This window comes from Phyllostomus discolor, chromosome X (genome assembly GCF_004126475.2).
Source record: "Phyllostomus discolor isolate MPI-MPIP mPhyDis1 chromosome X, mPhyDis1.pri.v3, whole genome shotgun sequence".
In the NCBI taxonomy this organism is placed as follows: domain Eukaryota; kingdom Metazoa; phylum Chordata; class Mammalia; order Chiroptera; family Phyllostomidae; genus Phyllostomus; species Phyllostomus discolor.
The window spans coordinates 55,562,090-55,706,268 of record NC_050198.1 but is presented as its reverse complement, the minus strand read 5'-3'; positions in this window follow the sequence as shown (position 1 = coordinate 55,706,268).

Below are 144,179 nucleotides of genomic sequence, written 5' to 3'. Positions count from 1 at the left end.
TTCTTAGGGTATAATCCCAGCAGTGTAATCATTGGATCATAAGGCAGTTCCATTTTATTTATTTTTTATTGTTGTTTAAGTACAGTTGTCTCGGTTTTGACTCCACCATGCCACCCCTACCCTACTCACCCCTGCCTCCCACCCTTGAACCTACTCCCTTGGGCTTTATCCATGTGTCCTTTATACATGCTCCTTGATGGCCCTTCCCCCATTATTCCACTCGCCCCTCCTCTCTGCTGTCAATTTGTTCCTTATTTCAATGTATTTGGTTATATTTTGCTTGCTTTTTTTGTTTTGTTGATCAGGCAATTCCATTTTTAGTCTTTTGAGGAAATACCATACTGTTTACCACAATGGCTGCTCCAGTCTGCATTCCCACCAACAGTACACCAGGGTTCCCTTTTCTCCATAACATCACCAGCACTTGTTTATTGATTTGTTAATGATGTTCATTCCAACTGGTGTGAAATGGTATCTCACTGAGGTTTTAATTTGCATCTCTCTGATGGCTAGTGATGCTGAGCATCTTTTCATATGCCTATGGGTCCTCTCTATGCCCTTATTGCAGAAGAGTCTTTTTGTGTCCTTTGTTCATTTTTTAATTGGATTGTTTGTCTTCCTGGTGCTGAGTTCTGTGAGCTTTTTCTATGTTTCGGAGATCAAACCCTAGTCTGAGGTATCATTGGAAAATATGTTTCCACATAAGTTGGTTCCCTTTTCATTTTGGTGATGTTTTCTTAACCCATGAAGAAGCTTTGAATTTAATGTAGTCCCATTTGTGTATTCTTTCCTTTATTTCCGCCACCCTAGAGGATATATCAGTGAAAATATTGCTACATGGGATATCTGAAAATTTACTATGTTTTCCTCTAGGACTTTTATGATGTTGTGACTTATATTTAAGTTTTTTATCCATTTTCCATTCATTCTGGTGTATGGTATAAGTTGGTGGTCTAGTGTCATTTTTTTTTTTTTTGCATGTACCATTCCAGTTCTTTCAACACCATTTGTTGAAGGGGCTATTTTTACTCTATTTTATATTCATGTCCCCTTTGTCAAATATTAGTTGACCATAGAGACATGGGTTTACTTCTGGGCTCTTTATTCTGATCCATTGATCTTTGCGTCTGTTCTTATGCCAGTACCAGACTGATTTGATTACAGTAGCCTTGTAATATAGTTTAATATCAAATATTGTGATCCCTCCTACTTTTTTTCTACTTTCTTAAAATTACCGCAGATAAATGTGGTCACTTTTGTTTCCATATAACTTTTTGAAACATTTGTTCTAAATATGTGAAATATGTCATTACTATTTTAATAATGATCATGTTGAAACTATGGATTGCTTTGGGTAGTATGGACATTTTAGTGATGTGAGTTTTTCCAATCCAAGAACACCATATATGCTTTGATTTATTTGTAGCCTCCTCAGTTTTTTTTCTTCAGAGTTCTGTAATTTTCCAGGTACAGTTTGTTTACCTCTTTGGTATAGTTTCTTCCTAGGTATTTTATTTCTCTTGATACTCTAGTAAATGGGATTTTTTCCTAGTTTTGGTTTCTGATATTTCATTGTTGATGTACAAAAATGCCTTGGATTTCTGAATACTGTCTTTTTATCCTATTATTTTATGAAATTCATGTATTAGGTTGAGGAGTATTCTGGTGGAGCCTATAGGGTTTTTATGGACAGTATCATGTTGTCTGCAAATAATGACAGTTTTTTCTTCCTCCTTTCCAATTTGAATGCCTTTTATTTCTTTTTCTTGCCTGATTGCTGTGGCTAGAACTTCCAATAATATGTTGAATAGAAATGGTGAAAACAGCCCTGGCTGGTGTAGCTCAGTGGATTGAGTGCAGGCTGCGAACCAAAGCATCGCAGGTTCGATTCCCAGTCAGGGCACATGCCTGGGTTGCAGGCCACAGCCTCCAGCAACCGCACATTGATGTTTCTCTCTCTCTCTCTTCCTCCCTCCCTTCCCTCTCTAAAAATAAATCAATAAAATCTTAAAAAAAGAAGTATACTGTTAAAAAAACAGAAATGGTGAAAACAGACATCCTGTCTTCTTCCTGATCTTAGGGTGAAAGATTTTAGGTTTTGTTCATTGGATACAATGTTGGCTGTAGGTTTCTCATATATGGGCTTTATAATGTTGAGGTGTGCTTCCTCTATTTCCACTTTGCTGAACTTTTTTATCATAAATGAGTGTTGTACTTTATCAAATGGTTATTCTGCATCTATTGATATAATCATGTGATTTTCAACTTTCATTTTGTTTATGTGGTGTATTACTTTTATTGATTAGCGAACATTATAACATCCTTGCATCCATGGGATGAATCCCACTTAATCATTGTGTATGTTCTTTTTAATGTGTTTCTGGATCTGGGTTGCTAGTATTTTGTTGAGGATTTTACCATCTATGTTCATCAGCAATATTAGCCAGAAGTTTTCTTTCTTTGTTGTGTCTACCTGGTTTTGGAATAAAGACAATACTGCTCCATAAAAAGAGTTTGGGAGTCTTTCCTCTTCTTGAATTTTTTAGAATACTTTGAGAGAGATAGGATTTAGCTCTTCCCTAAATGTTTGATAAAATTCACCCGTGAAGCTATCCAGTCTAGGGCTTTTGTGTGCTGGGAATTTTTTGATTATTGCATCAATTTTACTAGTTGTTATTAGTCTATTCAGGCTTTCTACTCCTTCTTCATTCAGTTTTTGAAGATAATATGTTCTAGAAATTTGTCCATTTCACTCAGGTTGTCAAATTTCTTAGCATATTATTGTTTGCAGTAATTTCTTATGATCTTTTGCATTTCTGTGGTATCATAGTAATTTCTCCTCTTTCACTTATGATTTTATTTATTTGGGTCCTCTCTCTTTTTTCCTTGGTGAGTCTTGTTAGAGGCCTAGTTATCTTTTCCAATAACTAGCTCCTGGATTTATTTTGCTCTTAGTCTCTATGTCATTTAGTTCTGCTCTGATCTTTATTATTTCCTTTCTTTCTCCCAACTCTGGGATTATTTTTTTTGTTGTTGCTGCTCTAGTTCTTGTAGATGGAGGGTTAGGGTGTTTATCTGAGATTTTCTATCTTTCTTAGGTAGGCCTGTATCACTATGAACTTCACTCTCAGCACTTCCTTCATGTGTCCCATAGGTTTTGTTGTATTTTTTTCTTCTCTGAGTCTCTTTTTATTTACTTTTATTTTTGTAAAGATTTTATTTTATTTTCATTGATGTTCATGTACAGTTTTCTGTCTTTTACTCCCATCCCAGACCACCCCCCAGTGCTCCCAATCTCCCTCCAATTTCCAACACCCCTTGTTTTTGTCCATGTGTCCTTTATACTTATTTGTGTAAACCCTTCCCCTTTTGACCTGAAATTCCCTCCCTTCTCACCTCTAGTCACTAGTAGCCTGTTCTCAATTTCAGTGTCTTTGCTTATATTTCCATTGTTTGTTTGATTTGTTGTTTAGATTCCTGTTAAAAGTGCAATCATATGGTATTTGCCTTTCACTGCCTGGCTTGTTTACTTAGCATAATGCTTTCCAGTTCCATCCATACTGTTGCAAAGGGTAGGGGCTCCATCTTTCTTTCTGCTGCATAGAATTCCACTGTGTAAATTTACCATAGTTTTTTGATCCATTCACTTACTGATGGGCACCTAGATTACTTCCAACACTTGGCTATTGTAAATTGTGCTGCTATAAACATTGGGATGCATAGGTTCTTTTAGATAGGTATTTTAGGGTTCTTAGGATATAATCCTAGCAGTGGAATTGCTGGGTCAAAAGACAGAATGATTTTTAGTTTTCTGAGAAAATTCCATACTGCTGTCCATAGTGGTTGCACTAGAATGCAATCCCACCAACAGTGCACTAGGGTCCCTTTTTCTCCACAACGTCTCCAACACTTGTTTGTTGGTTTCTTTATGATGGCCATTCTGACCAGTGTCAAGTGGTATCTCACTGTGGTTTTAATTTGCATCTCCTTATAGCTACCGGTACTGAGCATCTTTTCATGTGTCTGGATCCTCTGTATGTCCTCCTTGGAGATGTGTCTGTTCAAGTCCTTTGTCCATTTTTTAATTGGGCTACTTCTCTTCTTACAGTGGAGTCATGTAAGTTCTTTATATATTTTGGAGATTAAACCCTTGTCTGAGGTATCATTGGCAAATATGTTTTCCCATACAGTTGGTTCTATTTTTACTTTAATACTGTTTTCTTTAGCTGTGCAGAAGCTTTTTACTTTGATGAGATCCCATGTATTTATTCATTCCTTTAAACCCCTTGCTCTAGGGAACATAACAGCAAAATGTTGCTGCGTGAAACATATGAGATTTTCCTGCCTATGTTCTCCTCTAGGACTTTAATGGTGTCACAGCTTATATTTAAATCTTTTATCCACTTTGAATTTATTTTTGTGTATGGTGTAAGTTGTTGCTTGAGTTTCATTTATTTGCATGTAGCTGTCCAGTTCTCCCAACACCATTTGTTGAAGAGACAATTTTTACTCCATTATATTGCTGCCCCCTTTGTCAAATATTAATTGACCTTAGAGACTTGGGTTTATTTCTGGGCTCTCTGTTCTGTTCCACTGGTCCATGTGCCTCTTTTTATGCCTGTACCAGGCTGTTTTAATTACAGTGACCTTGTAATAGAGTTTGGCATCAGGAATTGTGATCCCTCCTACTTTGCTCTTCTTTCCCAAAATTGCAGCAGCTCTTCTGGGTCATTTATGGTACCATTTAAATTTTTGAAGGGTTTGTTCTATGTCTGTAAAATATGTCATAGGTACTTTAAGGGTATTGCATTGAATGTGCAAATTGCTTTTGGTAGTATGGACATTTTGATGATGTTAATTCTTCCAATCCACAAACATGGTGTATGTTTCCATTTATTTGTGCCTTCCTTGATTTCTTTCTTCAATGTTGTGTAGTTTTCTGCATACACATCTTTTACCTCTTCGGTTAGGTTTATCCCTAGGTGTTTTATTTTCCTTTTTGCTATATTGAATGGGATTTTTTTCTTGATTTCTACTTCTGTTGTTTCATTGTTGGTATACAAAAATGCCTTTGATTTCTTGATATTGACTTTTTACCCTGCTGTTTTGCCAAATTCATTTATTAAGTTGAGGAGTTTTTTGTTCGAGGCTATAGGATTTTCTATGTACACTATCATGTCATGACAATTTTATTTCCTTCTTTCCGATTTGTATGCCTTTTATTTCCTTTTCTTGTCTGATCATGTGGCTAAAACTTCCAATACTATATTGAATAGAAGTGGTGAAAGTCGACAACCTTGCCTTGTTACTGATCTTAGTTGAAAAGATTTTAGTTTTTACCCATTGAGTATGATGTTGGCTGTAGGTCTCTCATATACTGCCTTTATTATGTTGAGGAATGCTCCCTCTATTCCCACTTTGCTGAGTGTTTTTCTTATCAAATGCTTTTTCCACATCTATTGATATGATCATGTGATGTTTTTCTTTGCTTTGTTTACATGATGTATTACATTTACTGATTTGTGAATATTGAACCATCCCTGCATCCTTGGGAGGAATCCCACTTGATCATGGTGTATGATCTTTTTAATGTATTCTTGGATGCTGTTTGCCAATATTTTGTTGAGGATTTTGGCATGTATGTTCATCAGTGATACTGACCTGAAGTTCCCATTCTTTGTTGTGTCTTTATCTACTTTTGGGATTAGGGTGATGTTGGCTTCATAAAATAGTTTGGGAGTCTTCCATCATTTTGGATTTTTTTGGAATAGTCTGTGAAGGATAGGGGTTAGCTCTTTTTTAAATTCTTTGTAGAATTCTCCTGTGAAACCATCCTGTCCAGGGCTTTTGTGTGTCAGGAGTTTTTTTGATTACTGCTTCAATTTCATCTGCTGTTATTGGCCTGTTCAGACTTTCTCCTTCTTCTTCATTGAGTTTTGGAAGGTTATATTTTTCTAGAAATTTGCCCATTTCACCTAGGTTTTCAAATTTCTTGGCATACAGTTCTTCGCAGTAATTCCTTACAATCCTTTGTGTTTCTGCAGTGTCAGTTGTAATCTCTCCTCTTTCATTTCTGATTGTGTTTATTTGGGTCCTCTCTCTTTTTTTCTTGATGAGTCTGCTTAAAGGCTTGTCGATTTTGTGTATCTTTTCATAAAGCCAGCTCCTGGATTCATTGATCCTTACAATCATGTTTTTAGTCTCTATGTCATTTAATTCTGCTCTGATCTTTGTTATTTTCTTCCTTCTACTTGCTCTGTGCTGTCTTCATTGTTGTTCCTCAAGTACTTGTAGGCATAGGGTTAGGCTGTTTGTTTGGAATGTTTCTATCTTTTTTAGGTAGGCCTGTATTGCTATGAACTTCCCTCTCAGGACTGCCTTCACTGTGTCCTATAAATTTTGGGCGGTTGTGAGTTCATTTTCATTTGTTTCCAGGAACTTTTTGATTTCTTCCCTGGTTTCATACTCGACCCATTCATTGTTTAATAGCATTCTATTAAATCTCCATGATTTTGAGTGTTTCAGGTTTTTTCCCTTGCGTTTGCTTTCTAGTTTCAGTCCTTTGTGGTCGGAGAAAATCTGTGGTATGATTTCACTTTTCTTGAATTTGGTGAGGCTTGTTTGTGTCCTATCAGGTGTTCTATCTTTGAAAATGTTCCATGTGCATTTGAAAAGAGTGTGTAATTAGCTTCTTTGGGAAGAAGGGCTCTGTATATATCAGTTAAGTCCATTTCATCTAGAGCATTGTTCAATGCCACAATATCTTGGCTGATATTTTGTTTGGAAGATCTGCCCATTTTTGACAGTGTGGTGTTAAAACTGCCTAGTATAATTGTGTTGCTGTCCATATCTTCCTTGAAGTCCTCTAAGATTTTCTTTATGTATTTGGATGCTCCTATGTTGGGTGCTTATGTATTTACAATGTTTATGTCTTCTTGGTGGATTCTTCCCTTGAGCATTATGAAGTGACCTTCTGGGTTTCTCTTTATGGCCCTTTTTTAGAAGTCTTTTTTGTGTGAAATGAGTATTGCTACCCCAGCTTTTTTTCCCTCTCTTTGCTTGGAAAATTTGTTTCCAGCAGTTTACTTTGAGTCTCTGTAGGTCTTTTGTCCTGTGGTGGGTCTCTTGTAGGCTCCATATGTGTGGGTCATGCTTTCTTATCCATTCAGCTATTCTATGTCTTTTGATTGGAACATTTAATCCATTTGCATTTAAGGTTATTATTGATAGGTACATGTGCATGGCCATTTTCATACCTGTGTTCCTGTCTGTGTTTCTCTTTTCCTTCCTTTCCTTAGATCAGTCTCTTTATCATCTCTTTCAGAGTTGGTTTTCTGGGGGTGTATTCTTTTAGACCTCTTTTGTCTAGGAAGTTCTTTATTTGGCCTTCTATCTTGATTGAGAGCCTTGCTGGGTAAAGTAGTCTTGGTTGCAAACCTCTGTTTCTCATTACTTGGAGTATTTCTTGCTATTCTCTTCTGACTTGGAGCCTTTCCATTGAGGAGTCAGCTGCTAACCTTATATGGGCTCCGTTGTATGTTATGTTCTTTTTCTCCCTCTCTGCCTTTAAGATTCTCTCTTTGTCTTGGAATTTTACTATTTTAATTTTGATGTGTCTCGATCTGGGCCTCTTTGGGTTCCTCTTGACTGGGACTCTCTGTGTTTCCTGGATTTGTGGGGCTTTTACTCTCATCAAATTAGGGAAGTTTTCTATCATTACTTTTTCAAACAGGTTTTCTATCCCTTGCTCTTCTTCTTCTCCTTCTGGTATCCCTATTATATGGATATTATTATGTTTCATATTGTCTTGCATTTCTCTCAATGCCTCTTCATTCTTTCTGAGCTCTTTTCCTTTTCTTGCTCTTTCTGGGTGTTTTTTAATACTTTGTCCTCTAGCTTGGTGATCCGATCTTCTGCTTCATCGTTCCTGCTTTTGATTCCTTCTACTGTGTTCTTCAGTTCAGAAATTGTATTCTTCTTATACTCTTGGCCCTTGTTGATAGTTTCTGTTTCCTTTTTCATGTTGATATAGTTTTCAGTGAGTTCATTGTAGCTTCCCTGTAGTTTCTAGTAGCTCATTGTGAGCTCATTGAGCTTCCTGATAACCATTGCTTTGAACTCAATATCTGATAGTTGAGTTGCCTCTGTTTCATTTAGCATTCTTTGTGAGCCTTACTCCTTTCCTTTCATTTGGGGATTGTTCGTCTTCCCATTGTTTCTGAGACTCTTCTTGTTAGTCTCTGCTTCTTAAATTGATCTTGTCTGGTTTCCTGGGTTTATGATGTAAACTTCTGTGATAGAATACCTGTAAGATTCGGTGCTGCATTCCTCTTGATCTCCTGAGCTCACTGGTCTTGTGCTGTCATTTACATTGCTCTGTGTTTGTCTTTGTGTTTTGATTGTTGTTGGGTCTTTCTTTAGTGGGTCCTTCCCACCAGCTGCTTAACTGAGGGTCACTCTGTCAAGCACCTCTTGTAAAATTTTGTAATTTTGAGGGCAGGTTGTGTTGAAGTTGATTCTTCTGTGTGCAGAAGGTTTTGAGGATTCTCTCTTGCTCTTGTTCAATTGTTTGTGCTGGGTAGTTTCTCCACTATTTAGTTGTATTTCCAGATAGGTTCTGGATTGAGGTTTGTGTTGTTTCCACTCCCTCCTTCATCTTCCTCAGTTGTTATCTGTTGGTGGTCCCTATGTTGTTGGATTTCCTCTTTCAGTGGGTAACATGGTGTTCACCACTTCCACCTACTCTTTTCTGTGATCAGTTTTAGGGGGAAGGCAAAATGGTTTAAAACAGCAAAAGAGTATTTATTCTATGATATTTACAGTAGCAGCCTGTAGAGAAGAGATAGGAGATCCTTTGGTTATGTATAGTGTTTCGCATGATCTTCTACCCAACTAGCCACTTCTTCGAAAGGATGGAAAAAAGATAAGACTCTTGTTGGGGAGGGAAGTATTGTGAGTTGGATCTACAAAGCAGTGAGGTTACAGGAGGTCAGATTCTGAGGTAAGGTAAGAGTAAAGGATAGTAAAAAGATGTGGTATGTGAGAGAACAGAGTTAACCACTACAGTAATAGAGTTCAGGAAACTGAAGTGGGCTATGATCTGCAAGGGGTGTTGTGTAGTATTTACACTTGTATGGAAGAGGTATTATTTACCATAGTATTAGAGCAACAATAATATGACAGAATCTATGTGATCTGGATAACAAGAATATGGAGTATAGGATCTTTAGTAGTGTGCTAAAGGAACACAAGTGACGTGAAGGACAGTAAATTAGGACTGTGAAATGAAGAATAGGGGAAACCTGTCAAATGAGACAATATAACCAGCCAGGCAAAGAATACTATACAGGAAGAAGAGGAATACAAAAATACTATTAAAATAAAAGATGTAAGAATAATGAAAAAATAATACAAATATGCAGTAACTTGCAGGTTCTATGTAATAGCAAAGTGAATTTTGTCCCACTGTCTCAGCTATTGGGATGCCCCCTCTTTGGGTCCAACTCTGGTCTTTTCACAATTCTAGGTTTTTTTTATTTCACTTGTGGGTATTTTTTAAAAAAGCAGAAGAAGAAAGAAAGAATACATAAAATTGGAAAGAAAGGAAGTAGGAATAAAACAAGAAAGAATGAAAGAAATGAAAAAGGTATCAAAAGATAAAACAATAATAAAAATTAAAAAATAAAAGATTACTTAAAAAAAAAACACCTTCTTGTTGGTTTCAAACTGGCCAAAGCAGTTTTTCTGGTCTTGCTGGCTGCTGCAGGCTGAGGGGCAACTGGTATGGCTCTTCTCCCTTCAGGATCTGCACTCGGCCAGTCTTGCATCCACTCTCCGAAAAGCTAGCCTTATGCCTCTCCCCCCGTACCTTGGATGTCGGATTCAGGTCTTCCTGAGAGTGCTCTTTACCTCAGGGGTCACTGCTGTGGCCTGGGGTGCAGCGCGTGCTCTGGGCCAGGCTGCCTTGGTCCCGAGGGCATGCACGTTCGTACCCTTCCTAATGGTATTGGGGTGTGCAGGGCCTTCTGCGCCAACTCAGGATTGCTGCCCAGCTGGGTGGGGAGGAACCTGAGCGGCTGTTGCCAGTGTATTCCCCAAACAGTTTTTCTTTTTGAGAAATTCCTCCTACTCAAGCCTGCCACTCTGTACAGCCCAATTCTCCAGTCAGACCAGTGATTATCCGGGTCAGTGCCCATCACTGGGTGACTCAAGTCTCCCAAGCTGGCATCCACAGATTCTGCGGGTGATCGCAGCCCCTGTGTGTGCCAATTTGTTCTTTTCCCCTCTCTGCCACTTCAAGCAACCAGGCTCTCCCAGTGCTGTTTAAACCTTGAATTGTCAGGGAGGGAGGGAGCAGTTGACCTTTGCTTTCTCCCAGGGACTATGTGGCAGACCCTGGGGTAGGCTCCGGGCCTGGGGCTGCAGCTACCCTGGTTCCAGAGCTGGTCCCTGGGACCTTATTGACCTGAAGCACTCTTCTTACCATCTGGTTTTTCAGTGTCCACTACAATTTTTGGTCTCTTATTTTCATATATGCTGGGGTACTGGTGGCTGTTTGCTCTGTTCCTCTGTAGATCAGCTAGGTTTTTCTCCCATGTGTTGGAAGAAGTCAAATCTGCTCCCTCCTACCTCATCACCATCTTCCCTCTCCTGGTTTTGGGTTGTTGTATGTTCAATTTCATTTGTTTCCAGATTCTTTCTGATTTCTTCCTTGATCTCATTGTTAACCCATTCATTATTTGATAGCATGTTATTCAGTCTCCATGAATTTGAATGTTTTTGCATTTTTTCTTTGAGGTTGGTTTCTAGCTTCAAACCGCTGTGAACTCAAAAGCTATTGTATGTTGTCTGATATGAGATACATGATATGATTTCAATTTTCTTGAATTTGTTGAGGCTTGTTTTGTGTCCTACCATGGGGTGTATCTTTGAAAATGTTCCATATGCATTTGAAAAGTATGTATATTTTGCTTCTTTGATATTGAAGGTTCTATATATATCAATTAAGTCCATTGATCTAGATTGTTGTTCAATGCCACAAGATCCTTGTTGATTCTTTGCATGGAAGATCTACCTATTGTTGACAATATGTTGTTAAAATCCCCTGTTCTGAGTGTGTTTCTGTTGATATCTCTCTTGAAGTCCTCCAAGATTTTTCACATATGTTTATGTGCTCCTATGTAGGTGCATATATGTTTACATGGTTATATCTTCTTGATGGATTATTCCTTCAAGTTGTGTGGTATCATTCTTTGTCCCTTTTTATAGCTTTTGTTTTAAAGTCTTTTTGTCTGATATAAGTATTGCCATGCCATTTTTTCATGTCTGTTTGCTTGGAATATTTTTTCCAGTCCTTCACTTTCAGTCTGTGTGGGTCTTTTGGTCTGATGTGAGTCTCTTGTAGACAGCATATATGGTGGTCATGTTTTCTTATCCATTCGGCTACCCTATGCCTTTTTATTGGAGCATTTAATGCATTTACATTTAAGATTATTATTTATAGGTACATATTTATTGCTATTTTTCCTTTTGTACCTGTGTTCCTCTGTCTCTTTGTTTTTCTTCATCTTCTTAAAGCAGTACCCTTAGCATGTCTTGCAATGCTGGTTTGGTGGAGATGTATTCTTTTGGGGATGAAGGTGGTTCAAGAATGCAGTCTTAGAGGAAGTGATATATGAACTGTATCTTGAAGAATAAATGAGTCTTTTTGGAAATGAGGGCAGGAATTAAGTACATTATAGCATGTGTGGAATGAGAAAGAGTATTGGTTATTCTGGAGATGGGAAGAAGGCAGAAATCTGTTATGTTGAAAGAAGATCTAATCTCAACAGGAGAGGGGCAGCTCTATCATGGTCCCTATATACACTTTACCCGTTTCCACAAGAAGCAAATAAAATTGCCACCTGATAGTTAAACTAGTAAAATTCACCTGCAAGACAGCTATAAATCAATCAGGAAATTTCCTGTAAATGTGTGATTGGAAACTTAGGGAACCGTTAAAACTCTGCTCAAGGTGATCTAAAACAAATCTGAAGGAGCCAGAACTAGAATACAGTTGTAATTCTGTAAGAGGAAGCCAAATTAATTGTATTATACATTTCTTGGAGTGAATAGAAAGTACAATAGTTGGCCAGCTAGAATCAAAGAAATGATCGCTACCAGTCAACACTATTCAAGAGAATGATGTTGGCCAAGTTAACCCAACATTATGGGTTCCTTGGCAAAGTTGGCTCTATAATTGATGAGAGTACTTCAAATTGTCTAATCTGAGAGAATACTTTTGTGATAACTAAATCCCCTTGTTCTGATTTTATGCTCACCAGGCAACTTTTTGATAATTTATTTGGCTTCCTAAGCAACTTGCTTACAGGGAAAGAGTGCACTGATCTGCTTACTCAAGCATTTTAAGCTGTTTAACAATTATATTTTTCATCATAAATTAATAAATGGGCATATCAGCATATTCAAAATGCACATATATAAATTTATACATATATATTATTATTAAAATTAAATGTATATGCATATATAATTACATTTTAAGTGTATAACCCTGGTAGTAATAATAGAACTATACATAAGAGAAATGTTATCTTTTTTTGCCTATCAAATTAGCAACAGCTTATTTTTTCCAGTTTTGAAAAATATGTAGTGATGGAGATATACTCTCATTCACTGAAGGTGAGATTGTAAATTTGCAATTTATAATTTTTGCAATATATAGCAAGCATTTTTGCAATATGTATCAAGACTTAACAATTTTTATGTTTTTAGACTAATTCCTGATAAAATATAGGTCTATTGATCTCACTGTCATTTATCACATGAAATGTCCAATAATAAGGGAATGCTTAAAAATTATGATATAGTCAAATAATAAAAAATAGCAAGCCACAAAATCATGTTTTCAAATTTTCAAATTTTCAAAATGCTCATGATATAGTATTAAGTTAAAAGGCATAATCCAAGGCTGTACATAGAGTATGATTCCAACTATTTTTTCCAATGAGAGATGATGTAGATTGTAAGACATTGGTTTATTCATCATTTGGGGGAAGGAAACAATACTTTAATATATCTAAATTTTATTTTGTTGACTGTAACATACATACATCCATAGAATTATATATTATATAACACTTTCTTCTTCAGTAATACCAACAAAGTAGAGTCTAAGCTTTCTTCACATTTCAGAATGTAAAGATTTTTTGGAGTTATGTTTGACCATTTGCAGTGATGCAGCTAATTGTGGTGCTCTGTGGCTGCTTTTCATAACCCCAGCTTGTGATGATGTGACAAGATTATATCAGAGCATGTAGAGTTTTTCCACTTTTCCTGTTTAATTAAACGCATAGTTTCTTTATTTCTTTTTTTCAATTCAATTACATTAGCTAGAAATCAATCAGTTTCTCTTGAAAGCCACTCAAAAGCTTTTGACAGATAGATGTTCAATGCCTGAATAATAGTACATCACAATGCATGAAATGGTCATACCAATCTTTCCTAGTTTTGAAAATTGCATGATCTATTCCAATAGATTTGAACATTTCAATTGCCTTTAATTGCATCGTCTGGAGTATGACAAGCAATCTTCTGCAGACACAAAAAATTTTCATTTCAATGGTGCATCATAGTGTAATTTTTAGAGGAAATTTTTAAGTGACAATTAGGAAGAAATCCAAATTTAAGTTAAAAATTTAACCATGAGTGGTACTACCAATGCAAATAACTCAATTGAGCTGGCAATCAGATGAAGAGAGATCCTCTATGCCCAGCTAAGTCTGCACATACATAAGCAATGACAACAATATCACAGTGGATTCTGCTGCCTGACCATTTCCAAGTCACTTTTGACATCCATTTTAAGATGCATCTTGATTTCAGAAATGAAGAATATGTGTCTTAGAGTGCAGGAGATATGGTATGAAATATGTACATATTGTGCAGACAAACATGCACAAGAAAAAGGCAAAAAGAAAATACAAAAAATGCTTACAGTAGTTGTCTCTGGGTGGTGAGACTGCAGTTTGTATGTATTTTTGCTTGTCTTCATTTTTTAAATGTCTGAAATAAGCTTGTATTACTGTTAAATTGTGAAAAATCATAGCTGTTTAAAAGGACAGCTTTTTGTATTTTGAAGGTTGTCACTCCCTATTGGGAGATAAAAGGTTGGAACAGAGAAATACAAATTTGAATGTGAATCAGATGGCTACTTGGAAGATTCTAGTAATACTTGGATCTTCCTGGCCCAACAGAACAAATAAACAAGTACTCTCGAGTCAGAGATGACTTAACAGTGAAAAAACAAATCAGAAATTTTAAGACTACACTTGTCATTTCAGTACCTTTTCTAATATGTCACACAATTGTGACAAGGTACTTATCTCTCATACTTGTTTTCTCACCTGTAAATGAAGAGAATATGTCTACTCATCCAATTCATGGTAATGATAAGAATAGGGTTAAAACATAAACAAAAACATTGATCAAATACTTTACAGTCTTGTTTGTGTTCCCATAGCCAACGCATATACAGATCAATTCTCTATATGCTAGCTGGTGACTATTTGGGGACTGATGCCTGAAAACTGTTTCTGTCCTTGCAGCTCATTTCTTCTTAGGAGGAACTCACCAGAAAATTTCTTTAGGGTGTGTGTGGGGAGGGTGTGTGTGTGTGTGTGTGAGCATGCATTCTCATGCCTATGCACACACATACATTGAGAAATGCAGGATTAAGAGTGGTGGAGAAGGACGTGAGAAGAGAGCCATGAGACTGACAGTCTGCACACAGTTCTGTTTCTGGGGCTTGGGGGAAGTGCTGAGACTTGTGTAATTTCTGTCACTGGGAACAGGCAAATGATTTCTATAATTTCAGAAAATGAATGTGATCCCAGTTCCTTACTACCTGTTGATAAGGAGAAGGGCCTGAGAAATTTGCTTCACCTCACAAACTCCTGTTAAGTCTTACTCTCAGGCCTGGCTCCTAAAGCAAAGTGGGGTGACAGGAAGATGGGGTTATCAATGAGGAGTTCTGGCTATAGGCAGCAGATCTGCACTGTGATGTGATGAAAAGTAGCAGAGCTCACAGCACTTCATTCAATGCAGCCCTCAGGAAATATACACTCAAGGACTGCAATATCTTAGTTCATTTAATCTTTCCAACAGTCCATGGTTGTGCACAGTGGGGTTTGGAGGCCTGGACCACTTAGTTCATGTCTAGCACAGTACAAACTCTCAAAAGCCAGTACCTGCTATTACCCTCACCACCATCATCATTATTTAACACCACAGAAAGGGCTTGTGATCAATACTCGATCCAGGAAGTGTTTCCACCATCACCCCACCCCAATCTACACTGTCCTACCCTGGGAGCTTAGATCACTCCTTTGAGACAAGGCAGTAAAGATGTAGATGTTTTCTGGAAGATGATCTGTCTTAAGCCTTTATCATCCATCAACAACTTTTGCAATGGGTAACTGAGGTGGTGGTCCAGAGAACTATGTTTCTCAAAAAGAAAGGGCCAGAAATGAGATGGCTGGGTCTCTCATGGTTGCCTCTGACAAGCCAGCCTTCATTGTTGGTAAGCAAAGCAGTGGAGGGGACTGAGGCAAGACCTTACTCCAGGCTGGCTTGCTAACCAGGTCTGTATGGATCAAGATAGGGAAAAGAGAAAAGTGGCAGAGGCCAGGAGGAGCCTCATACCTCAGCCTCAAATCCAAGAAGACCCCAGATTTTGATAGGGTGAGTTGAACCAGACTGGAAGAAGGAATGTGTCCTTCCCTTTCCTGGGTTCTCAAGCATCATGAAGGGAGGCCTAAAGCAGTGTGTGTGTATGACTGTATGGAAGGGAGGCTTGTACTTTCTAACAAAAAGTGGAACACTGCTTTGGACACAATAATTGATTGCTTTCTTGCTGCAAAATCAAAATGGCTTTTGATGTTCGACCATTCATTGCTGTAACTGAAATAATTGCACAATTCATTTTAGCTGCAGCCCTGGAAATGGATGGCTTTAATAATGGCTAACTTGGGATGATGGGTGTGCCATTTGGGTGTGACATAAGTGCTGAATAAGGAGAAGGGCATGCAAGAGAGAAAGGGAGGAAGGGATGAGCTATACAAGATTAGCCATGTTTGCTAACTTCTGAGGCTGCAAGCCATTCAATTCTACTGTACAGTATTGATTGAACAAGCACTTACTCCCTACCTAGCATTGGGCTGAAGAGATCTATGACTAGAGTGACCATATATCCTTGTTACCCTAGAACAGTCAAGGTTTATGCTGGGACCCAGTGCAATTACTAATAGCCACCCTAACTCTCTCAAAAGTGTCTTGGTTTGGGTAATAAATTACATTATTATTCTATGTGACTCCCTCTCTGCTTTTCATGAGCATACAGCTTTTCTGGAAAGATAGGCCTTTTTTATGCACATAGAGCAACTATAGCTTGCCAGGAGACAATATGTAACTAACAGATGAAACAAATGAGTGTGAGCACCCAAATCGATACCTACAAGTGTGAAATTGATGATGGCTATGGATTTCAATACATTGAAGAAGACATTCACATGCATGGAAATGATAAACTCCAATACACCATCTCACTTGATCATCACAGAAAACTTCATGTGACCCCTGTCTCATAGGTGAAGAACTAGAGGTCCAGAAAAAAGAGTTGATTTTTCAAGGTCATAGAGCTAGTAAGTGATGGAGTCAGAGTTTGAATTCAGGACTATTTTAATTTAAAAGTCAACTATGTTTCTTCTTCAGAATAAACAGAACAGACAGCAGAGCTGACTAGAGGGATCGAGGAAGCCCATAAAGGAAGTGTACTGTTATAAAGGATTGAATTATAGAGTAAACAGTGAAGATGAAAGGCTGAGCAAAAGAGATGAAAGAAATTTAAGTGAGGTGCAATAAATTGGGGTAGATTTGCAATGGTGAGTTTTGTGCTAGGTTTAAAATTACTGATGAATACAGATTAACAGAAATAAAAGAAAGAGTTTTCACATGCCTGGGAATGATAAACTCCAAAATCAGGGTGTTATTTCTTGAGAGAGGGGAAGTGAATGGAATGGTAAATAGGAGAGAGGGTAAATAGGGAGTCGCCAATTATATTTGAAAAGTTTTATTTTTTTAAGCACAGTGGTGAATAAATGTGTGTTCATTATACTATTGTATATATTTTGTATGTGAATATTATATGATAAAATATTTTAATAAGAGAGACATTCGTTATTCCAGCTGATGGAAATATATTAAGCAGGACACAGAAGCAAGGACAATAAATGTCCATCCTGGTGGTGTTTTAACCAGAAGCTTTATGTCTTGATCAAGCATGCATAATCTTCCTAGCAGAGTGAACATAGACATACAAGCACAGGAAGCACATAGAGTCCCAAAGAAGATGAACCCAAAGAAGCCCACACCAAGACACATCATAATTAAAATGCTTAAGATTAAATACAAGGAGAGAATCTTAAAAGCAGCAAAAGAAAAGCAGTTAGTAAACTACAAGAGAGTCCCCATAAGACTGTCAGCTGATCTCTCAACAGAAATTTTATAGGCCATAAGGAATTGGCAAGAAATGTTCAGTGATGGAATGTAAGGATCTACAATCAAGATTACTCTACCCAGCAAGGCTCTCATTTAGAATTAAAGGACAGATACAGAGCTTCCCAGACAAGAAAAAGCTAAAAGAGTTTATCACCACCAAACCAATATTATATGAAATGTTTAAGGGTCTTCTTTAAAACAAGAATAAAAAAGATAAAAAAAAACATGAATAATAAAATGGCAATAAATACGTGTATATGAATATTGAATCTAAAAAACAAAATAAACAAGCAGAAACAAAAGACACACTCGTCGATACAGAAAACATTTTTATGGTTGCCAGATGGAAGGCTTTAAGGGGGTGAGTGCAAAAACTGAAGGAATTAGGAAATACAAATGAGTAGTTAAAGAACAGTCATGGGATCCTTTGGGTATAATCCCAGCATTGGGATTGCTGGATTGAAAGGCAATTCTATCTTTAGTTTTATTAAAGAAATCCCCTACTGTTTTCCACAATGGTTTCACCAGTCTTCATTCCCAGCAGCAGTGCACTAGGGTTCCGCTTTCTCCACATCCTTGCTAGAACTTGTTGTTTGTTGATTTACTGATGATAGCCATTGTGGCAGGTGTGAAGTGATATCTCACTGTGGTTTTAATTTACATTTACCTGATAGCTAGTGATGTTGAGTATTTTTTTCATATGTCTGTGGGCCTTCTGTATATTCTCCTTGGAGAAGTGGCTCTTCAGGTCCTTTGCCCAGTTTTTTTCAGTATATTTTATTTATTATGCTATTACAGTTGTACCACTTTCTCTCCCCTTTATCCCCCTCTGCTTTGCACCCTCCCCGCCTCTATAATTCCCCACCCTCAATTCATGCCCATGGATTGTACATATAAGCTCATTGGTTTCTCCATTTCCTATACTATTGTTAAACTCCCTGTGTCTATTTTGTGCATACAAATTATGCTTCTTATTCCCTGTAATTTCCCCCCCATTCTACGCCTCCTACTACCCACTGATAACCATCCATGCGATCTCCATTTCTGTGATTCTATTCCTGTTCAACTTGTTTGCTTAGTTTTTGTTTTGTTTTGTTTTGTTTTTTTACATTCAGTTGTTGATAGTTGTGAGTTTGTTGTCATTTTACTCTTCATACTTTTTTCAGGGCTATATTCTTTATTTCTAATACAAATTTTTAAAATTATTTTATTGTTAAAAAATAAAATAAAATTATTTTATTGTTGTTCAATTAGTTTTCTGATTTTACTGCCCACCATTCTCCTCCAACCACAGCCATCCCCACCTCGCTCCCCTGCTTCCACCTCCCTTGGTTTTGTCCATGTGTCCCTTTATAGTTGTTCCTGAAAACCTTTCCCCCTTCCCCACATTATCACCTCCCACCTCACTTCTGGTGACTGTCAGATTGTTCTTAATTTCAATGTTTCTGGTTATATCTTGCTTGTATGTTTTGTGGGTTACACTCCACGTAAAAGTGAGATCATATGGTATTCATCATTCACTACCTCCCTTATTTCAGTTACCATAATGCTATCCAGTTCCACCCATGCTGTCGCAAAGTGTAGGAGCTCATTCTTTCTGCTGTGTAGTATTCCATTGTATAAACGTACCATAGTTTTTTGATCCATTCATTTACTCGGGCTGCTTTCAGCACGTGGCAATTGTAAATTGTGCTGCTATGAATATTGGCGTGCACAGGTTCTTTTGTATTGGTGACTCAGGGTTCTTAGGATATAATCCCAGCAGTGGAAATGTGGGGGCAAGTTCTATTTTCGATTTTCTGAGGAAATTCCATACAGTTTCCAACAGTGGCTGCACCAGTCTGCATTCCCACCAACAGTGCACTAGGTTCCATTTTATCCACTATGTCTCCAACACTTGATTTGTTTATAATGGTCACTCTCACCAGTGTGAAGTGGTAGCTCATTGTGGTTTTATTTTGCATCTCTCTGATGGCTAGCAATGCTGGGCATCCTTTCATTTGTCTCTGGATCTTTTTTGTATGTCCTCCTTGGAAAATTGCTGTTCAAGTCCTTTGCCCATTTTTTAATTTTCTTTGCCTTCCTAAGGTGGAGTTGAGTGAGTTCTTTATATATTTTGGAGATCAAACCCTTGTCTGAGGTATCATTGGCAGACATGTTTTCCCATATAGTTGCTCTCTTTTTCATTTTAATGCTGCTTTCTTTAGGCATGCAGAAGCTTTTAAATCTGATGATGTCCAATTTGTTTATTTTTTCCTTTATGTCCCTTGCTTTAGGGAATATATCAGTGAAGATGTTTCTGCATGCAATGTCTGAGATTTTTTTTCCTGCTGATGTTTTACTCTAGGACTTCTATGGTTTCACAACTTACATTTAAGTCTTTTATCCACTTAGAATTTATTTTTGCATATGCTTTAAGTTGGTGATGGAGTTTCTTTTCTTTTTCTTTTTTTTTTTTTTTTTTGCATATAGCTGTTCGGATTTCCCAACATCATTTGTTGAAGAGGCTATTTTTACTATATTTTATTATTCTTCCCCTTTTGTTAAATAATTGACCATAGAGACCTGGGTTTATTTCTGGGCCGTCTGTTCCTTTCCATTGGTCTATGTGTCTGTTCTTATGCCAGACTAAGCTGTTTTGATTACAGTGGCCTTTTAATACAGTTTGATATGAGGCATTGTGATCCCTCCTACTTTGTTCTTCTTTCTCAAAATTGCTGCAACTATTTGGGGTCATTTATGGTTCCATATAAATTTTTCAAGTGTTTGTTCTTTGTCTGTGAAATATGCCATTGGTACTTTAAGAGGTATTGCATTGAATCTATAAATTGTTTTGGGTAGTATGGACATTTTGGTGATGTAAATGTTTCCAGTCCATGAACATGGTATATGTTTCCACTTATTTGTGTCTTCTTTGATTTCTTTCTTCAGTGTTGTGTACTTTTTCTGAGTACAGGTCTTTTACTTCCTTGGTTAGGCATATTCCTAGATATTTTATTTTTCTTGTTGCTATATCAAATGTTTTTTTTTCTCTTGATTTCTGCTCCTGTTGTTTCATTGGTGGTGCACAAAAATGCCTTTGGTTTATGAATATTGATTTTGTATCCTGCTGTTTTTTCAAATTCACTTATTTCATTCAGTACTTTTTGGCAGAGTCTATAGGATTTTCTATATACACTATCATGTCATCTCCAAACAATACAGTTTTGCTTCGTACTTTCCAATTTGGATACTCTTTCTCTTTCTTTCTTTCTTTCTTTCTTTCTTTCTTTCTTTCTCTCTTTCTCTCTTTCTCTCTTTTCTTTCTTTTCTTTCTTTTTTGTCTGATTGCTGTGGCTAGAACTTCCAATACTATGTTGAATAAGAGTGATGAAAACAGAAACCTCTGTCTTGGTCCTGATCTTAGTGGGAAAGCTCTAAGTTTTTTCCCATTGAGTATGATGTTGGCTGTAGGTCTCTCATATATGACTTTTATTATGTTAAGGAATCTCCCTCTATTTCCACTTGGCTGAAAGTTTTTATCATAAATGGGTGCTTTACCTTATCAAATGCTTTTTCCTCATCTATTAATGTGATCATGTGATTTTTGTCTTTCATTTTCTTCATGTGATGTCTTACGTTTATTGGTTTGTGAACATTGTACCATCTTTGCACTCCTGGGATGAATCCCACTTGATCAGGGTGTATAATCTTTTTAATGTAATGCTGGATGTGGATTAACAATATTTTGTTGCAGATTTTAGTGTCTATGTTCATCAGTGATATTGGCCTGAAGTTTTCTTTCTTTGTTGTGTCTTCATTTGGTTTTGGGATTAGGATGATGCTGGCTTCATAAAAAGAGTTTTGGAGCTTTCCATCTTCTTTGATTTTTTTAATATTCTGTTAAGGATAGGGATTATCTCATCCTTAAATGCTTTGTAAAATTCTCTTGTGAAACCATCCTGTCCAGGGCTTTTGTGTGCGTGGAGATTTTTTATTGCTGCTTCAATTTCACCAGCTCTTATTAGTCTGTCAGGCTTTCTGCCTCTTCTTCATTCAGTTTTGTGAGATTACATTTTTCTAGAAATTTGTCCATTTTACCTAGGTTTTCAAATTTCTTCGCATATAGTACTTCATAGTAATTTTAAAAAAATCCTTTGTATGTGTGTGGTGTCAATTGTAATTTCTCCTCTTTCATTTCTTATTGTGTTTATTTGGGACCTCTTTTTTAATTCATGAGTCTGCTTAAAGGCTTGTTGACTTAGCTTATCTTTTCAAAGAAAAAGCTCCTGAATGTATCGATCCTCAAAATTGTCATTTAAGTCTCTATGTCATTTCATTCTGCTCTCATCCTTCTTATTTCTGTACTTCTAGTTGCTCTGGGCTGTCTTCATTGTTGTTTCTGGAGTTCTTGTAGATGCAGAGTTAAGTTGTTCATTGGAAATATTTCTGTGTTTTTCAGATAGACCTGTATTGCTTTGCACTTCCCTCTCAGGACCACCTTCACTGTGTCCCATAAGTCTTGGATTGTTTTGACTTCATTTTCATTCCTTTGCAGAAACTTTTTTATTTCTTTCTTGATCCCATTCTTGACCCATTCATTGTTTAATAGCATGCAAATTAATCTCCATGAGTTGGAGTGCTTTTGAGTTTTTTCCTTGAGGTTGGTTCCTAGTTTCAGTCCCTTGTGGTCAGAAAATTGCTTGATATGATTTTAATTTTCATCCCTTTGTTGAGGATTGTTTTGTGCCTTATCATGTGGTCTATCTTTGATAATGTTCCATGTGTTGCCCCTTCAACAAATGGTGTTGGGAGATCTGGACAGCTACACACACACACAAAAAAAATGATACTCAACCACTAACTTACACCTCACACAAACATAAATTCAAGGAGGATAAAAGAATAAAATATAAGCCATGACACCATAAAAGTACTAGGATGAGGAAAACATTGGCAGGAAAACATCACACATTCCACACAGCAACATCTTCACTGATATGTCTCCTAAAGCAAGGGGCATAAAGGAAAGAATAAACAAATATGACCTCATCAGATTAAAAAGCTTCTACATGGATAAAGAAAACATCATTAAAATGAAAAGAGAACCAACTATATGGGAAAACATATTTGCTGATAATACCTTGAACAAGGGTTTGATACCCAATAAGTATAAAGAACTCACACAACTCCACTCCAGGAAGACATAAAATCCAATTAAAAAAGGGGCAAAAGGCTTGAACAGACGCTTCTCTAAGGAGGACATATAGAGTGCCCAGAGACAAATGAAAAGTTGTTCAGCATCACTAGCCATCAGAGAGACACAAATTAAAACCACAGTGAGATACCACTTCACACAGGTGAGAATGGCCATCATAAACAAATCAACAAATGAGTGTTGGAGAGGATGTGGAGGAAAGGGAACCTTACTTCTCTGTTGGTGGGAATGCAAACTGCTGCCACCACTATGGAAACCAGTGTGGAATTTCCTCAGAAAACTACATATGGAACTACCTTTTTTCCCAGGAATTCCACTGCTTGTATTATATCCTAAGAATCCTGAAACATCAATCCAAAAGAACCTATGTACCCCAATGTTCATAGCAGCACAATTCTCAATAGCCAAGTGGTAGAAGCAACGTAAGTGCCCATCAGGAAATGAGTGGATCAAAAAACAATGGTTCATTTACACAGTGGAACACTATGCAGCAGAGATAAAGAAGGAGCTCCTACCCTTTGCAACAGCATGGATGGACCTGGTGAGCGTTATGCTAAGTGAAATAAGTGAGACAGTGAGGGACAACAACCCTGTGATCTCACCTTTAACTAGACCAAAATCAACAAAAGGAAAAAGGAAGCAAAATATAACCAGAGACATTGAAATTAAGAACAATCTGACAGTAACCAGAGAGGAGTTGGGAGGAGATACTGGGTAGAAGGGATTTCGGGAACTATAAAGGACACATTGACAATACCAAGGGGTGGGTGGAAGCAAGGGAGAGAGGTGGGTTTGGCTGGGGTGGGGGGAGTGATGGGGGGAAATGCTGACAACTGTAATTGAAAAACAATAAAGTAATTTTAAAAAGAATGTATTTCATGTGCATTTGAAAAGATTGTGTATTTTGCTTGTTTGGGATGAAAGTCTCTCTATATAAGTGAAGCCCATTTGATCTAGAACATCGTTCAATGAAACAATATCTTTGTTGATATTTTGTTTGGAAGATCTATCCATTTTGGACAGTGAGATGTTAAAGTCCCCGACTATAATTATGTTGCTGTCAATATCTTTCTTGAAGTCCTCCAAGATTTTCTTTATGTATTTGGGTCCTCCTATATTTAGTACATATATACATACAATGTTTTTGACTTCTTGACGGATTCTTCCCTTCAGTATTATGACATGACCTTCTGGGTCTCTTTTTATGGCCCTTTTTTTTGAAGTCTATTTGTCCGATATAAGTATTGGCACCCTGGCTTTTTTTTCCCATCCATTTGCTTGGAACAATTGTTTTCAGCCCTTTCCTTTCAGTCTCTATGGGTCTTTTGTTCTGAGGTTTGTGTCTCGTAGGCAGCATATTGGTGGGTCATGACTTCTCATCCATTTAGCTATTCTATGTGTTTTGACTGGGGCATTTAAATCATTTACATTTAAGGTTATTATTGATAGGTACTTATTCATTGCCATTTTTTTCATACCTGTGTTCCATTCTCTCTCACTCTCTTTTTCCCTTTTCTTAAAGCAGACCGTTTAGCATCTCTTGTAGAGCTGGTGCGGAGGAGGTATATTTTTGAGGCTTCTTTTTCCTGAGAAATTCCTTTTTTTCTTTTGCCTTCCATTTTAATTGAGTCTTGCTACATAGGGTAGTCTTGGTTGCAGGCCTTTGTTTTTCATTACTTGGAATATTCCTTGCCATTCCCTTCTGGCTTGCAGTGTTTCCATTGAGAAGTCAACTGCTAGTCTTATCTGGGCTCTCCTGTATGTTACTTTCTTTTTCTCCCTTGCTACCTTTAAGATTCTTTCTTTATCTTGGAATTTTGCCATTTCAATTATGATGTGTCTTGAAGTGGGCTTCTTTGGGTTCCTCTTGATTGGGAATCTCTGTGTTTCCTGGATTTGATGACTTTTTCTCTCATCAAATTAGGGAAGTTTTCCACCATTACTTTTTCAAACAGGTTTTCTATCCCTTGATCTTCTTCTTCTAATTCTGGTATCCCTGTTATATGGATATTATTAATTTTCATGTTCTCCTGCAGTTCCCTAAACACTTCTTCATTCTTTCTGACTCTCTTTTCCTTTTCTTGATCTTTCTGGGTGTTTTTTCTCTACCTTGTCCTCCAGCTCACTGCTTCAATCCTCTGCGTCATTTAGCCTGTTTTTGATTCCTACTACTGTGTTCTTCAATTCAGAAATTCTATTCTTCATTTCCTCTTGGCTATTGTTAATAGTTTCTATTTATTATTATTTTTTTTAATTTTATTTTAATCACTGTTCAAGTACAGTTTCCTCCCACTTACTCCCATTCCAGCTCACCCACCCAACCCTCCCCTCTTCCCCCCATTACCCCCCACACCTGGTTTTTGTCCATGTGTCCTCCAAATTTGTTCCTGTAAACCCTACCCATTCCCCCCTTAAATTCCCTCTTCTCTCCCCTCTGGTCACTGTCAGTCTGTCCCCTATTTCAGTGTCTTTGGTTATACTTTGGTTGTTTCTTTGTTTTGTTGTTTAGGTTCCTGTTAAAGGTGATATCATGTGGTATTTGTCTTTCACTGCCTGGCTTGTTTCACTTAGCATAATGCTTTCCAGCTCCATCCATGATGTTGCAAAGGGTAGAAACTCCTTCTTTCTTTCTGCTGCATAGAATTCCATCGTGTAAATGTACCACAGTTTTTTGATCCATTCATTTACTGATGGGTATCTAGGTTGCTTCTAGCACATAGCTATTGTAAATTGTGCTGCTATGAACATCGGGGTGCAAAGGTTCTTTTGAATTGGTGTTTTAGTGTTCCTAGGATATAGTCCCAGCAGTGGAATCGCAGGGTCAAAAGGCAGATCCATTTTCAGTTTTCTGAGGAAGTTCCATACTGCTTTCCATAGTGGTTGTACCAGTCTGCAGTCCTACCAACAGTACACTAGGAACCCCTTTTCTCCACAACCTCTCCAACACTTGTTTGTTGCTTTGTTTATGATGGCCATTCTGACTGGTGTGAAGTGGTATCTCGTTGTGGTTTTAATTTGCATCTCTCTGATAGCAAGCGATATTGAACATCATTTCATGTGTCTTTGGATTTTCTGTATGTCCTCCTTGGAGAAGTGTCTGTTCAAGTCTTTAGCCCACTTTTTAATTGGGTTACTTGTCTTCTTAGAGTGGAGTCATGTAAGTTCTTTATATATTTTGGAGATTAAACCCTTGTCTGAGGTATCATTGGCAAATACGTTTTCCCATACAGTTGGTTCTCTTTTTATTTTGATACTGTTTTCTTTAGCCATGCAGAAGATTTTTATTTTGATGTGTCCCATTTGTTTATTCTTTCTTTTATGTCCCTTGCTCTAGGAGACAAGTCAGTAAAAAAGTTTCTGCGTGAAATATCTGAGATTTTCCTACCTACGTTCTCTTCTAGGACTTTAATGGTGTCATGGTTTGTTTTTAAGTCTTTTATCCACCTTGAATTTATTTTTGTATAAGGTGTAAGTTGGTGGTTGAGTCTAATTTTTTTGCAAGTGGCTGTCTGGTTCTCCCAACACCATTTGTTGAAGAGGCTATTTGTATTCCATGTTATGTTGCTGCTTCCTTTGTCAAATATTAATTAACTGTAGAGACTTGGCTTTATTTCTGGGCTCTCTGTTCTGTTCCATTGGTCCATGTGTCTATTTTTATGCCAGGCTGTTTTGATTACAGTGGCCTTGTAGTATAGTTTAGTGTCAGGTATTGTGATCCCTCCCACTTTACTTTTCTTTCTAAAAATTGCAGCAGCTATTTGGGGTCTTTATGGTTCCATATAAATTGTTGAAGTGTTTGTTCTATGTCTGTGAAATAAGCCATTGGTACTTTAATAGGTATTGCGTTGAATGTGTAAATTGCTTTTGGTGGTATGGACATTTTGATGATATTAATTCTTCCAATCCATGAACACGGTATATGTTTCCACTTGTTTGTGTCTTCCTTGATTTCTCTCCTCAGTGTTATGCAGTTTTCCGAATACAGGTCTTTTACCTCTTTGGTTAGGTTTATTCCTAGGTATTTTATTTTCTTTTTGCTGTTTCAAATGGGATTTTTTTCTTGATTTCTGCTTCTCCTGTTTCATTGTTGGTGTACAGAAATGCCTTTGATTTCTGGATATTGACTTTGTATCCCGCTGTTTTGCCAAATTCATTTATTAGGTCAAGCAGTTTTTTGGTGGAGTCTATAGGATTTTCTGTGTACACTATCATGTGATCTGCAAACACTGAAAGTTTTGTTTCCTACTTTCTGATTTGGATTCCTTTTGTTCCTTTTTCTTTTCTGATCGCTGTGGCTAAACCTTCTGTACTATATTGAATAGAAGTGGTGAAAGTGGATATCCTTGTCTTGTTCCTGTTCTTAGTGGAAAATATTTTAATTTTTGCCTATTGAGTACAATGTTGGCTGTTGGTTTCACATATATGGCCTTTATTATGTTGAGGAATGCTCCCTCTATTCCCACTTTGCTGAGTGTTTTTATCATAAATGGGTGCTGTACCTTATCAAATGTTTTTTCTGCATCTATTGAGATGATCATGTGGTTTTTGTCTTTGCTTTTGTTTATGTGATGTATTACATTTACTGACTTGCGAATATTGAACCATCCTTGCATCCCTGGACTGAATCCCACTTGGTCATGATTTATGATCTTCTTAATGTGCTGTTGGATGTGGTTTGCCAGTATTTTGTTGAGGATTTTAGCGTCAATGTTCATCAGTGATATTGGCCTGAAGTTTCCTTTCTTTGTCGTGTCTTTATCTGGTTTTGGAATTAGGATGATGTTGGCCTCATAAAAAGAGTTTGGGAAACTCCCATCTTTTTGGATTTTTTGGAATAGTCTGTGAAGGATAGGGGTTAGCTCTTCCTTAAATGCTTTGTAGAATTCTCCTGTGAAACCATCCTGTCCAGGGCTCTTGTGTGTTGGGAGTTTTTTGATTACTGCTTCAATTTCTTTTGCCGTTATTGGTTTGTTGAGGCTTTTGATTCTTTTTTACTGAGTTGTGGAAGATTATATTTTTCTGGAAAGTTGTCCATTTCACCTAGGTTTTCAAATTTCTTGGCATACAGTCCTTTGTAGTAATTTCTTACAATGCTTTGTATTTCAGTGGTATCTGTTGTAATCTCTCCTCTTTCATTTCTGATTGTGTTTATTTGGGTCTTCTCTCTTTTTTTCTTGATGAGTCTGCTTAAAGGCTTGTCGATTTTGTTTATCTTTTCAAAGGACCAGCTCTTGGATACATTGATCTTTAGAATTGTGCTTTTAGTCTCTATGTCATTTAATTCTGCTCTGATCTTGGTTATTTCCTTCCTTCTGCTTGCTTTGGGCTGCCTTTGTTGTTGTTCCTCGAGTTCTTGTAGACATAGGGTTAGGTTGTTTGTTTGGAATGTCTCTAACCTTTTTATGTGGGCCTGTATCGCTATGAACTTCCCTCTCAGGACTGCCTTGGCTATTTCCCATAAGTTTTGGGTTGTTGTTAGTTAGTTTTCATTTGTTTCCAGAAACCTTTTGATTTCTTCCCTAGTATCATTCTTGACCCATCCATTGTTTAATAGCATGCTATTTAATCTCCATGAATTTGAGGGTTTTGGGTTTTTTTCCTTGGGGTTGGTTTCTTGTTTCAGTCCCTTGTGATCTGAGAAAATGCTTGGTATGATTTCAGTTTTTTTTGAAATTGTGGAGACTTGTTTTGTGTCCTATCATGTGGTCTATCTTTGAAAATGTTCCATGTACATTTGAAAAGAATGTGTATTTAGCTTCTTTGGGATGGAGGGTTCTGTATATATCAGTCAAGCCCATTTCATCTAGGGTTCTGTTCAATGCCACAATATCTTTGTTGATATTTTGTTTGGAAGATCTGTCCATTTTTGATAGTGGGGTGTTAATATCCCCCACAATAATTGTGTTGCTCTCCATATCTTTCTTGAAGTCCTCTAAGATTTTCTTTATGTATTTGGGTGCTCCTATGTTGGGTGCATATATATTTACAATATTTATGTCTTCTTGGTGGATTCTTTACTTGAGTGTTATGAAATGACCTTCTGGGTCTCTCTTTATGGTCTTTTTTTGGAAGTCTATTTTGTCAGATATGAGTATTGCTTCCCTGGCTTCTTTTTCCTGTCCATTTGCTTGGAAAATTTGTTTCCAGCCCATCACTTTCAGCCTGTGCAGGTCTTTTATCCTGAGGTGGGTCTGTTGTAGGCAACATATATGTGGGTCATGTTTTCTCATCCAATCAGGTATTCTGTGTCTTTTGATTGGAGCATTTCATCCATTTACATCTACGGTTATTATTGATACGTACTTATTCATTGCCTTTTATGTATGCATGTTCCTCTCTCACTCTCTCTTTACCTTTCTTTCCTTAAAGCAGTCCCTTTAGCATCTCTTGCAGAACTGGTTTAGTGGAGGTATGTTCTTTTAGACTTCTTTTGTCTGAGAAGCTTCTTATTTTGCCTCCTATCTTGATTGAGAGCCTTGCTGGGTAAATAGTCATGGTTGCAGCCCTCTGGTTCTCATTACTTGGATTATTTCTTGCCATTCTCTTCTGGCTTGGAGTATTTCCATTGAGAAGTCAGCTGTTAGCCTTATTGGGGCTCCCTTGTGTGTTACTTCCTGTTTCCCCCTCGCTGCCTTTAATATTCTCTCTTTGTCTTGAAATTTTGCCATTTTAATTATGATGTGTCTTGAGGTGGGCTTCTTTGCGTTCCTCTTGATTGGGACTCTCTGTGTTTCCTGGGTTTGTGTGACTTTTTCTCTCATCAAGTTGGGGAAGTTTTCCATCATTACTTTTTCAAATAGGTTTTCTACCCCTTATTCTTCTTCTTCTCCTTCTGTTATCCCTATTTTGCGGATATTACTATGTTTCATATTGTCTTTCATTTCTCTTAATCCCTCTTCATTCTTTCTGAGCCTCTTTTCCTTTTCTTTCTCTTTCTGGGTGTTTTTTTCTACTTTGTCCTCTAGCTTGCTGATCTGATCTTCTGCTTCATCGATCCTGCTTTTCATTCCTTCTACTGTGTTCTTCAGTTCAGAAATTGTATTCTTCATTTCCTCTTGGCCCTTTTTGAGAGTTTCTATTTCCTTTTTTATGTTGATGTAGTTTTCAGTGAATTCATTGTAGCTTCCCTGTAGTTTTTGGTAGCTCATTGTGAGCTCATTGAGCTTCCTGACAATCACTGTTTTGAACTCAGTATCTGATAGTTGTATTGCCTCTATTTCATTTAGCATTCTTTCTGAGGCTTCCACTTTTCCTTTCATTTGGGGATGGTTTATTTGTCTTCCCATTGTTTGTGAGACTCTTCTTGTTAGCCTCAGCTCCTTATATTGATCAGTTCTGGCTCCCTGGGTTTATGGTGTGAACTTATTTAGCAGAATAGCAGTGAGTTTCAGTGGTGTAGTTTCCTTGATCTCCCAAGCTCACTGGCCTTGAGCTGTCACTTAAGTTGGCTTTGTGTTTGCCTTTGGGTTTTGATTGTTGTTGAGACCTTCTTTGGTGGTTCCTTCCCACCAGCTGGTTAGATGAGGGTCACTCCTCCCACCACCTCCTGTATTTTGTTGTGCTGGTGAGGGCAGGTTGTGTTGAAGCTGGTTCTTCTGTGTGTATAAGTTTTAAAGATTCTTGCTCAGTTTTTTGTACTGGGTACTGTCTCTACTGTTTAGTTGTATTTCCAGATAGGTCCTGGATTGAGTTTTGTGTGGTTACTACTCCCTCCTTCACCTTCTTCTGTTGTTATCTGTTAGTGGTTCCTTTGTTGTTGGGTTTCCTCTTCCAGTGGGCATTCTGATGTTCACCTCCTCCACCTATTCTTTTTTGTCATCAGTTGGAGGGGGAAGGCAAAATGGTTCAAGACAACAACAGAAAATTCTATGCTATTTACAGTATTAGCGGGTAGGAAAGAGATAAAAGATCCTTTCACTATGTATAGTGTTAACCGTGATCTTCCACCCAGCTAGCTGATTTTTAGAAAGGATGGAAAGAAGATAAGACTCTTTTTGGGGAAGGAAGGATTGTGAGTTGGATCTATAAAGCAGGGATGTTGTGGGAGGTCAGATTCTTGGGTAAGGTGAGAGTAAAGGATAGTAAATAGGTGTCGTGTGTGAGAGACTAGAGTTAACCACTACAGTAATAGAGTTCAGGAAACTTTGAAATGGGCTAAGATCTGGGGGGGGGGCGGTGTTGTGAAGTAATTACAATTGCATGGAACAGCAGTTATTTACAATAATATTATGGCAACAATCATATGACATAATCTATGAGATCTAGGTAACAAGAATAGGGAGTACAGAACCTCGATTAGTGTGCTAATGGGACACAGGTGAGTTAAAGGAGAGTAGATTGGTCATACAGTATGGAAATATATATTAGGGGAAAGCTGTCAGGTCATACAATATATCCAGCCTAGCAAAGCAGACTATACCAAAAGAAGAGGGATATAAAAATACTATTAAAAGAAGGTGTAGGAATACTGGAAAAATAATAATAATACAAATATGCAGTAACTTGCAGATTCTCTGTAATAGCAGAGTGAAATTTATCTCACTGTCCCAGTTGTTGTGATGCTCCTTCTTTGGGCTCAACTTTGGTCTTTTCACAAATCCAGGATTTTCTCTCATTTGTAGGTATTTAGTAAAAATTTAAAAAGTAAAAATAGAAAAAGCAGGTGAAGGAAGGAAGAAGAGATAAAATTGGAGGACAGGAAGGAGGAAGGAATAAAACAAGAAATCAGGTAAGAGAGGAAAAAGAAGTCAAAAGAGAATAAAAACAATAAAAATTAAAAAGTTAAAAATTGTTAAAAAAAATAGAATCAAATTAAAAAGTCTCTTGGTTTCAAAGTGGCCAAACTGGTTTTTCTGTTCTTGCTGGCTGAGGCAGGCTGAAGGATGATTGTTTTGGCTTTTCTTCCTGGGCCAGTGGAGCTACACTGGCTCCTCAGCCTTGTGCCCTGGGTGTAGGAATCAGGTCTTTCCCCAGGGTTACTGCAGTAGACTGGGGCATGGGGATGCTCTCCCTGCACTCCTGTCAGCACGCCCATGCGCCCATGTGCACATGGGCCAGTGCGTCCACCGCTGGGTAGCAGGGAGGCTGGAGCCACTGATCACTTTAGGACAATCCTCCAAACAGTGTTTGTGTCTATTCACTCCTTCTTCTTGATAAATTCCTCCCGTTCAAGCCTGCCGCTCCCCACAGTGGCCTGGCTTCTCCCACCGCCTAACCCTCAAGCCAGACCGGTGACCGTGGGGGTCCGGGTCCGCTGTGCAACTCAGCCCCTCTGGTGTCCACTGCCTCCAAAGGTGCTCACAGCCCCCATGTGTTTGCTAGCACCTGGATTCCTCCCAGTGCTGCTCAGACCTTGTTTGGCTGGGGAGGGAGCAGGTGACCTGGCTCTATCCCAAGGACCCTATGGCAAACCCAGCAGTGGGGCTGGTCCTGGGACCCTACCTTGTTGCAGCACTCTTCTTAGGGTCTGTTCTTTGGTCTTTTGGTTCTGCCACAATCCTTGGTCCCCTATTTTCAATAATGCTGAAGTATGTTGGTTGCTTGCCTCTCTACTCCATAGATCAGTCAGGATTTTCTCCCCTGAGCAGAGGAAAGCCGAATCTACTCCTTCCTACTCCAACGCTATCTTAGCCCCCCTATTTTTTCATGTTGATACAGTTTCCAGTGAGTTTATTGTAATTTCCATGTAGTTTTTGGTAATTCCCTGTGAGGTAATTGAGCTTCCTTATAATCCTTGCTTTGAACTCAGTATCTGATGGTTGATTTGACTCTGTTTCATTTAGCATTCTTTGTGAGGCTTTCTCCTTTCCTTTCATTTGGGATTTGTTTCTTTGTCTTCCCATTCTTTGTGAGATTCTTCTCGTTCGCTTCAACTTCTTAAATTTATCTGTTCTGACTCCCTGGGTTTATGGTGTGAACTTCTGTGGTAGAATACCTGTGAGATTCAGTGGTGTTGTCCCCTTGATCTCCCAACCTCACTGATCGTGGGCTGTCATTTATCTTGGCTCTGTATTTGTCTTTTGGTTTTGATTGTTGTTGGGTCTTTCTTTGGTGGGTCCTTCCCACCAGCTGCTTAACTGAGGGTCACTCTGTCCACTACCTCCTGTAATTTTTTGTGCGAGTGTGGGAAGGTTGTGTTGAAGCTGGTTCTTCCATGTGTACAAGGTTTTGAGGATTCTCTCTTACTCTTGTTCAGTTGTTTGTTCTGGGTAATTTTTCCATTATTTAGTTGTATTTCCAGATAGGTCCTGGGTTGAATTAGTGTGGCTTCTATTCCCTCCTTCACCTTCTTCTATTGTTATCTGTTGGTGGTTCCTTTGTTGGTGGGTCCTCTTCCAGCAGGTTCCTTTGTTTCTGGGTTCTCTCTTCCAACAGGCCTACTGGTGTTCACAGCTCCCTCCTACTCTATTATGTGATTAGTTGCAGGGGAAAGGCAAAATGGTTTAAGTTAGCGGGAGTGTATTCTATGGGATTTGAACTACCAACCTGTAGAGAAAAGATATGACATCATTTGGGTAATTATAGTGTTAACCATGATATTTCACTTAACTAGTCACTTTTTAGACAGGATGGAAAAAAGACAAGTCTCTTTTTAGGCAGGAGGAAGGATTGTGAGTTGGATCAAGAAAACAGTGAGCTTGTGGGAGGTCATATTATGAGATATGATGAGAGTAAAAGATAGAAAATAGGTGTAGTGTGTGAGAAAGGTGTAGGTGTAGTACATTACTACAATGATAATAAAGTTACAGAAGATAGTACAATGCGCTAAGTTCCAGGAGGGGTGCTGTGTAGTGTTTACAACTCTGTGAAACAATTATTTTCAGTAGTAATATAACAACAATCATTTGACTATATGTATGTGATCTAAATAACAAGAATAGGAAGTACATGACCTATAGTAGTGTGCTATTGTAACACAAGTGAAATGAAAGGAGGAAAATTAAAAATACACTATGAAAGTCAGAACAAGGAAAACCAGTCAAACAATGTGATATGACAAACAAAATGAATAAAACTAAACAGAAAGAAGAGAAATTAAAAAACTAATAAAATAAAAGAAGTAAAAACAATGAAATAATAATAACAATACAAATAAACAATAACTTGCAAGTCTGTGGAATAGCAAAATAAAATTTGTCTCAGTTTGTCAGTGGTTGAGATGACCCTCTTTGCATCTGACTCTGGTCCTTTCACAGCTCCAGGTCTTGTTGTCTTACTTGTGGAGGGAGAAAAAGAGAGAACAAAGGAAAGAAAGAAAGAAAAAGTCTCCTGGTTTTAAACCAGCCAAGGCAGTTCTGCTGTTCTTCCTGGCTGCAGCAGGCTGAGAGGGGTTTGATTTGGCCTTTCTCCATTCCTGTGGTTTTGCGTGGATGGGGGCCAGGTCTGAGCCACACTCTTTACAGTTGCCCAGCCTCTAGCCTAGTTCTTCAGTTCACTGCATGGCCCCCAGTGTCCTTCTGTGCCAGGTCTACTTCAGTCCACCAGATGTGTTGTCCTTGAGGTGCACCAATTAGGGGCAACTCACGCACCACCTTCCCACTCTTTGCTGTCCTAGGTGTTAGGGACTCTCAAAGTCTCTTCAGTATGTTTGGCCCCCCACTGAGTTATGTCTTTCTGGGAACTGCTGACTCCCTGAACCCTGCTGCTTTCTTTTGTGGGGCTGCCTCCTCCTTCCTCTTATTGAGCCAGTCCAGCCCGGCAGGGTAGGAGTGCCACCTTTGCTGTAGCTGCAAGTGCATGTGTGCATCTTTGGGGTGGGGGCAAGTGTGCAGTCTCCTCTGCTGCTGCAGTGGTGGCAGTGGGATGGGGCACACAGCACTGCCGGGCCTGTGTTCTTGGGCATGGGGCCTCCATTGCTGTACCAGTGGGGGTGGGGTGGGAGACACAGCCTCAAGGGGTGCAGGATCAGGTTCATACCTCTGGGATGGTGAGCATGGGCATGGCCTTTGCTCCTGCAGGGACAGCTCTGGTCTGGCATGCACTGCTGGGGCTGCAGAGGCAGTTGGGTGCCCTCTGTCACTGCAGCTGGGGGGAGGAGAGGGAGTCCGCCACATCCTGGCAGCAGGAGCAGGTCTCAGTTGGGGTTGGGTAGTCTGTAGGGGCACAGCCAGGGGAGGTGGGAGCATCTGCTTTGGGAGAATTCCCTAAAAAGCCACCAAGAGCCTTTAAAAAAATCCTCCTGTTCAAGCCTGCTGCTCTAAACAAGTGCCCTGCCTCTCACACAGCCCAACTTTCCAACCAGACCAGAGACTAACTGGGTCAGGGCCCATCACAACCCAACTCTTCTCCATTCTCCAGGCATCACCCAGCTCCCCAGTTTCTCTGGTAATGACCCAGATGGCGTCCACAGTCTCAATGGGTGCACACTGCCCCTGTACATTTGCCAGTTTGTCCTTATTCCTCCAGCAACTTCAAGCACTCAGGTCCCTCCTGGTGCTGTTCAAACCTCCCTGTTTGGTAGGGGAGGGAGAGAGCTATAGACCTGGCTCTCTTCCAAGAATCCTGTGGTAGGTCTGGCAGGTGCAGGGTGTATGTTTGCAGTGGCCCTGGTTCCCACACTGATTCCAGGGACCTTACTATCCCAATGCAATCTCCTTACCATCTGATTTTTCAATGTCCTCTACAGTTTTGGCCTCTGACCTTTATATATGCTGGGACACCATTAGCTTCAGTCTGTTCCTCAGAAGATCAGCAAGGTGTTCCACCTGTGCGCAGGGCAAAGTGGAATCTGCTCCCATATATCTTGCCACCATCTTCTCCTAATACCACTGTTCATAATTTTGATCTCCTTTTCCTTGGATAAGTCCCTTTAATATTTGGATGGAACTGGAGAACATTATGCTAAGTGAAATAAGCCAGGTGGTGGAAGACAAGTACCATATGATCTCTCCTGTAAGTGGAGCCTAATCAACAAAACAAACAAGCAAGCAAAATACAACCAGAGACATTGAAATTAAGAACAAACTGACAGTAACCAGAGGGGAGGTGGGAGGGGATAATGGTGTAAAACAGGGAAGGGTTTTCAGGAACATGTACAAAGGACACATGGAGAAAACCAAAGAGGGGTGGGATCAAGGGTGGGGAGTGGGTATGGCTGGAGTGGGGGAGAATGGTTGAGGTAAAATGGAGACAAATGTACTTAAACAACATTTAAATAAAAAAAACATTATATATAGTAAGAGCTTGGTGATGATGAGCTCCTTTAACTTTACATTATCTGGGAAGCAGTTTCTTTATCTGCCCTTCCATTCTAAATGATAGCTTTTCTGGATAGAGTAATCTTGAATATAGGTCCTTGACTATCATGACTTCGAGTACTTCTTTCCAGCCCCTTCTTGACTCTAAGGTTTCTTTTAAGATATCAGTTGATAGTCTTATTGGAAGCCCTTTAAAGATAACTGTCTCCATTTCTCTTGCTGCTTTTAAGATTCCCTCCTTATCTTTAATCTTGGGTAATGTAATTATGATGTGTTGCGGTGTGTTTCTTCTTGGATCCAACTTCTTTGGGACTCTCTGAGCATCCTGGACTTGCATGTCTAATTCTTTCATTAGAATGGGGAAGTTTTCCTTCATCATTTGTTGAAATAAGTTTTCAATTTCTTGTTCTTCCTCTTTTCCTTCTAGCACCCCTATGATTCAGATGTTGCAATGCACTAAGTTGTCCCAGGGGCTCCCAAGCCTCTCCTCATTTTTTGAATTCTTGTTTCTTCATTTTGTTCCAGTTGGATTTTTATTTCTTCCTTTTGTTCCAAATCATTGATATGAGGTCCAGTTTCCTTCCCTTCACTGTTGTTTCCCTGTATATTTTTCTTTATTTCACTTTTTATAGCCTTAATTTCTTCCTTCATTTTGTGACTGTTCACAGTCATTTCTCTGAACATCCTTATTACCAGTGTTCTGATCTCTGCATCTGATAGGTTGTCTATCTCCTTGTCACTTAGTTCATTTTCTGGAATTTTTATCTCTTTTTTCATTTGGTTCATATTTCTTTGTCTCAGCATACTTGTTACATTGTAGGTGGAAGAGACTTAGGCATTTGCTGGGGCAGGGTTGTGCCACTGTATGTGGGAGAGGGGTAAGAGAAGCAACAATACTGCTTGCTAGCTTACTTGGCTCTAGACCTGCTTTGAGTCACTTCATTCACTTTCCACAAGCGGATTGTGCCTTTTCAGGTACTGATTCTTGGGTGGGTGGCCTTGTGTATGTTCTAGGATCCTGTGGGCCTCTCCAATTGACCCTTCTGTGAGGCTAGGAGTTTCTCCCACCATCAGAACACTGACTGGTTTTTACCATCAGTGGTCTGGAGGTTTTAGTTTCCCATGCTGGAACTCTGGGTTTCACAGTCTGTTCAGCTCCCCAGTTTTTCCTCCGAACTTATCTGCACACAAATGTAGGATATTCCAGTCTGCCAGGCACTTCCTTGTCACAAGCTTCCTCCACCCCAGCTGCCAATCTCCACCCCTCCTACCAGTCTGAATGAATGTTTCCTCTTTAACTCCTTGATTGTTGAGCTTCCATACATTTTGATTTTCTGGAAGTTCTTGTTTTTGTTTTTAAAGTGGTTGTTACCATTCTTTTTGTTGTGTGAGGAAGTGAAGCACATCTACCTATGCCTCCATCTTGGATGAACCTTTTGTCCAATTTTTAATTGGATTGTTTGTCTTCCTGGTGTGGAGTCATGTGAGTTCTTTGTATATTTTGGAGCTGAATCACTAATTCAAAAGAACCTATGCACCCCAATGTTCATAACAGCATTATTTACAATAGCCAAGTGCTGGATACAATCTAAGTGCCTATCAGTAAATGAGTGAATAAAAAAAACATGGTCCATTTATACAATGGGATACTATACAACTGAAAGAAAGAATGAATTCCTGCCATTCAAGATAGCATGGATGGAACTGGAGAGCATTATACTAAGTGAAATAAGTTGGTGAAAGATAAATATCATATGATCTCACCTATAAGTGGAACCTAATCAGCAAAACAAACAAGCAAGCAAAATATAACCAGAGGCATGGAAACAAAGGACAGACTGACAGTGTCTAGAAGGGAGGGAAGGAGGGGATAATGGGGGATAGAATGAGAGAGGGAAAACCAAGGAACATGAATAGAGGACTTATGGGCATGGACAATGGTGGGTATTGACTGTGGGAGCAGGGGCAAATTGGGCAGGGGAGAGCAATGGAGAAAAATCTGGGACAACTGTAATTGAACAACAATAAAAAAGAATAGTCATGGAGAGGTGAAATACAGCATAGGGAATATAGTCAATAATATTCTAAAAACTATGTATGGTGTCAGAGTGGTGACAGATTTATCAGAATAATCACTTAGTAATTTAATGTCTAATCACTGGTTGTGCATGTGAAACTAATATAATATGTTGTGTAAACTTCAACTGAAAAATAAAAAAGATTTGAAAAAGAAATTTTCTTACTATAACATTTAAAAATAAAATAAGTATAGGTTTAACAAAAGAAGTGCAAAACTTATTCTCTGAAAACTATAATTCTTTGATGAAGGATATTAAAGAATATCTAAATAAATAACCAAAAGCCCTATGTTTATGGAATGAAAGGTTTAATGTTGTTAAAATAACAATACTCCCCAAATTGGTCTACTGATTCAACACAATCCCTATCAGATTCTTAGCAAACTTCTTTGCAGATATTGGCTAGCTGATTCTAAAATCCACATGGAATTGCAAGGGATATAGAATGGCGAAAGCAATCTTAAAAAAGAAAAACAAAGTAGGACTTACAATTTCTGATTTCAAAATGTTATCCCCAGGCCAACAGCCTCAGTATCACTTCTGAACATGGTAGAAACAAAAATTCTTAGTTCTCATTCTATACCTACTAGAGGTGATTCTCATATAGGCTCAAGTTGTAGAATCACCACTGGCTTAGAGTGCAAACTAGATTAAGGATACAGGATGGATTTAATTTGCTTTTTCAATCTCCCCATTCTGTAGATACTTCTTTTTTTCTTACTACACAGAAGATAAAAAGGAAAACAAAAACATAGTGATGGAGAAGATACATAAAGTCCTACTTTCTAATTCAAAGGAACTCCCTTACTTTTTCTTTTTCTTTTTTTTTTTATGTTTTAGAGAGAGGGGAAGGGGGGAGAAAGAGAAGAAGAGAAACATGGATGTGTGAGGAAAAATTGGTTGGCTCTCACATGTCCCCACCTGGGGACCTGGCCTGTAGCCCAGGCATGTGCCTTGATCAGGAATTGACATTTTCATTCACAGGTTAGTGCCCAACCCACTGAGCAACACCAGTCAGGGCTCTGTTTCCACTTTACTCATTGAATTTATCTGTTTCTACCAACCATTTGAATAGGAACCATGGTTGGTCTAACTAGATTTACATTTGGTACTTATTTCTCCAATGGCTTATTACTACTGGTAAGAGATACAACACACACACACACACACACACACACACACCCAGGACATTTTGAATACAATATTAATAAGCATTTTGAACAGAAATTTTGTTTCATTATAGTCAATGGTACAGTGTGTTTTACAGCTCTGATTTTAGTTCCAGTTATGAAGACTTGGAGAAGGCAAACAAACTTCACAAAATAAATAAAGAAAATAAAGAGAAGAGGTTGGGGAGATACAATCTCCACCTGGCAGGTCAATTAGATTTCTAAACAGATTTAGAGATCTAAATTAGCCAGGCATTTTCACAGCAAAGGGAACAGGGAAATGCAGGAAGCATAATTAATCTGTAGAGCCCTCACCAGAGAAGGGGGGGACTAGGGGTCAGCAGTCTGACTGAGGGTCTGGATAGGAGACCAGGGATATGAGAGAACTCTATGAGAGAAGCCCAGAAGGCATATCAGGGTCCCAGGCCTAAAGGACAAAGTTATATGAACTAAAGGACTTCCCTTCCCAGCCAAAAGGCTTGCAGGGAGAGGAGATGGTCCATACCCTGTGTACCTGACAGTATGAGATAGATAGCAGGAACAAACTGTTAAATAAGCTTTCTAGTCTTACTCTCAGTACCCCAACCAGGACTGCATGCAGCTTGTTCCCTTTTCCCAATATGCCTCCATCTCAGTGCCAGGCATATGGTCTTCCTAGAGAAAGCAACTCTCCTTCTGAGCTTAACTGGCTTATAAATGAACATTCTATTTTTTAAAATCTTTATTTATTTTTAGAGAGGGAAGGGAGGGAGAAAGAGAGAGAAAGAGAAATGTCAATGTGTGGTTGCTGGGGGTCGTGGCCTGCAACCCAGGCATGTACCCTGACTGGGAATCGAACCTGCAACACTTTGGTTCACAGCCTGCGCTCAATCCACTGAGCTATGCCAGCCAGGTGAACATTCTTTTTTAAATGTTCTTAGTATCTTGTTAAAGGTCTGACTGAACCTGCTTGGGGCTGGCACATTTGTCAACACAAAGCATGTTTGCTCCATGATTTCCATTTTCACACCGGACAAATCTGGGCAACCAGTTTCCTCCTGATTCCTACCTGGCAAGTCTCTCAGAGGGACAAAAAAAGGGGGGTCCCCTATGACTAGTGGGTGGCCGGCACTCCAGAAGCAGCGGAATTGTGCTGTTAGCTCACTGAAAGCTGACTCTCCTGGGGAGTGCTGTATGTGCCAGCTGTACACGGGGTCAATCTTCAGCTGTGAGTCAAGGAGATGTGTATTCTGGGCTTCAGAGGAAGGAAGGTACATGTGCAAAGGACTGGGTGAGTAGCTTATTACCTCACCCAGGTGGGGTAATTCCAGGTGTGTGTGATGGAGAGGGGAGGCACTTACAAGGTAGGATCTGAAGGTGCTTCAAACTAGTCTAAAATGCTAGAATTTCCACTATAGGAGTCCATCCTTTGGATTAAGATGTTGATAACTTCTCTTAAAGTGCACTATGATAGAAACTCACTACTCCCCAGGACCAAACTGGAATTACAACTAAATTAAACAACAGTCATCATGAATAATCAACTGAAGACTAGCTGAAGACACATCTTATGACCAAGAATCTACAAAAGAAACCACATTGAGACTGGTCTACCAGGGAAATATAGGATCCTGCTAGAGACACAGAAACCCTGTTAAAGAGCTAAACACACACACAAAAAAAATGGTTTGCAGCCATTCACCCTGGGCTCCAGCAGAAGGAGAATGGAATGGACTAGAATCATGTCAGGAGAGTCTTGAGTCTGTGGCTCTGCAGAGAGCTAAAGAGACAGCCACCAGAATCCCTGTGCTGAGTCACTCTTCCATACCACAGATACAGATTTTTTGGGTGGAACACTCCCCACCATGTGGCATCAGCCTGAAGGAAAGCAATAGCTCCACCCTCTGGACCACCATGAAGAATTTATACCTTGCTGAGGAATCAGCTGAATTAGGTAGGGTGTAGACATCTAGGTAGACTCAGGGAGTGTCAGTGACTGAGTTGTGTGGCTTTGGGATGGGGGCCACTCCCCCACTTTTTGGTGAACCTGACTGGTGCTTCCCCCTCATAGGAGATATGCTAGAACCACCCTCTGGGCTTCCAGGAGACCCACCCTCCAGGCTCTTCCTTGGGCTCTATCAGCCCCACCCACCAAAATCTTAGTGGCTCCACCTTACTGAGGTTGGGGCAAAATCTGAGACAGAATGGATGGTGTTGCTCTGGGGCAGGGACCACACCCTCCACATTATTTGAGGCCTGAAGAGCACCTCCCTACATGAGAGAGCCACTAACTACAAGCTCTACCCTGCTGAGATCCATTACCCCCTGGCAGAATCTGGGACAGACTGAACTGTGTGGCTCTAGAACAAGGGTCAATTTTCCCTCACATGACCAACTGTAGAAAAGGTCCCCCTTCACATGGCCAAATATTGGTCTTTTTAGGCCTAATAAACACTAGTGAACTTACCCTGAAGAGTCCCTGAAACTCCCCCAAAAGAAAGATATGCAAGCACACAGCAGGTGGCAGCTATACTTTGTATACTCAGGGACTTTTGTGAAGTGAACTAAAAACCAGTACTGGCATTGAGTTTGAACCTTTATCAATCTGGTGACACAACTCAGCCCTACCTGGTGACTCGTTGAGAACCTACCTCATGTAATTCAAGTTCAGCCAGAGGCTCCTTTGGTGACTGAATTTAATGGGCAAATGGCAGGTGGAGGCAGAACTTGGGGTGTTTTGGAACTTTTTCTGACCAGCCCCCCATGTCCAAGGCTGGTAAAAGCCCACCTTAGTACATAGGTTAGTCCTCCCTGCATTCATTCAGGCCCAACAAAGGCATCCACAAACTGGATCACTTGTAGCCCCAATCAGATTGCCTAGGGCCAGTATCAGGCTGCATTTTACATTGGCCAGCACCAGAGTCCCTCCCAAGAGGCCCAGTAGCCAGCTCCAGACAACATCAGAGCAGGATCCAACAAGCTCCACAAGCAGCATATCCAAAGAGAGATCTTGGCAGGCACCAAACCTGGCTGAGGTGAATTTCATTTCATGTAGTCAGTACCTGCACAGCAGCTCACATGCTGTGGTCAGGTTCAGCCTGATAGTCAGCCAGCCTCAGGACCAAGTCCACAAGCAAATGGGCCAATAACATTAAAAACTCTATTATAAGGAGAAGCACATAACATATGCAGAGACATTTTTGGAAAACCCATTTCAGGTGATTAAGGAGATAGCACGACTGGAATCCACAGGATACCTACTACATAAGGCCACTCCACAAAGACTGGGAGTCATAGCAGATCCATCTAATACATCAAAACAAACACACAGAGGCCACCAAAATGGGCAAAGAAACAGGTCCAAAGTGAAAAAACAAGAGAATCCCCAAGAAAAAGAAAGAGCAAAATCAAATACAGGCAAACAATTTATCAGATATAGAGTTCAGAGTAATGGTTATACTGATGGTCAAAAGCAAAACAAACAAACAAACATAGAAACCTTTAAAAATAACCAGACAGAAATGAAGAATGCAATATCTAAAATGAATAACACACTGGAAGGAATAAACAGTTAGTTAGATGGAGCAGAAGACTGAATCCGTGATTTGGAAGACAGGGTAGGAAAAAAAACATCCAATGAGAACAAAAAATAGTTAAAGAGACCTTTGGGACAACATGAAAAGTAACAACATTTGTCTTATATGAGTGTCAGAAGTAGAAGAGAAAGAGCAAGGGATCAAGAACCTATTTGAAGAAATAATAACCAAAAACTTCCTGAAGCTGGTGAAGGAAAAGACACACAAGCACAGGAAGTGCAGAGTCTCAAACAGATGGATCCAAAGATGTCCACACTAAGAGACATCATAATTAAAATGGCAAAGGCTAAAGACAAAGAGAGACTCAAATGCCACAAGAGAAAGACAGTTGCTTACCTACAAGGAAGCTCCCATAAGACTGTCAGCTGATTTATCAACAGAAACTTTGCAGGTCAGAAGGGATTGACATGAAATATTAAAAGTGATGAAAAAATAAGTATCTACAACCAAGGCTAATTTAGCTACCAAGACTATCATTTAAAATGCAAGGAGAAATAAAGAGTTTTCCAGATGAGAAAAAGCTAAAGCAGTGTGTTGCCACGAAACTAGTATTACAAAAAATGTTAAAGGGCTTGCTTGCTTTAAGAAGAAAAAGAAAAAAAAAAAACAGAACATAGTTAAAAAATAAAATGGCAATAAATATGTATATATCATGGATCACTTTGAATGTACATGGCTTCAATGTTCCAAACAAAAGACATAGGATAGGTGAATAGGTAATAAAATAAGACCCATATATGAATATATGCTGACAAGAGATCTACCTGACACCAAAAGACACACACAGACTAAAAGTAGAGAGATGGAAAAACATATTTCATACAAATGGAAAGGAAAGATAAGCTAGGGTAGCAATACTTATATCTGAGAAAATAGACTTTAAAATAAAGGTAATAGTAAGAGACTAAGAAGGAAACTAGATAATGAAAAAAGGGAGTAATTCAATAAGAGGACATAACCCATGTAAACATTCATGGGCCCCAAATACGAGTATCTAAATACGTAAAGCAAAATTTTTTGTGACTACTGTCATTAGTTTAATTTGACAATTGAAGGGGAAAGAGGCGGTGCCCTTCACTAAATAGTCAGGTATTGCATGTTTTAAATTTTCTTGCAGCACACCAGTGTGCTGTGGCAACCAGGTGAAAAATCATGGGTCTAATCTAAATAGATTCCTTCCCCTCTCTCTCTCTTTTAAAAATTATTTATTGTTGTTCAATTCCAGGCGTCAGCATTTGCCCCCCACCACTCCCCCCACCCCAGCCAAACCCACCTCCCTCCCTTGCTACCACCCTCTCCCTGGGTTTTGTCCATTTGTCCTTTATAGTAAGTAGTTCGTGAAAACCCTTCTCCCCATTATCCCCTACCAACTCTCTTCTGGCTACCATCAGATTGTTCTTAATTTCAATGTCTCTGGTTATATTTTGTTCCTTTTTTTCTTTTGTTGATTATGTTTTAGTTAAAGGTGAGATCACATGTTTTTTTTTTTCCTTCACCACCTGGCTTATTTCACTTAGCATAACGCTCTCCAGGTCCATCCATGCTGTTGCAAAGGGTAGGAGCTCCTTCTTTATCTCTGCTGCATAGTATTCCACTGTGTAAATGAACCATTGTTTTTTGATCCACTCATTTCCTGATGGGCACTTACGTTGCTTCTACCACTTGGCTATTGAGAATTGTGCTGCTATGAACATTGGGGTACATAGGTTCTTTTGGATTGATGTTTCAGGATTCTTAGGATATAATACAAGCAGTGGAATTCCTGGGAAAAAAGGTAGTTCCATATGTAGTTTTCTGAGGAAATTCCACACTGGTTTCCATAGTGGTGGCAGCAGTTTGCATTCCCACCAACAGAGAAGTAAGGTTCCCTTTCCTCCACATCCTCTCCAACACTCATTTGTTGATTTGTTTATGATGGCCATTCTCACCTGTGTGAAGTGGTATCTCACTGTGGTTTTAATTTGTGTCTCTCTGATGGCTAGTGATGCTGAACAACTTTTCATTTGTCTCTGGGCACTCTATATGTCCTCCTTAGAGAAGCGTCTGTTCAAGCCTTTTGCCCCTTTTTTAATTGGATTTTATGTCTTCCTGGAGTGGAGTTGTGTGAGTTCTTTATACTTATTGGGTATCAAACCCTTGTTCAAGGTATTATCGGCAAATATGTTTTCCCATATAGTTGGTTCTCTTTTCATTTTAATGCTGTTTTCTTTATCCATGTAGAAGCTTTTTAATCTGATGAGGTCATATTTGTTTATTCCTTCCTTTATGCCCCTTGCTTTAGGAGACATATCAGTGAAGATGTTTCTGTGTGGAATGTCTGAGAGTTTCCTGCCAATATTTTTCCCTAGGACTTTTATGGTGTCATGACTTATATTAAAGTCTTTTATCCTCTTTGGATTTATTTCTGTTTATCATGTAATTTGGTGATTGAGTTTCATTTTTTTGCATGTAGCTCATCAGATCTTAGGGGGAAAGCTCAAAGTATTTTCCCATTGAGCATGACGTTGGCTATAGGTCTCTCACATATGGCCTTTATTATGTTGAGGAATGCTCTCTCTATTCCCACTTTGGTAAGTGTTTTTATCATAAATGGGTGTTGTATCTTATCAAATGTTTTTTCCACATCTATTGATATGATCATGTGATTTTTGTCTTTTCTTTCATTTATGTGATATATTACATTTATTGATTTGCAAATATTTTACTATCCTTGCATACCTGGTATGAATCCCAATTGACCATGGTGTATGATATTTTTAATGTATTGCTAGATGTGGTTTGCCAATATTTTGTTGAGAATTTTAGCATCTGTGTTCATGAGCGATATTGCCCTGAAGTATTCTTTCTTTGTTATATCTTTATCTGGTTTTGGGATTAGGATGATTCTGGCTTCATAAAAAGAGTGTGGGAGTCTTCCATCATCTTGAATTTTTTTGGAATAATTTATGAAGGATAGGAGTTAGCTCATCCTTAAATGTTTTGAAAAATTCTCTGGTGAAACTGACTGGTCCAGGGCTGTGGTGTATTGGGAGATTTTTTATTATTTCTTCAATTTTACCTGCTGTTATTGGTCTTCTCAGTCTATCTGCTTCATCTTCATTCAATTTTGGAAGACTATATTTTTCTAGATATTTGTCCATTGCATCTAGGCTTTCAAATTTCTTAGCATATAGTTCTTTGTAGTAATTTCTTACAATCTTTTGTATTTCTGTGGTATCAATTGTAATCTCTCCTCTTTCATTTCTGATTGTGTTTACTTGGGGCCTCTCTCTTTTTTCTTGATGAGTCTTCTTAAAGGCTTGTCAATTTTGTGTATCTTTTCCAAGAACCAGCTCCTGGATTCATTGATCCTTAGAACTGTGCTTTTAGTCTCCATGTTGTCTAATTCTGCTCTGATCTTGGTTATTTCCTTCCTTCCTTCTACTCACTCTGAGCTGACTTTGTTTCTCAAGTTCTTGTAAGGATAGGGTTAGGTTGTTTATCTGAAATATTTCTATCTTTTTTAGGTAGGCCTGTATCACTATTAACTTTCCTCTCAAGACTGACTTTGCTGTGTCCCATAAGTTTTAGATTGCTGTGAGTTCATTTTCATTTGGTTCCAGAAACTGTTTAACTTCTTCCCTAATCTCATTCTTGACTCATTTCATTGTTTAAGAATATGCTATTCAATTTCATTGCGTTTCAGTGTTTTGGATTTTTTATCTTGAGGTTGGTTTCTAGTTTCAAGCCCTTGTGGTCAGAGAAAATGCTTTATCTAGGGCATTGTTCATGTCACAATATCTTTGTTGATATTTTGTTTGGAAGATCTGTCCATTTTTGACAGTGGGGTGCTAAAATTTCCTACTGTGATTGTGTTGCTGTCAATATCTTTCTTGGAGTCTTCCAAGACTTTGTTTATGTATTTGGGTGCTTCTATGTTGTGTGCATATATGTACAATGTTTATGTCTTCTTGATGTATTCCTCCCTTGAGTATTATGAAGTGACCTTCTGGGTCTCTTTTTATGGTCCTTTTTTTGAAGTCTATTTTGTCAATTATGAGTATTGATACCCCAGCTTTTTTTCTTGTCCATTTACTTGAAATATTTGTTTGTACCCCATCACTTTCAGTCTGTGTAGGTCTTTTGTTGTGAGTTGGGTCTTCTGTAGGCAGTACTTATGTGCGTCATGATTTCTCATCCATTCCACTATTCTCTGTCTTTTTATTGAGGCATTTAGTCCATTTAAGTTTAAAGTTCTTACAGATGGATCCTTGATTATTGCCATTTTTTCATACCCATCTCCCTCTCTCTTTCATTGTTTTTCTTCCTGTCCTTATAACAAACAATTTAACATCTCTTGCACAGCTGGTTTGGAGGAGGTGTATACTTTCAGGTTTCTTTTGTCTGGGAAGCTCCTTATTTGGCCTTCCATTTTAACTGAGAGCCTTGCTGCATGTAGTAGTCTTGGTTGCAGGCCTCTGATTTTCATTGGTTGGAATATTTCATGCTACAGCTTTCTGGCTTGGAGTGTTTACATTGAGAAGTCAGCTGCTAGCCTTATTATGGCTCCCTTGTATGTTACTTCATGTTTCTCCCTTGCTGCCTTTAAGATTCTCTCTTTATCTTGGAATTTTGCCATTTTAATTATGATGTGTTTTGAAGTGGGCATCTTTGGATTGCTCTTGATTGGGACTCTATGTCTTTCTTGGATTTGTGTGACATTTTCTCTCATCAAATTAAAAAAAAGTTTTCCATCATTACTTTTTCAAATAGGTTTTCTATCCCTTGCTCTACTTCTTCTCCTTCTGGTATCCCAACTATATGGATATTATTGCATTTCATATTGTCTTGCATTTCTCTTAACCCCTCTTTATTCTTTGTGAGCTTCTTTTCCTTTTCTTGCTCTTTCTGGGTGTTTTTTTCAACTTTGTCCTCCAATTCCCTGATCTAATCTTCTGCTTCATTGATCCTGCTCTTCATTCCTTCTACTGTGTTCTTCAATTTAGAAATTATATTCTTCATTTCCTCTTGGCCCTTGTTGATAGTTTCTATTTCCTTTTTCATGTTGATATAGTTTTCAGTGAGTTCATTGTAGTTTCCCTCTAGTTTTTGGTAATTCTCTGTGAGCTCATTGAACTTTCTGATAACCACTGCTTTGAATTCAATATCTGATAGTTGAGTTGCCTCTATTTCATTTAGCATTCTTTCTGAGGCTTTCTCCTTTCCTTTCATTTGGGGATTGTTTCTTTGTCTTCCCATTGTTTGTGAGACTCTTCTTGTTAGCCTCAGATTCTTAAATTGAGCTCTTCTGACTCCTTGGGTTTATGGTGTGAACTTATATGGTAAAATACCTGTTAGATTCAGTGTTGCTCTCTCCTTGATCTCCCGAGCTCACTGGTCTTGGGCTGTCATTTATGTTTGCACTCTGTATGTCCTTGGTTTTGATTGTTGTTGGGTCTTTCTTTGGTGGGTCCTTCCCACCAACTGATTAACTGAAGGTCATTCTGTCCACCACCTCTTGTGTTATGTTGTGCAGGTGTGGACAGGTTGTGTTGAAGCTGGGTCTTCCATGTATACAAGATTTTCTCTTGCTCTTGTTCAGTTTTTTGTTCTGAGCAATATCTTCACCATTTTGTTGTATTTCCAGATAGGTGCTGGTTGAGTTAGTGTGGCTTCCACTACCTCATTCACCTTCTTCTGTTCTTATCTGTTGGTGTTTCCTTTGTTAGTGGGTTTCCTCTTCAAGCAGTTATCCTGGTGTTCACAGCTCCCACCTACACTTTTCTGTGATCTGTTGAAGGTTAAAGCAATATGGTTTAAGACAGCAGGAGTATATTCTATGATATTCAAAGTAACAATGCATAGAGAAGAGATAGGAGATCCTTTAGATATATATAATGTTAACCATGATATTTCACCCAAGTAGCCACTTTTTAGAAAGGGTGGAAACAAGATAGGACTCTTGTTGAGGACGGAAGATTTTCAGTTGGATCTAGAAAGCAGTGAGCTTGTGGGAGGTCAGATTATAAGGTAAACTGAGAGTAAAGGATAGAAAATATGTGAAGTGTGTTAGAGAATAGAGTTAACCACAACAGTAATAAAGTTCAGGAAACCATGAAGTGGGCTAAAATCTAGGAAGAATGCTGTGTAGTATTTACAATTGTATGGTACAGAAATTATTTACTATAATAATTGTAATGGAGTGACAATAATAATGGAGTGACAATCATATGACAGAATCTATATGATCTATATAACAAGAATGGGAAGTATAGGACCTAGAGTAGTGTGCTAATGGACATAAGTGAAGTGAAAGATGGTAAATTAAAAATACACTATGAAAGAGAATAAGGGAAAACAGTCAAACAATAAAATTTAACCAGCCAAGTAAAGAAGACTAAACAGAAAGAAGAGAAATACAAAAATACTAATAAAATGAAAGATGTAAGACTAATAAAAAAATAATAATACAAATATACAATAACTTGCAAGTTCTCTGGAGTAGCAAAATGAAATTTTTGTCACTGTCTCAGCAGTTGAGATATCCTCTCTTTGATTCCAACTCTATTCTTTTTACAGTTCCAGGTTTTTTTTGTCTTACTTGTGGGAATTAAAAAAAAAAGAAGTTGAGAGAAAGATGGCAGTGTGGTAGGAGGGAGCAGATTTCCCTTTCTCCTATGCACTGGAGAGAAACTGGCTGATCTGCAGAGGAACAGAGCAAAGGGCCAACAATATTGCAGCATTTATGAAAATAGGACATCAAAAATTATAGTGGACATTGAAAAACCAGATGGTAAGGAGACTGCTTCAGGATAAAAAGGACTCAGGGATCAGCATGCAGAGCACAGAGGTTGGAGGCCCCAGGCCTGGTGCTCCCTGGTATACCTCAGGGAACTTGGGAGAGAGCTGAGTCAACTGCTCCCTCCCTAGCCAAACAAGGATTAAGCAGCACCTGGGGGAGGACTTGTTGCTTGAAGGCACAGAGAGGGGAGCAGGACCAAGAGACAATCACACTGGGCTGCTAGCACCCATGGATAGCCCTAGGGAGAGTAAGTGCTCCAGCCTGCGTGAACAAGGGCGGCCTGGCCATGTGCCCGCACCCCCAACCCAGAGATAGTGTCATTTTGTGGAAGACCCACACCCCGAGGCCCTGAAAAAGGAAAGGGCACAGGTGCTCTTGGGAACCTGGAGCCCATGGCTGTGAACTCAGGGAAAGTGCAGGCCCCCTCAAGTTCCCCTGGATACACCATGAAATGCGCGCCCCCTGAGGACTGCCAGGACTTACACCGTGAACCCAGAAAAGACTTGGTCACTCTGTGGGATCCCAGAGCCTGGAAAGCACAGTGGTGAGCTCTGGTGAACTTGCTAGGGAATGCTCAGACCTACACCCAGGGCCCTGCGGAGAGGCACTGGATCAGCTCTGGGGAGAGCGTGTAGCTAGCCCTGGAGACAGTACGGAAGAGACTGACCGAACTCTGATTTGGAAGGGTGAAAAGGATTCTGATTGCCCCTCAGCCTTCTGAAGCCAGCAAGACCAGAAAATCTGGTTTGGCCAGTTAGAAACCAACAAGAGGTGGTTTTTTTTTTTTTATTGTTGTTGTTGTCATTGTGTTTTATTTTTTGTTTATTGTTCTTGTCTGACTGTTTGATTTTATCTTTTTAAGTAACTTTTTATTTTTTAATCCTTATTATTTTTATCTCCCAGTTCTTATGTTTCTTTTCCTTTCATCCTAGTGTTATTCCTTCCTTTCCAAATTTATCTCTCCTTCATTCAATCTTCTGCTTTTTTCTCCTTTTCTTTTGAACCTGCAAGTTACTGCAAATTTGTATTATCTTTTTTTCATTATTCTTACTTTTTATTATAATAGCATTTTCGTATTACTCTTCTTTCTGTATAGTCTTCTTTGCTTGGCTGATTACACTGTATCATTTGATAGGTTTCCCCTGTTACCTTATTCATTGTGTATTGCTAATTTACTGTCCTTCACTTATGTTCCATTAGTACACTACTCAAGGTTTTATACTCCCTATTCTTGTTATCTAGATCCCATAGATTCATCCATATGATTGTTGCTCTAATATTACTGTAAATAAGATCTATTACATACAATTTTAAATATTACACAACACCCCTCCCATATCTCAGCCCACTTTGACGTTTCCCAAACTCTATTATACTAGTGGTTAACTCTATTCTCTTACACACTACTCCTATTTACTATTCTTCACTCCCACCCTACCTCAGAATCTGACCTCCCACAGTCTCACTGCTTTCTAGATCCAACTGAAAATCCTTTTCTCCCCAATAAGAGTCTTATATTCTTTCCATCCTTTCTAAAACATGGATAGTGGGGGGAGGGGGGGAAGATAATGGTTAACACTGTAAGTAACCAAAGGATCTCCTATCTCTTTCCTACTGGCTGATAATCTAAATATCACAGAATACTGTCTTGCTGTCTTAAACCATTTTGCCTTACTCCTCCAACTGATCACAAAAACAGTAGTGGGAAGCTGCGAACACCAGGATACCAGGAGACTGCACCTCTGAATCTCACAGGTATTCTACCACAGAGGTTCACACCATAAGCCCAGGGAATCAGAAGAGATCAATTTAAGAAACAGAGGCTAACAGGAAGAGTCTCCCAAACATTGAGAAGGAAAAGAAACAATCCCCAAATTAAAGAAAAGGAGAAAGCCTTAGAAATAATGCTAAATGAAATAGAGACAACCCAACTATCAGATATTGAATTCAAAGCAATGGTTATGAGGAAGCTCAATGAGCTCACAATGAGCTAACAGAAAGTGCAGGGAAGCTACAATGGACTCACTGCAAAGTATATCTACATGAAAAAGCAAATACAGTCTATCAACAAGGGCCAAGGGGAAATGAAGAATACAATTTCTGAATTGAAGAACACAGTAGAAGGAATGAAAAACAAGATTGATGAAGCAGAAGACTAGATCAGGGAATTGGAGGACAAAGTTGAAAAAAACATCCAGAAACAACAAGAAAAGGAAAAGAGGCTCACAAAGAATAAAGAGGGATTAAGAGATATGCAAGACAATATGAAATGCAATAATATCCATACAGTAGAGATACCAGAAGGAGAAGAAGAAGATCAAGGGATAGAAATCCTATTTGAAAAAGTAATGATGGAAAACTTTCCTAATTTGATGAGAGAAAATGTCACACAAATCCAAGAAAGACAGAGAGTCCCAATCAAGAGGAACCCAAGGAAGCCCACCTCAAGACACATCATAATTAAAATGGCAAAATTCCAAGACAAAGAGAGAATCTTAAAGGCAGCAAGGGAGAAATAGGAACTAACATACAAAGGAGCCGTAATAAGGCTAGCAGCTGACTTCTCAATGGAAATACTACAAGCCAGAAGAGAATGGCAAAAAATATTCCAAGTAATGAGTACCGGAAGTATGCAACCAAGGCTACTTTACCCAGAAAGTCTCTCAATTAAGATAGAAGGCCAAATAAGAAGCTTCCCATACAAAAGAAGTCTAAAAGAATAAACCTCCACCAAACCAGCTTTGCAAGAGATGCTAAAGGGACTTCTTTAAGGAAAGGAACGAAAAGAGAGTGAGAGAGAGAAACACAGGTATGAAAAATGGCAATGAATAAGTACCTATCAAAAATAGCCTTAAACACAAATAGATTAAATGCTCCAATTAAAAGACATAGAATAGCTGAATGGATAAGAAAACATGACCCACACATATGTTGCCTGCAAGAGACCCACTTCAGGTTAAAAAACCTACACAGACTGAAAGTGAAGGGCTGGAAACAAATTTTCCAAGCAAACAAACAGGAGAAAAAAAGCTGGGGTTGCAATACTCATACCATACAAAATAGACTTCCAAAAAAGGGCCATAAAGAGAGACCCAGAATGTCACTTCATAATACTCAAGGGAAAAATCCATCAAGAAGACATAAACATTGTAAATATATATGTACCCAACATAGGAGCACCCAAATACATAAAGAAAATCTTAGCCCTGACTGGCATAGCTCAGTGGATTGAGTGTGGGCTGTGAACTAAAGCATCGCAGGTTCGATTCCCAGTCAGGGCACATGCCTGGGTTGCGGGCCAGGTCCCCAGTTGAGGCCACATGAGAGGCAACCACACACTGATGTTTCTCTCTTTCTCCCTCCTTTCACCTCTCTAAAAATAAATAAATAAAATCTTTTTTAAAAAAGGAAATCTTAGATGACTTCAAGAAAGATATTGACAGCAACATAATTATAGTAGGCAAGTTTAACACCCCACTGTCAAAAATGGACAGATCTCCCAAACAAAATATCAACAAAGATATTGTAGCATTGAATAATGTCCTAGATGAAAAGGACTTTACTGATATATACAGAGCCCTCCATTTCAAAGAAGCTAAATACACCTTGTTTTCAAATGTACATGGAACATTTTCAAAGATAGACCACATGATAGGACACAAAACAAGCCTCAACAATTTCAAGAAAATTGAAATCATACCAAGCATTTTCTCAGATCACAAGGGACTGAAACTAGAAACCGACCGCAAGGAGAAAAGCCCAAAACACTTAAAATCATGGAGATTAAATACCATGCTATTAAACAATGAATTGGTCAAGAATGAAATTAGGGAAGAAATCAAGAGGTTTCTGAAAACAAATGAAAATGAACTCACAACAACCCAAAACCTATGGGAGACATCGAAGGCAGTCATGAGAGGGAAGTTCATAGCAATACAGGCGTACCTAAAAAAGATAGAAACATTTCAAACAAACAACCTAAGTGTATGTCTACAAAAACTCGGGGAACAACAACAAAGACAGCCCAAGAGCAAGTAGAACTAAGGAGATAATGAAGATCAGAGCAGAATTAAAAGACATAGAGACTAAAAGCACAATTCTAAGGATCAATGAATCCAGGAGTTGGTTCTTTGATTAAATAAACAGAATTGACAAGCCTTTAATCAGACTCGTCAAGAAAAAAAGAGAGAAGACTCAAATAAACACAATCAGAAATGAAAGAGGAGAGATTACAATTGATACCACAGAAATACAAAGGATTGTAAGAAATCACTATGAAGAACTGTATGCTACAAACTTTGAAAACCTAGGTGAAATGGACAAATTTCTAGAAAAATATAATCTTCCAAATCTCAATGAAGAAGCAGAAAGCCTGAACAAGCCAATAACAGCAGATGAAATTGAAGCAGAAATCAAAAAACTCCCGACACAAAAAAGCCCTGGACAGGATGGTTTTGTTACAGAACAAACAAGGGGGGGCCTGAGACAATATACTATTACTGAAAGAAGCCCCCAGGTCTGTTATGTCTGCCGCCAGAGGAAAGACGTCTCTCAATGCCAGAGATTTGTGAAAAGGAAAGGAAACATTTATTTAATGCTATACAAACTTAAAGTAGGGACCTAATGTCTTCACCAAAAATCCTAAAGTCCCTTAAAGCACCCACAATCAGACACAGTCCTTCCTTTCTCCCCCCTTTTCCCAGTCCAGAGTACTGTATCTCCTAAAGCTGTGGGGGTCCCTACTCTGGCAAGGCACGTGGTCCTCTCTCCCCAGACCATGGGAGTCCCAACTCTGCCAGAGCCGCGTGGTTCTCTCCCTCAGGGCCGCGAGAGTCTTCACTCTGCTAAAGCTGTGTGGTTCTCTCTTGCAGGGCTGCGCATGGCTCTCCCCCTTCAGGGATGCACATGGCTCTCCCCCTCAAATGGCTGCCACGTCTCAGTTTAAATGCCAGCGCCAATCTTCCTCTGCAGCCCCATTTCCGGCTCCTCTCACAATTGGCTACAGCTGCCAGATTCTGGGCAGCTGTGGCCCTGTGGTGTGGAGGCAATTATCTCCAGACTCTTCTGGATCTTATTACAGATCCCTATTTGAGGCTCCCCTCTTGACTGCACCCTGTTACAGTTTCAGAGAATTTTACAAAACATTTTAGGAAGAGCTAACCCCTATCCTTCACAGATTATTCCAAAAAATCCAAAATGATGAAAGACTCCCAAACTTTTTTTATGAAGCCAGAATCATCCTAATCCCAAAACCAGATATAGACACAAGAAAGAAAGAAAACTTCAGGCCATTATTGCTGATGAACATACATGCTAAAATCACCAACAAAATATGGGAAAACCATACACAACAATACATTAAAAAGATCATACACCATGACCAAGTGGGATTCATCCTAGGGATGCCAGGATGGTACAATATTCGCAAAGCAGTAAATGTAATACATCACATAAACAAAAGCAAATACAAAAATCACATGATCATATCAATAGATGAGGAAAAAGCATTTGATAAGGTACAGCACCCATTTATGATAAAAACACTCAGCAAAGTGGGAATAGAGGGAGCATTCCTCAACATAATAAAGGCCATGTATGAGAAACCTACAGCCAACATCATACTCAATGGCTAAAAACTAAAATCTTTTCCACTAAGATCAGGAAAAGACAAGGATGTTCACTTTCACCAATTCTCTTTGACATAGTATTAGAAGTTTTAGCCATAGAGATCTGATAAGAAAAAGAAATAAAAGGTATCCAAATAGGAAAGGAGCAAACAAAACTTTCATTGTTTGCAGATGACATGATAGTGTACATAGAAAATCCTATAGTCTTGGCCAAAAACGGCTTGACCTAATAAATGAATTTGGCAAAACAGCGGGATATGAAGTTAATATCCAGACATCAAGGCCATTTCCATAACACCATCAATGAAACAGCAGAAGCAGAAATCAAGAAAAAAATCCCATTTGATATAGCAAAAAGAAAAATAAAACACCTGGGGATAAACTTAACCAAAGAGGTAAAAGACCTGTATTCAGAAAACTACATAACACTGAGGAAAGAAACCAAAGAAGACACAAGGAAATGGAAACATATACTGTGTTCATGGATTGGAAGAATTAACATTATCAAAATGTCCATACTACCCAAAGGAATTTACAGATTCAATGCAATACCTTTTAAAGTACCAATGTCATATTTCACAGACATAGAACCAACACTTCAAAAATTTATATGGAACCATGAATGACCATGAATAGCTGCTGCAATTTTGAGAAAGAAGAGTAAAGTAGGAGGGATCACAATACCTGATACCAAACTGTATTATAAGGCCACTGTAATCAAAACAGCTTAGTACTGGCATAAAAACAGGCACATGGACCAATGAAACAGAACAGAGAGCCCAGAAATAAGCCCAAGTCTTTATGGTCAATTAATATTTGACAAAGGGGCAGCAACGTAAAATACAGTAAAAATAGCCTCTGTAATAAATGGTGTTGGGAGAACTGGACAGCTACATGCAAAAAAGTGAAACTTGAGCACCAACTTACACCATACACAAAAGTAAATTGAAGGTGGATGAAAGACTTAAATATAAACTGTGACACAATTAAAGTCCTAGAGGAGAATGTATGGAGGAAAATCTCAGATATTTTATGCAGAAATATTTTTACTGACATGTCCCCTAGAGCAAGGGCCATAAAGGAAAGAATAAACAAATGGGATCTCATTAAAATAAAATCTTCTGCATGGCTAAAGAAAGCAGTATTAAAATAAAAAGAGAACCAACTGTATGGGAAAATATATTTGCCAATGATACCGCAGACAAGGGTTTAATCTCCAAAATATATAAAGAACTTACACGACTCCACTCTAATAAGACAAGTAACCCAATTAAGAAATGGACAAAGGACTTGAACAGACACTTCTCTAAGGAGGACATACAGAGGATACACTGACACATGAAAAGATGTTGAATATTCTCAGCTATCAGAAAGATGCAAATTAAAACCACAATTAGATACCACTTGACACTGGTCAGAATGGCCATCATAAACAAAGCAACAAACAACAAGTGTTCGAGAGGATGTGGAGAAAATGAGACCCAAATGCACTATTGGTGGGATTACATGCTGGTACAACCACTTTGGAAAACAGTGTGGAACTTCCTTATAAAACTAAAAATGGATCTGCCTTTTGACCCAGCAGTTCCACTGCTGGGACTATATCTTAAGAACCCTGAAACACCAATACAAAAGAACCTTTGCACCCCAATGTTCAGAGTAGCACAATTTACAATAGCCAAGTGTTGGAAGCAACCTAGGTGCCCATCAGTAAATGAATGGATCAAAAATCTATGGTACTTTATACACAGTGTAATTCTATGCAGCAGAAAAAAAGGAGCTCCTACTCTTTGCAACAGCATGGATGAAGCTGGAAAGCATTATGCTATGTGACATAAGCCAGGCATTGAAAGACAAATACCATATAATCTCACCTTTAACAGGAACCTAAACAACAACAACAACAAAAAAAACAAACAAGCAAAATATAACCAAAGACACTGAAATAAGGGACAGGCTGACAGTGACCAGAAGGGAGCGAATTTCAGGGGAGAATGGGAAGCATTTACAGGAATGAATATAAAGGACACATGGACAAAAACTAGGGGGTGTGTGTGGAAATGGGAGCCAGGTAGGGAGGGTTGGGTCGGTGGCCCAGAATGGGAATAAAAGGCAGAAAACTGTACTTGAACAATGACTAAAATAAAAAAAAAATTAAATAAAAAGAATCCTTAGAGGGAAAGTAAAAAAGCGTATATCATAAAATTATAAAATAATAAATGATAACAATAACAAAAACAAAGAAGTAAGGAAGAAGAGATAAAAAGGGAAAGGAAGGAAGGAAGAATAATAAAAGAAAGAAGGAAAAGGAGGAACAAGTTAAAAGAGAAGAAAATTATTACTTAAAAAAAAAATTCCTCCTTCTGGTTTCATACTGGCCAAGCCAGTTCTTCTGGTCTTCCTGGCTGCAGCAGGCTGAGTGGGAATTGGTGTTGCTTTTCTCTCTTCCTGAGTGGCACTCATCCAGCCTCCAGCCCAGTTCCCCAGTTCACTCCTGGGCCCCAGTGCCACTCTGCACCCAGCCTAGGCCTTCAGTCCACCAGTTGTGCTGTCCCTGACCAATTAGGGGCAATTCACACACCTGCATCTTGCTCTTTGCTATCCTAGATGCTAGGTACTCTCAGTGTCCCCTCAGGTTAGTTCAGCATCCCTATTGAGTCAAGTGTCTTTGGGGATTCCTGACTCCCTGAGCCCTGAAGTTCTCCTCTGCGTGGGGAATCTCCTCCTTCCTCCCAGGGAGCCAATTGGCCCTTCAGGACAGGGGTGCCACTGAGACTGCTGCTGAGGATGCAGGTGTACACCTTCTCTGATGCTTCCCTGGAGATGAAGTGGTTGGGTGTGCAGTAACTCTTTGCAGTGGTGTCTGGCGTGCTTTGTTCTAGGACTGTGGGTGTGGCAGTATGAGCAGCTTCCTGTTCCACAGCTTTGGGTGCTCACCATCCCCGGTGCTGTGGGCATGCTCACTTGGATGGGCAGCCTCAGGTCTGGGCATACACTCTCCCAGGGGCCATGGGAGTGTGTGCAGGGCCTTTCAAGCCACCTTGGGAGAGCCACATGGCTGGGTGGGGAGGAAGCCAGAGTGACTGCTACAGGAGAATTCCCCAAACAGCCACCAAGTGTCTCTTTTTTCACTTTTTCTTTTTGAAAAATTCCTCCTGCTCAAGCCTACCTCTCCATACAAAGGCCTGGCCTCTCATACAGCCCAAGTCTCCAACCAGACTGGGGACTATCTGGGTCAGGGCCCTTCACTGTCCAATTCTCAATTGTCCCCAGCTGGCATCCACAGACTTCGTGGGTGCTCACAGCCCCTGTGTGTTTGCCACTATGTCCTTATTCCCCTCTCTGTGACTTCAAGCAACCAGGTCTTTCCCAGTGCTGCTCAAACCCTGTTTGGCAGGGGAGGGAGCCGTTGACCTGGCTCTCTCCCAAGAACCCTGTTACAGACCCAGCAGGTGCCGGACATGGAGCTGCAGCCACCCTAGTCCTTGTGCTAGTCCCAGGGAACTTATTGTCCTGAAACACTCGCCGTACCACTTGATTTTTCAATGTCCTCTACAATTTTTGATCTCCAATCTTCATATATGCTGGGGTACTGTTGGCTGTTCCCTCTGTTCCTCAGAAGATTGGCTAGGTGTTTCACCCATGTGCAGGCGGAAGTGGACTCTGCTCCCACCTATCTTCCTGCCATCTTCCCCATCCCTATCTGTTTACTTTTAGTATGTTTGTATATTTTGTTTTGAGGTAAGTCTCTTGGAGACAGTATATATATCTGTCTTGCTCTCTTATCCATTTAAGTACCCTATGTCTTTTGATTGGAGCATTTAAACCATTTACATTTAAAGTGATTATTGAAGGGATTTGGAAGATGGTGGCCAAGTAGGTGGTAGCTGAGCCCACTTGATTGTGTCCTCAGCATGGATTTTCTGCTGATCTGCTGACAAGTGACATGAACAATGAATAGAGTCTCAGTCTATATGGATTTTAGAAGCCAAAGAATACAGAAGATGCTTTGCACCATCCAGTGAGAGATTTTATAAGTTGAGTGGGAAATGCCCTGTGCAAGGCACTTGCAGCAGAAGAGAAAACAGAAAGAAAACACAACTTAGTGGCTCTCTCCCATCCCTGTATAGGGCCCTGGTCCCTTACAGGGAAAGCACCAACCCTAATCAGGGGAGACAGAAGGATATACAAAGTCTGGGAGACTTAGGTTACACACACACAATGAGCAGCATGTCCATAGTTTCAGCTCCAGCTGGGAGAATTCCAAAGAGAAACTCTACATTCTACAACTGCTAGAGGCATTGTTAGGCTGTGGTCTGACCTGACCAAGAGAGACTTTGTGCTTTTTGTGGAGGTGGAGCACATGAAGAACCAGCCCAAAGCTCAGTGCTGCAGTGTGGGGGCCTCATACAGACTCTCTTGAAAGTAGAGCTGAGGTGAGACTTGGCAGGTACCCTGTTCTCACACACATGCACAGTGGCTCTGCCAACAAGGCAACCAAAATGAAAACACAGTTCAGTACCATTGAGTCCATCTGCACAGGAAGAATAGAAAGTGTCAAACTGAAGGGATGATGGGACCCAGATCAACACTTCTTGCGAGCAGGGGGCTGTGCAGAGTGGAGAGTTCAAGCCTGAGTCTTCTGTAAGAGGAACAGGTTGGGGACTAGATGGCCAGGAGCCGAACGCCTGAGCTTTGATGCAGCCAGGCAGGTCCCCTCACAGACAGGCATGCTCAATCCCCACCTGAAGAATTTTAGCCCCTGCAAATCAGTGAGGCCAGACTCAGGAGCCCCCTGCCCAGTGCATATCCACAGGGGAAAGGAGAAGCTCTGAAAGGGCCCTTTCTGAACTTCTATCAGACACTATTAGCTAGGCTGGTTCTTGGGCCCTGATTCACTGAAACCAGTGGAGCAGAGAGATTAGAGACAGGTACAACAAGGGGTGTTCAGGACCCCACTCAGCCTCAGCTCTTACACAGAGCTGCCATCAGCACCTGACAGGAAAGAACTGCCCAGTTTACACAGATTGGTCCCTCACAGGAAATGGAGAGCTAATTCACTAGGAGCTACATTATTGGAAATAATCTGGGACAGACCAAAAACTAGCGGGGGTGGAGAAACACTCCCACCATCTTCCCTGAAGACTGGACACTGCCCTCCAAAGATGATCCAGGGTTTTTGCCCTCCAGATAGCACCAGAGGCCCTCTCTGGTGGCAGGTGGAGATGTACTGGCATTGCTGATGGAAAGCCAGTAAGGCAGAAGAGTGGAGAACAGCCAAGCCTGAGGGGGATAGCCACTGACTGTGGATCACTTGCAGTCTTGAAAAAGCTGCCTAGAGCTAGACTAGGACACCATCTGACATTAGCAGGGGAAAATCAAGAAAGAGAAGACAGTGACAAACTCCACACTCTGCTGAGATTAATTCTACCATGGTCTTCTTCACTATTTGCATTATTTTTTCTCCTGCATAGCTTTTTACATTTTTTGTTTTTGTTTAAGTTTATTCCTATTATTTCACTCTTTGTTTTATTTTAGTTTACTTCAAATCTCACTTTACTCCTCCCTTCTCTTACGTTATCTTGTATTCTTCCTTCCTCTTTTTATTTTTGTTTTAAATTTTATTTTTCCCTTTGTATGATGTGTTTCTATTTTACACTCTATTTCTCCTCCCTCCAGCCCCTCAAAACTATTTTTTCTTGCCATTAGTCACCTCATATTAGTTTTCCTTTTCTTGTAATATTCTTATTCTCTATCCACCTTTATTAATATTTGATGGTTTGCTGTTGATATAGTGGTTGTTTCTGCATTTCTTCAATTATATTCCTAGATGCCCACTATTTCTGTATTTCAGATATCAAATTTTACTGTTCCCCTTTCCTATTTTATTTTGCCTTAATATTGCTCTTTCTTTTTTTGATGTTTTAAATTTCATTTTTCCCTCTCAGCCTGGTTTTCATTCCTCACCCTTATTATTTCTTCTCCCTCTATCCTCTCAAAATTTCCTTCTCTTCCTTTAGCTCATAATCTTTTTTCTTTCTTTTTTATTCTCAATCACTTTCAATCTGTATTAATCTTCACTCATTTGTCATTCATATTGCTGTGGTGGATGTTTTCCTTCAATTTTGTTCCTATTTTTTCACTATATTTTATACTTCTCATTTTTTAAAACCTAACGTTAAACTTTTCATTTTTCTTACCCACTTTGCTTTCTTCCCATTTTTATTTACAATGTCACCTTTTTTTCTTTTTTCACCTTGTTTCTATTTCCTATTCTTATTATTTCTCTTCCCTATATCATCTCAAAATCATTTTTCTTTTTGTTAGTCATTTCATATTTCTCTTTCTTTTCTTATAATACTCATAATCTCTTTCCAGCCTTAATGTATGTGCTCTTTTTTTGCTGATAGTGTGGTTGTGGGTGGGGGTTATTCTTGTGGGTGTGGGTTTTGTTTCCTGGGTGGGATTTTTGTTGTTGTTCTGAAAGCACATGTACAACAGCATACAAGATGTGGTGGATGGTGTAACTCTTAGTCAGCCAGAATGAAGAACCCACAAAAGAATGACCCAACAACAACCAAAACCCAATTACAACAAGAGAGCTCACATAAGTGGCATAAAGGGCATCTATAGAACTCCCAACTTGGGAGATCAAAAAGATTGCACCACTGAGTCCTACAGATCTCTTACCACAGAAGGCGACCTTTTGAAGACAGGAAGTCAAGGCAGATCAATCTAAAACAGAAACAAATGAAAAAGTAACTTAAAATAGAGAAACAAAGAAACAACCCCCAATCAAAAGGAAAGGAAGGATCTCCAGAAAGCATGCTAAATGAAATAGTGGCAAGCAATCTATCAGACATAGAGTTCAAAATAATGGTTATAAGCATATTCAAGGAGCTCAGTGAGAACTACAGGGAACTCTATAGAAGCTACAAGGAACTTACTGAGAACTAAGTCAGCATGAAAAAAGACATAAACTAGGAATAAGAGCCAGGAGGAAATGAAGAATACAATACCAGAAATAAATAATAAACTAGATTCTAGTGACTAGAAGGAAATAAAAGCAGGCTACATGAAGCAGAGGATCATATCAGCAAGTTCGAGGACCAGGTAGAAAAAAAAATCCAGACAGAGCAACAAAACAAAAAATACTCAAAAAGAACAAAGATAATTTCAGGGAGCTACAGGAGAACAAGAATAGTTATTTGTGTCATAGGGATACTAGAAGGAGAGAAAAGGATCAAAGGTTAGAAAACCTGTTTAGAAAAGTAATGACAAGGACTTCTGAGCATGATGTCAGCATAGGCATTCATAACTTGCCTCTTTGCTCAATGACATAAAAAATAAAACTAAAATACAATCTGACAGTAACCAGAGGGGATGTAGAAGGGGATAATGGCAGGGGGGAAGGATTTTCAGGAATGACTATAAAGGACATACGGACAAAACCAGGGAAGGTGGGAGCAAAGGAGGGAGGTGGGTTTGGCTAGGGTAGGGGGGAGTTGTGGGGCATAAATACAGACAACTATAATTGAACAACAATAAAATAATAAAAAAACCTAAACTACAGAGAAACCATCACTTGAAACTATCACTAATCAAGTTGAATGGAAGTCTGAAAACTACAGAATTCAAGAAACCACATCCATCCAGACTGGTTAGGAGGGTCACAGATACAGAATGCGTTAGTCCCACACTCATGTGTGGTGGATACAAATTTGGGAGAAATATCTTGGGAATAAGGAGTTGTAGCCCCCCACTAGGCCCCCCATCCCAGGGCTCCAGTGCCAAGAAGATAAGTCCTAAAAACTTCTGGCTACAAAAAAACAGCAGAGATTGACTCAGTGGAATAAACTTATGGAGCCCCAAGCAGTTCTTAAAGAACCCAAACACAGACTCACCTACTAAGACTCACTCCCATGGAGCACAATTCCCTCCCATTGATCTGCCAGCAGCAACCAAGGCTCAGCTACAAGAACTCTGATCTCCACCATGGGGGTGCAGCTTGAAAGGCACCAGTAGCATAAAGGGAGGGACTGAAGTGTCTGGTATCAAGAAACCAGACACTTTCATGTGAGCAGAAACCATTGTCCATTTTCTACTCCCCCATTCCATCAAGAACCACAGAACTCGAAAGCTAGTGCCATATATGAGACTCCATCAACCTGGCTAACACTGTTTGACCTACCTTGGAGATCCCCAGAGACTTGGCCTCATGCAGCTTAAGGACACACCCAAGCTGCTTTTCCAAATGAATGGCTGGTCTTGTCTCATGCTTCTTAATCCTCTCAAACAAGCAATATCAGGCCTCAGTGAGCCCCAGGCCCAGCACCAACATCAGCCAGCCTAAATTCACAGTTTGGCTTCATCTGGAAATCTCCAAACCCAGCACAAATAGCAGCCATCTCAGATTGTTTCATAGCTCAGGCAGGGTGCTCCCAGGTAAAATGCAGGTGGGGGTTGACTTTGGTCTGCACCACCCAAGAAACCTCATAGCCATCATACCCAGTGGACAGCTACACACCATGTAGAAATACCACTATCCTGCAACTGCCGAGCTCATCCTCCATAGAGTGCAGAGGTTTGTAGTAAGTGGTCACAGCTAATCCTTGCAGCTGACTGGTCCAGGAAAACCCTTCCCATTGATCTGCCAACAGCAACCAAGGTTCAACTATAAGAAGAGGTTGTACTCAGCCCACATGAGGTTGCACATCGAGTACCCAGTTTGGGTGATAGGGGAAGCTGTGCCACTGGACCCTATAGGACACCTACTACTTTAGGCCACGCTATCAAGACATGGATTCAAAGACGATCTACCTAACACACAGAAACAAAAACAAGGAGGCTGCCAAAACAAAGAGACAAAGAAACATTTCCCAAATGAAAGAACAGGTCAAAACTCCAGAAAAAGAGCTAAATGAAATGGAGATAAGCAATCTATCAAATGCAGAGTTCAAAACATTGGTTATGAGGTTGCTCAAGGAACTTAGTGAGGACCTTAACAACATAAAAAAAATCCAGTCAGAAAGGAAGGATACAGTAATTGAAATAAAGAAAAACTTACAGGGCCCTGGATGGTGTGGCTCAGTGAATTGAGTGCCAGCCCTGCAAACCAAGGGATCACTGGTTCAATTCCTGGTTGGGGTGCATGTCTGGGTTGTGGGCCAGGTCCCCAGCTGGGGGCTCATTGGAGGCAACAACACACTGATGTTTCTCTCTCTTTCTCCCTCCCTTCCCCTCTCTCTCTAAATTTACAGAGAAACAATAGTAGAGTAGATGAGATCAAGAATCATATCAATGACATGGAACATAAGGAAGCAAATTACAACCAATCAGAACAACAAGAAGAAAAAGAATTCAAAATATGAGGATAGTATAACCAACCTCTAGGACAACTTCAAGAGGTCCAACATTAACATCATAAGGATGCCAGAAGGAGAAGAGAAGAACAAGAAAGTGAACATCTATTTGAAACTACACTGAAAGAAAACTTGCCTCATTTGGTGAAGAAAATAGGCATGCAAGTCTAGGAAGTACAGAGTCCCAAACAAGATGGATGCAAAGAGGCCCACTCCAAGACATATCATAATGAAAATTCCAAAGGTTAAAAATAAAGAGAGAATCTTAAAGCATCAAGGGAGAAGAAGTTTGTTACCTACAGGGGGACTCCCATAAGACTGTCTGATGATTTCTCAAAATAATTTTTGAAAGCTAGAAGGGACTGGCAAGAAATATTCAAAGTCATGAAGAGCAGGGAACTACAGCCAAGATTGCTCTACTCAGAAAAGCTCTTAAAGGTCAGGTAAAGTGCATTCCAGACAAGATAAAACTAACAGAGTTCATCATCACTAAATCATTGTTATAGGAAATGTTATAGGGGTTTATTTTAGAAAAAGGAGATCAAAACTATAAACAATAAAATGGCAATAAATACATATCTATCAACAATTAAATATAAAAAACAAACTAAGCAAACAAGACGAACAGAGACAGAATCATGGATGCAAAGAGCATTTTGATAGTTGCTACTTGGGAGAGGAGTTGGGGGAATGAGTGAAGAGATGAGGGGATTAAGAAGTACAAATAGGCCCTGGCTGGTGTAGCTCAGTGGACTGAGCATGGGCTGCAAACCAAAGGGTTGCCAGTTTGATTCTCAATCAGGACACATGCCTGGGTTGCGGGCCAAGTCCCCCAGTGAGGGCCATGTAAGAGGCAACCACACATTGATGTTTCTCTCCCTCTCTCTCTCCCTCCCTTCTTCTCTCTCTCTAAAAATAAATAAATAAAATATTTTTTAAAAGAAGTACCAATAAGCAGTTAAAGAATAGCCATGGGGGAGAGTGAAGATGGTGGCGCAGTAGGTGGGAGTAGAGCCCAGTTCTCCCTGTGCCCAGGTGGAACACCTAGCTGATCTTCCAAGGAACAGAGTAAACACCCAACGGAATCCCAGGTTATACAAAGTTTGGAGGTGAAAAATTGCAGAAGACATTGAAAAACAGATGGTGAGGAAATTGCACTGGGACAGTAAGGTCCCTGGGATCTGCATGGGGACCAGGGCTGTTGTGACCCGTGGCCTGGCACTGGCCGCAGGATATGGGGAGGAGAGTTAGATCACCAGCTCCCTCCCCTACCAGAGTAGGGAAGTCACCCCAGCACCAGGAGGGACCTGGATGCTGGAAGACACTGGGGGAAATAGAGATGAAGTAGGAAACACACAGAGGCAGCAAACATCTACTGGGTCTGTGGACACTGACACTAGGGAAATTGAAGTACCAGGTGACACCTGGAGAAGGGAGGAGTTGGGCTGTATCAGATCTTGACTCAGACAGTCTCCAGACTGGTTGGAAAGTTGGGCTGTGTGAAAAGCCATGCACTTGTTAAGAAAGGTGGGCAGCTGTTTTGTAAGGAACTCTTGAGCAGTGGCTGGCTTGCCCCAAGGGTGATTTGAGTTGATCAAACCCAGAGACTGAGTGGCTGACTGGAACTGTGGGCCTGAGTTTGTTTCACACTGCATGCCCAGAGGCTGATTGGAGCCATGAGCTCAAGATTGAGTGGCTGGGAGAAACTGCATGCCTGAGACTGACTCAAGCTGTGAGCAGCTGAGTGGCTGATTAGAGCCTGGCATCTCATGGAGGACCTGGGCCTGAGGCTGGGACACTGTGAATATTGCAGCTCAGACCTGGTCCCCATCCTTTCAAAACCATAGGAAGGGAGAAAAGTGAAGCCCACCCTGCCTCTTCCTGTGGCATCTAGTAACACCAGAAGAACTTGCTGAACAGGTTTAAAGTTAGCAGGTTTATTATTTTTTCTCTTTTTTGTTACTCTTTTTTTCCTTTTTTTCTTCCCCCAAGTGAGATGCTATGACATGAAGTTACAAAGGGTCCAGAGACAAATCAAAAGGGATAGCACAAGACTAACACCAAAAACTGAGAAACTGAGATGAATTTCACTTTGCTATTCCATAGAGCTGGTATTTTATTGTTTATGTGTATTATTATTTTTTCATTATTTTACCACTTTTATTTTATTAGTATTTTTTTTATTTCTCTTCCTTATGTTTAGTTTTCCTTCTTTTATTTCTCTTTTTAATTGTATTCTTTGACTGGTTTTCCTTATTCTCTCTTTATTGTGTTTTAATTTTCCCTCTTTCACTTCTCTCATGTTCCAATAACACACAACTCTTGATTGGGCACTCTCTGTTGTGCTTATCCAAATGATATATTTCTTTTCATATTATTGTTGTTTCAGTACTATTGTAAATAATTGTTGTTCCATACAATAGTATGTACTACACAGCAACCCTCCCTGATCTAAGCCCACTTCACTTTAATCCTGAGAATTATTGTTGTGGTTAACTCTATTCTCTCTCACACTACACCTACTTTCTATTCTTTACTCTCACTATATCTTATCATCTAACGTTGCACAAGTGCTCTGTTTTCTGGATTCAGATCACAATACCCCTCCCCTCTAAAAAGAGTCTTATCTCTCTGTCACATTTTATAAAAAGTGGCTAGTTGGGTGTAATATCACAGTTAACACTATACTTATCCAAAGAATCTCCTATATCTTCTTTACTTGCTGGTACTTTAAATACCATAAAATATGTCCCCCATCTTAACCCATTTTGCCTATACCCTGCCACTGATCACGTACAAGAATAGGTGGGAGCTGCGAACATCAGTATACTTGCTGGAGGAGAAAAACCAACAACAAAGGAGCCACCAATAGGTAAACACCCAAGTACAAAAAGACAGCCCACACAAATAGAAGAAAGGGGAAACCTAGAGAGTCCAGACAATGATTTCAAACAGACAACACCACTGAATCCCATATAATTCCCATCATAGAAGTTCACCCTACAAAGAAAGCTGGAAAAGCAAAATATCAGGAAGTGCAGAAACAAATAAAAAGAGTCACCTAAAAGAGCATGAAATCAAAAGGAATGGAAGACCTCCCCACTAAACAAAATGGAGGTAAACAAACTATCAGATATAGAATTCAAAATAATGGTTATAAAGATGCTCAAGGAACTCACAGACTACAGGGAACTGAGTGAAAACTACATCAGCATGAAGAAGTAAATAGATACAACAAACAAAAACCAGGAAGAAATGAACAATAAAATTTCAGAAATTAAAAACACTAGAAGGAATTACAAGAAGGCAGGATGAAGCAGAGGATTGAATCAATGAGCTGGAGGAAAAAGTAGAAAAAAACACCAAGATAGAGCAAGAAAAGGAAAAGAGACTCAGAAAGAATGAAGAGGTGGTAAGGGAGCTGCAAGACACATGAAATGTAACAATATCCATGTAATATGGACACCAGAAGGAGAAAGAGAAGAGCAAGGGATAGAAAACCTGTTTGAAAAAGTAATGGTGGAATATTTCCCAATTTGATGAGAGAAAAAGTCACACAAATGCAGGAAGCAAAGACAGTCCCATTCAAGAGGAACCCAAGGAGGCTCACTGCAAGACACTTCATAAATAAAATAGAAAAATTCCAAGACAAAGAGAGAATCTTAAAGGCAGCAAGGGAGAAACAGGAAGTAACATACAAGGGAGCCCGAATAAGGCTAGCAACTGACTTCTCAATGTAAACACTACAAGCCAGAAGAGAATGGCAAGATATATTCCAAGTAATGAGAACCAGAGGGCTGCAACCAAGGCTACTTTACCCTGCAAGGCTCTCAATTAAAATGGAAGACAAAATAAGGATCTTCCCAGACAAAAGAAGCCTCAAAGAATATATCTCCTCCAAACCAACTCTGCAAGAGATGCCAAAGTGTCTACTTTAAAACACAAAGAAAAACAGGGAGAGAGAGAAGAACACAGGTATGAAAAATGGCAATGAATAAGTACTTATCAATAATAACCTTAAATGGCACTTCTGGCCAAGATGAAGGCATAGGTAGGCACATTGTGCCTCCCAGCACAATCAAAATAAGGACAACAACAATTTACAAACAAAATAACAACCAGAACTGACAGAAAATTGAACTATATGGAAGTCTGATAACCAAGGAGTTAAAATACACACATTCGTCCAGACTGGTAGGCAGGGCGGAGATGGATGGCTGAGTGGAGAGAGGTTGTGGCACAAAAAGCGGTGGCACCTGGTGCGTAAGGCATCTCAGCACTCAAGACAGCAGTGGGTAGACCCTGGGCGCACAGGTGGCGGCTGGCAGACCCAGGGTGCAGGGTGACAATGGGTAGACCCAGCAAGGCAGCAATTGTGAAGCAAGGTACTGCACACAAGGCTGACTAGGTGGTCCCACATTCGTGTGCAGATAAACCAGGTGAAATTGGGGAGCAAGACAGACCAAGCAACCAGGGGTCCAGCACTGAAAATAGAACTTTGGGGGCACTGATTGAAAACACCTGTGGGGTAGAGGTGCTGAGAGAAACTCCAAGCCTCACAGGAGAGTTTGTTAGACAGACCCATGGGGTCCTAGAATGTGCACGATCACACCTACACAGGAATTAGTACCAGAATGTCCCAGTTTCCTTGGGGGAAGCAGTGAAAGGGGCTGAAATCCTACAGAGAGCGGAGCAAGCACCAGTGTTCCCTCTCAGACCCCATCCACACATACAATGTCACAACCCAGCAACTGCATTAACCCATCCTGGTGAACACCTAAGGTTCCACCCCTCATACATAACAGGCGCAGCAAGGAAAAAAAATGGCCCAAACAGAAGAACAGATCAAAGCTCCACAGCAAATACAACTAAGAGACCAAAGGATAGCCAACCTATGAGATGCACAGTTAAAAGCACTGGTGATCAGGATTCTCACAGAATTGGTTGAATTTGGTTGCAAATTAGATGAAAAAAAAATGAAGGCTACACTAAGTGAAATGAAGGAAAATGCAGAGGGAACCAACAGTGATGGGAAGAAAACTGGGTCTCACATCAATGCAGTGGAACAGAAGGAAGAAAGAAACAATCAAACAGGAAAGAATGAAGAAACAAGAATTCAAAAAATGAGGAGAGGGTTAGGAACCTCCAGAACATCTTTAAATGTTCCAGCATCCGAATTATAGGGGTACCAGAAGGGGAAGAGGAAGAGCAACTAGTGGAACAGTTATTTGAACAAATAATAAAGGAGAACTTCCCCAATCTGGCAAAGGAAATAGACTTCCAGGAAGTCCAGGAAGCTCAGAGAGTCCCAAAGACGTTGGACCAAAAGAGGAACACACCAAGGCACATCATAATTACATTAGCCAAGGTAAAAATGAAGGAGAGAGCCCTGGAAGCAGCAAGAGATAAAGAGACAGTAACCTACAAAGGAGTTTCCATCAGGCTGTCAGCTGATTTCTCAAAAGAGACCTTGTAGGCAAGAAGGGACTGGAAGGAAGTATTCCAAGTCATGAAAGGCAAGGACCTACATCCAAGATTGCTCTATCCAGCAAAGCTTTCATTTAGAATGGAAGGGCAGATAAAGTGCTTCCCAAATAAGGTCAAGTCAAAGGAGTTCCTCATCGCCAAGCCCTTATTTTATGAAATGTTAAAGGGACTTATTTAAGAAAAAGAAGATAAAAAACATGCACAGTAAAATTACAGCAAACTCACAATTATTAACAACCACACCTAAAACAAATACAAAAACAAACTAAGCAAACAACTAGAACAGGAACCAAACCACAGAAATGGAGATCACATGAAGGGTTAGCAACACAGGAGTGGGAGGAGGAGAGAGGGGGAAAAGGTACAGAGAATAAGTAGCATAGACGGTAGGGAAAAAATAGACAGGTGGAGGGTAAGAATAGTATAAGAAATGTAGAAGCTAAAGAACTTATGACAAATGGGCATAATGTAAAGAGGGGGATGTGGGTGGGAAAGGGAGTGCAGCGTGGAGGGGAATGAAGGGGGTAAATGGGACAACTGTAATAGCATAATTAGTAAAATACATTTTTTTAAAAAATATCATACACCATGGTCAAGTGGGATTCATCCCAGGGATGCAAGGATGGTAAAATATCTGCAAATAAGTAAATGTAACATGTCACACAAACAAAAGCAAAGACAACAATCACATGATCATATCAAGAGATGCAGAAAAAGCATTTGATAAGGTACAGAACCCATTTATGATAAAAAAACACTCAGCAAATTGGAGTAGAGGGAGCATTCCTCAACATAATAAAGGCCACACATGAAAGACCTACAGCCAACATCATGCTCAATGGGCACACCTTTGAGCTTTCCCACAGAGATCAGGAACAAGACAAGGATGTCTGCTTTCACTCTTCTATTCAGCATAGTATTGGAAGTCCTAATCACACGAATGAGATAAGAAAAGGAAGCAAAAGATATCCAAATTGGAAAAGAGGAAGCAAAACTGTCATTGTTTGCGGATGATATGATAATGTGCATAGAAAATTCTGTAGATTCCACCAAAGAACTGTTCGACCTAATAAATGAATTCGGCAAAATAGGGGCATACAACGTCAATATTCAGAAATCCAAGGCATTTTTGTACACCATCAATGAAATATTGGAAACAGAAATCAGGAAAAACATCCCTTTTGATATAGCAACAAGAAAAATAAAATACCTAGGAATAAACGTAACCAAGGAGGTAAAAGACCTGTATTCAGAAAACTAAACAATACTGAATAAAGAAATTAAGGAAGACACAAATAAATGGAAACATATACCATGATCATGGATCAGAAGAATTAACATCATCAAAATGTCCATACTACCAAAAGCAATTTATAGATTCAATGCAATACCTATTAAGGTACCAATGGCATATTTCAGAGATATAGAAAAAACACTTCAACAATTTATATGGAACCATTAAAGACCTGTATAGCTGCAGCAATTTTGAGAGAGAAGAACAAAGTAGGAGGAATAAAAAAACCAGATATCAAGATGTATTACAAGACCACTGCAATCAAAACAGCCTGGTACTGTCATAAGAACAGACACATAGACTAATAGATCAGAATAGAGAGCTTAGAAATAAACCCAAGCCTCTATGGTCAATTAATATTTGACAAAGGGGCAGCCTCATATAATGGAGAAAAATAGCCTCTTCAATAAATGCTGTTGGGGGAGCTGGACAGCTATATGCAAAAAAGTGAAATTCAATCACCAATTACACCATACATAAAAATAGATTCAAGTTTGACAAAAGACTTAAATATAAGTCATCACACCATAAAAGTCCTGGAGGAGAACATAGGCAGGAAAATCTCAGATATTCTACGCAGCAATATTTTCACTGATATATCCCCTAGAGCAAGGGACATAAAGGATAGAGTAAATAAATGAGACCTCATCAACATAAAATGCTTCTTCATGGCAAAAGAAAGCAGCCTTAAAATGAAAAGGGAACTAACCATATGGAAAACATATTTGCCAATGATACCTCGGACAAGGGTTTGATCTCCAAAATGTATAAAGAACTCATATGACTCCAATCTTAGAAAACCCAATTAAAAAAATGAGCAAAGGACTTAAACAAACACTTCTCCAAGGAGGACATACAGAGGGTCTTGGGACATATGAAAAGATGCTCAGTATCGTCAGTCATCAGAGAGATGCAAATTAAAACCACAATGAGATACCTCTTCATTCAGTTGAGAATGCCCAGCATAAACAAAGTGAAAAAGAACAAGTGTTGGAGAGGTTGTGGAGGAAAGGAAACCTTAGCGCACTGTTGCTGGAATTGCAGACTGGTGCAACCGCTATTGAAAACAGTATGGAATTTCTTCAGAAAACTAAAAATGGAACTGCTTTTTGACCCGGCAATTCCACTGCTGGGATTATATCCTAAGAACTGTGAAACACCAGTCCAAAAGAACCAATGCACCCCAATGTTCACAGCAGCACAATTTACAATAGCCAAGTGCTGGAAGCAACCTAGGTGCCCATCAGTAAATAAATGGATAAAAAAACCATGGTACACTTACACAATGGAATTATATGCAGCAGAAAGAAAGAAGGAGCTCCTGTCCTTTGGGTCAGCATGGATGGAACTGGAGAGCATTATGCTAAGTGAAATAAGCCAAACCATGAAAGATGAGTACCATATGATCTCACCTTTAACTGGAACCTAATCAGCAAAACAAACAAGCAAGCAAAATATAACCAAATACATTGAAATTGAGAAAAAGCTGATAGTGACCAGAGAGGAGAGAGGAGGGGATAATGGGGAAAGGGTGAAGGGTTTACAGGAACAATTATAAAGGACACATGGACAATAACTAGGGGTGTGGAAATGGGAAGGAGGTGGGGAAGGCTGGGTTGGTAGGGAGCAGTGGTGGGGAAACACAGAAAACTTTACTTGAACAACAATAAAAAAAATTGTATTTCACCAAATTCTTCACAGAGTTCTTTATGTTGCAACTATTCATCTGTAAATATTTACAAAACCTTTGGACATCCCCACTTTAGATGGCTATTGTTTACCCAGCTCTTCAGTCCCAGGGACCATGGAGTACAGGGTTGTGATGCAAATGGGTCCTTCATCTTTAGGAAGCTTGCAGCTTTGTACTCAAAGCAAGGTCTCTTCACATATGGTGACAATCCCAGGGAGACACTGGCATAGTCTGGTGGAGTGGATGAGAGATAGTAACAGTGCCTGTTGCAGATGTTGACACACCCCTTCTGAAGGGAGTCTTTCAGAAACAAAGGCTTCTGGCTCTCCAGAAAATCCTGGATGTCATCAGAGCTGAAAGAGCAGCTCTGAGATAAATATGGACTGCCATCTTTCCAGGTGGTCAGCTCTGCCCTGGGTTGCCCTCTTGAAATGTAGAGCTGCAGACCACATGGTACCATCTCCTGATCTCAATTAGTTTCTTAAAGAAGAGAGCTGACTAAACTTTGTTAATAATAAATTATCTAGAACAACAAGAAAAAAGAATAGCCATGGGGTGTAAATAACAGTACAGGAAAGGGAATAACCAAAGAATTTATATGCATGACCCATGGACATAAACAATGGTGTGGGGATTGCCTGGAGAAGTGATGGGTGCTTGTTGCAGGGGGACAAAGGAGGAAAATCAGGATAACTATAATAGCAAAATCAATAAAAGATTTAAAAACATAAAAACAAATAAAAATGAGTAAAGCTTAAGAAACATTTTGGATATGAAGCATAACATCATACACATCATGGGAACAGCAGAAAGAGAAGAGAGGAAGCAAGGGATTGAGAACATATTTGAGGAAATAATGCTGAAACCTTCCCTAATATGGTCAAGGAAAAGGCACTCAAGCCCAGAAAATGCAGGGAGTCCCAAACAAATTGAAGCAAAAGAAACCTACACCAAGACACATCACGATTAAAACTGACAAGGTTTAAATACAAGGAGGGAATCCTAAAAGATGTAAAAAAAAGCAGAAAGTTACACACAAAGGAGCACCAATTAGACTGGTGTCTGATTTCTCAAAATAAACATTTCAGGTAATAAGGCAGTGGCACAAAATACTCAAGGGGATGAAAAACAAGGACCTACAACCCAGGCTACTTTACCCAGAAAGGCTATCATTTAAATACAAAGGAGAAATAAGGAGCTTCCCAGATAAGAAAAAGCTAGAGGAATTTGTTAACGCTAAACCAGTACTGCAAAAAATAAGAAAGGGCTTGCTTTAAGATGAAGAAGAAGAGGGGACTCCCAGCCAAGATTGAGGCATAGGTAGCACGCTTTGCCTCCTTGCACAACCAAAAGAAGGACAACAACAAATTTAAAAACACAAGATAACCAGAACTGCCAGAAATCAAACTAAAGCCTCAAAACTCCTGCCTGTAAAAACCTGTGGGGGTTGTGATGATGAGAAAAACTCCTAGCTACAAAGGAGAGTTTGTTAGAGAGATCTACATGGTCTTAGAAACTACACAAACCCACACACCCAGGTATCAGCACCAGAAAAGCCCAATTTCCTTGTGGGTAGTGGGGGAAGTGACTGAAAGCCTGCTGAGAGCAGAGCAAGCGACATTGTTCCATCTCAGACCCCTCCCCCACATACAGTGTCACAAAGCATCAATGTGGGTTGCCCCATTCTAGTGAATATGTAAGGCTCCATCCCTTACAATTAAACAGGCATACCAAGACAAAAAAATATGGCCCAAATGAAAAAACAGATTAAAGCTCCAAAAATAGAAGTAAGCAATGAAGAGATAGGCAACCTATCAGATGCAAAGTTCAAAACACTGGTACTCAGGAGGCTCACAGAAATGGTTGAGTATGGTTGCAAAAAACAGAGAAAGAAGTGAAGGTTATGAAAAGTGAAATTTAAAAATGTACAGAGAACCAACAGCGAAGGGAATGAAACCAGTACTCAAATCAATGATTTAGAGTGAAAGGAAGAAATATTCAACCAGAACAGAATGAAGAAACAAGAATTCAAAAGAAGTGAGGAGGGGCTTAGAAACCTTCAGTACAACTTTAAACATTCCAACATCCGAATTATAGGAGTGCCAGAAGGAGAAGAGGAAGGGCAGGAAATTTGAAACTTATTTGAAAAAATAATGGAAAAATTCCATAATCTGGTGAAGGAAATAGACTTCCAGGAAGTCAAGGAAGCCCAGAGAGTCCCAAAAGTTGGACCCAAAGAGGAACACACCAAGACACATCATCATTAAGTTACCCAAGATTAAAGACAAAGAGAGAACCCTAATAGAAACAAGAAGAAAGGAGTTACCTACAAAGGAGTGCCCATAAGGCTATCAGCTGATTTCTCCAAAGAAACCTAGCAAGCAAGAAGGGGCTGGAAAGAAGTATTTGAAGTCATGAAAGGGAAGGATCTACATCCAAGATTACTCTATCCAGCAAAGCTATCATTCAGAATGGAAGGGTAGATAAAGTGCTTCCCAAATAAGGTCAAGTCAAAAAATTCATCATTACCAAGCCATTATTATATGGAATGTTAAAGGACCTTATGTAAGAAATAGAAAATGATTGAAAATATGAAAAGTAAATGACACCAAACTCACCACCATCAACAACTTAACTTAAAAAACAAACTAAGCAAACAACTTGAACAGGAACAGAATCACAGAAATGGAGATCATATGGAGGGTTATTAGTGCAGAGTGGGGAGAATGGGTAAAAAGGTACAGGGAATAAGAAACATAAATGGTAGGTAGAAAATAGACAGGGGGAGGTTAAGAATAGTATAGGAAATGTAGTAGCCAAAGAACTTATATATATGACCCATGGACATGAACTAAGGTATGGTAATGCTGGTGGGAGGGGGTTTTAGGGCAGAGTGAAATAAAGGGGAGAAAATATGGGACAAATGTAACAGTATAGTCAATATATTTTTTAAAAGTTGAATAATAAAAAAGAAATAAAGATAACAGTCTGAGAATAAAATGACACTACATACATATCTATCAATAATCACCTTAAGTGTAAATGGCTTAAATGCTCCAACCAAAAGACATAGGGTAGCTGAATCAATAAGAAATCAAATACACACACACACACACACACACACACACTGATTCCAAAAGGTCACCTCAGATCAAAACATACACACAGACTAAAAAATAAATGCTGCTCTCAGGGTGTGAAGAAAGCAGAACCCTTTTGCAGTGTTTGTTTGAGTGCAGATCGGTGCAGCCACTGTACAAAGCACTATGGCGATACCTGAAAAAAATTAAAAATATATCTGCCTGTCAACTCAGCTATCCCACCTCTGGGGATATATTAGAAGGAACCCACAGCACTAATTTGAAAGGACATAAACATCCTTATGTTCATTGCAGTGTTATTTACAATTGCCAAGATTTGGAAGCAGCTCAAGTATCCATCAGTAGATGAATGGATAAAACAACTATGGTGCATTTACATGGTGGAGTACTACTCAGCTGTAAAAAAGGGTAAAATTTTACCCTTTATGACAGTATTAATGAACCTGGAGAACATTATGGATTTGAAATAAACCCTTCAGAAGAAAACAAATACCACATGATTTCACTCATATGTGGAATATAATGAACAAAATGAGCTAACAAGCAAAATGGAGACAGACTCTTAGATTAGGTGCAGAGTAACAGCTGGGGGTGGGGAGGTTAGGGTGTGGAGGGATTGAGCAAAAAGGAAAAAGTACTCATGGACATGGGCAACAGTGGTGACTTCTGGAGGGAGGGCAGTATAAAAGGACTACATAGTAATGGAAAAATACAATAAAATTTTAAAAATAAAAATGCAAAGGGTTATCTACTTAGGCTGTTCTGCAGGGGATAGGCTGGTCACAGGCTTGTGGTCAAGGCCAGAGATCCATATAATCCCAAGAAAGATAGGCCTATACTGTAATTTGCAGGGATCAGAGCAAAATAGAAATTCCAGGCCCTTTGTTCCAAAATTATTAAGAATTTCAAGATAGTAAGAGCATAACATTAAATCAAGCTTACATCCTACTGAGTATGGGGCACTGTTCCACACAGATCACACAGCTATCATGGCAGCCTTGCCTAGGGCCAGATTTAAGTTGATCCCCAAATGTAGCTTCTTATTTTATTTAGCAAATCAAGGTGATATGTATACAATAAGTTTTGTGTTTCTTTCTTGCAATGTTTGTTTTATGAGTATGAAACTTCTATTATTATTATTTTATATATATGTTAGTGTGGCCATTAATGTGAGCTCTGAAAGAATTAACAAAAAGGGGAAAATGCAGAGAGCAAAATTTTATTCACTTTCCAAGAGAAGAAAAGGGACAGGCATGGAGAATTATGCTGGTCCTGAGAGTTTGGGTTTTTGAGCTTCCACTGAATTATAAAGGGTGAGGTGGTTGCTATTGTATGGATGCTGCACTGCTAGGGGCATTGCAACATGGGAGGTTTCAGTTGATTTTGTGTAAGCTGCACTTTGCTCCAATGTTTTTTTTGCCTGAGGCTGTGGTGAGTGGTTATTCATGTTCTGATCTTACTTCTCCATTAATTTTCCAGTCCTGGGGATATAAGCTCAGAAGAATAAAATGGCAGTCATGTTTAACAAGGTCATAAGCCTCCTCAGCAAATGATGCCATGATAGCAAATGGTGCGAGCTTTGTCCTTTCATTCCCCTCTCTGGTTTTAAAATTGTTTACTCTTTTTAAGAAAGATTTTATTTATTTACTTTCAGAGAGGGGAACGGAGGGAGAAAGAGAGGGAGATAAACATCAATGTGTGGTTTCCTCTTGCACACCCCCAACTGGGGACCTGACTGGTAACCCAGGCATGTGCCCTGACTGGGAATCAAACTGGTGACCCTGTGGTTTGCAGGCCAGTGCTCAATCCACTGAGCCACACCGGCCAGGGCTAAAATTATTTATTTTTAAGTATTGGCCTTGATTCTCGGGAATATGGGTGAAAGTCTCATCTTCTTGTGTCTACTTCCTCCTGGTTGGTGATGTACACTTGTCCCTACCTGAGGGTCTGAGTATGCGTTATTAAGGGTAATAGTGTGGAAGTAGACAATTTCAAAAGCGAGAGTTATAGCTGTAGGCCATTTGTAGTGAGAATTTCCCAAAGCCTGGATGCTCCATTGAATGAAGGATATGGATATTTGAGGAAACATGGCCAAAAAGCAAGAATTAAAAAAAAAAGACTGCTATAGGTCCTAAGAAGGGAATTATCCAGGAAAACCAGAACCAGATATTGGCCTTAAAATCCCAGCAGTCAAATCCCTCTCTTCTTAAAACTTGCTCGCTTTGTCAATTATATATATATATATATATATATTTTGTATTTTTCCAGATTGGTTAATGAAAAAAAAAACAGCTATCCTCATTAAGCATAGCACAGGTCCCTCCCTGGTTAGTCTAGGGTGCACCTATTCTGTAGGACTACTGCTAAGGAGGTGATTTTTTCTTATAGGGTATTAATTTGGTTGGCTAAGTCAATTATCTGTTGAGTTACTTCTAATGAAGTCACTAGACCATAAAAATGGAGTTTAAAAGGCTTTCAGTGCTGGCTCCTACTCCAGCTAGAATGCCGATTATGGTGATTATGGTTAAGGCACCCTTTTTTACTCTTATGAGTTGGAATATAAGGGGAGAGGTATGCTGTCATTGACGAGGATGAGTTTGGGAATAATATGAGTATAAGCAAAATACAAGTGGCCATCCATTTAGAAGGTAACCAGAGATAGGCCTTATCCTCACAGAAGAAGTAGGTGTGATTTTTTGAGTTTAAGAAAATATCAATGATATTGAAGGCTTTGATAACCCTTTAATGGATGCCTCAATGTCCTCATAGGAGGTAGCTAGAGCCATTCCTGCCAGTGGGGCTATGCATGCAGTGTGAGTTGGGACAGAAGAGAAATAGAAGGCCCAGTTAAAAGAGAGAATTGTAGAGTCCCAGCCAATACCATAATTTTGGACAGTGAACAACTTTTTACAGTTACCCAGTTCATCCTTTGTTATGTGGCTGGAACCAGAAGTTATGGTGTTTAAAGGGGCAGTTTTTCTTGAAGCTTGGACAAATAGTGGTTCCAGTATAACTAGCTTGCTTCCATGTGGTAGTTGTACCGGGAAGCTTTGGGATATATATTCTGTAAAAGGGAGAGATGAAGTAATAGACAGGGCTAGTTGAGGAAGTAGTATTTAAGTAGACCCTATCTGAGATGGGAATAGGGTAAAGGAGTAACTGCAGTTCCTTGATACATTAGAAAAGGGTCCAATTGATGGTCCCAGTCTATTCTCAGCTGCTAGGCAGAGAGACACTTGGTTAAAGATACCTATGGAGGAGAATATTGGTCCTATGGGCCTGTCAGAGTAAGTGATTGAGAAGTACGTGGTCTACTGTGGCCTTGACCCTTTCATTAATGGCCCATCTGGATCAATTGAAATAGGTGGGGACTGGGTAGGTCTTAATTGGCTCCATGCTGAAGGAGGGGTAGAAATTGCTATGAATCTCCCTTTGTGATAGGTGTTGGTGCAGATCCAACAATTCTTGAAGGGCTGAGTAGCTTTATTGTTTAGAAAATTAAGGGCCTCCTTGGCTGTGGGTAGATAAGAGTATTGGAAGAGAATTTTTTTCTGAGGGAGAAAAGATTATAAGGAGTAGCATTGTCTGGTGTGGCTCAGTGGATTGAGCGTTGGCCTGAGAATTGGAGGCTCACTGGTTTGATTCCCAGTCAGGGCATATGCCTGGGGTGTGGGCCAGGTTCCCAGTGGGGGGCATATGGGGGGCAACCACACATTGATGTTTCTCTCCTTCTCTTTCTCCCAGCCTTCCCTTCTGTCTAAAAATAAATAAATAAAATCTTAAAAAAACAGATTAAAAGGAGTAAAACTAGGGTTCCCAGCAAGAATGCAGGAGATTTCTTACTGGGACTGGCACAGAGTTGTAAAAGAAGGGGAATTACCCAGTAATACCAGATCTTGTCAGGTACTTACTGGGACTTATGTGTCTGTCGGCTGGACTTCGGTGAGTCGGAGCTTGGTATCCAAAATTGACTGAGGTGTAAGATGGAAGAGTGGGATCTTCGAGTGGTTCCTCCTATGGAGAGTTCTTAGGAGGGTCAGTAAGTTTGAGCCAGGAAAGATGTATCCATGATGGAAGTCCTGAGAGTTTTGCTGCAGTGTGAGTGGTGTGGATTGTTTGGAAGAGGCCCTTCCAGGGAGGTTGGAGGAGCTTAGTTTGTCTGGGGAGGTCCTTTAATAAGACCTAGTCTCCAGGCTGTATGTGATATACCTTCTCAGGAGTATCAATGTTCCACACCTCAGGTGGGATTCTATTTACAACCTCAGGGGAAATGGAGTCCGGGAAGGAAGTTGGAGTTGAGGAAGTCCCCAACAGTCCTAGGAAGGAAGGGTGTAGGAGGACCTGAGTGCCTAGCTTAGTCATTAAATCTCCTCTAAAGAGAACAGTAGGAAAATTAGAAATTATTAAGAATGAATAGTGAAGATCTGATCTCCCAGAGCACAGAGGAGGCTTGGGGTTTGTAGAATGGCCTGAGGCCTTCCCTCAACCCCTATGATGGAGATAGAAGAGGGAGACAAAGGGCCCCAAAACTCCAAAAGAGCAGATTAAGTGGCTCTGGTATTGATTAAGAAATTGGTTATCGGGAGGTCCAAGATGGTTGCAGAATAGCTGGAAGCTCTGTTCACTTGCTCCCAGGCCCAGACCAGTCTTGCAGCTAAACTACAGAACAATCACCTTGAAAATCCAGCTGAGTGCAAATGAAAGCATGTGTGAGTGAGCATGTATGCAGATGACTGTGTGGACGTGTGTACAAATATGTGAGTGCCTGTCCTGCTAGGGCACTCAGGGGAAGTTGGCCTGGGCTCTCTTGGCAGAGCTGCTGCCACTGCTGCTGCCCAGCTCTGTGCTTCTGGCTACTGGAGATTTGGAGTGTGTTTTTGTGGACTTCACAATATCTGCCCTCAGGGAAAAGCTGAAGGAACAGCCGTGCTGTGATGCCTGGACTTGTCTCTGTGCCCTCTATTCCAGACAAGGCCACACAACCCATCACCACTGGGAGCCAAGGTCTAAGGACTCCAGTACTTTCTGGAGAGGGGGCTGGAATGACAAATGGGACAGAGTCTGATCGGGGAAGTTGTGGTTTGGGTGAGTAGCTGAGAGCACCAAAGGTGGAGAGAGGTGGCTGGGGCAGCACTGGCTTCAGAGACCATGGTGGGAGCAGTGTGGCACAGGCCCAAGGCTGAGACTCACTGGAGGGAGCACCACAAGCACCCCATCACCATCCTGTGTTATAGTTTTGCTGCTAGACCCAAATACAAGAGGAGAGCCCATGTAACCCACACAAAGGACACTCCTAAAGGAACAAAATCGGGAAATCAAAGAGTCTGCACCAAGGCATCTCTCTGCTCTGGGAAGAGATGAAAAACCACTGGAGACAAACCCACCATTTTTTTCCTTAAGGGAGCAAAGCACAGGTTTTGTGTGTGTAGCTACCCACCTTGGACCCCAGTGAACGGAGGGTTGTGTGGACTTGAGGCTTGCAAGGAGATTCTGGAAGCACTGAGGAGTCTTGGGGGAGTGGCTGTGGTACTTCAGGGACTGAATATACTTGGACTCCACAGCAGCCATTTTTCTTGAGAAGAGCTCACCCCTCCCAGGGGAAAATTAATCACCTTACCCTGTAGGACACCGCTCCCCTACCTTTTGGAATCCCTTTGCCACAAACTCTGAAATCCTGATCGCTCCACTTAACAACTTTTTTGTTATTTTCTCAGTTTTTCTCTGTCTTGGGGTTCTGTTTTGGTTTTGTTTGTTTGTTTGTTTGTTTGTTTTGTCTTTCATTTCTCCCATCCTACATCTTAACTGTTGCTGAACAGACAGCAGCATAAACAGACTCAGGAGTCATTAGAGACTGGTGGTAGGGTGCAGTCAATCTGTACATTAACCTTGGAAACAGACTGGTGTTTCCCCTTCATGGGAGAGCCACAGAAACACCCTACCAATGCCTGACTGACACAAAATATGGGGTCTGGACCCCACATTGCCAAGCACAGGAAATAATCCCAGACAGACTCACACTAGTGGCTTGGGGAAGGGGAAACACACCCAGCATCTCTCCTGAAGTCTGAAAGTCACCTGCCATAGGAGATCCAAGAATCACAGCCCCCTCTTTCTACCAGAATCCCTCTCAGAAGTAGTTGGGTGTGCGATAACTTGGTACATTTGTTGACACACCCCTGGATCCAGTGTGACAAAATCTAGCTTTGCACAGCAGCTTTACCCACCCTGGGAGCAGACAAGACCAGAGGAATCAGCCACAAACTGGATTGCCTGTAGCTTCAAAAAGACGGCTGAGGGCCAGATGCAGATAGAACCTGAATGGGCTTACACCAGACTAAGACATGATAGCAGTATCCAAAGGGAAAAATCAAAACACAACATCTAAACTGTGCTGAGACAAATCCACTTGGTTCTCTTTTCATCATCTTAGCTATTTTTTATAGCCTTTTAATTTATTTTTATCTATATTTTCTTTTCTTTTTTATCCTCTGTTTATTTTTTGTATCTCCTAATCTACTTTTATCTTTGATTATTCCACTGTTCTTTCTCTCCTTTTGTTATTTTTTGTTACCATTTCTGTGTTCCTTTTTCCTGTTTTCCTCTTTCAATTCATTATGAGTAGTAGTTCTCTTTCCATTTCTCCTCATATAATTACTTTTCTTTCCTTTGGTTTTCTCATATTCTTTATTATTTTCCTCTTTATCTATTATTCAATTTCTCTTTCCAATTTTATTACCCTTTGCTCTCTTGTTGTTGATGTTGCTGTGTTGGGTGGGTGGGGGGGTGTTGTTTTTGTGTTGGTTTTCTTTGCTTTGCCAGCATCTATAGAACAGCATACAACATGGGGTGGGGGTTGGGCCTCTTAACCAGACAGACAGAGGGGATTTCCCACCAAAAAATGGGCCAATAATGATCAGGACCCAAATATAACAGGAGAGTCCACATAACCCACACAGAAGTCATTCCTATAGCATCCGGATCAGGAAATCAAGGAGTCTGCACCACAGGGTCCTATGGAACTGCTAACACACAAGGCCACTCCACAACACATAGAGTCAAAGCAAATCGATCTAATACATAGAAACAAACACAAAGAGACAACACTAAAATGGAGAAACAAAGAAACAACCCACAAAAAAGGAGGACTCTCCAGAAAAAGAGCTAAGTGAAATTGAGGCAAGCAATTTATCAGACATAGAGTTCAAATTAATGGTTATAAGGATGCTCAAGGAACTTAGTGAGAATACAAGAAACTTAGTGGGAGCTACATAAGCATAAAAAAAGGGACATAACAACCATGAATAAGAACCAGTTGGGAATGATGAAGGCAAAAACTGAAATGAAGAATACACTAGAAAGAATTAAAAACAGGCTACATGATGCAGAGGATAGAATCAGCAAGTTGGAAGACAAGGTGGGAAAAAAAAAAAACCCAGTTAGAGCAACAAAATGAAAAAAGACTCAAGATGCATGGGCTCACAAGTTCAATGTCTGGAGGAGGTCATGCAGGTCCTTAGGTATAACGGGAGCCCCTCCAGGAATGCCTGCCAGTTCTGGAAGGGGATTTGAATGTCCTCCCTTGAGGAGAGGGCACTCCCTCTTCCAGTGTCCCATCTTTTTACAACACGAGCACAGTTCCTGTGTCTTCCACTTTTTCTTAGAGCACTCTTTCATCCTGTGACCCAAAAGTTTGCAGTTGAAGCAAGTTTGGGGTCCTAGTGTCACTGATGGCTGTCCTTGCTGTTTCATCAAGGGCCTCAGGTAAGTCTCTCCCTGAAGAACCCCCTCAGTTGCTGAGGCTACCATTTGGAAAACCTCTTTTGCTACAAGGATAATTTTTGATTCCACTCTCTTTTCTTTTCTCTTCTATCCTCAGCATGATTGTTAAAGACTTTGAAAGCTAGATCAACTAGCTCTGATTATGGGGTCTGAGGGCCCTTGTCTAGCTTTTGTAGTTTGCTATGAATGTTGGGGTCTGACTGGGAGATGAAGTTCATCACTAGGATTGACCCTCCCTGGAATCAGGGTCTAAGTTAGTGTAGAGGTGAAAAGTCTCTGAGAGCCTAGAGAAGAAAAGAGCAGGATTCTCATCTGTACCTTGAGTCATTTCCTTAACTTTTTCATAATTAACAGGCTTAGTAGTGGTCCACTTCACTCCTTCTATGAGGCAGGAGAGCATGTGACTCCATTTATGGCTGTCAGGGGAATTAGCTTGGTAGTCCCAGTAGGGGTCTTGGTATTAAGACCATAAGTATTAGGCTGCCTCCAATTTAGGTCATCCCCATACTCCCAATCCTTTGTCCAAATACATCCTCTGTTTCCTGAATTGGTACATGTAGGAAATAGAATATGAGTATCTCTCCAGGAGAGGTCATATCAAAGGGTAAAATATTCAAACTCCTTTGTAAATTCAGCCAGATCTGTTGAAAAACTGCCTCAATTTAGGAGAGGCCTGCCATTTAAAAGGGGGCCTGGACCTGAATAATGCTCTCCAATCCAGCAACCTCATGGAGAGTAAGCTGGGTTTCAGGCTTAGGAGCTTCCTAAAAAGGATGGCTAGAAAGGGTAGGGTTGGGATAAACCCGATATGAAAGGGAACAGGAGGAGAGGTCTGAGGAGGAGAAGTAGGGCAAAGAGATGGAAGAGGTGTTAAAAAGTCAGGCAAAATGATGGAAGGGGGATATGGAAAAGGAGGAGGTGCAGAGACTGGGAGATCATCCAAATCTTAGTGAGATGGAAGAGGAAGGGAAGTAGGTGTAAGTAAGAGGATGCAACAGGAGGTGCAAAGATCAGGATTATGAGAGTTCAAAAAAGGACTGAACATAAGGAACTTCAGTCCATTTCTCAAGATGGCAATTATACAGGTCAAACTGGAACACAGCATTATAGTTAAGAGATCTGTTCGTGGGCCAGACCTCTTGATCACCTAGTTTGTATTTAGACGAGGTCATATTGCAGTAGAAAATCAAGTGCTTGAGTTTGATGTCAGTAATTCCCAGAGCCTTCAAGTTCTTAAGGAGACATCCCAGTAGGGAGTCCTTGGGTGGTGTCAACTGAGTATTGCCTATGGTGAGAACTATAAGAAAGAAAGAGAAGGGCATTTTACAATGGGGTGTTAAGGCAAAAATCCCCCAAACCCCCTGGCCCGTGGTTTGGGGGATGAGGGAAGTGGAGGATGACCATTGAGAGACACTTTGCATATCTATGGCAACTTGGTGAGTTTAATAGTTTTGTTAATAGCTGTACTTGCACCCAGGGCAAGTGATATGGGTGTGACTTTCTAAATGTATCCTGGGAGCTTATAGAACCTGCATGAAGCAGGAAGGTGGTTCTCCTGCATCACAGAGGCTCACCTGCTATGACAAAGAATGGCAGCTGAATTTAAACTGTCAGAGGACTGGAAGAATGTAGCCCATTGTGGGAGTCAGAAATGGGGTCATATGGAAGGCTCTGGGTCAAGATTTAAATAAGGTGGGCAGCCACGAGGGGAGATTCTGCCATGCCGGGAGTAGTAGTGGGAGAAGAGTCATGCTGCCTGGAGTGAGAGACTAGGCCATGCAGCCTGGGCTACTGGATTCTATCTGGACTTTGGGACTTGTGCTTTTTCTGGACTATTACACAGAGGCTGATAACAATGTACCCTAGATCCTGAAGGGGAGAGTGGCTGCAAAGGATGGTGACTTTGGTACCTTCCAGAGGCACTGGGGAACTGTTTGTGCAGAATGAATTTGTCTTGCAGATATACATGAATGGCCAGGCACCTGTACTTTAACCTGTACTTGGACCTCTGTTCCCTATGTCCTTTGATTGTTCAGCCCTGTGTGATTTTGACTGAGGTTCTGTAGAATGGAGAAAAAATGTGGAAAAAGTTATTTCTAGTGCTCTCCTTCTCCCAGTCCTGTACTGCTCTACATGTTCTCATTCTGGGCTTTTCTCCCAGCTCCTGTCCCTCTCAAATCTTCCCTTGAGCTTTTTAATGTTTATTCCACTTATTTGTCACCCCTCGTGGTGGCTATTAAACCAAATCCTTACTTTGAAACTTGGTAATTAAAGGGAAATAATTAAGCATTTATCTTCCCTTTGCAGTAGGAACTATATTTCAATATAATTAAATATTGATCATTTTACTTTTGTTTATTAACATTTACATAGAACCTACCATGCTGCAGGCCTTATTCTGATTGCTTTACTAATACTACCTCATTTAATTCTCATAGCAACTATATTTTGCTGATAAAGAAAATGAGACACCTAGAGGTAACGTGACTTATTCACACAGCTGGGAGTTGGTGGGGTCAGGACTTAAATCCAGACAGTGTGGCTCCAAAGTCCATGCTCTTACCCACAGCACTAGGTTGCCTTGGTTGAACAAGAGAAGTTCTAATTGTGAATGTCAGCTAGTAAATATAGGTAGAATGATATAATTAGAAAATTAGTTTTACACCTGTCCTGAATTCATTGATCCAGACAAGAATTGTCAAATATGATTAAACTATCATGTGAGTAGTTAATAGTGAGCCGGACATTTGTATGGTGAAAAGGTAATAGCCCACAGACTATTTTCTGGGCATCAGAAGGTGAACCTAATTATACAATGAATCAGGTTGCCATCATACTGATGCAAGAGGTCAATCATAGCATTACTACCAGCAGGGCAACAAGACATACATCTCCTGTTGTGCTGTAATGTCATGTCAATGTATTGTAGCCAAATACAACTTTAACTTGAATGTGATCGAGCATTTAGGCCTAACATCCAGTTTATAGGAAATACAGGAGATTAAGCAACAAGCTAAATGACACCACATAAAAGCACTTAAACAAATCTGAAAAGTGGGACCTTCTTCAGAACTGGCCCAATTTCTTCAATAAATCCATATAACATGAAATAAAAAAAAGTGAATGTCCTCAAGTTAAGGAGATTTAATAGACATTAAAAGATGACTGTGATTTTGGATTGAATCCTGAGTTAGACAAATCAGCTGTAAAGGACATTTATGGAATAACTTGGGGGGAAATTTGAATATGATTTGAGTACAATGAGGTGTTAAAAGTTTTGCACACAGAAGTAAAAAACATACAATTGTTTTTTGTGTACATTTTAAAGTAAATTAGGTCTTTTACTTTCTTCCTAGTTACAGAATGGTCTCTCCATTTCTTTGTTCTGCTGGAATCCTGGCTCCCTGCTTACATGTTGCTTCCTGTAGCAAATAATGTTGGTGCTCCACCCATATCCCCTGAGCCCATACCATTTCTGTCCATGCCAGTCTGACTTTCAACTACAAGCCCCTGCATCTCTTTACCTAGAGGTTTTCCTCTTGCCTTCAGAGCCCTCTTTGCCTGCATATAGAAAAAGTCAGAAGTGCCAGGGGATGAACCACCTCTCTGGAACAGCTCTGAATCAATGGCTGACAAGTGTAGGTTATCCCTCAGGTGTAATAACTCTGAGCTGCATGTTCTACACTACTTCCTAGAATTATCCAGAATGATTAAGTTCCAGTTACCCACAGTGGTAATTTGCTTTGAAACATACCCTTTATTTGTATTCTTCTCTCCCATATTTCACCCCCCTCCCTACTCCTTTATGGGTATTTCCTGTAATCACTTCCCCCCAAAAAACACTTATGCTGAGAAGTGGGGGAGCTTTGCCTGCAGGGCCCCCCAGCCACCATGGATGAGAATAAGTCTACCAAGACATGATCTGCTTGGGGAGGAAAGGTGGCCAATCTCTCACAGGAGAAGGACCAAGAGTCTTTTCCTCAATGGCTTTTATTGGGCTCGTTTGCATAAGAATTCAGGTAAAGCTCATTACTCATTGCCAGGAAGTATGGATCAAACAATAGATAACAAGGAATTCTGAGGGCCTGTTTTAAGTCAGGGTCAGATAGCTAAAGAGCTGTAAAACTTTAAGGAACAAACTTACTTCTTCCCTGGACCCTTATCATTCAATTGAGAGCATTCTAAACAAAGGAGGTTTCACAGGATTTTACATATTCTTTCTTAGGCCTGACCACCCTCTGTCATTGTTTCAGGCTTAGGTGGAGCAAGGGAAGTGAGGCAACCAAGAGATTAGGAGATTTTTCTCGCAGACAATGAGGACTCAGGCTATGTCAAAGCCGAAGGGCAAGGGTCCATCACCCCCTTTTGCTGTAGCCCCAAAAGTCCTTCCTTGGGGGCCTCCCACATGATCGTGCCTGTCTTAGGTTGTTCCCCCCTTGGGGAATCTTACCTGTCATTGGCTAACCAGCCAAGCATTGGGGGCCAGACAGGGTGAAGTAAAAGGAGCAGAAGTGGTGCCCCGGTGAGGGAGATAAGCTTTTGTCTCCTTGGTGGCTTCTGGTCCAAGGTCGTTACCTCAGCCTTAGCCTTGGCGGGGATTACAGCTTCTGATACCAGGCAGGGCAGTTCCCAACACTGAGATTCTTATATCAGGATCTGATTTGGGGACAATCTAGACTAAAAAGTTTCTTCTGATGCCCTTTCCTGTGCTAATTGTTCTTTCTCCCAAAGCCTGAGAGCAAAAGATTCCATAAGCATTTTCCTAGTGCCCCTCATTTGCTCTCATGTGGCATTCCTTCCTTCTTTAATCCTCACATGATTTACCCTTTATGCCTCCCCACTGTTAACATTTATCAGCATCTTAGTTACTATCCCAGGTTCATGGAATATCAAGGTGTGACGCTGTACCCCAAATTTTATGATTAGCTTGAGGACCCCATATGGAAGGTCCATCTCTTGTCTTCTTGATTTCCTCATTTCAGGCTATCTTCAGCTCTGCTCCAATTTAGCCACTGACTTAGCCACATGGTGGACCTCATCATCACACAGAACTTCTGCATATCTGAAACTTTAAACTCCAATTTCCATTTTTAGATTATAATATCTCACTTTACCAGCTCTCTTAGTTCTTTATACTTGTTCTTGGAATGAACCTTCCCTAAAATCCTCTATCCTAAATCAGTCCTGAAATCCACTAATCTATATATATATATATTTTACTCCTGAAGACTCCTAGAGAAGATCACGTAAACTTACAAATTGTCAACATGGTCTTTACCCTCATTTATACTCTCAACTCTTAGTCAATCCTTTTGCTTATCCTTGGGCAGCAACTTATTTCTCTCAAGTAATGTTCTTGACAGTTGTCTAGGACTGTTCTCATTTGTTCTCAGCCTACTCACACCTTTTTTAATTGGATTTTCATTTTGCCTCAGACTCTTGGCTCTATCCACTTTTACAGTCTTCCTTTTGCCATGGAGCAGTTCCATTCTTCCTCAAGATCTTGGCTCAAATGTGTATATGTAGCATTTCCTCTAGCCCTCCCTCTAGGATCCCAAATCTGATTCTAGCCTTGTATTGGAAACTTTCCTGGGCCCATTCAGCTTCACTGTTTTCCTCATGCTTTCCTTCTCCTCTCTCAATAATTAAGAGGGGACTTAGACACTTCCTATATATTAATTCATCATTTCAATAAATATTTTTGAGTACCTATTTTTATTCATTTTATTGTTGTTCAAGTACAGTTGTCTCCATTTTCCCACCACCACTCCTCCCAGCCCCACCCATCACCACCTCCCACTTTCAACCCTACCCCCCTTTGGCTTTGTCCATGTGTCCTTTATACGTGTTCCTGACAACCCCGCCCCCTTTTTCACCATTATCCCGTCCCACATACCCTCTGGTTACTGTCAGTTTGTTCTTAATTTCAATGCCTCTGGTTATATTTTCCTTGTTTGTTTTGTTGAATAAACTCCACTTATAGGTGAGGTCATGTGATATTTGTCTCTTACTGCCTAGCTTATTTTACTTAGAATAAGGCTCTTCAGAGCCATCCATGCTGTCATGAATGGCAGGGGCTCCTTCTTTCTTTCTTTTTATAATTATTTTTCTTTATTGTTCAAATAAAATTGTCTCCATTTTTCACCACCAATTTTCCCCACGTCACACACCCCCACCTCTCACCCTCAATCCTACCGCCCTTTGGTTTTGTCAATGTTCCTTGATGACCTTTACGTATTTATGCAATTCATGCATGCTCCTTGATGACCTTTACGCTTCTTTCACTGGTTATCTCTCTTGGCCCTCCACCCCAATTAATGTCACTTTGCTCTTTATTTCACTGTCTGTGGTTATATTTTGCTTGCTTGGTTGTTTTATTGATTAGGTCCCATTTATCGGTGAGATCATATGGTATTTGTCTTTCACCACCTGGCTTACTTCAGTTAGTGTAATGCTTTCCAGTTACATCCATGCAGGTGTGAAGGGTAGGAGGTCCTTCGTTTCTGCTGTGTAGTACTACATTATGTAAAAATACCATAGCTTTTTGATCCACTCATTTACTAATGGGCACCTTGGCTGCTTCCAGCACTTGGCTATTGTAAATTGTATTGTAATGAACATTGGGGTGCATTGGTATTTTTGAATTGGTGTTTCAGGATTCTTAGGGTATACTCTGAACAATGGGATAGCCAAGTCAAAAGGCAGTTTCATTTTTAGTTTTCTGAAGAAATTCCATACTGTTTTCTGTAGTGGCTGCACCAGTCTGCATTCCCACCAAGAGTGAACTAAGGTTCCCTTTTCTCTACAACCTTGCCAGCACTTGTTGTTTGTTGATTTGTTTATGATGTCCATTCTCACCCATGTGAAGATGTATCTCATTGTGGTTTTAATTTGTATCTCTCTGATTGCTAGTGATGCTGAGCATCCTTTCATATGTCTCTGGGCCTTCTGTATGTCTTCCTGGAAGAAGTCTCTGTTCAAGTCCTTTGCCCATTTTTTAAAATCAGGTTTTTTGTCTTCATAGAGTGGAGTTGTGTGAGTTCATTATATATTTTGGAGATCAAACCCTTGTCCATGATAACATTGGCAAATACATTTTACCATACAGTTCATTCTCTTTTCATCTTAATGCTGTTTTCTTTAGCTGTAAAGAAGTTTTTTAATTTGATGAGGTCCCATTTGTTTATTCTTTCCTTTATGCCCCTTGCTCTAGGGGACATATCGGTGAAAATACTGCTGCACAGAATATCTGAGATTTTTGTGCCTATGTTTTCCTCTAGGACTTTTCTGATGTCACAACTTATGTTTAAGTATTTTATACACCTTGAATTAATTTTTGTGTATGGTGTAAGTTGGTGATTGAGTTTCATTTTGTTTATGTTATGTATTGCATTTATTGATTTCCAAATATTGTACCAACCTTGCATCCCTGGGATGAATCCCACTTGATCATGGTGTATGATGTTTTTAATATATTGCTGGGTGTGGTTTGTCAACATTTTATTGAGGATTTTAGCATCTATGTTCATCAGCAATATTGGTTTAAGGTTTCTTTGTTATGTCTTTATCTGGTTTTGGGATTAGGATGATGCTGGCTTCATAAAAAGAGTTTGGGAGTCTGCTGTCTTCTTGGATTTTTTGGAATAGTCTATGAAATATAGGGGTTGGCTCATCCTTAAATGCTTTGTAAAATTGTACTCTGAAACCATCCAGTCCAGGGCTTTTGTGTGGCAGGTGTTTTTTGATTACTGTATCAATTTCACCAGCTGTTATTGGTCTTTTAGGAACTCTGCTTTTTGTTCATTGAGTTTTGGAAGATTATATTTTTCTAGAAATTTGTCCATTTCACCTAGGTTTTCAAAGTTCTTGGCATATCGTGGTAATTTCTTACATTCCTTTGTATTTCTGTGGTATCAGTCATAGTCTCTCTTCTTTCACTTCTGATTGTGTTTATCTGGGTCCTCTCTCTCATTTTCATGATGAGCTTGCTTAAAAGCTTGTCAATTTTGTTTATCTTTTCAAAGAGCCAGCTCCTGGATTTACTGATTCTTAGAATCATGCTTTTAGCCTCTTTGTCATTTAATTCTGGTCTGATCTCGGTTATTTCCTTCCTTCTATTTGCTCTGGGCTATCTTTATTGTTGTTCCTCCAGTTCTTGTAGATGTAGGCTTAGGTCATATTTGAAATGTTTCTGTCTTTTTTAGATAGGCGTGTATTTCTATACACTTCCCTCTCAGGACTGCCTTTGCTGTGTCCCATAAATTTTGGGTTGTTGTGAGTTCATTTTCATTTGTTTCCACAAACTTTTGGATTTCTTCCTTGATCTCACTATTAACCCATTCATTGTTTAATAGCATGCTGTTCAGTCTCCATGACTTTGAGTGTTTTTGAGTTTTTTTTTCTTGAGGTTGTTTTCTGGCTTCAGTCCCTTTTGGTCAGATAAAATGCTTGGTATGATTTCAATTTTCCTGAGTTTGTTGAGGCTTGTTTTGTGTCCTATCATGTGGTCTATCTTTGAAAATGTTCCATGGGCATTTGAAAAGAATGTGTATTTAGCTTCTTTGGGGATGAAAGGTTTTATATATATATATATATATATATATATATATATATATATATATAATCAGTTAAGTCCATTTGCTCTAGGACATTTTTGAATGAAACAATATCTTTGTTGATATTTTGTTTGGAAGACATATCCATTTTTGACACTGAGGTGTTAAAATTCTCTAGTTTAAGTTTTTTTGCTATCTTTATCTTTCCAGAAGTCCTCCAAGATTTTCATTATATATTTGGGTGCTCCTATGTTTGGTGCATATATGTTTATACTGTTTATGTCTTCTTGATGAATTCTTCTCTTGAATATTATGAAGTGACCTTCTGTGTCTCTTTTTATGGCCCTTGTTTTGAAGTATATTTTGTCTGACATCAGCATTGCTACCCTGAGTTTTTTTCCCATTCATTTGCTTGGAATTTTTTTTCCAACCCTTCACTTTCAGTCTGAATAGGTCTTTTGTTCTGAGGTGGGTCTGTTGTAGGCACCATATGTGTGGGTCATGATTTCTTATCCATTCAGCCATTCTATGTGTTTTGATTGGAGCATTTAATCTATTTATGTTTAAGTTTATTATTGATAGGTACTTATTCATTGCCATTTTACTTCCTTTGTACCTGTGTTCCTCTCTCTCACTCTTTTTCTTCTTCTTTTTTTAAAGCAGTCCCTTTAGCATATGTTGCCGTCCTGGTTTGGTGGAGGTATTCTTTGAACTTTCTTTTGTCTGGGAAACTCCTCGTTTCACCTTCTATTTTAATTGAGGTCATTGCTGGATAGAGTATTTTTGGTTGTAGGCCTTAGGTTTTCATTTCCTGGAATATATCTTGCCATTCTTTTTTGGCTTGTAGCATTTCTTTTTTTTTTAATTTTTTTTTATTTTAATCATTGTTCGAGTACAGTTTTCTCCCCCCTACTCCCATTCCAGCCCACCCACCCAACCCTCCCCTCTTCCCCCACATTACTCCCCACCCCTAGTTTTTGTCCATGTGTCCTCCAAATTTGCTCCTGTAAACCCTACCCATTCCCCCCTGAAATTCCCTCTTCTCTCCCCTCTGGCCACTGTCAGACTATCCCCTATTTCAGTGTCTTTGGTTATATTTTGCTAGTTTTTTTTTATTTTGTTTTGTTGTTTAGATTCCTGTTAAAGGTGATATCATGTGGTATTTGTCTTTCACTGCCTGGCTTGTTTCACTTAGCATAATGCTTTCCAGCTCCATCCATGCTGTTGCAAAGGGTATGAGCTCCTTCTTTCTTTCTGCTGCATAGAATTCCATTGTGTAAATGTACCATAGTTTTTTGATGTAGCATTTCCATTGAGATGTCAGCTGCTCACCTTATCAGGACTCCCTTGTATGTTACTTCCTGTTTCTCCTTTGCTGCCTTTAATATTCTGTCTTTATCTTGGAATTTTGCCATTTTAATTATGATATGTCTTATAGTGTGCCTCTTTGGCATCCTCTTGATTGGGACTGTCTGTGTTTCCTGGATTTGTGTGACCTTTTCTCTCATCAAGTTAGGGAAGTTTTCCATCATTACTTTTTCACACAGGTTTTCTTTCCATTGCCCTTCTTCTTGTCCTTCTGGTATCCCTATGAATATTATGTTTCATGTTGTTCTGCAGTTCCCTGAACACCTCTTCATTTTTTTCTGAGTGTTTTTTTTTTCCTTTTCATGCTCTTTCTGCGTGTTTTTTCTACTTTGTCCTCCAACTTGCTGATTCAATCCTCTGCTTCATCTAACCTGCTTTTGATTCCTTCCACTGTTCTTCAATTCAGAAATTGTATTCTTCATTTTGTCTTGTCTCATTTGGGTAGTTTCTATTTCCTTTTTCATGTTGATATATTTTGCAGTAAGACCATCAGAGTTTCCCTGTAGTTTTTGGTAATTCCCAGTGAGCTCATTCTAGTTTCCTTATAACCATATATTTAAACTCAATATCTGATAGTTGACTTGCCTCTCATTTAACATTCTTTCTGTGGCTTCTGACTTTCCTTCCATTTGGGGTTTGTTTCTTTGTCTTCCTATGTTTGTGAGATGCTTCTTGTTAACCTCTGCTTCTTCAAATGATCTGTTGTTTCTCCCTGAGTTTGTGGTATGAACTTCTATGGTAGGAGAACTGTGAGGGTCATTAGTGCAGTCTCCTTGTTTTCCTAAGCTTGATGCTTTTGGAATGCCATTTGTGTTGGCTCTCTGAATGTAATTTGGTTTTGATTGTAGCTGGATCATTCTTTCATGGGTCCTTCCCTCCAGCTAGTTGACAGAAGGTGTTTACACCCTCCATATCTCCTATGCTGTTGTGCAGGTGCTGCCAGAACAACACCAGAAAGCCGAGCAAACAAACCCACCTGTGCAAAAATATCTCCTTCCCAGAAATCCCTCTATCAACAGCAAATGAACCAGTGTTAATAGGGGTGTAAAGAGATTAAGATTATTATAAGAAAGGAGAGAAATAGACTATAGTATAAATTCTAGTGAATTAATATGCACAAACTTGCTGAACCAAAAATGAATATTAAAAAACTATGCAAGAAAGAAAATATCACTAATCATGAAGAAGATCACAGTGAATTTCCTCTTGGTAGCCTCTCGTATTTATCACTGTTTTTGTTTGTTTGTTTGTTTGTTTGTTTGTTTGTTCTGGATCCACCTCTGGTGATTCAGATGTTGATCCCATTTGACCTTAAGCAGCCTTCTCTGAGACTGCTAGGGATATTCTATCTGTGGTTGTCTCCCTCAGTTGTTTATGTAGTCACTCTGCAACCTGAAGTCAGGCTTAAGCACCACAGGGCCAGGACAGAGTCTCTCTTTGGGGTGGGGCTATTGTTTCCCCTCAGGCTGCTGCCATTGGGAGATGAGTGGTGTGCCTAAGGCCAATGGCTGCTGCCATATGGGGAATGGCTCAGCACTGGGATCCTAGCGTCTATTCTCTCAGCTCTCCCCTAAGCTTCAGTCCCCACTGTCTCCTCAGGTCTCTCTAGCCCACTCTGCTCCCGCCTTTGCCAGAGTCTCAGGCAAGTGAGCAAATGAAAATTTTTGTGTTGGCCCTTTAAACTGCTATTTGCATCTACAGTCTTCCATCTATGGCAGAGAGCAACCCTGCCAGTTTTTGCTGCCTGTTGTTGTCTGTGTACTTTTTGGGATCTGGTTCTCTAGGCTGGGAATCTCAGCTTAGGGTTTAGACCCCACACTTCTCTGGGTGATTCAACCAGCTGCTTAATTATCCCTCTGGTGCTGCTGCCTGTGGGCACCCAGCCAGCCCTCTTAAGTCTCCATGACTCCTTACCAGTCAATTAGTGCTGGAGGCAATTCTTCTGTCTGTCTGAGGTTAAAAAGCTTCTCTCTCCCTGTTGTTCAGTTGTTTGTTCTGTGTAATTTCTTCACAATTTAGTTGTAATTTCAAATTGGTCCTAGGAGGAAGTTAGTGAGGCTTTCATTTACTCCTCCACCATCTTGCCTTCCCCCTGTTGAGTATCTATTGAGCTTGTTGACAGACACAGTGCCAGGAACTATGCTAGGTGCTGGGATACAATAGTAAATAAGAAAGACAAGGTTTATGACCTCATGTATTTGCACATTGTGACAATAACATTGAATAAAAACTGACATGAAATAGAAAGAAGGATGTCCTTTAGATAAGGTAGCCCAAGTATACCTCTTGAGAAAGTATCATTTGATTCAAGATTTAAATTTGATGGAAGACGACTTGACTTTGGGTTGTGAACACACAATATAGTGTACAGATAACATGTTGTGAAACTGTGCACCTGAAACTTGCATAATTTTGCTAACCAATGTCATTCCAATAAATTCAATAAAAATGAAAAATAAAAAATAAAAAACTTAAAAAAGACTTGAGGGTTGCAAAAGAGTGAATCATATGGAGAACTTAGTACACAGGCAGCAAACACAAGGTGTGTGGGCTGAATCTTGCCCTTCACCTTGCTTTATCTGGCCCTGCACCTTGTTTCTACCCAGTGGCATTGCCAAGCTCCTTGCCCCTCGTTAAGGAGTAGTTACATTTATACAGTTTTAACATTATATTAAGCCCTTTGAAGGCAACCGTGAGGCTGATGTGGCCCCCAGTGAAAATGAGCTCAACACCCCTGACCTAGCTAAAAAGCATTTCAGAGAAAGAGACCTACAAATGAAAGAGTTCTGAGTCTAGAAAGAGCTTTTAACATAATGCAAATACCAAGAAGGGGAAGAGAAATAAAAATAGACCATGAGTCATCCAGACCATGAGGCCATATCATGTAGGAGTTTGAATTTTATTTTAAGTGTGGGAAACCATTAAAAGTTTTTTATCAGAAGAGTTCTATGATTTAATTTCCATTTTTAAAATATTTCTTTATTTTACATTTTAGGAAAGAGATGAGTTTCTGTTAGAGTAGGGCAGGAATAGTGGAGGCTGAAGAAGTGGATGAACAGGAAATTCATATACGATGTAGAATGGTCAGGATTTGCTGATGGATTGAATTTTGAGAATGATAGAAAAGGAGGGATAAATGATGACTTCCAGGATTCTGATATATGTTAGTGGCATTTTCTAAGATGGAAAACATGGGCAACGTAGATATTGAGTAAAATGAGGTTGTTACAAGTTCTATTTTACATGTGTTATGTTAGCAATGTCTAATAGGTATGCAAGTACTGATTTTAAATGGGCAGGTGAATATATTAATATGAAGTTTAAGTTCTTTTGAAGACCTTCATTGGGAGTCATCAGCATAAAGATGGTATTTTGATCTAAGAGAATGGGAAACCACCTAAGGAATGGTTTAAAAGAGAGAAGAGCAGGCTGAAAATAAATTATGAGTAACTCCAATATTTAGAGTCCAGGTAGAGGGCATTGAAAAGGAGTGGCTACATTGGTAAATATATGGTATTACCAAAGTCAAAAGAGAAGCACTTTAAAAAAAAATAGGGAGAGGTCACTTATTTCAAATGTTAATAAGAGGACTAATAAAATCAATATAGGAATGTGATCATTGGATTTTGCAACACATAGGTCACTGGGGATCTTCACAACAGTGGTTTTGGGGGGTTGGTAGGTTTGGAAACCAGATTGGAGTGGCCTGAAGGCTAAATAAAAAAAAGTGAGGAAGAAAATACTTCATGAATGACAATTTTTTTCAAGAATGATTGCCGTTCATAGGTACAGAATGTAGAGAAGCAGCTTGGAGGGATAGTTGGATCAAGGAAGAGTTTATGTTGGAAATAGTAAATGCTAAGTTTATTTTATATTCAGTTAAAATTATTTAGTGGAAAGGGAAAATTTTCTTTTTTTAAATCTATTTATTTTTTATTGTTTGTCAAGTACAGTTGTCTCCATTTCCCCCATCCCTTCCCTCCCAACCTACCCACCCCTAACTCCCACCCTCAATCCTACCCCCATTTGACTTTGTCCATGAGTCCTTCATATATGTTCCTTGGTGACCCTTCCCCTTCTTTCCCATGTTATCCTCCTCCCTCCCTTCTGGTTATTGTCACTCTGCTTTTTATTTCAATGTCTTTGGTTCTATTTTGCTTGCTTGTTTGTTTTATTGCTGTAGGTTCCACTTTTAGGTGAGATCATATGGTATTTGTCTTTCACTGCCTGCCTGGCTTATTAAAACAGGAAAAAGTGATGATGTGGTAGTGACTTCTATCTAGCATCTGATATCTGTCTCTTCTTCTTCCACAATAATAATTTCCAATTCATAGTTAGCATCATGACCTACTGAAATAAATATTATACTCTCAAGACTACCCTGTGGCTAGATTGGGCCACATAACTATCTCTGGCCAGTAAGACAATGTAGTCAAAAGTGTCTTGTTAAGGCTCATGAGAAGCTTCTTTGAAAAACAGCTAGAACATGCCCTTTGTCCAATCTTTTGTCCCTTCTTCCATCCAGCTGCCTGAAATTTGGATGAGATGCCTGGAACTCAAGCTACAATTTTGGACTTTGAGTGCAAGGGCCATACCCAAGAGGTGTGGAGATTTGAGAGGAGCCTTGATTTTTAAAGATTTTGTTGAGCAAGATTACCATATCAACTCTAGACTGTTTATTTCCACTTTTGTGTGTAAAAAAAAAAACTCTTTTGTTTGAGCCAGTATTATTTTGGACCCTGTTGCTCTCAGATAAACTTGATCCTAACTGATTCAGATAGAATCCAGTGCACTAGTGGAAGGAATGGCTTTTAATAAGAAACAGTTCATCCAGAACATCAGAAAACAGGGCTACAGATGGTAGATAGGTTGATGTGGTGGTAGAAAAGTAAAGGAATTCACATTAAATTCATTCTGTTTTCTCAGTCAATTGGAAGGTAAGGTCTTCAGCTGACAATGCAGATGGGTAGTAGAGGGCTGTATGCAAAAGAAAGGTTTTCTATATCAGGTTGGCCAAATAGTCCATTTATTTATTTTCTATAAAATAAAAGACATATCTTTCATTTTCACCAAGAACTTCATTGATTTGGATATTTTGAATATGTTGGTTATCTCCTGCTGTTGGCTTCTAGTGGGTAGAGACCAGGGGTGCTCCTAAATATCGTCCAGTACCTAAGAGAGCTGCACAGCAAAGAATTATTTAGCCGAAATGTCAATAGAACTTTGCAAACTACTTTTTTGTGAGATTGATTTGTTTTGAATTTTTTTATTTTAATTGTTGTTCAAGTAGAGTTTTCTGCCTTTTACCTGCATGCCAGCCCACCACCCCAGCCCTCGCCACCTACTTCCTATTTCTAACCCCCCACCTTGTTTTTGTCCATGTGTCCTTTATACCTGTTCATGCAAACCTTTCCCCTTTTCCCCTGAAATTCCCTCCCCTCTCCCCTCCAGTCACTGTCAGCCTGTTCTCAATTTGAGTGTCTTTGGTTATAGTTTGCTTATTTGTTTGTTTTGCTGACTAGGTTCCTGTAAAAGGTGAGATCATATGGTATTTGTCTTTAACTGCCTGGCTTATTTCACTTAGCATAAGGCTTTCCAGTTCCATCCATGCTGACCCAAAGGACAGGAGCTCCTTCTTTCTTTCTGCTGCATATAATTCCATTGTGTAAATGTACCATAGTGTTTTGATCCACTAATTTGCTGATGGGCACCTAGGCTGCTTCCAGCACTTGGCCATTGTAAATTGTGCTGCTATGAACATTGGGGTGCATAGGTTCTTTTGGATTGGTGTTTCAGGGTTATTAAGATATAATCCTAGCAGTGGAATTGATGGGTCAAAAGACAGATCCGTTTTTAGTTTTCGGAGAAAGTTCCATACCGTTTTCCATAGTGGTTGTACCAGCCTGCAATCTCACCAACAGTGTACTAGGGTTCCCTTTTCTCCACAACCTCTCCAACACTTGTTGTTTGTTGCTTTGTTTATGATGGCCATTCTGATTGGTGTGAAGAGGTATCTCATTGTGGTTTTAATTTGCATCTCTCTGATAGCTAATGATACTGAGCATCTTTTCATGTGTCCCTGTATCCTCTGTATGTCCTCCTTGGAGAAGCATCTCTTCAAGTGCTTTGCTCACATTTTAATTGGGTTGCTTGTCTTCTTAGAGTGGAGTCATGTAAGTTCTTTATATATTTTGGAAATTAAATCCTTGTCTAAGATATCATTGGCAAATATGTTTCCCCATACAGTTGGTTCTCTTTTTATTTTAATACTGTTTTCTTTAGCCATGCAGAACTTTTTATTTGATGAGATCCCATTTGTTTATTCTTTCCTTTATGTCCCTTGCTCTAGGGGAAATATCAGTGAACATGTTGCTGTGTGAAATATCTGAAATTTTCCTGCATATGTTCTCCTCTAGGACTTTAATACTCACGACTTATATTTAATTCTTCTATCCACCTTGAATTTATTTTTGTATATGGTGTAAGTTGGTGATGGAGTGTCATTTTTTTGGCATGTAGCTGTCCAGATTTCCCAACACCATTTGTTGAAGAGGCTATTTTACTCCATTTTATGTTGCTGCCACTTTGTTAAATATTAATTGATTGTAGAGACTTGGGTTTATTTCAGGACTCCCTGTTCTGTTCCATTGATCTACCTGCCTGTTTTTATGTCAGTACCAGGCTGTTTGATTATAGTGGCCTTGTAGTACAGTTTGGTACCAGGTATTGTGATCCCTCCTACTTAATTCTTCTTTCTCAAAATTGCAGCAGCTTTTCAGGGGCATTTATGGTTCCATATGAATATTTGAAGTGTTTGTTCATTTGTCTGTGAAATATGTCATTGGTACTTTAAGAGGAATTGCATTGAATCTGTAAATTGCTTTGTGCAGTGTGGACATTCTGGTGATGTTAATCCTTCCAATCCATGAACATAATATATTTTTCCATTTGTGTCTTCTTTGATTTCTTTCTTCAGTGTTGTGTACTTCTCTGAGTACAGATCTTTTACCTCTTTGGTTAAGCATATTCCTAGGTATTTTATTTTTCTTGTTCCTATATCAAATGGGATTTTTTTTCTTGATTTCTACTTCTGATGTTTCATTGTTGGCATACAAAAATGCCTTTGATTTCTGGATATTGACTTTGTATTCCTCTGTTTTGCCAAATTCATTTAATAGGTCGAGCAGCTCCACACATTTAATAGGTGGAGCAGACTCCACCAGTTTTTTGGTGGAGTCTATAGGATTTTCTATGTACACTATCATCTCCTCTACAAACAATAACAATTTTGTCTCCTCCTTTCTGATTTGGATACCTTTTATTTCCTTTTCTTGTTTGATCACTGTGGCTAAAACTTCCAGTACTATTTTGAGTAGAAGTAATGAAAATGGATAACCTTGTCTTGTTCCTGATCTTAGTAAAAAAACATTTTAGTTTTTTCCCATTTAGTATGATGTTGGCTGTAGGTCTCTCATATATGGCCTTTATTATGTTAAGGAATTTTCCTCTATTCCCAGTTTGCTGAGAGTTTTCATCGTAAATGTGTGCTGCAGCTTATCAAATGCTTTTCCTGCATCTATTGATATCATCATGTGATTTTAGTCTTTACTTTTGTTTATGTCATATATATCATTTACTGATTTGAGAATATTATACCATCCTTGCCCCCTTGGGATGACTCCCACTTGGTCATGGTGTATGACATTTTTAATGCATTATTGGATGTGGTTTACAGTATTTTTTTTAGGATTTTAGCGTCTATGTTCATCAGCGATATTGGCCTGAAGTTTTCTTTCGTTGTTGTCTCTTTATCTGGTTTTGGGATTAGGATGATGCTAGCTTCATAAAAAGAGTTTCAGAGTCTTCCATCATTTTGGATTTTTCAGAATAATCTGTGAAAAATAGTGGATAGCTCTTCCTTAAACGCTTTTTACAAATCTGTGAAACCACCATGTGCAGGATTTTGCTGTGTCGGGAGACTTTTTTATTACTGTTTCAATTTCATCTGCTGTTGTTGGTGTGCTCAGGCTTTCTTCTTCTTTTTCATTGAGTTTTGGAAGATTATATTTTTCTAGAAATTTGTCCATTTCACCTAGGTTTTCATATTTTTTGGCATACCGTTTTCCATAGTAGTTTCTTATAATCCTTTGTATTTTTGTGGTATCAATTGTAATGTCTCCTCTTTCCTTTCTGATTGTGTTTATTGGGTCCTGTCTTTTTTTTATCTTGATAAACCTGTTTAAAAGCTTTTTGATTTTGTTTATTTTTTCAAAGAACCAGCTCCTGGATTCATTGAGACTTGGAAATGTACTTTTAGAATCTATGTCATTTAATCCTGCTCTAATCTTGGTCACTTCCTTCCTTCTCCTTGCTCTGGGCTATGTTTGTTGTTGTTCCTCAAGTTCCTGTAGGCATAGGGTTATGTTGTTTGTTTGAAATATTTCTATCTTTTTTAGGTAGGCCTGTATCACTATGAACTTTCCTCTCAGGACAGCCTGATGTGGTCCCAAAATTTCTGGTATTGTGAGTTCATTTTCATTTGTTTATAGAAGATTTTGATTCCTTCCTTGACCTCATTCCTGGCCCATTCATTGTTTGATAGCATGCTATTCAATCTCCATGAGTTTGAGTGTTTGGGGTTTTTTTTTCCCCCCTTGGAGTTTGTATCTAGTTTCAGTCCCTTGTGATCCAAGAAAATGCTTGGTATGTTTTCAATTTTCTTGAACATGTTGAGGCTTGTTTGTGTCCTATCATGTGGTCTATCTTTGAAAATGTTCCATGTGCATTTGAAAAGAATGTGTATTTAGCTTCTTTGGGATGAAGGGCTCTATATATATCAGGTAAGTACATTTCATCTAAGAGCATTGTTCAATGCTACAATATCTTTGTTGATATTTTGTTTGGGAGATCTGTCCATTTTTTGACAGTGTGGTGTTAAATTCTCCTACTATAATTGTGTTTCTGTCAATATCTTTCTTGAAGTCCTCTAAGATTTTCTTTATGTATTTGGGTGCTCCTATGTTGGGTGCATATATATTTACAATGTTTATGTCTTCTGATGGATTCTTCTCTTGAGTATTATGAAGTGACCTTCTGAGTCTCTCTTTATGACCCTTTTTCGGAAGTCCATTTTTTATGATATGAGTATTGCTACCCCGGCTTTTCTTTCCTGTCTCTTTGCTTGCAAAATTTCTTTCCAGCCCTTCATTTTCAGCCTGTGTAGGTCTTTTATCCTGAGGTGGGTCTCTCGTAGGCAGCATATGTGTGGGTCATGCTTTTTTATCCATTCAGCTATTCTATGTCTTTTGATTGGGGCATTTAATCCATTTGCATTTAAGGTTATTATTGATAGGTACTTATTCATTGCCATTTTCATACCTGTGTTCCTCTCTGTCTTTCTTTTTTCCTTCCATTCCTTAAAGCAGCCCCTTAAGCATGTCTTGCAGAGCTGGTTTGGTGGAGATTAATTCCTTCAGACTTCTTTTGTCTAGGAAGCTCCTTATTTCACCTTTTATCTTGATTGAAAACCTTTGTGGTTATAGTACCCTTGGTTGCAGGCCTCAGTTTCTCATTACTTGGAATATTTCTTTCCATTCTCTTCTGGCTTGGAGCACTCAGTTGAGAAATAAGCTGCTGCCCTGATTGGGGCTCCCTTGTATGTTGCTTCCTGTTTCTCCCTTGCTGCCTTTAAAATAATCTTTTTGTCTTGGGAGTTTGCCATTTTAATTATGATGTGTCTTGAAGTAGGACTCTTTGAGTTCTTCTAAACAGGACTCTCTGTGTTTCCTGCATTTGTGTGACTTTTTCTTTCATCATGTTAGGGAAGTTTTCCATCATTACTTTTCCAAATAGGTTTTCTATCCCTTGCTCTTCTTCTTCTCCTTCTGGCATTCCCATTATACAGATATTATTATGTTTCATATTGTCTTGCATTTCTCTTAATCTCTCTTCAGTCTTTCTGAGCCTTTTTTCCTTTTCTTACTCTTTCTCGGTGTTTTATTGAACCTTTTCTTCCAGCTCACTGATCTGATCTTCAGCCTCATCAATCCTGCTTTTGATTCCTTCTACTGTGTTCTTCAGTTCAGAAATTGTATTCTTCACTTCCTCTTGGCCCTTGTTGATAGTTTCTATTTCCTTTTTCATGTAGATATGGTTTGCAGTAAGTTCATTGTAGCTTCCCTGTAGTTTCTGGTATTTCACTGTGAGCTCCTTGATCTTCCTGATAGCCATTCTTTGAACTCAATATTTGATTTTTGAGTTGCCTCTATTTCATTTAGCACTCTCTGAGGCTTCCTCCTTTCCTTTCATTTGAAGGTTGTTTCTTTGTTGTCCCATTGTTTTTGAGACTCTTCTTATGAGACTCAGCTTCTTAAATTGATCTTGTCTGGATCCTTGGGTGTATGGTGTGAACTTCTGTGGTAGAATGCCTGTGAGATTCAGTGGTGCAGTCCTCTTGATCTCCTGAGCTCACTGGTCTTTGGCTGTCATTTCATTTCACTGTTTTTCTTTGGGTTTTTATTGTTGTTGTGTAATTCTTTGGTGGATCCTTCTCACCAGCTGGTTAACTGAGGGTCGCTCTGTCCACTACATCTTGCATTTTGTTTTGCTGGTGAGGGCAGGTTGTGTTGAAGCTGGTTCTCCCGTGTGTACAATGTTTTAAGGATTCTCTCTTGTTCTTTTCAGTTGTTTCCTCTGGGTAATTTCTCCACCATTTAGTTGTATTTCCTGATAGGTCGTAAATTGAGGTTAGTGTGGCTTCCACTCCCTCCTTCACCTTATTCTCTTGTTATCTGTTTGTGCTTTCTTTGTTGTTGGGTTTCCTCTTCCAGCAGGTATCCTGGTGTTCACAGCTTCCACCTTCTCTTCTTTGTGATCAGATGGATGGGGAAGGCAAAATGGTTTAAGACAGCAAGAGAGTATCCTATGATATTTACAGTAGCAGCTTTTAGAGAAGAGATATGAAATTCTTTGGCTATGTATAGTGTTAACCATGATCTTCCACCCAACTAGCCACTTTTTAGAAAGGATGGAAAGAAGATAAGACTCTTGTTGGGAAGGGAAGGATTCTGAGTTGGATATAGAAAGCAGTGAGGTTTTGGGAGGTCAGATTCTGAGGTAAGGTGAGAGTAAAATATAGTAAATAGGTGTACTGTGTGAGATAATAGAGTTAACCACTACAGTAATAGAGTTCAGGAAACCGTGAAGTGGGCTAAGATCTGGGAGGTGTATTGTGAAGTATTTACAACTGTATAGAGCAGCTATTATTTACAATAATAGTAGAGCAACAATAATATGACAGAATCTGTGTGATCTGGATAACAATAATTGGGAGTATTGAACCTTGAGTAGTGTGCTAATGGAACACGAATGAAGTGAGGGACAATAAATTAGCAATGCACTATGAAAGAGTGAACAGGAGAAACTTGTCAAACAATACAATATAACCATCCAAGCAAAGAAGACTAAACAGAAAAAAGAGGAATACAAAAATACTATTAAAATAGAAGATGTAAGAATAATGAAAAAAGGAGGAAGATGGCATCAGAGTAGGAAGGAGCAGATTTGGCTTCCCTCTGCTCAGGGGAGAAAATCCTGACTGATATATGGAGTAGAGAAGCAAGCAACCAACATACTTCAGCATATGTGAAAATAGGGGACCAATGACTGTGGTGGAACCAAACAACCGGACCCTAAAAAGAGTGCTGCAACAAGGTAGAGGTGGTGAACACCAGGATACCCACTGGAAGAGGAAACCCAACAAAGGATCCACTAGTAGATAACAACAGAAGAAGGTGAAGGGGGAGTGGTAACCACACAAACCTCAATCCAGGACCTATCTGGAAATAAAACTAAACAGTAGAGACAGTACCCAGTACAAACAACTGAACAAGAACAAGAGAGAATTCTTTAAACCTTATTCACACGGAAGAACCATCTTCAACACAACCTGCCGTCACCAGCACAACAAAATACAAGAGGTGGTGGGCAGAATGACCCTCATTTAACCAGCTGGTGGGAAGCAACCAGCAAAGAAAGACCCAACAACAATAAAAACCAAAAGGCAAACACAAAGCCAACTAAAATGACAGCCCAAGACCAGTGAGTTTGGGAGATCAAGGAAACTGCACCAGTGAAACTCACTGCTATTCTACTACAGAAACTCACACCACAAACCCAGGGAGCCAGAACAGATTAATTTAAGAAGCTGAGGCTAACAAGAAGAGTCTCACAAAAAAAAAATGGAAAAACAAAGAAACAATCCCCAAATGAAAGGAAAGGAGGAAGCCTCAGAAAGAATGCTAAATGAAATAGAAGCAATTCAACTATCAAATATTGAGTTCAAAGCAATGATCATCAGGAAGCTCAATGAGCTCACAGTGAGCTACCAGAAACTACAGGGAAGTTACAATGAACTCACTGAAAACTACATCAACATGAAAAAGGAAATAGAAACTATCACTAGGAGCCAAGAGGAAATGAAGAATACAATTTCTGAATGGAAGAACACAGTAGAAGGAATGAAAAGCAGGACTGGTGAAGCAGAAGATCAGATCAGTGAATTGGAGGACAAAGTAGAAAAAAAAAACACCCAGAACGAGCAAGAAAAGGAAAAGAGGCTCAGAAAAAATGAAGAGGGATTAAGAGAAATGCAAGGCAATATGAAATGTAATAATATCCATATAATAGGGATACCAGAAGGAGAAGAAGAAGAGCAAGGGATCGAAAACCTAGTTGAAAAAGTAATGAAGGAAAACTTCCCTAATTTGATGAGAGAAAAAGTCACAGGAATCTAGGAAACACAGAGAGTCCAAATCAAAAGGAACCCAAAGAGGCCCACCTCAAGACACATCATAATTAAAATGGCAAAATTTCAAGACAAAGAGAGAATATTAAAGGAAGCAAGGAGAAAACAGGAAGTAACATACAAGGGAGCCCCAATAATGCTAACAGGTTACTTCACAATGGAAACACTACAAGCCAGAAGAGAATGACAAGAAATATTCCAAATAATGAGAACCATAGGTCTGCAACCAAGGCTACTTTACCCAGCAAGGCTCTCAATCAAGATAGAAGGCCAAATAAGAAGCTTCTCAGACAAAAGACGTCTAAAAGAATACACCTCCATCAAACCAGCACTGCAAGAGATGCTAAAGGGACTGCTTTAAGGAAAGAAAGGAAGAGAGAGAGAGAGAGAGAGAGAGAGAGAGAGAGAGAGAGAGAGAGAGGGAGAGAGAGAGAGGAACACATGTACATAAATGGCAATGAATAAGTACCTATCAATAATAACCTTAAACATAAATGGATTAAATGATTCCAATGAAAAGACATAGAATAGCTGATTGGATAAGAAAACATGACCCACACATATGCTGCCTACAAGAGACCCACCTGAGGATTAAAGACCTCCACAGGGTGAAAGTGAAGGGCTGGAAACAAATTTTCCAAGCAAATGGACAGGAAAAAAAGCCAGGTAGCAATACTTATATCTGACAAAACAGACTTCCAAAAAAGGTCCATAAAGAGAGACCCAGAAGGTGATTCCGTAATACTCAAGGGAAGAACCCTCCAAGAAGACATAAATATTGTAAATATATATGCACCCAACATAGGAGCACCCAAATACATAAAGAAAATCTTAGAGGACTTCAAGAAAGATATTGACAGAACACAATTATAGTGGGGGATTTTAATACCCCACTATCAAAAACGGACAGATCTTCCAAACAAAATATCAACAAAGGTATTGTGGCATTGACCAATACCCTAGATGAAATGGGCTTTAGTGATATGTACAGCGTCCTCCATCCCAAAGAAGCTAAATACACATTCTTTTAAAATGTACACGGGACATTTCCAAAGATAGACCGCATGATAGGGCACAAAAGAAGCCTCAAGAATTTCAGGAAAATTGAAATAATACCAAGCATTTTCTTGTACCACAAGGGACTGAAGCTAGAAACCAACCCCAAGGGAAAAAACCCAAAACACTCAAAGTCATGGAGATTAAATAGCATGCTATTAAACAATGAATGGGTCAAGAATCATATTAGGGAATAAATCAAAAGGTTTCTGGAAACAAATGAAAAGGAACTCACAACAACTCAAAACTTATGGGACACAGCCAAGGCAGTCCTGAGAAGGAAGTTCATAGTGATACAGGCCCACTTAAAAAAGTTAGAAACATTTCAAACAAACAGCCTAATCCTACCTGTACAAGAACTGGAGGAACAACAACAAAGACAGCCCAGAGCAAGCAGAAGGAAGGATATAAGCAAGATCAGAGCAGAATTAAATGACATAGAGACTAAAAGCACAATTCTAAGGATCAATGAACCCAAGAGCTGGTTCTTTGAAAAGATAAACAAAATTGACAAGCCTTTAAGCAGACTCAACAAGAAAAAAAAGAGAGAAGACCCAAATAAACACAATCAGAAATGAAACAGGAGAGATTACAACAGATACCACAGAAATACAAAGCATTGTAAGAAATTACTACAAAGAACTGTATGCCAAGAAATTTGAAAACCCTGGTGAAATGGACAAATTTCTAGAAAAATATAATCTTCCAAGACTCAATGAAAAAGAAGCAGAAAGCCTGAAGAGACAAATAACAGCAAAAGAAATTGAAGCAGTAATAAAAAAAAAAAAAACTCCCTTCACACAAAAGCCCTGGACCAGGTGCTCTCACAGGAGAATTCTACAAAGACTTTAAGGAAGAGCTAACCCCTATACTTCACAGACAATTTCAAAAAAATCCAAAAAGATGGAACACTCCCAAACTCTTTTTGTGAGACCAAAATCATCCTAATTCCAAAACCAGATAAAGACACAACAAAGAAAGAAAACTACAGGCCAATATCGCTGATGAACATTGATGCTAAAATCCTCAGCAAAATACTGGCAAACCGTATCCAAAAACACGTTAAAAAGTTCATACACAATGGACAAGTGGGATTCATTCCAGGGATGCAAGGATGGTACAATATTCACAAATCAGTAAATGTAATACATCACATAAACAAAAGCAGAGACAAAAAGCACATGATCATATCAATACATGCATAAAAAGCATTTGATAAAGTACAATGCCCATTTATGATGAAAACACTCAGAAAAGTGGGAATAGAGGGAACATTCTTCAACATAATAAAGGACATATATGGGAGACCTACAGCCAACATCATACTCAATGGGCAAAAATTAAAATATTTTCCACTAGATCAGGAACAAGACAAGGCTGTCCACTTTCACCACTTCTATTCAATATAGTACTGAAAGTTTTAGCCACAGCGATCAGACAAGAAAAAGAAATAAAAGGCATCCAAATGGGAACAGAGGAAACAAAACTGTCACTGTTTGCAGATGACATGATAGTGTACATAGAAAATCCTATAGACTCCACCAAAAATCTTTTTGACCTAATAAATGAATTTGGCAAAACAGCGTGATACAAAGTCAATATCTAGAAATCAAAGGCATTTCTGTACACCAACAATGAAACAGCAGAAGCAGGAATCAAGAAAATAATCCCATTTGAAATAGCAAAAAGAAAAATAAAATACCTAGGAATAAACTTAACCAAAGAGGTAAAAGACCTGTATTCAGAAAACTACATAACACTCAGGAAAGAAATCAAGGAAGACACAAACAAATGGAAACATATACCGTGTTCATGGATTGCAACAATTAATATCGTCAAAATGTCCATACAACCCAAAGGAATTTACACATTCAATGCAATACGTATTAAAGTACCAATGGCTTATTTCAGAGACAGAACAAACATTTCAAAAATGTATATGGAACCATAAATGCCTCTGAATAGCTGCTGCAATTTTGAGAAAGAAGAGTAAAGTAGGAGGATCACAATACCTGACACTAAACTATACTACAAGGCCACTATAATCAAAACAGCCTGGCATAAAAATAGGCACATGGACCAATGGAACAGAACAGAGAGCCCAGAAATAAAGCCAAGTCTCTACAGTTAATTAATATTTGACAAAGGAAGCAGCAACATAAAATGGAATAAAAATAGCCCCTTCAACAAACGGTGTTGGGAGAACTGGACAGCCACTTGCAAAAAAATTAGACTCAACCACCAACTTACACCTTATACAAAAATAAATTCAAGGTGGATAAAAGACTTAAATATAAACCATGACACCATTAAAGTCCTAGAAGAGAACGTAGGTAGGAAAATCTCAGATATTTCATGCAGAAACTTTTTTACTGACATGTCTCCTAGTACAAGGGACATAAAGGAAATAATAAACAAATGGGACCTCATCAAAATAAAAAGCTTTTGCACAGCTAAAGAAAACAGTATTAAAATAAAAAGAGAACCAACTGTATGGGAAAACATATTTGCCAATGATACCTCAGACAAGGGTTTAATCTCCAAAATATATAAAGAACTTACATGACTCCACTCTAAGAAGACAAGCAATTCAAGTGAAAAATGGGCAAAGGACTTGAACAGATTCTTCTCCAAGGAGGAAATACAGAAGATCCAAAGACACATGAAACAATGTTCAATATTGCTAGCTATCAGAGAGATGCCAATTAAAACCACAATGAGATACCACTTCACACCAGCCAGAATGGCCATCATAAACAAAGCAACAAACAACAAGTGTTGGAGAGGTTGTGGAGTAAACAGGTCCCTAGTGCACTGTTGGTGGGACTGCAGACTGGTAGAACCACTATGGGAAGCAGTATGGAACTTCCTCAGAAAACTGAAAATGGATCTGCTTTTTGACCCTGCAATTCCATTGCTGGGACTATATCCTAAGAATACTAAAAGACGAATACAAAAGAACCTATGCATCCCAAAGTTCATAGCAGCACAATTCACAATAGCCAAGTGCTGGAAGCAACCTAGATGCCTGCCAGTAAATGAATGGATCAAAAATCTATGGTACATTTACACAGTGTAATTCTATGCAGCAGAAAAAAAGAAGGAGCTCCTACCCTTTGCAACAGATTGGATGGAGCTGGAAAGCATTATGCTAAGCGAAACAAGTCAGGCAGTGAAAGCCAAATACCATATGATCTCACCTTTAACAGGAACCTAAACAACAAAACAAAGAAACAAGCAAAATATAACCAAAGACACTGAAATAGAGGACAGGCTGACAGTGACCAGATGGGAGAGAAGAAGGAATTTTAGGGAAGAATGGGTAGGGTTTACAGGAACAAATTTAAAGGACACATGGAGAAAAGTTAGGGAGTGGGTGGTAATGGGAGGGAAGTGGGGAGGGTTGGGTGGGTGGGCTGGAATGGGAGTAAAAGGGAGAAAACTGTACTTGAACAATGATTAAAATAAAAAATAGGAAAAAAAGAAAACAAAAAAGCAAAATCTGATAGTGTTTTTATTGAATTTTTAAATTGGGTTTATATATTAATTTAGGATTATGTTATATTTAAAAAGAGAATAATAAAAAAATAATGATACAAATATGCCATAACTTGCAGGTTGTCTGTAACTGCAAAGTCAAATTTTTCTCACTGTCTCAGTTGTTGGGATGCCCCCTCTTTGGGTCCAACTCTGGTCTTTTCACAATTCCAGGTTTTTTGTCTCACTTGTGGGTATTAAAAAAAAAGAAGCAGAAGAAGGAAGGAAGAAGTGATAAAATTGGAAAGAAAGGAAAAAGGAATAAAACAAGGGAGAAGGAGAGAGAGGAAAAAGAAATTGAGAGATAAAAATAATAATAATTAAAAAATAAAAAAATTACTTAAAAAAAGGCATCTTGCTTGTTTCAAACTGGCCACACTGGTTTTTCTGGTCTTGGTGTGTGCAGCAGGCTGAGGGGCTTTTCTCCCTTCCAGATCCCACTCAGGCAGCCTTGTGAGCACTCTCCCCAGGGCTAGCCTGGTATTTCTCTGTGGCGCCTTGGGTGTGGAATCCAGGACTTCTGCAGAGCACACTCTCCCTGGATTGCAGGTGTGTGTGCCCTCAACCAGGCTGCCTCTGGCTCTATGGGTTCAGGTGCACAACCTTCCCAATATTATGGGGCCCACAGGGCTTCGTGTGATACCTCAGGAGCACTGCCCAGGTGGGTGGGGAAGAGGCCAGAGCAATTGCTGCAGGAGAAATCCCCAAACAGTGTCTCTTTTTTTCACTTTTTCTTTTTGAGAAATTCCTCCTACTCAAGCCTGCCACTCCATATAAGGTCCTGGCCTCTCACACAGCCCAATTCTCCAGCCAGACCATGGACTATTGGGGTCAGGGCCCATCACGGCCCAACTCTCAACTCTCCCTAGCCTGTGTGCACAGACTCCATGGGTGTTCACAGCCCCTGTGTGTTTGCCACTTAGTCCTTATTCCCCTCTCTGTGACTTCAAGCAACCAGGTCCCTCGCTGTGCTGCTCAAACATTGTTTGGCTGGAGAGGGAGAAGTTGACCCAGCTCTCTCCCAAGAACACTGTGGTAGACCTGGCGGCCACTGGGCCTGGGGCTGCATCAGCCCTGGTCCCCGTGCTGGTCCCTGGGACCTTATTGTCCTGTATCACTCTCCTTACCATCTGGTTTTTCAATGTCTGCTACAATTTTTGGTCTTCTAGTTTCATATATGCTGGGGTACTGTTGGCTGTTTGCTCTGTTCCTCCATAGATCACTAGGTTTTTCTCCCATGTTTAGAGGGAAGTGGAATCTGCTCCCTCCTACCTCGCTGCCATCTTTCTTCCTCAGTACTTGTCTTTCTCTGGCTGCCTTATTTTACTCAGCATAATGCTCTCCAGAGTGATCACTGCTGACTGTGTGGTGGAGAATGGGTGGGAAAAATGCAAAAATGAGACGAGGGATATCTTGTGTAGCAATATATTTCCCAATAGGGCAAAGGAAATAAAGGAAAAAATAAATAAATGGTACTACATCAAATTAAAAAGCTTCTACACGGCTAATGAAACCATGATCAAAATGAAAAGAGAGTCAATTGTATGGAAAAACATATTTGCCTATGATACCTCAGACAACTGTTTAATTTGTAATACATAAAAAAAAACCTCACATGACTTCACTCTAGGAAGACAAACTAAAAAATGGGCAAAGTCCCTGAACAGAAACTTCTCCAAGGTGGACATACAGAAGTTCTATACACATATGAAGGGATACTCAGCATCACTAGCCATTAGAGAGATGCAACTTGAAACCACAATGAGATACCACTTCACACCAGTTAGAATGGTCTACATGAACAAATCAACAAATAACAAGTGTTGGAGAGGATGTGGAGAAAAGGGAACCCTAGTGCACTGTTGGTGGGAATGCAGACTGGTGCAGCTACTGGGGAGAACAGTATGAAATTTCCTGAGAAAACTAAAAATGGAATTGCCATTTGACTTGGTTATTCCATTGCTGGGATTATACCCTAAGAATCCTGAAATACCAATTCAAAAACACTTAAGCACCTCAATGTTCACAGCAGTGTTATTTACAAGAGCCAAATACTGGAAACAGTGTAAGTGCCCATCAGTAAATGAATGGGTTAAAAAAATGGTATGTTTACACAAGGGAATACTACACAGCAGAGAAAAGAAGGAATTCCTATCCTTCATGACAGCATAGATGGAACTGGAGATTATTATGCTAAGTGAAATAAGCCAGTTGGTAAAATACAAATACCATATGATCTAACCTGTAAGTGGGACCTAACCAATAAAGGAAACAAGTGAGCAAAACAGAACCAGAGACATGGAAATAAAGAAAAAGCTGAGAGAAAGATGGGAGTAGGGGATAATCGAGGAAAGAAAGGGAAATGTCAAGTCAAGAAACATGCATGAAGGACCTGTGGACAGAGACAATGGGGCAGAGGATTGAATATAGGACATGAGGGTGGATAGGGCAGGAGAGAGTAATGAGTGATAAATTGGGACAACTGTAATTAAACAACTTTAAAAAATAAATTAATAAATAAATAAAATCAAAGGAGTAATAATAAGCTTCCTAGAATAGAAAATGCTAAAGGAGTTTGTTAGCCTGAACAAGTACTGCAAGAATTTTTAAAGGGCTTGCTTTAAAAAGAAGAAAAACAGAAAAAAATAGAAAAAATAATCTAATAGTAAAATGGCATTAAATACATATTCTTCAATAATCACCTTAAATGTGAATGGCTTAAATGTTCCAGTCAAAAGACGTAGGGTTAGCTGAATGAATAAGAAAACAAGACCCATATATGTGGTGCCTCCAAGAGACCCATCTCAAATCAAATGATACACACAGACTAAACATAAAGGGTTGTAAAAGATATTTCGTGCAAATGTAATGGAGACAAAAGCTGGGATAGCAGTACTTATATCTGACAAAATACACTTTAAACCAAAGCTATAGTGAGAGACAAGGAAGTTCACTACATAAGGTAATGGGAACAAAACAACAAAAAGATATAACCCAGTAAATGTCCATGCACCCAACATAGGATCACCTAAATATGAGAAACAAATGTTGATGGACATAAAAGGAGAGATTGACAGAAATACAATTATTGTTGGGGATTTTAACACCCCACTGACTTGAATGGATAGATCTTCCAGACAGAAGATTAACAAGGAGACAGTGACCTTAAATGATACACAAGATCAAATGGATTTAATTTTCTCTTCAGAGCATTTCACTTAAAAGCAAAATAACTTACATACTTTTCAAGATACTTGCAAAATTTTTTAGTATATACCACATGTTAGGACACAAAAACTCTCTGTAAATTGAAGAACATTGAAATTATATCAAATATTTTCTCTAACCACAATGCTATGAAACTAGAAATCAATCACAAGAAGACATTTAAACATTCAAGGACATGGGACCTAAATAACATGTTAATGAACAGTAAATGAGTAAACAATGAGATCAAGTAAGAAATCAAATGATATCTTGAAACAAATGAAAAAAAGGACAAAACAATCCAAAATCTGTGGGACACTGGGAAAGCAATCCTAACAGAAATTCATAGCATTATACACCCATCTCAGAAAAAAAAAACAAAAAAAAAACAAAGAAAACACTCACATAAACAATCTAAGTGTACACAGAAAAGAACTAGAAAAATAACAACAAATAAAACCAAAACTGAGTAGAAGAAAGGAAATAATAAAGATCAGAGCAGAAATAAACAAAATGGAGTGTAAAAAAAGATACCCAAAATCAATGAATCCAAGAGCTGGTTCTTTGAAGAGATAAACAAGATTGGCAAACCATTAATGAGGCTCATCAAGAAAAAAAATGGAAAGGTCCCAAATAAATAAAATCAAAAAGGAAAGAGGAAAAATAATGACTGACACCAAAGAAATACAAAGGATTGTAAGAAAAAATATTATAAACAACTATATGCCAAAAAGCCTGGACAAAATGGATAAATTCCTAGAAACATACAACCTTCCAAAACTAAATAGGGAAGAATCAGAGAATCTGAATAGGCAGATTACACCCAGTAAAATTGAAGCAGTAATTAAAAAAAAAAAAAAAAAAAAAAAAAAAAAACTCCCAACTAACAAAAGCCCTATTCAGATGGCTTCACAGGTGAATTATACCAAAGATCTTGAGAAGAACCAACACCTCTTCTTCTTCAAAGTTTTTCAAATAATTCAAGAGGAGAGAAGGCTCCCAAGCTCGTTTTATGAAGCCAGCATTATCTTAATTCCAAAACCAGAAAAAGACACTACAAGGAAAGAAAATTTGTTGGTCAATATACCTGATGAAGAAAGAAACTAAAATCCTCAACAAAATATTAGAAAACCCAATACAGCAATACATCAAAAAGATCATACAACTTGATCTAGTGGAATTTATTCCAGGAATGCAATGTTGGTACAACATTCACAAATCAATAAATGTGATTCACCACATAAACAAGATGAAGGATGAAAACCACATGATCATATCAATACATGCAGAAAAAGCATTTGATAAATCCAGCGCCCATTTATGATAAAATGGGATTAGAGGGAACATGATACTTAACATAATAAAGGCCATATATGACAAACAGCTGGCATCATAATGAATGGGCAAAAACTACATGTGTTCTCCTTAAGATCAGGAAGAAGAGAGGGACGTCCACTTTCACCTATTATTCAGCACAGAACTGGAAGTCCTATCCACAGCAATCAGAAAAGAAGAAGAAATAAAAGGTATCCAAGAGATAAGGAGACAGTTACCTACAAAGGAGTTCCCATTAGACTGTCAGCTGATTTCTCAAGAGACTTTACAGCGAAAAAGGGGCTGGAAAGATGTATTCCAAATCATGAAAAGCAAGGACCTACATCCAAGATTGCTCTATCCAGCAAAGCTTTCATTTAGAATGGAAGGGCAGATAAAGTGCTTCTCAGATAAGGTCAAGTTAAAGGAGTTCATCACCACCATGCCTTTATTATATGAAATGTTAAAGGGACTTATCTAAGAAAAGAATATTTTAAAAAATGTATAGTAAAAGGACAGCAAACTCACAATTAACAACCACACCTAAAGCAAAACCAAAAGAAACTAAGCAAACAACTAGAACAGGAACAGAACCACAGAAACGGAGATCACATGGGGGGTTAGCAACAGGGGAAATAGAGGAGGACAGAGAGGGAAAAGGTACAGAGAATAAGTAGCATAGATTGTAGGTAGAAAATAGACAGGGGGAGGGTAAGAATAGTATGAGAAATGTAGAAGCTAAAGAACTTGTAAGTATGGCACATGGACATGAACTAAAGGGAAGGGAAGTGGGTGGGAGAGGGTGTACAGGGTGGAGGGGAGTGTAGGGGGGAAATGGGACAACTGTAATAGCATAATCAATAAAATATATTAAAAAAGGAATATATAAGCAGCAATATCTGGGACATTGCTGGTACCAATATTTTGTTGGATATAACGTCCCAATCAAGGGAAACTAAGGAAAAATAAACAAATAGTGACTAAATCAAACTAAAAAGTTTTTGTACAGCAAGGCTAATCATAAGCAAAATTAAAAGACAACACACAGAATGGGAGAGCATATTCACTGAAACATCTGATAAAGGGTTAATATTCAAAATATATAAAGTGTCTAAAAAACTCAACACAAAAAAACAAACAACCCAATTAAAAAATGGGCAAAGGGCCTGAATAGACACTTCTCTAAAGAGCACATACAGATGGCCAGTAGACATGTGAAAAGATGCTCAATGTCACTAATCATCAGAGAAATGCAAATAAAACCATAATGAGATGTCATCTCACACCTGTCAGAATGTCTATCAACAATAAATCAAAAACAACAATTGTCAGCAAGGATGTAGAGAAAGAGGAGCCCTTTTGCACTGTTGGTGGGAATACAGATTGGTGCAACCACTGTGGATAGCGGTATGGAGATAATTCAAATAGTTAAAAATGAATCTGCCTTTTGACCCAGTGATCCCACTTCTGGGAATATATCTGAAGAAACCCAAAACACTAATTAGAAAGAACATAAGCACCCTATATTCATTGCAGCATTATTTACAATTGCCAAGATATGGAAGCAGCCCAAGTGTCTATCAATAGATGAGCAGATAAAACATCTCTGGGACATTTACACAATGGAATTCTGCTCAGCCATAAGAAAAAAAAAACGAAAGAAATATGTACCCTTTGCAATCATATGGATGGACATGGAGAACATTATGCTAAGTGAAATCAGCTTGTCAGAGAAAGACAAATACCATATAATTTCACTCATGTGTGGAATCTAATGAACAAACTGAACTAACAAGGAGAACAGGGACTGACTCATAGATGGAGAGCCAGATGACATCTAAGGAGAGAGGAAGTTAGGAGGTGGAGGGATTGAGCAAAAAGTACTCATGGACATGGACAACAGTGAGGTGATCTCTGGGAGCAGGTAGATATAAGGTCATTAAATGGTACTGGGAAAAATGCAATAAAGATTAAATTTAAAAAGATTTAAAATCCTCATATAAGTGGACTGGTGCAGTTCAAACCATTTTTTTTCCAGGGGTCAACTGTATACCATATTCTACAGCTTGCTCCCTAAAGAAGATCCTAATTCTATATTACCCTGAAGGCAGATCTAAATTTTTCTCACAGCATGGACCAGTATAAAGTGAAGGTAGGAGAGGTGTAGACCTTCAACTAGTCAAAGGAGACCTTCATCTCCTTCATCTGGAGATGTCAGCAGAAATAGGTCATATACTTAACTGGAAAAATCTGTCCTGGTGTAGCCTTCCAAATGTCAGTTTCTCCCTCTTCCTCAAAAGCAATGTGACCATAAGGGTCTGGAACAGACAGTCCTGGGAGACAGGAGTTATTAGATGAGCCCATCATTAAGCCCTTGACATAAAGGACAGCATTTATTTCAGAAAGAAAACTGGCATTGTGGATTCTAAAGGAGGGGGCCAGCATGACATCAGAGGACAAGGATTTGCATTGTCATGGCAACCATTAGTTGTACTGTATTGTTTGTATCCAGAATTTAAGAGATCATCCTTGCACTAAAGAAAAAGAAAGGGCCATGCCTTCCACTCCAACATTACTATCTGAGGACATCCGCCACCTTCTTGTGAGAAATTTTTATTTGTTCATTTGTTATATGTCACTTGGATATTTGTTGACTCACTAATCATCCTTCCTCCATTTTTTCTTTTTCTTTATTTTCTGCATCTGTCCAGCACAGGCAGAAGGGGCCATTTTTCTTCCTGGAGATGATACAAGTGAATCAAACTTATGGCTGATGGCAACTGAGGCCCCACAAAACCTCCTAAACTGGATACTGTTCTACCCATGCCTTAAGGCTGTTTCTGGTTTTCCCTGAGAGAAATTTGGGGGGAAGGGAAGGCCTCTGGAATTGTCTCTCTGAATAAAAAGGTGTCAGAAAATCTGGCACTTATGGAAACCTGCAGAGGTCACTTTCCCAGCTCAAGCCTGTACTGTGTAATTAGGCAGCCTTAGCACCTCCCTCCTGAGATGGCATAATCTCAGTCTATAACTAGCAGGCAGGGAGCTCACTCGAGCAAGTTACAGCCTTAAAGGTGTCAGAACAGGATCAGGGACTAAGTAAATGGGGAAAGATATTTTATAAATATTTACACAAGCAGGTATGCATTTCCTCATCACCAGGTGTTTCTCCCCATATCACAGAAGGGTAAACTGAGACAGGAAAGATACACCCAGACAAGCTTTTAAAAAAAGTGAATCAAAGAAGGATCTGGAAACAACACAATGCTTATTAATTGCCTGCTCCTGTTAACCCCTCTATTCACTGATAATGCTGACATCACCTAGCTTTTTAATTATGAGGCTTAATTGGCATCCTGTTTTTTTTACGCTTTAAAAATCCTTTTCTTTCTTTCCCCTTCCTGGCTTAGTAACTCTCATTTTGGAAATCTGGAGATTTTAATTTCCCAAAGAGCCTCCTGTCATCTTTTATAGTAAGTCTTTTCATTTCACCTCGTTTAAGTATATTGGCTGGTTTAAAGGCTTAATTGTGATGAAGAATATTAAACCCAAATTTAGTAAGTATTAAGAGTAGAACATCTTTTATTTCCCCTGGCTCCAATAATTATTGCCTATGTCTTTTCTTAATTTGTAGTAGAAAATTTCAGATGACCCAAAATGGGGGGAAGAGGTGGGCTAAAGAGAAAGGCAATGAAATGACTAGAGGACTTTTTCTAAAACCTGTAATTGTAGCTACAGTGATAGCAGACAAATGCTTGGAGGGTGATGGATCTCAAAATGATCTAGGAAAAATGCAAGAGGAAGCAGGTATCAACGGATGTAAGAGTGCCTTCAAGCTTGTCTCTAGTTTCCAACTGGGTTCTTTTTTATTTATTATTGTTCAAGTACAGTTGTTTGCCTTTCCCCCCTACAATTCCCCCAAACCCCAGCCATCCCCACCTCCCTTCCCTGATCCCAACCCTCTTGGTTTTGTCCATGTGTCCTTTATAGTTGTTCATGTAAACCTTTCACCCTTTCTCCTCCATTATCCTCTCCCACCTCCCATCTGGTTACTGTCCATTTGTTCTTAATCTCAATGTCTCTGGTTATATATTGCTTGCTTGTTTGTTTTGTTGATGAAGTTCCACTTAAAGATGAGATCATATGGTATTTGTCTTTCACTGCCTGGCTTATTTCATTTAGCATAATGCTCTCCAGTTCCATCCATGCTGTTACAAAGGGTAGAAGCTCCTTCTCTCTTTCTGCTGTGTAGTATTACATTGTGTAAATGTACCATACTTTTTGATCCATGCATTTACTGATGGGCACTTAGGTTGCTTCCAGCACTTGGCTATTGTAAATTGTGCTGCTGTGAACATTGGGATGCATAGGTTCTTTTGGACTGGTGTTTCATGGCTAACTAGGATATAAACCCAGCACTGGAATTGCCAGGTCAAAAGGCAGTTCTATTTTTAGTTTTCTGGGGAAATTCCGTACTGTATTCCACAGTGGCTGCACTAGTCTGCATATCCACCAATAGTGCACTAGGGTTCCCTTTTCTCCTCATCCTCTCCAACACTTGTTGTTTGTTGATTTGTTTATGATGGCCATTCTCAATGGGGTGAAGTTGTATCTCATTGTGGTTTTAATTTGCATCTCTCTGATGGCAAGTGATGCTGAGCATCTTTTCATATGTCTCTGGGCCCTCTGTATGTCCTCCTTGGAGAAATGTCTGTTCAGGTCATTTGCCCATTTTTTAACTAGGTTTTTTGTCTTCCTAGAGTGGAGTCATGTGAGTTCTTTATATATTTTGGAGATCAAATCCTTGTTTGTGGTATCATTAGCAAGTATGTTTTCCCATACAGTTGGTTCTCTTTTCATTTTAATGTTGTCTTCTTTAGCTGCACAGAAGCTTTTTATTTTGATAAGATCCCATTTGTTTACTCTTTACTTTATGTCCCTTGCTCTAGCGGACATATCAGTTCCTTATTTCCCCAGCAATATTGGCTTTTACAACACTCCGGGTTTTCAAAATCCCTTGGCATGGGTGTAGACAGACGAATCTGTTTTCCTCTTAGTGTAGCTAAGTCCAAATTAGCATTTTTAAAAAAACTTAACTAGAAAATGAGGAGAAACACAAGACTAAAAAAAGGAAATATAAATGCAGAGAAATGAACACAGTCTAAGAGTCTAATCCTAGACTAGCTCAACTATCATAGACTACCACACACCCATGTGTGCACACATATGCACATGCACACATATATGTGCACTCTCTATCACACACACACTTGGTCCTTTCTCTTTCTCAGTGCTATCTGTGGGACCCTGCCTCAAAAGGAACCCTTTCAGACATTTGGTGTTACTCCTATGCATTGCATTCTTGGCTCTTTCCTCTATTACATCATATATCCCTCTGTTTTCTTATGGTGTCAATACCTATTTGTCTCTTTCTAGTGAACTGTAAAGCTCTGCAAGGACAGGGACTAGTCATAATCATCTTTGTACCACAGTGAAGCTATCCGTAAATGACTGTGAAACTGAAGTGCACCAGATCAGATCCTGACAACTTAGTATCATGTCTATGTAGCTCCTCAAAAAACAGGGCTATGAGAGCTAACAATGCTTTGCATTCTAAGCTTAGGTCTGTTTGACCCCCTGTAAGCAAACTTCTGGCAATTGACAAAAATAGCACTACCTTATAATTGTATAGGACTGTGCTTTTCAAAATGTGTTTGATACAATATCTCATTTGATTTTTTAGCAACATTCTAAGGAAATGAAACATAGCCTAAATAGCTAACCCAGAGTACAGAGCTATATAATAGTAGAGTTGAAACTACATTCCAGTCTTCTGATGCTCAATTCAGCAATCATCCTAATTTTGTATGTTACATCCTCAAAAAGATCTTTTTTGGTTAAGTTATAAGTAAACACAGAGAACAGTTCTAAGGCTTGCCTCCCAGCATCTTCTCTGTCTTCCACCCACCCACTATGGCACTAGCCCAGGGAGAGTCCAATGACCATTTGTGAGTAAGCAAATAACAAAGCCTTACTAAATCAGAACAGAATGTCATGAGACCCAGCAATCTTATTTCTAGAAATGTATCCTAACAGATCACCCAAATTCAAAATAACCTTCTTATTTAAAAATCTATGTTGTCCAAACAAAGCATTACTGTGTGTATAAATAAACAAGTGATTGGAATTTTGCTTCCTCTGAAATAACTGGACAGGTATATAAGATGTATGTGTAAGGGTGTTCATGACAACTATGTTAAATGGGAAAACATTAGAAATTACCTAATTTCTAACAATAAGGAAAGAGATAAAAAATGTGGGCACATATATATCATGGATTGTCATGAAATCAATAAAATCAATGATGGGATATAGATTTATATTTATTGACATGGAAATATGTTCATGACACTGTGAAGCATTTTATAAAGCAAGTCAAAAGCAAGTTAATGATACAAATCAACATTATACATAGTGTAATATTTTTGTAAACAGTCAGTAAGGATATTTTTAAATGTTAACAATAGTGGAATGTGAAACCTTGACCTTGGAAGGTAGAGAGATAAGTGATCTTCATTTTTGCTCACATATATTTTTCTGCAATGAACTATATTACTTTTTCCTTAAATATATATTTGTATATTGATATATACAATGATTTTCAAATAAAAAATGAATTCTAACCCTGCCATTTATAATCAAATTATTTTTGACAAAGGTGTCAATACATTTCATTGGCTCAAGAATAATCTTTTCAACAAATGGTACTGAAACAAGGGAATATTCACATGCAAAAGAATGAATTTGTACCTCTACCTCACACCATATACAAAAATTAACTCAAAATGAACCCAACACCTAAATACAAGGCCTAAAACTATAAAACTCTTGCCATGGCCAGTGCAATTCAGTTGTCTGGAGCACTGTCCCGTAGACCAAAGGTTCACAGGTTCAATTCCCAATTAGGGCACATACCCAGGTTGCGTGTTCAATCCCCAGTTGGAATGCACAGAGAAGGCAACCAATTGATGTTTCTCTCTCATATCTCTTTCTCTCCCTACCCCACTTCTTCTTTCTCCTGAAATCAATGAAAAAATGTCCTTGGGTGAATGAATGAATTAATGAATGAACGAATGAACGAATGAAAAACTATATGACTCTTTTTAGAAAACATAGGTATAAATCCTTAATTCTTTGAGCTGAGGTATTGTTTTGCCCTTCAGTATTTTTTTTCAAAAACACAAATATTGTCAGGGTGGTATGTAGATAGATGATTTTGGACCTTGATCTATGGTAAGCAACACTTTTTGTGTCTGCCTGTCTCTTTTTTTTGTCTATGTATATGTATGTGTTTGTGTCTATGTCTATGCCTGTGTTTGTGTATGTGCATATTGGGGATAAATGTTCACAAGGGAAGATGGAAACTCCATCATAAGCTTTTTTATATTATGGCCCTTTAAAAATGACATTTTCTGGGTTTGGTGGGCCAGGAGTTAATTTTCATAAGAAAACAGAAATGAGTAGTAACTTAGACTAGATGTCTAAGAAGGGGTCCAGCTGAAATATGCTGTTGAGCAGAGGTAAAATCTTTCTTAGCTCTGCATCTAAAAGCACAGCCTTCCCAATTCATTCCCTGAATGGTAACCACCTTGGCTTGCTTATGATAGAGTCGTTCTACCCTCCTCCAACTCACCCTAATATTAATATTAATACTTGTTTCTTTGTATTACATTGAAGTGTTGCCTCTTTTTCCTTCACTTTTCCACATTTTTAGTTTGACATTATGGATCAGGTGTCCTGGAAACAGGCTCTAATGCAGAGATTTGCATACAGGAAGGTTATTTGTCAGTATAGTTGGAACCAATACCTGTGAGAAAGAAAGGAAAATGGGATTGAGGAAAGGGGGAAGGTGAACTAGAAAGCCATAGCTATTCACATGGGGAGCTCTGGAGCTGGGATGGCATTTCAGAGTTGTCCAAATTTGATCCAAGATATGTCAGCCTTTGTAATTCTCATTGGATATATGGTACTTACCACACTTTACCCTGCCTGAAATGACATAAACTTCTGCAAGGCCACCTTTGGTTAAGACCAATGCCAAGAGAGGGACATAACTGTGAGCCATCAGCGGTTAATACTTCCATCAGCTGGGCGAGATCAAGTTGGTGCACCACAATAACTACTACAGTTATTTACCTGGCCTTAGCTCAGAGAAACCTTCGGAACAGGTCTCAGTCAGTCTTTTCACCTTCACCTATTGTCCCACATCCTTTCATGGGTGGAATGAAAAATTAGAAAGAGAAGTAAGGGACTCCCAAATATGGGACATGAGCAACTGGAGAACAAAAAATTACCCTGGCTTAATAGAAGTAACAGACCTAAACATAATAAAGGCCTTATATAACAAACCCACTGCCAGCATCATACTCAACAAGCAAAAACTACAAGTGTTCCCCTTAAGACTGGGCACAAGACAGGGATGTCCTCTTTCACCTCTCTTATTCAATACAGTACTGGAAGTCCTAGCCAAAAACATCAGACAAAAAGAAGAAACAAAAGGCATCCAAATTGAAAAGGAAGTAGTAAAACTTTCTTTATTTGCAGATGACATGATACTGTACAGAGAGAACCCCAACGATTCTATGAAGAAACCACTTTTATAAATGAATTCAGCACAGTAGCAGGATACAAAATCAACATTCAGAAATTAGTTGCACTTTATATCCAATAATGAACTAACAGAAAGGGAAAGTAAAAAAACAATCCCATTCACAATTGCTTCAAAAAGAATAAAATACTTAGGAATAAACCTAACCAAGGATGTAAAAGACCTGTACATGGAAAATTATAAAACACTGAAGAAAGAAATTAAAGACGATATAAATAAGTGGAAGCACATGCCATGTTTTTTCCATTATTTTCTTTTATCCATTTTCCTCCACCCTACATACCCCTCCCACACACATTCCCCCACTTTAGTTCATGTCCATGGGTCACACATATAAGTTCTTTGGCTTATACATTTCCTACACTATTCTTAATCCCCCCTGCCTATTTTCTGCCTACTATTTATGCTACTTATTCACCATAACTTCCCCCCCTGTTTCCCTCTCCCACTCCCCCACTGTTAACCCTCCATGTGATCTCCATTTCTCTGATTCTGTTTTAATTCTAGTTGTTTTCTTAGTTTAGTTTAGTTTTGTTTTATTTTGTTTAGGTTTGGTTGTTAATAGCTGTGAGTTTGTTATTTTACTGTTCATGTTTTTAATCTTCTTTTTTTTAGATAAATCCCTTTAACATTTCATATAATAAGGGCTTGGTGATGATGAACTCCTTTAACTTGACCTTATTTGGGAAGCACTTTATCTGCCCTTCCATTCTAAATGTTAGCTTTGCTGGATAGAGTAACCTTGGATGTAGGTCCTTGCCTTTCATGACTTGGAATACTTCTTTCCAGCCCCTTGTTGCTTGCAAGATTTCTTTTGAGAAATCATCTGACAGTCTGATGGGAACTCCTTTGTAGGTTACTATCTCCCTATTTATTTCTGCTTCTAGGATTCTCTCTTTCATTTTAATCTTGCATAATGTAATTATTATGTGCCTTGGTGTGTTCCTTCTTGGGTCCAACTTCTTTGGGACTCTCTGAGGTTTCTGGACTTCCTGAAAGTCTATTTCCTTTGCCAGATTGGGGAAGTTCTCCTTCATTAATTGTTCAAATAAGTTTTCAATTTGTTGTTCTTCCTCTTCTCCTTCTGGCACCCCTATGATTCAGATGTTGGAATGTTTAAAGATGTCCTGGAAGTTCCTAAGCTTCTCCTCATTTTTTTTTTTAATTCTTGTTTCTTCATTCTGTTCTGGTTGAATGTTTTTTTCTTCCTTCTGGTCCACACCATTTATTTGAGTCCTGGTTTCCTTCCCATCACTGTTGGTTCCCTGTACATTCTCCTTTATTTCACTTTTCATAGCTTTTATTTTTTCCTCTAATTTTCAACCATATTCAATCAATTCTGTAAGCATCCTGAGTACCAGTGTTTTGAACTGTGTATGTGATAAGTTGGCTATGTCTTTGTTGCTTAGTTGTATTTTTCTGGAGTTTTGATTTGTTCTTTCATTTGGGCCATTTTTTTTTTTTGGTCTTGGCCACATACCATGTACATGGAGAAGACAAGTTAACATTATTAAAATGTCCATACTACCCAAGAAACCTATTGATTCAATGCTTTTCTTATCATGATTCCAATGAAATATTTCACAGAAATAGAACAAATATTTCAAAAATGTTATGGAACCACAAAGGGACCAACATAGAAACAGTGACCCTGAGAAAGAAGACCAAAGTTTGAGGAATCACACTACCTAATATCAAACTACATTATAAGGCCTGAGTAATCCAAAGAGCATGATACAAGCATAAAAATAGACACATAGATCAATGGAACAAATGGACAGCCCAGAAATAAACTCACAACTTTACAGTTAATTAGTATTCAACAGAGTAAACAAGCACATACAGTGGGCAAAAATACTATATTCAATAAATTGTGTTGGGAAAACTGGGCAAATACACGCAGAAAAATGAAACTAAACTACCTGCTTACACCATACACAAAAATCAATTCAAAATGGATTAAAGACTTAAATGTTAGACATGAAACCATTAAAATCCTACAAGAAAACATAGGCACCATATCTCGAACATTGCTCATAGAAATTTTTTTATTGGATATATCTCCCCAGGCAAGGGAAACAAAAGAAAATAATAAACAAATGGAACTACCTTAAACTAAAGTTTTTTGTATAGCAAAGGAAATCATCAACAAAATAAAATGACAACCCACAGAATGGGAGAACTTATTCACCAATATATCTGATATGGGGCTAGTATCGAAAGTTTATTAAGTGCTTACAAAACACAACACTGAAAGACAAGCAACCCAATTAAAATATTGACAAAGGTCCTAAATAAGCACTTCACCAAAGAGGACATGCAGATGGCCAATAGCCATATGAAAAGATGTTCAATGTCACAAATCATCAGAGAAATGCAAATAAAAACCATAAGAGATATCACCTTATACCTATCAGAGCAGCTATCATCAATAATTCAAAAACAACAAGTGCTGGCAAGGATGTGGAGAAAGAGGAGCCCTTTTGCACTGTTGGCAGGAATGCAGACTAGCATAGCCACTATGGAAGGCAGCATGGAGATACCTCAAACAACTGAAAATGGTCCTGCTTTTTTCCCAGCAATCACATTTCTGGGAACATATCTGAAGGAAGCTGAGACACTAATTTGAAAGAACATAAGCACCAATGTTCATTGAAGCATTATTTATAATCACCAAAATATGGAAGCAGCCTAAATTCCCATTAATAGATGAATGGTTAAAACAACTATGTGACATTTACACAATGGAATTCTGCTCATCATAAAAAGAAGAAAATTTCACTGTTTGCAACTGTATGGATGGACTTGGAGAATATTATGCTAAATGAAATTATGCTATAACCTAGTCAAACAAAGACGAATACCAAATTATTTCACTCATATGTGGAATCTAATGAACAAATTGAACTGACAAGCAAAACAGAGACAGCTTCATAGATGAAGAACAGATGAAAGCTAGTGGTAGGGGAGGTTAAGGGTTGGAAGAATTGAATAAAAAGGACTCATGGACATGGACAACAGTGTGGTGTTTGCTGGGGGATGGGTAGAAAGGGACTAAATGGTAATTGGAAAGATTATTAAGATTATATTAAAAATAAATTTAAAATAAAATAAATTTCTCTGGCTTAAACAAAAGGGTAGGTACTGGTGCTGGTGAGGTTTATTGAGATGAATAAGAAAAAGGTTTGGATCAGGGAAAAATCAAGATTTTAGTTTTAAACAAGTTAAGTTTGAGATGTTTGTGAAACATTCAAGTGGAGATGGAAACTGAATACATGGTGTGAGCTTAGAAAAGTCTGGGATATTGCTATATCTTGGGAGTTAGGATATATGTTGTGTTTGAAAGCCAAGATGAATGAGCTCAGTTAAGGAAAGAGAAAACCTAGAGAAAATCTAGGTGTGAAAAGAGAAACCTAGAGCTCAGTTTTCAGGAGACCTTCAACATAATGGCTGGCTACAAAAAGATAAACAGATGGAATAGTCAGAGAGGTAACAAGACTACTGTGAGAGCGTGTGTCACAAAAATACATAGGAAGACAGTTTTTTAATGGGAATGTGGTCAGTAGTATTAAATATTTCTGAGATGTGATGCAAGTTGAAGACAGAAAATCTTCCACTGGATTTCACAACATGGGAGGCCATTAGTGATATTTGTGGAGCTATTTTAAAATTATGAGGACAGAAGTCCAGTTTGGAATGGGTTGAGCAATGAGTAGAAAATGAGGAAATACATTCAATAAGTATAGAAAACTCAAGAAGTTGGAATACTTCCAGCCAAAATGGAGGCATAGTTAGACATGCTTCATCTCCTTACACAACCATAACAAGGATCACAACCAGTTTCAAAATGAAAAACACCCAGAACTGCCAGAAAATTTAACTGTATGGAAATCCAACAACCAAGGATTTAAAGAAGCTATATTCATCCAGATGATTAGGAGGGGCTGAGACAGGGAGTCATGATGGAGAGCATGAAATGTGGTGGCAGTGAGCTGGTGGCAGTGGCAGCTAGCAGAACAGATGGTCCCACGTTCACATATGGTGGATAAAAATCAGAGGGACACCTTGGGAGTATGCGATCCCAGCACCAGACCAGACTGAGCAACTCAGGGTTCTAGCACCAGAGAAAAATAAAGCCTCATATCTTCTGGCTGCAAAAACCAGTGGGGTTTGGGGTGGCAGACAAAACTGCTGATTTCACAGGAGAACCTGAAACATACACGCACCCACCCACTCAGGGAACCACAATCAGGGCTGCAACTGGAGGGGCACCAGTCACATATGGGAAGTGGGTGAAGTGACTGGAAATGGGGCAAGTGCCAGGCAAGGCCCCAGGAGTCATCCAGAAGTGGCATTTTCCCCTTTTTGAACTCTCCCCACACATGGAGCTACAAAATTGTGAAGCAGGCTGCCTGCCCTGGAAAATACCAAAGGCTCTGGTTCATACAACTCAACAGGTATGCTAAGACAGGGAGTTAAAGTTGTTCTATCTAGTACACAGACACAGGGAAGCTGCCAAATTGAGAAGACAAAGAAATGTGGCCCAAATGAAGGAACAGAACAGAACTCCCGACAAATAACTAAGCAATGCAGAGAAAGCCAAGCTATCATACGCAGAATTCAAAATACTGATGATCAAAATGCTCAGAGATCTCATTGAATATGGCAAAAGCATAAGGGAAGAAAGGAACCTACACAAGTGAAATAAAGAAAAATCTACAGGAAACCAACAATGAAGGGAAGGAAGCCAGGGTTCAAATCAGTAATTTGGAACATGAGGAAGAAATAAACATTCAACCAGAACAAAATGAGGAAACAAGAGTTCAAAAAATGAGGACAGTTTAAGAAGACTCTGAGATATCTCCAAAAAGGGCAACATCTGAATAATAAGGATGCCAGAAGGAGAAGAGGAAGAGCAAAAAATTGAAAACTTATTTGAAAAAATAATTAAAGAAAACTTCCTTAATGTGACAAAGGAAATAGACATACAAGTCCAAGAAGCACAGGGAGTCCCAAACAAGCTGGATACAAAGAAGACCACAGCAATACACTTCATAATTAAAATGCCGAAGATGGTTAAAGATAAAAAGAGACTCTTAAAAGTAGAAAGAGAAAGGCATAGAGTTATCTATAAAGGAGTTCCAATCAGACTATCACCTGACTTCTTAAAAAAAAAAACTTTGCGGGAAAGAGAGCACTGGGAAGAAGTGTTAAAAGTTATGAAAAGCAAGGACCCACAACCAAGATTACTCTATCCAACAAAGCTTTCATTTCTTTTAGAACTGAAGGGCAGATAAAGTGCTTGCCAGACAAGGTAAAAGCTTAAGAATTTCATCATCACCCAGCCCTTATTGTATGAAATGTTAAAGGGTCTTATTTAAGAAAAAGAAAACCAAAACTATGAACATTAAAATGACAACAAACATAACTATCAACAACCAAATCTAAAAAACAAAAATAAACTAAGTAAACAACTAGAACAGGAACAGAATTGTAGCTGTGGGGATCATTTTAAGGGTTATCAGCTGGGAGGGGGAAGGGGGATAATGGGGAAGAGGTATAGGGATTTAGAAGTATAATTGGTAGGTACAAAATAGGGGGTGATTAAGAACAGTACAGGAAATGGAGAGGCCAAAGAACTTATATGCACAACCCATAAATATGAACTAAGGGGAGATTGCTGGAGGGAAGGAGAATACCGGGCCAAGGAGGGCAAAGGAGGGGAGGGAGGAAATTGGGACAACTGAAACAGCATAATCAATGAAATATACTTCAAAATACTCAAGAAGTTGACTTTGATAAGTAAGAGGAAAAAGGTATAGGACAGTTAACTGAAAAGGTATATGAGTTTAAGTGATTTATTTTTTATTTGCTTCTTTGTTTTTTGATATTTTAATGGAAGTATAATATACATACCAAAAAGCACAACTCAGGTGTACACCTTGATGAATTTCCACGATCTGAACACACCCATGTAATCAGCATCCAGATTTTAAAAGGAGAGAACACCTAAAGACTACGTATTCTGTGATTCCAACTATATGACATTATGGAAAAGGCCAAACTATGGAGAAAATAAAAAGATCAGTGGTTTCCAGGAGTAAGTGGAGAGGTAGGGATGAAGAGAGGATTTTTAAAGCAGTGGAATTACTTGTATAATACATATAATGATTGATACATATCATTATACATTTGTCCAATCCCATAAAATATACAACACCAAGAGTAAACCCTGATGTAAACTGTGGACTTTGGGTGATAATGATCTTTCCATGTAGGTTCATTGATTGTAACAAATATAATGCTCTGGTGGGGATGTTGATAACCGGTGAGGCTATGTATGTGTGTGACAGGGGGTTAGGGAAATGTCTGTACTGCTCAGTACTGCTATTAACCTAAAACTGCTCTTAAAATATACACACATATTTCTAAAAAGAGGAAGAGAGAACATCCCAGAAAAGCCATTCTGACATATTTCAGTAACTAGCCCCTGCAAAGGTAACCATTATTCTAGCTCCTAATACCATGGAGTAATTCTCGTTATTTTTGAGCTTTAATGGAATCAGCCAGTATGAACTGTTTCATGTGTGGCTTTTATCACTCCACATTGCTTGTGAGATACGTCCATATTATTGTGTGTAGAAGCAGTGCATTCAGTCTCATGGAAGTATATTGTTTCATTGCATTAATTAATTTTACTATTAAAATGAATTAAGGTAATTTCATTTGGGACTATTATAAATTTGCATGTGTATCTTTTTAAATACTCAAATAATCTTTAACATTTTTCAAGCAAATCACTTTTCAAAAACTACACATTTTAAAATATAACTTTGTAAAAAGATACATCTTATTTTAAAAAAACTCAGAGCTTAAAAAAAGACCATGCTATGGTCTGATCCTACAAAGTTAACTTCATGAATTTCAGCAATTTATTAAGATTCTAAATATTCATAAAATATTTCTAGTTATATGCCCATAGATTGAATTTAGTTCAGTGTGTTCATTAGATTCCACATATAAATGAAATCATATAGTGCTTGTCTTTCTCTGACTGGCTTATTTCACTTAGCATAATGTTTGCCAGATCCTTCCATGCTGTTGCAAGGGTAAGATTTCCTTCTTTAAAGATTTTATTTATTTATTTTTAGAGAGAGAGGGGATGGAGAGAGAGGAGAGAGAGAGAGAGAAAGAGAGAGAGAGAGAGAGAGAGAGAGAGAGATCAATGTGCAGTTGCTGGGGGCCATGGCCTGCAATCTAGGCATGTGCCCTGACTGGGAATTGAACCTGCAAGACTTGGTTCACAGCTCGCGCTCAATCCACTGAGCTATGCCAGCCAGGGCTACCACAACTTTTTTAGCCACTATTCTACTGGTGGGCACTTGGGCTGCTTTTAGATCTTGGCTATTGTAAATAACACTGCAATGGACATAGGATGAATATATTCTTTCAAATCAGTGTTTTGAATTACTTTTTATTTTTTTTAATTTAAATTATTGTTTATGCAATTACAGTTGTCCAAATTTTTTCTTGTTTGCCCCCTGCCACCCAAACCCTCCCTTCTCTCAGGCAATCCCCACACCATTTTTATGTCTACTGGTCATGCGTGTATAGTCTTTGGCTATTATATTCCTTATGCTATAATTTATATCCCCATAACAATTTTGTAACTACCATTTTGTACTTCTTAATCCCTTCATCTTTTTTGCCAACCCCCCTCTCATCTGGCAACCATCAAAATGTCCTCTGTATTTATGATTCTATTTCTGTTCAGCATGTTTGCTCATTCTGCTTTTTAGATTCAATTATTGATAGATATATATGTATTGCTATTTCATTGTTCATATTTTCATCTTCTCATAGAAGACCCCTTAACATTTCAAATAATACTTTGATTTGGTGGTGATGAACTAACTTCTTTAGCTTGGTTTGGGAAGCTCTTTATCTGCCCTTCCATTCTAAATGATAACTCTCCTGGGTAGAGTAATCTTGGTTGTAGGTCCTTGCTTCTCATCATTTTGAATATTTCTTGCTATTCCCACCTAGCATAAAACATTTCTTTTGAGAAATCAGCTGACAGTCTTATGGGAACTCCTTTGTAGATAACTAACTGCTTTTCTCTTGCTGCTTTTAAGATTTTCTCTTTGTCTTTAACCTTTGGCATTTCGATTATGATAAAATTATCATAAATTATTTGTGGTTTTTTAGTCTTTTTTTAATTTTGTTGCTCTGCCTATTAAAAAGCCTGATTACCAGTGTTTTCAACTCTGCATCTGATAGGTTGTTATTTCCTCATCGCTCAGTTCTTTTCTGGAATTTTGATCTGTTCTATCCATTTGGCCATATTTTTTGTCTCAGTGTACCTGTTATGTTGTAAGTGGTGGAGCCTTCAGTTATTTGCCAGGGCAGAGTCACCCACTTCTCTATGCTGTGGTGCTGTATGTTGGGAGGGGTGAGAGAGGGAACAATGCCGCTTGCTAGCTTGCTCAGCTATTGCACCACTTTCTGTCACTTCCCTTGCTTCCCACATGTAGATTGTGCCTTTTCAAGGGCTGGTTCCCAAGTGAGTGGGCTTTTGTATGTTCTATGAACCTGTGGGCCTCTCCAACAAACTCCTCTGGGAGCTTCTGCCACTGTCACAACCACTACAGTTTTTTTTTTTTTTTTTTAGTATCCTTTTATCCTCTCTTTTTTTTATTGTAAGGTGAACATCTATTTCTTCCATTTTTACTTTTTCTTCTTTTTTATTTTATTTTTTCATTGTTGTTGAAGTACAATTATCAGCATTTTTCCCACTCCACTCTGCCTACCTGAGCCATCTACACTTCCCTCCCCTGATTCCACCACCCTTGGTTTTACACATGTGTCCTTTATAGTTGTTCCTGAAAACCATCCCCGCTTCTCCCCTCATTATCCCCTCCCACCTCCCTTCTGGTTACTACTGTCAGTTTGTTCTTAATCTCAATGTCTCTGGTTATATTTTGCCTTTTTTTATTAGGGTCCAATTAAAAGTCAGGTCATATGGCATTTCTCTTTCACTGCCTGGCTTCTTTCATTTAGCATAATGTTCTCCACTTCCATCCATGCTGACCCAAAGGGTAGAAGCTCCTTCTTTTTTTCTGCTGCAGTGCATTCCATTGTGCAAATGCACCATTGTTGGTTTTTTTTTATCCATTCATTGACTGATGGACACCTAGGTTGCTTCCAGCACTTGGCTATTGTAAATTGCGCTGCTATGAACATTGGGGTGCATAGGTTCTTTGGGATTGGCGTTTCATCGTAACTAGGATATAAACCCAGCACTGGAACTGCTGGGTCAAAAGGCAGTTCTATTTTTAGTCTTCTGGGGAAATTCCATACTGTATTCCACAGTTGCTGCACTAGTCTGCATATCTACCAATAGTGCACTAGGGTTCCCTTTTCTTCTCATCCTCTCCAACACTTTTTCATTGATTTGTTTATGATGGTCATTCTCAGTGGTATCTCATGGAGTTTTAATTTGCATCTCTCTGATGGCAAGTGATGCTGAGCATCTTTTCATATGTCTCTGGGCCTTCTCTATGTCCTCCTTGGAAAAGTGTGTGTTCAAGTCCTTTGCCCATATTTTAATTGTGTGTTGTTGTTTTTTTTGGTCTTCCTAGGGTGGAGTCATGTGAGTTCATTACATATTTTGGAGATCAAACCCTTGTTTGAGGTATCATTGGCAAATATGTTTTCCCATATAGTTGGTTCTCCTTTAATTATAATACTCTCTTCTTTAGCCATGTGGAGGCTTTTTATTTTGATGAGACCCCACTTGTTTATTCTTTCCTTTATGTCCTTTGCTCTTGGGGACATATCAGTGAAAATATTCCTGCATGGAATATCTGAGATTTTCTTGCCCATTTTCTCCACTAGGATGTTAATGGTGTCACAAATTATATTTAAATCTTTTATCCACCTTGAATTTATTTTTGTGTATGGTGTAAGTTGGTGCCTGAGTTTCATTTTTTTGTGTGTGTACCTGTCCAGGTCTCCAAACACCATGTGCTGAAGAGGCTATATTTCTCCACCTTATGCTGCTGGCCTCTTTGTTGAATATTAATTGACCATAGAAATTTGGGTTTATATCTGGGCCCTCTATTCTTTTCCATTGTTCTATGTGTCTGTTCTTGTGCCAGTACCAGGCTGTTTTGATTACAGTGACCTTGAACTACAGTTTGATATCAGGTACTGTGATCCCTCCTACTTTGTTGTTCTTTCTCAAAATTGCTGCAGCTATTTGGGGTCGTTTATGGTTCCATACAAATTTTTGAAGTGTTTGTTCTATATTTGTGAAATATGTCATTGGTGTTTTAATAGGAAATGCATTGAATCTCTAAATTGCTTTTGGTAGTATGGACATTTTGATGATGTTAATTCTTCCAATCCACGAGCATGGTACATGCTTCCATTTGTTTGTGTCTTCCTTAATTTCTTTCTTTAGTGTTGTGTAGTGTTCTGAGTACAGGTATTTTACATCCTTGGTTAGGTTTATTCTGAGGTATTTTTTTTTTCTTTTTATATCAAGTTGGATTTTTTCCTGATTTCTGTTTCTGATATTTCATTGTTGGTGTACAAAAGTGCCTTTGATTTCTGAATATTGGCTTGGTATCCTGCTGTTTTGCCACATTCACTAATTAGGTTGAGTAGTTTTTTTGTGGAATTATAGGATTTTCTATGTACACCATCATGTCCTCTGCAAACAATGAGAGTTTTACTTCCTCCTTTCCAATTTAGATGCCTTTTATTTCTTTGTCTTGTCTGATTGCTGTGGCTAGGACTTCCAATACTGTGTTGAATAGGAATGGTGAGAGTTGACATCCTTGTCTTGTTCCTGATCTTAGTGGGAAAGATTTTGGTCTTTGCCCATTGAGTATGATGTTGGCTGTAGGTCTCTCATATATGGCCTTTATTATGTTGAGGAATGCTCCCTCTATTCCCACTTTGCTGAGTGTTTTTTATCATAAATGGGTGCTGTAATTTATCAAGTGATTTGTTTGCTTCTATTGACATGATCATGTGATATTTGTCTTTCCTTTTATTTATGTGATGTACTATGTTTATTGATTTCCAAATATTGTACCATCTTTACATTCCTGGGCTGAATCCCACTTGGTCAAGTTGTGTGAATTTTTAATGTATTGCTGAATGTGCTTTGCAATATGTTATTGAGGATTTTAGCATCTATGTTCATTAGCAATATTGGGTTTAGTTTTCTTTCTTTGTTGTACCTTTATCTGGTTTTCGGGTTAGGATGATGCTGTCTTCATAAAAAGTTTACAGAGTCTACTGACTTCTTAGATTTTTTGGAATAATCTGGGAAGGGGAAGGGTTATCTCTTCCTTGAATGCTTTGTAAAATTTTTCTGTGAAACCCTCCTGTCCAGGGCTGTTGTGTGCGAGGAGGTTTTTCATTACTGCTTCAATTTCATCTGCTGTTATTGGTCTGTTCAGGCTTTCTGCTTCTTTTTCATTGAGTTTTGGAAGATTATATTTTTCTAGAAATTTGTCCATTTCACCTAGGTTTTCAAATTTGTTCACATATAGTTCTTTGTAGTAATTTCTTACAATCCTTTGTATTTCTGTAGTATCAGTTATAATCTCTCCTCTTTCATTTCTGATTGTGTTTGTTTGGGTCCTCTCTCTTTTTTCTTGATGACACTGCTTAAAGACTTGTCTATTTTATCTTTTCAAAGAACCAGCTTCTTGTTTCATTGACCCTTAGAATCGTGCTTTTCATCTCCATGTGATTTATTTCTGCTCTGATCTTGGTTATTTCCTTCCTTCTACCTTCTCTAGGCTGTCTTTGTTGTTGTTCTTCCAGTTCTTGTAGTTGTAGCTTTAGAGTTGTTATTTGAAATGTTTCTATCTATTTTAAATAGGCTTGTATTGCTATACACTTCTCTCTCAGGACCGCCTTTGCTCTGTTCCATAAGTTTTGGATTGCTGTGGGTTCATTTTCATATGTTTCCAGAAACTTTTTGATTTTTTCCTTAATCTCATTCTTGACCCATTCATTGTTTAATAGCCAGTTATTCAATCTCCAGGAGTTTGAGTGTTTTTGAGTTTTTTCCTTGAGGTTGGTCTCTAGTTTCAGTACTTTGTGGTCACAGAAAATGCTTGATATGATTTCAATTTTCTTGAATTTGCTGAGGCTTGTTTTGCATCCTATCATATGGTCTATCTTTGAAAATGTTACATATGCTTTTGAAAAGAATGTTTATTTTGCTTCTTTGGGATGAAAAGTATATATATGTATAGTCAGTTAAGTCCGTTTGATCTAGGGCATTGTTTAATTCCACAATATTTTTGTTGGCATTTTGTTTGGAAGATCTATCTATTTTTGACAGTGGAGTGTTTTAATCCTCTGCTAAATTGTGCTGCTGTCAATATCTTTCTTGATGTCCTACATGATTTTCATTATATATTTCAGGTGCTCCTATGTTGGGTATGTATATATTTATAATGTTTATGTCTTCTTGATGGATTCTTCCCTTGAGTATTATGAAGTGACCTTCTGGGTCTCTTTTTATGGCCTTTGTTTTGAAGTCTATTTTATCTGATATGAATATTGCTTCCATAGCTTTTTTTTTCCTGTCCATTTGCTTAGAATATTATTTCCAACCCTTTACTTTAAGACTGTGTAGGTCTTTTGTTCTGATGTGGGTCTCTTGTAGGCAGCATATATGTGGGTCATGATTTCTCATCCAGTCAGCTATTCTATATCTTTTGATTGGAGCATTTAATTCATTTATGTTTAAAATTATTATTGATAGGTACTTATTCATTGACATTTTAATTCCTTCATACCTGTGTTCCTCTGTCTCTCACTCTTTTTTTCCTTTTCTTAAAGAACTTCCTTTAGCATATCTTGCAGTGCTGGTTTGGTGGAGGTGTATTCACTGAACCTTCTTTTGTCTGGGAAACTCTGTATTTTGCCTTGCACTTTAATTGAGCCTTGTTGGATAGAGTAGTCTTGATTATAGGCCTTAGCTTTTCATTACTTGGAATACTCCTTGCCATTACCTTATGGCTTGCAGTGTTTCCATTGAGAAGTCCATTGCTAGCCTTATTGGGGTTCCCCATATGTTAGTTGCTGTTTCTCCCTTGCTGCCTTTATGATTCTCTCTTTATCTTGGAATTTTGCCATTTTAATTATGATGTGTCTTGGACTGGGCCTCTTTGGGTTCCCCTTGATTGGGACTCTCTGTCTTTCCTGGATTTGTGTAACTTTTTTTCTCATCATTTTAGGAAAGTTTTCCATCATTACTTTTTCAAACAGGTTTTCTATCTCTTGCTCCTCTTCTTCTCCTCTGGTATCCCTAATATACAGATATTATTACATTTTATGTTGTCCTCCAGTTCTCTTAGCCCCTCTTCATTCTTTCTGAGTCTCTTTTTCTTTTCTTGCTCTTTATCAGAGTTTTTTTTCTACCTTGTCCTCCAGTTCACTGATTCAATCCTCTGCTTCATTTATCCTACTTGTGATTCCTTTTACTGGGTTCTTCAATTTAGAAATTATATTCTTCATTTCCTCTTGATTCTTTTTGATAGTTTCTATTTCCTTTTACCTGTTGATATAGTTTACAGTTAGTTCATTGTAGTTTCCCTGTAGTTTTTGGTAATTCTCAATGAGCTCATTGAGCTTCCTTATAACCATTACTTTGAACTCAGTATCTGATAGTTGACTTGCCTCTATATCATTTAGCATTTTTTGCAAATCTTTCTCCTTCCCTAATTGTTTGGAGTTTGTTTCTTTATCTTCCCATTGTTTGTGACACCATTCTTGTTAGCTTCTGCTTCTGAAATTGTTCTGTCCTGACTCCTTGGGTTTGTGGCCTGATCTTGTATGAGAGGAGATCTGTGAGATTCAGTGATGCACTCTCCTTGATCTCCTGAGCTTGCTGCTCTTGGGATATCATTTATGTTGGCTCTCTGGATCTATTTGCATTTTGATTGTGTTTAGGTCATTCTTTGGTGGGTCATCCCTTCCAGCTGGTTGACTGAGGCTCACTCTGACCACCACATCTTGTATGCTGTTGTGCAGGTGCAGCCAGGTTGTTTCAAAACTGGTTCTTCTGTCTGTCTGAGGTTTTGAGGCTTCTGTCTTGCTATTGTTCAGTTGTTTGCTCTGGGTAATATTCCACCATTTAGTTATAATTCCAGATTGGTCCTGGGTGGAGGTTCGTGTCGCTTCCAGTCACTCCACCATCTTCCTGTATTATTTGTTGGTGGTTCCTTTGTTGGTGGGTTGTCTCTTCCAGAAGGTATATTGGTGTTCATAACTCCCTTCTAGTCTTTTATTAGAATAGTTGGAGGGGGGAAGTAAGATGGATTAAGGTAGCAGGTGTGTATTCTATTAAATTTAAAGTACCAACACATAAAGAAGACACAGAAGATCCCTTGGATAAGAACAGTGTTAACTGTGATATTTCACCCAAATAGCCACTTTTTATAAAAGGTGGAAAAGGAATAAAGCTCTTGTTAGAAAGGAGAAGGGTTGTAAGCTGAATCCAGAAAACAGAGCGCTGTGGGAGGTCAGATTATGAAATACAGTGAGAGTAAAGGATAGAGAATAGGTGTAGTGTGCGAGAGAATAGAGTTTACCACAATAGTATTAAAGCTCCGGAAGAGAGTGAAATGGGTGAAGATCAGGAAGGGGTGCTGTATAGTGTTCACAATTGTATGGAACAAGTATTTACAATACTAGAACAAAAACATATGACAGGAACTATTTGGTCTGAATAACAAGAATAGGAAGTACATGACCCAGAGTAGTGTGCTATTGGAACACAAGTAAAGTGAAAGAAGGAATATTAAAATACACTATGAAGGAGAGAACAAGGAAAACCAGTCAAACAATGCAATAAACAAACAAAGGAAACCAAACAGAAAGAAGGGAAATAAAAAATACTTATAAAATAAAATAAGTAAAAATAATGAAAAAATGATATAAATAAAAAATAATATGGAAGTTCTCTGGAATAGTAAAGTGAAATTTGTCGAAGTTTTCAGTTGTTGGGGTTAGCTTTGTGTTTCCTCTTTGGGTCTGTCTCTGGACCTTTCCAAGCTCCAGATCTTATTGTCTCACTTGCAGAAAAAGAAGAGAAAAACAAAAAAGCCTCCTGCTGACTTTAAACCCACCAGGAGAGTTCTGCTGGTTTTCCTGGATGCCACAGACTGAGGGATTTTGGGCTTTGCTTTTCTCCCTTCCTATGGTTTTGTAATGATGGGCGCCAGACCTGGGTCACAGTCTTCACAGTTGCCCAGCTTCCATCCCAGGTCCTCCATGCACTGCTGGGCCCCACTGCCTGTCTGCACCAAATGGGCACCTTCAATTCTCCAGCTGTGCCTTCCTTAAAGCATACTAATTAGGGGCAACTCACACACCACCTTCTAGCTCTTTGCTGTCCTATGTGCTAGGCACTCTCAAAGTCTCTTCAAGGTAGTTCAGATGCCCCACTGAGTTAAGTCTTTCTAGGCACTGCTAAGTCCCTTAGCTCTGTTGCTGTCCTCTGTGGGGGGAGCCTCCTCCTTCCTCTTTACAAGTCAGCCATACTGTGCAGGGGTTGGGACTTGGGTGCTGCTATGGCTGTGGGGGCAGAGGCGTGACCGAAGCTGCTATGGCTGTGAGGTTGCAGCCAAGGTGACAGTGCCAGCCACTGCAAGAGAGTTGCCTAAACAGCAACTGAGAGCCTTTTCTTGAATAAAATCCTCCTGTTCAAGCCTGTCACTCTTAATAAGCACCCGGCCTGTCACACAGTCCAACTTTCCAACCAGACTGGAGACTATCCAGGTCAGGATCCATCATGGCCCAACTCTTCTCCCTTCTCCAGGTGTCACCCAGCTCACCAGTTTCTCTGGTAATTACCCGGCCAGCATCCCCAGTCCCAGCAGTTGAACACTGCCCCTGTGCATCTCCCACTTCTTTATTCCCCACAGTGACTTCAAGCACCCAGATCCAGTCTGGTGCCACTCTGTCCTCCCTGTTTGGCAGAGAAGGGAGCTGTTGATTTGGTTCTCATCCAAGAATCCTGAGGCAGGCACCCGCAGGCACTGGGTCAGGGGCTGCAGCAGCCTGTCCCTGCACTGGTCCCAGGGACCTTACCATCCCAATGCAATCTCCTTACTGTCTGTTTTTCAATGTCCTCTACAAGTTTGGCCTCCAACCTTCATGTGAGCTAGGATTCCATTGGCTGTTCACTCTGTTCCTCAGAAGATCAGTCCCACCTGTGCACAGGGGGAATTGGGCTCCATTCCCACCTACCTTGCCACCATATTCCAATCTCCCCTTACAGGTTTTTACAGCCAGAGTTTCTGAGGCTTTATTTTCCCTATTGGAACCCTGGGTTGCACAGTTTGTCTCACTTCCAAGCTGTTCCTCCCAGCTGACCTGTACTCAAATGTAGGAAATCCCATCTACCAGCCTCCTTGTTCACCCCAAGTTGCCAGCTCCTGCCTTGCCACTCATTCTGTCTGCCCCGGCTTCCCATCTCCATGTCTTCCACCAGTCTGGATGAATGTTTCTTCTTTACCTCCTTGTTGTAGAACTTCCACGCAGTTTGATTTTCTGGCAGTTTTGTTTGTTTTTTTGTTTGTTTGTTTGTTTGTTTGTTTGATTGGTTGGTTTTTATCCTTCTTTTGGTTGTTTGTACTTATGCCGCTATCTTGACTGGAAACCCCCAAAGACTTTTAATTGAATCCCCATTTTGTGGGTTTTAATGAGGGAATAAGTATTCGATGTGTTATGTTTAACTGGAATAATCTATTATTCTAAATTTATAGTGATGCCAGTTTGCCTTATTTTGTAACTTCTTTGGCAGGCTTGGGTGCTTTGGCTAGAGAACTAAGAAAGTAGATAATAAGATTATCCAGAATTAAGGTTTTACCAGGAAAGTGTAGCAGAAAGTAAGAGGGAGAAGAGAGTTTTGAGCAACCCAAAATGGTAAAATTATGAATCATGTAACATAAGCTGAGTAAAAACAAAAAAGAGAGAGTTGATGGGCTGAGAGAAAGTTAAGTGACCAATATACTGAAACTCTGCTGATTTAGTAAAAAATAGTCATAGTGGAAATAGTTGAATAAGTAATCAAGAAGAGGGGAAATCTGTGGCTATACTGTTAGATGTTTCAGTAACTTGTTTTGGAGATTTAAGAGTCATGGGTGGCTGAAGTAGTGTAGAGGACATAGTTATTGGAATGAAGTACCAAAGAACTGAGGCTGGTTGAATGAGTTGTCCATATGGATTTTGAAGTCATACAGGATAATGAGCAAAGGTCATAGTACTTGAACACTCTTAGCAAGTGAGCCTTTTGGAGAACAGCAACAACCAAAAAGAAGAAGGAAGAGAAAGAGGAGGAGGGAAAAAATCTGTTTCAGTTAGGATTCAGCTCAACTACTACTGACATAAAACCAAAAATAACCATGATGTAACAATATAGTTTATTTCTCTCATCTGTCAGGTTCAGGAAACAAGGCTACTCCCAGCTCAATATTCTGCCATTCCTACAGTATTGCCCTTGCCATCATAGTCCAAGGCGGTGATCTAGAACTCCAACCATCACATATGCATTCTAGATAGTAGAAAGAGGAAGGTTCAAAGGGGAGGCAAAACACATGGGAAGCTTTCTTAAAGAAGGTTCCTAGAAACTGACACATATCACTTAAGATTATATCCCACTGGCCTGACTATTAAGTACTACTGGTTTACAGCCCATGGTGACTTCTAACTATAAAGGAAACTAGAAAATAAGACTATTTTTTTCTGGAAAGCCATGTACCCAGCTACAATTTTTACTACTATGGAAGAAAAGAAGAATAGATATAAGGGTACATCCAGCAGGCTCTGCCACTGTCCTGAAAATCAGGTATGAAGAGAGAACTGGAATAAAGATTTGTTAATTAGAAAAGAATATTGCCACCATTAAGTGGTTTTCAAAAATAATTTTAAATCCTTTATGTTTTTTTTTTTACTTAAATTTTTTGGTTAAGTTATTTATATTCCTTAACAGAAAAGGCAGCAGGAACTCAACGATATGCTGAATTAAATAATTAGCCTTTTAGAGTTAGTTTGTGAACTTGTACTCTCTTTAGTAATAATAAAGTCTACTCTGGTAGTCTAAAAATGCCCCCAAAAGATATCCACTTCCTAATCCCTGAAACCTGTAAATGTCACCTTATATGACAAAAAAATATGTGGGGAGGTGTGTAGGGGTCTCTGCAGATGTGATCAAGCATCTTGAGACAGGAAGATATTTTTCCCTCCTCTTAACTCCAATGGTGTGAGAGGGGGTACCAATCTAGTTTTCTGAGGATGGTCAGATACATGGTACCTGACACTGGACACATGAGATGGACAGCAGTTTATTAATCATATATAGTCACAGCTCAGGAGTGAAGGACACCATATGCCATGCAGGGCCACACAAGTATTATACTTGGGAACAGAGTAAACCAGAAAGGATTGTTGGAGGCAGGCTTTGTAGTAACACAGGGGTGGATTTCCCCTAGGTTCCTGAGGGAAGATGTAATTGCCTTGTTTGAATAATTTCACAGGCTGTTAGGGAGATAAAACCCCTTACTTAGGTTGAGGACTGGGCCAGGTTGTGTGCAGCTGATCTGGCTTATAGGGGCACTAGCCAGGTGCAGAGCCTTACCCACTGAAAAGAGCACAGGAAAGCACAGTTACAACTTTGAGGCCCTGTAAGACTCAAAGATGTCAAGGCATTACATGAAATTTTATGCCATATAGTACACAAGATTATTTTGGATTATTCAGGTAAATTCCACATGCAATACTGTGTATCCTTATAAGAGGAATATGGTGGAAGATTAAACACACACACAGGAGAAGGCAATGTGACCACAGAGGCAGAGATTGGAGTAATGCAATGACAAACTACAGAATGTTGGCCACCACTAGAAGCTGGGAGAGGCAAGGAGTAGATTTTCCCCTAGAGTTGTAGAGGGAGTGAGGCTCTGCTACCACCTCCATTTCAGCCCAATGAAACTGGTTTTAATCTTCTTGTCTCCAGAAATGTGAGAGAATAAATTTGTGTTGTTTTAAGCAACCAAAATTTTGGTAAATTCTTGAAACAATGTTATGGTGTGAATGCTTGTATCCCCTCAAAGTTTGTATATTGAAATTTGAATGCCATTGTGATAGTATTAGAAGGTGTGGTCTTGGGGAGGTGCTTAGATCATGAGAGTGGAGCCCTTGTGAATGAAATTTGTGATTTTAAATTAAAACCACAATGAGATATCATCTCTCACCTGTCAGAATAGCTATCATCTATAAATCAACAAACAACAAGTGCTCGAGAGGATGTGGAGAAAGGGAAACCCTTATCCACTGTTGGGAATGCAAACTGGTGCACCCACTGTAGAAAGCAGTATGGAGATACCTCAGAAAATTAAAAATGGATCTTCTTTTTAACCCAGTGATCCCACTTAGGGAGTATATCCAAAAGAACGCAAAACACTAATTCAAAAGCACATAAGCATCCCTATGTTCATTGCAGTGTTATTTACAATCATCAAGATATGGAAGCAGATGAAGTGTCCATCAGTAGATGAGTGGATAAAACAACAATGGGACATTTACACAATGTAATACTACTTGGCAGTAAAAAAGAAAATTTTACCCTTTGCGACAGTATAGATGGACCTGGAGAACATTATGCTAAGTGAAATAAGCCAGTAAGAGAAAGACAAATACCATATGATTTCACTCATATGTGGAACCTAGTGAACCAACTGAA